The 144,179-nt window shown below is 37.0% G+C and overlaps 1 protein-coding gene across 2 annotated transcripts; it reads right to left on the bottom strand.

Moving 5' to 3' along the window:
- Positions 1-43,519: 43,519 nt before the first annotated feature.
- On the bottom strand, positions 43,520-136,206 carry MRPL1 (mitochondrial ribosomal protein L1). 2 transcript variants are annotated; one of them, XM_036104731.2, is made up of 9 exons: positions 136,008-136,206; positions 120,697-120,808; positions 110,851-111,109; positions 108,023-108,106; positions 106,338-106,409; positions 102,614-102,725; positions 85,965-86,071; positions 52,989-53,070; positions 43,520-43,714 (listed from the first exon to the last, which is right to left on the bottom strand). In XM_036104731.2, the coding sequence occupies exons 1-9, from the start codon at positions 136,045-136,047 to the stop codon at positions 43,596-43,598; spliced, it is 987 nt and encodes a 328-aa protein (XP_035960624.2). In that variant the 5' UTR covers positions 136,048-136,206; the 3' UTR covers positions 43,520-43,595. The 2 variants fall into 2 exon arrangements, with proteins under 2 accessions (XP_035960624.2, XP_077924948.1); XM_078068822.1 differs by lacking the exon at positions 136,008-136,206 and adding an exon at positions 135,690-135,996.
- Between the last annotated feature and the right edge of the window lie 7,973 nt (positions 136,207-144,179).

Here is a 144,179-nt window from a genome sequence, read left to right as displayed (position 1 = left end):
GTACAACCTGAGAGAATTGAAAACATATGTCCCCACAAAAACTTGCACACGAATATTCATAGCAACATAATGGCCTAATAGTAGAAACAACCCAAGTGTCCATAAACTGATAAATGAACAAATAAAATGTGGTATACCCATACAATGTAATATTATTAGGCAATAAAAAGAAATGAAATACTGATATATGTTACAACATGGATGGAACCTTAAAAACTTTCTACAAAATGAAAGAAGCCAGACACAAAAAGCCACATATTGTATGATTCCATTTATATGAAATGTAAATAAATTTGTCAAGATAGGCAAATCCAAGAAACAAAGTATATTAGTGGTAGCCAGGGCCCAGGGAAAGAAGAGTATGGGGAGTGAATGCTAATGGGTAGAGTTTCTTTGGGGCAGGGGTGATAAAAATGTTCTGGAATTAGATAGTGGTTGATGATTGCACAACTCTGTGAATATATTAAGACTACTGAATTGTGCACTTTAAAAGGGTGAATTGTGCACTTTAAAAGGGTGAATTGCATGATATGTGAATTGTATCTCAATAAAGCTGTTATAATTTATATTAAGCTTAAAAATAAAATAAGTTACAATAAGTTAATATTATGTATGTGATATGTGATTCAAAAAAATAAAGGTATAGAATAAGGAAGGAAATAAGGAGGAAGGAAGTTACAAAATTAACCAAGATTGGTTGTTATCACTCCAAAAGGCTTTGAAGCTATTATTCCAACCTGGATCATCATGAGAAGATAGAATTATATTTTTAAAAAGTGGTATGGAAAGGTTCCCAACAAAACAGAACTTACTTTTTTAATGAAAGGAAAGCTAGCTTTAAAGAAAGATTTTTCAGGGGTTTTTTTTTCCCTCTTTTTTGTTTGATTTGGGTTTGAAGTTTAGATTGGCTTGGATTAAATCTGAGTAGGTAAAAATAAAAAAATTAAACAAATAAATTTGACTGGGTAAAAAAATTATCTTTTGGAAATTAATATTTATCAAATATTACTTGCTTTCATGTGAGTAACAGTATACAAGAAGCAAAATGTCAAGAAATAGTCGGGCAAGAACCATATAATGCAGTCAGAAAAACCCACCCTTTCTTTAAAATAAAGAGGCTAATTTTAAAATGCTGAGTGTGGGACCTGGAATGCAAAACATCTCAACTTGGCATTTGAATGCTTTCTCCTCCCAAGCCCATCGCATTCTTTTCTCTGTCTCCACGTTAAGGCTGGGCAAGAAAGCTCATCAGTTCTGGATGTGATCCAAATTAGATATGGATTTGTACCTATGAGAACCTATGAGCTCAGTAGTAGTTGGCTTATATTCAGTTCTTAGAATGCTTATCATCATAACATTATGATAAAACACTGGCAGGTATATAAATAGGTGTCATTTACTCTAGTCATTTAAATATTTTAGAATAAATTATTCCTTTTTTAGACAAATTCTTCTAGGGCAAAATTACGTAAATTGAAGGTATTATTGTTATAATTTTAAAGAGTCCATCTACCCACAATGGTTTAAGTATTTAGAGAATGTTTATAAAGGCTACCTGATTCCTTCCAGCTCTAAGGAGGGTCAAATTACTATGTTGCTTTAGATCCCCTTTAACTTGTTCTCTGTTTTCTTCAGAAACTGAAGCTCAGAGAAGTTAGGCAAATCGGTCAAGATAACACACTAATGGTTGGACTTCTTTAAACTCCAGGGTTTTTTTGCTCCAAGTTCATTACTTTTTCTCAACACCTCCCAGTTGTCTCACATTATTACAGCTTTCTCTTTGGACTCTTTGAAATCACTCTAGGCCACATCTCCCTTGGCAAAATATTTTAACGAAATATGCTCTCTTAATAGGCAAAAAGAAGGATGTATATTTCTTCATGTAACTTAAAGTGGGGGGGGGAGTTCAGATTGGTTAGGTGCAAAAAACAAATGCAACCATGGTAGCTTTAAGGGGGTGTAAATAAGTGATTTGGTGGTATAATTAGCCTACTGGACAGAATCAGATATGGGACTGACTCTTGAGTGATTTATTTTGGTCTTTTATTTAAAGCAGCCCTTATTTTTAGATTGTTTGATTAACAGCCAAATTAGAAGCTCAGCAAATTTCTGGGTGGGCAATTTTAACTTTCCAGATTTGGACACTATCCTCTAAAATTGAAACCAACTCTTCTTCAGGAGACTGGTCCCAAGAGAGATCATCCAGAAGCATCCTAAGACCTCTAAATACACCAGAACAAATTCAACCATACTTAAGAATAAAACCAAGGCCACATCATATTAGATGGCTCCAATGTACTCTACCTGCTCTCTTAGGCTAGTTCCTTTTTTTTTTAAGATTTTACTTATTTATTAGAGACAGAGAGAGAGCAGAGTGAGAGAGAGAGAGAACACGAACAGGGCGGGGAGGGGCAGAGGGAGAGGCAGAAGCAGACTCCCTACTGAGCAGGGAGCCTGATGCAGGGCTCAATCCCAGGGCCCTGGGATCATGACCTGAGCCGAAGGCAGATGCTTAACTGACTGAGCCACCCAGGCGCCCCTAGGCTAATTTTCTATTTATCAAAATTAGCTGCCTCAGAAACCTATCAAGCATAGTCCTTCTCTTCTTAGCCATTGTTGGCTTAAGCCATAAATCCTACCATGAGGATAATGAAATTGGCTTAGAAAGGAAGGAAGGAAGGAAGGAAGGAAGGAAGGAAGGAAGGAAGGGAGAGAAAGAGAGAGAAAGAAAGAAGAAAGAAAGAAAGAAAGAAAGAAAGAAAGAAAGAAAGAAAGAAAGAAAGAAAGAAAGAAAGAAAGAAAGAAAGAAAGAAAGAAAGAAAGAAAGAAAGAAAGAAAGAAAGAAAGAAAAAGAAAGAAAGAAAGAAAGAAAGAAAAAACAACCAATGGATTTAACAGTTCCTTGTATAACCATGAACTTTGGCTGACAAGAATTGAGCTCACAGAGAAAGCAATGCTCAGATGAGACTGGAATCAGGCCAGAAGGAAAGGCAAAGAAGCCCTACTAAAGGGCAACTTGGTTACTTCCTAAGAACCCAAATGTGAAAAGATATAGTAAGTGGTAAAGGTCTAGGCTAGATCACCATAAGTTCCGTGAAGACCAAACACAAGAATGGTACATGGCCTCACTTTCTGATGGTTTGTGGTTGTTTCACATCCCATCACCCACACCCTGTTTATTGAGATAAGAATATACAATGCACACATATTTAGGATTCTCCTTAGGTGGGAATGTGGTTCCAGAGAACTACCTCTTCCATTGAATGAAGGGGTTGAGAATATGACCTATTCTAAGCCAATCTGTGTGTTCTATCCCTTGGTCACAATATTTGGCTCAGGCCAATCAATACTAACAACTGTAAATTCTGGAACCTCTCTGAGATTTTGTGGGAGAAGACTATCCCTTCTGTTGGACTCGGAGATATGAGGGAATCTAGAGCTGCCTAGAGGACACTGTGGAGCCTCAGCCTCCACTTGGAGCCAATACAGTAGAGAGAAGAGCTCAGAGGTGGACACAGAAGCTGAATTCTGACAGCACTGCTTGAACCTCAAATCCTGCCCCAGCTGAAAACCCTGGACTTTTTAGTTATACAGGCCAATAAATTCCCCTTCTCTGTTAAACTGCTTTAAGTTGGGTCTTCCATCACTGGCAGCAGAAAGTGTCCAAACTGTTATACATTTCATTTACACAAATGTCTTTGTGTAAACTATAAAATATAAATGCATTCATATTTTCAGCCATTTCTATTGGGAGATAATTTTCAGAATGTGTTGAAATAGACATTGTTAGATATGTATCTAGGACAAATGGAAGCGATTATGTACTTTGTAAAATATGAAGCTGCAACATTACTTTGTTGCTCCAGAGCATTATTACAATCAGAACTCCTACACATGCACATCATGGACCACCACTGGGACCACAAGTGAATTTGACCAATCTGAGGTCAGCAGTGCCCAGACATGCAGAGAGTTGTTTATTTATGTAAGCAATCAGAATTCAGTAATTGAACTGAGTAGTAGATGATGTTTCACTTCATAAGCAATGTAAATCAATTTAGAAGTGAATCGCCAGTGATCAGGGATTAATAATAAAATAATAAGGTTATACCAAAAGAAAGTTGAGTGGAAAAAGACCAGAACATTTGATTTGGGTCATGAAAAAAAAGGCAGAGTCTTCTACTGGTTTCATGTATGACTTTTTGTTTTAAGTCCTGATTGCTCTGAAGATACCATCGATGGAATAGAAGGAAAAGGAACATTTATTTCTAAATGTCTGTTAAGTCATCAGTCAGGAAGCTTTCCATAGTACAATCACAATTTAAACTGACTTAGAGAATAAGAGCATCTATTGACTCACACAACCAGAAAGAGAGCAAACTTTAGTGTCAGTTGAGCCAAAGGTTTGTAAGATCATCAGGGCCATTGCTTCCCATTTTTTGCAATTCCTTTGGTTGTGCCCTCCTTCTTGTAGTGGTTTTTCAGTTGGGCTAGCTTCCCCATGGTAGCAAGGTGGCTATCAGCAGCTCCCAGGACCAAAATTTTCTCATTTACACTGGGGGAAAGAGGGGCTTCCTTTCCTTCCCACCATAAAATAAAATTCTTACACTTCACACTGCCTGGACTTTCGCACCTCTGAAAAAAATTACTATGGCCAGGGAAGTCACTCACCACAGTAATTTCAGACCTGGGAAAATGACATATTGGCCTGAGCCAATAGCATAGCCAGAGAAGACTAATGAGAACTCATATCTAGAGATAGGGAATAAGTTGATCCCACCTAGCCACATGGTTCCTACCCAAGGCAAGAGGGTGAAATTGGTATTACAGAGGAAGGCATGATTTTTTTTTTTTCATTATCATGTGCCAGACTGAACATAGCCATCTAGGGTGGCTTAGCTGGGCAGTTGCTTAGGGTGCCAATCTATTGGGAGCCTTCACTGGAAATGTACCTAGGTAAAGAAAGTTGTTCAGGGCCATCCTATGTGAGGATCACTGTATTCCTTAGCCTTGCATAATTCCATACTAATTTTCTCATAGGGAAAAATGGCAACTAGGGAGAGACGAATTCTCACAGCACATGTATCTACCACTACTGTTGCCTATTTTTGCCGTACATTTTCTCAAGATTATCTCTAATATATCATAGCATACTTTCCCCAGAAGCAACAGCCTGGTGTATTAGGGTCTTTGGCCTTATTTTAACACATGAAACTTCTATTCCAAAGATACTGATTTTCATGCCTATTTTTTTAGCACTATCATTTGGACCACATCAGATCAATGTTTAGATGGCATTACTATTGGTTGCTAAAAACATTTTAAGTCATAATAACAGCAAATGTTAAAATAAAGACAAAATAATTACAGTTACAAAGCTTTGTAGCAGACACTTTTGGTGTCCTAGGTCACGTCCCCTGAGCCCACTTCTGATTGCCAGTGACCATCAACTGCCTCACTGCAAATACCACCCCAGTCATTTCCCTAGTCATTTCCATTCTCTATCTCAGGGCCTTCTTTGAAATCTGAAACCGCAGGTACCTACTTAGCCCACTGGCAAGCAACACCAGGAAATATAACAGGTGCTCAATAAATATTTACTGAATGAATGAATGTTAGAGTATAATAGATTGCTATTAAACTGCCTTGTCAGTAGACGAACTGCCGGGTTCTCGCTATGCTGTGAGGGGCATGCATGTTTGTCCAGAAAAACTTTCTGCAATGGTGGAAAAGTTCTAAATCAGTGCTATCCTATACAACCACCACTACCCACATGTGGCTGGCTATTGAGCACTTGAAAAGTGGCTACTGTGAGTAAATAATTAATTTTAAATTACACTTAATTTTAATTAATCTGCACTTAAATTTAAACAGCCACATGTGTCTAATAGCTACTGTTTTGGACAGCACAGATAAAAAATACCAAGTACTGCCACAAAAGTCCTCTTACTACTTGCCATGCTCAGGCAGGGAAGTATCTATGTAGAAACAGTTGGTGGATACACAAAATCATTAGCCTCGCTGGGAAACCACATGGCTTGGGTCAGCCCCATGCCAAGCACTGTATAAGGCATTTCTTTCACTTGACTCAAAGTCGAGACCTAGCAAAAACAGGTAGATGGAACCAAGAACCCTGTGTGGTTACTTTGGTCTGTGTTTTTGAGGAGCTTTGAACACAGACTTTCAGTGCTGGATTTCCCTGTGTTGGCTTAGACAGGTAGAGGAGAGGGTCATCTAGAAATGCATGTAACATCTAAAATCCAGTGCTTTCAGGTCCATTTACATTTAAATAAGAAAAAAGGTGCTGCTTTAAAAGAACCATTCATGTCTATGAAAACATCTTTGAATCTTTTATTCTGTCAAAAAGTCCTTTTTCCTAAGAAGAAAAAGGAGTACATGTTTTGTGTAGGTGCCAGTGCAAGTTAAAAGGCTGAACCTCTCTGGTTTGAAAGATGTTTCCAAAGCGGCAAGCCCTGCTCCCCATCACTAATAATAATAATAATAATGCTTTGTGTGCACACACCTTGCTCTGTGTGGTTTCACAGATAGGTCACAGGCAGGCATCAGGCACACAGGGTTTCTCTATTTTCAGCTCTCTCAATGACTCCGTCTTTGACCTCAGAAGAGTTGGGGTAGATTTAGACCAAGGGCTCCTGGGTGCATAATGCGAATGTTCACTCAAAACTCTAATAGCAGCATTTTTGACTCTGCTTTGATGAAATAGGTCAGGTAACAGCCATACACCATCTTGACCAGTTCCCTGGGCTTTCCAGGGACCACCTTCTGACATCACTATCTGAGAGATTTGCCTTCCTTCTTGTCTTCTCCTTTGCATCACTTTCTCTCCTCACCCTACTTTTCCATGATGATTACTTGCGTATCCACTCAGCCAACCAGTTAATAGCAAGGATAACTGTGATATAATTTCAGATCTTGGAGAAACAAATGAATGAAATGCAGGCAGGTACATCTCAAATACACAGTCTTATTTCCTTTTCTTGAAAGGAAAGGAAGCCCCTCTTTCCCCCAGTGTAAATCTGCCTAGAGTAGCTGAGCACATTGGTGACACTCTTTGAACCAGAGGATTCCATCTCTGCACAAAGGCAATTACTTCAAGGGCACGATGACACTTTATGCCCCCAGACCCAAATCCTCAGTTTCACTGCACTCCCCACAGTCTCCCACACCTAGCTTCCAACTTGCATCTATTTATCAAGGTTTCCCCTCATAGGCCCCCTTCTGGATTAAACCTGCTGTAAACTCCAAGTTTCCCAGGTTAGAAGTGTGGCTCTTTGAGGGTTTGGAAGAGTCTGTCACCCTTGCAAAAGCCAAGAACCATGGGGAAGAGGGCAACATGATACCTCAAGCCAATTTCCAAGGGCACACTTTGAAAATTTAGACTTTACGACCATGGCTTTTACTGAGTGAACTGAGTTGCTACTGGAGGGTTTTGAGCAGAGGACTGACAAAGGAGACTGAACTTTTTAAGTCTCCCTCTGCTACGTCTGGATCTCCAAATACTACCCAACCCTGTATTTCCCAATGCTTGTTCTGCCAATCTGGCAGGAAATCTTATTCTTGCTCTGCCTACTGGGTTTACTTCCTCTCCCTCACCATTTACAAGATCTGTCCCTCCATCTCTTCTTCCAGACCCCTCCTTAGCCAGGTGGGCTGTTATACCTGATGACCCAAACTTTGCCCTTCTTGTCTACTTCACCACAGCCAACAGAGCCAGACCTGGTGATCATCCTTAACATCAACCAAGTGTTAACCATTTATCATCTGGAAGCAGTGTTGAGCTCTATCTATATTTGACTTGGCATGGAGTGGTCACCTTTTTCTCAGAGATCCCCAGGCCAGAGTGACCTTCTCCCACACTTATCTTCTCCCAAGATACCTCTTGACCCTGTTGATTTTGTCACCCCTGCTTCTTACCTCTACAGTCTCTGCTTCCTAGTTGGTTCCCACACTTTTTGTATATGAATCACTGCCTTTTGGTTATTATTGAAGATTAACTCTGAAAATCTGGAAAATACAGAGAGGATTAACTGGGAAATATATAATTAGTGTGTTTTACAAAATTACAACTATGTATATCTATATTTGAATTCTGCTCACTTCATGTTATATAATGAGCATTTTTCCAACTTTTTAAATAAATGATTTTTAGTGGCTTCATAGAATTCCATTGTGCAGTTGTATCATTATTTAATCAATCTCCTACTTAAGCATTTTGATTATTTCCAGGTTTTTGATATCATAAACATGTTAAAAAAATGATCTACACATGAATATCCAAATGGATCTCTGACAATTTCATTCTATTAAATTCCTAAAAAGGGAATTCGTGGGTCAGAGGGTAAGAGCATATTTAAGGCAGGCTGAGAATCTTTAAACAAAGACTCCAAATCCCATTGGAGTGAAAAGAGTCATAGAAAATTGTCCAGTCCCTCGGGATCCCCTGACCATGGGCAGGAAATAAAGCTGGGGGGTATGTTCTAGAATAGAACACCCTCCCCCAACCCTGCCCCCACCCAGTGAAGTGTTTAATCATTTAAACTGATTTCTAAAGACCTGCACCTGCCAGAGCATGTTAATCAATGTTGATGAAGTAGCTTCAGCTATCAGGGACAGCAAATGGGTAAACACACCGGGACTCACACCATTGTTAGCTTCAGGTTCTCCTTTAAAATGAGCAATGGGCACCAGACAAAAATGTAATCACCTTCCACACCCCTCTTTCAGCCCACACAGTGAGATATCAATTGACCTTTGCTCTGATTCCTAATTAAATTCTGAAATTATACTAAATCTGAAGAGCAGCTATTCAATGGAAATGAGAAATCTGTAAAGCATTAATACCATATAGATCCAAGAAGGTGGGAACAGCAAATTGCTCAGGTACTTGCAACATCAGCAAAACAAAGAGTAGGATTTTATGCAGACCCATCACAGCAGAGAACCAGAGGGTGATTTTTTTCTTGAATTTTGTACAGCAATCATCTTCTGAGCAATTCATCTCCTACCCTTATATACTGATCCTCAAAATACATATACACCTGTGATGTAAATCAAACTATCTCTTTTTCAGATAAAGCAATGCAGATTATTTCATTTGTCTCAAATCATCTATTTGAGCTAGATTCATTTCCTTCAACTTTTATTTGAATGCTTCCTACAAGCCAAACTTTGTGTTTTGTTGGGAGATCTGCAAAACTGATTAAGACAGGATCTCTGACCTTGAGAAAGACAGTGTTTCTAGTCATGGAAGCAAAAATTCTGATAATGTGCACAAGCATACTTAGGAAAAAATAAAAGCAGTAATATATTGAGAAGGAAGTAAGCTAAACAAAGCCTTGAAGTCAACTTTTGTGGATAGGCAAAAACTACACATGTGCTAGGAATCTGAAAAAAAAAAAATGACATATAAATGTGGACCTAATGCACAAATTCATTCTCACTATTGAAGACTAGAGATAAGCTGCGTTTACACCCAAATCAAAGCTCATAAAGATGAATAACTACTCTTTGGATCTTTTTCAATGTAATAATTACTCTTCAGAAAAGCTCACAGTAAACATCAATTTCCATGTAATTAAAATCAGTGTCTTTGTTCACATAATAGGGTAATATCACGTCACTCAAGATGCTGTCCAAAAAGGACAGATTGAAATGGGCAGAGCTGTTTCCAATTACAAATGCCTTAGGGAAATTTAGTCAACACTAGCTACTTCAGTGATAGACTAGAGATTGTGGGTTGTCTAGATGCTTCCTTTTCCTCCTCCCTTTTCTCTTCCTCAAGATACTAGGGTCTTCTCATTTGCTATTTACTCCTTTCACCTGGACCTGAAGAGAATCAGAAAGGTGAAGTCAAACATCAGTGTTGCTACTCCATAGCTGTTTTAATGAAAGGGTTTGATAGAAGATAATACTGAAGTATATAAAATAATACAAATAATGTTTGGAAATTTTCAGAGAATTTTCATTGTTTTTGATACTTCCAGGCCTTTTTTTTTTTTAAAGATTTATTTATTTGAGAGAGAGAGCACACACATGCACTCAAGTGGGAAAGAGCAGAGGGAGAGGGAGAGAGAAAGAGAATTCTCAACAGACTGCCCATGGAGCGTGGAGCCCCACGCAGGGCTCAATCCCAGGATCCTGAGATCATGACCTGAGCTGAAATCAAGAGTCGGAAGCTTAACCAGCTGAGCCACCCAGGCACCTCTCATACCTCCAGAACTTTTTACCTGAAGAATGGAAAATTAGCTATTGTTGTCACTAAATATGTATAAGCTTGAGTTTTCCAAAATTTTAAGATGTCTAATCACTATTCAAATGTAAGCTGCTTGGCTTACATTTTTAGAAGGATCCAGGAAGTCCAGGGTCCAGGCTTAGCTAAGATAATTGAATGAATGTCACTGTCACAGAATATTTTCATGCAATAATGGTCTCCCTGCTGCTGGATAACTGCTGAAGCAAATCCACTGATGAGAAATAAATGAGGAAGTGAAGCAATGTGTATTTCCAGGGCCACAAACACTGACCCCTTCAAGACATTCAATCTTTCTGACTTTGTTTCTATTATCAGGAAGTGAGTGATGAAAAACGAAATCATGGTAAGTCAATAGATCCTGGCGGGATCCACAGATGCTTTTGCATCATACCCTTACTTGAGGGCTGCTGTCCAAAAGGCTGTCTTATAAAGCAGAACCCCAGGCAGAGTAGCACTCCTGCCGGCGAGAAAGCAGTCTGCTCTAGCTGGATCACCTCTTTTATATTATTGATCAGTTTTGATTCATCTTCATTTCTGATGCTATCTCTGGTTGAAGAAACGGCTCAGCAATTTGGGACCACATAGCCATCTGAATCAGCTGTCACAATACTGGTATAAGAGTGTCATCTACAAGCTGACACTTCTTTGTGCCGGATCAAAGAGTTACTGTGTCACACACTGACTGCTAAGACTTAATGCTCTATGACTCAAGTGTTCATATCTATCCCATGGAGCCATTCACTTCCCGCTGGCTGGAGGTCCATCCAAGAAGACAAAATTCCTGCCTCAGCATTATCTTGTAAAGTAAAATCTGGAGCATGTGCTTCCAATTCCCACTCCATTCACTGTACAATCTTTGTAAAAAAAAAAAAAAAAAAAAAGAAGGGAATGCATTGCCTTTCCCCTACATTGTTGAACTCTGACTTTGTAATAGACCTACAGCACTGTCATGTAATTTTAATATCTCAAACACAAAAAGAAAACACACTCCCCAAATCATGGGAGTTGGGGACAAAAAGACTTCAAAAGAACTAGTATAGCAAATTCTTATGTTTAGCTAACTCACCAGCTGTTCCCATTTTCTTTCTCCTTTGCTTCCTTCTATTGCATAGCCAGTAGTACTTTTCTCAGCATCCCTTGAAGCTGGTATAGCCCTGTAACACAGTGTTGGCCAATGAGATGTAAACTAATGTATGAGCTTATAAACATGCTTAATTATCTTAGAAAGAAGGAAGAAGGAAGGAGGGGAAGGAGGGAGGGAGGGAGGGAGGGAGGAAGGGAGGAAGGGAAGGAAGGAAGGAAGGAGGAAGGGAGGAAGGGGAAATGGAGGAGGGAAAAGTAGAAAGAAAAAAATCATTTCCTTCAATCCTGCATCTCTCTGTATATTCTTCTTCCTCTCACCATCAATATTCTGGAAAGAGTACACACCCCATAGTAAACAATCTCCTAAATTGACTTACCTAGCACTCATCTCTCCTGTCTAAGCTTTCACTTTGGGATCTATCCCATTCCTTAGAGTCCTATGCTTGTGGGAAGTTGATCCTATTCCCGAAGTTTGGCTCATACTCCTTGCTAAAGTGATTAGGTTCAGATAAACAAGTTTAGGCAAATTTGAAATCTCCTGGCCATAATGATTAGGTCAGGAATGGGAAGATAACTTTTGGTTTTCTCTCTCTTCAAAGAAAACCTCTAAAAGGCCACCCACATTCTTTCCCTTTCTGGATCTTGTGGTATTTTGAGACATTGCTGCAGTCATTTTGTCACCAGGAAGGAAACTAGGCTTGAAATAATCTGACACTATTGAAGGCAGAATTGCAAGGTGAAAACAAACTTTTTATATGACACTATTGAGACTAACATCTCTTTTCCTCTGAACTTCCCAGGTATGTGAGCCAATGAACTCCCTTATTATTTGAATTCAGTCTTCTTTTTTTTTTTTTTTAAAGATTTTATTTATTTATTTCACAGAGACACAGCGAGAGAGGGAACACAAGCAGGGGGAGAGGGAGAGGGAAAAGCAGGCTTCCCACTGAGCAGGGAGCCCGATGCGGGGCTCGATTCCAGGACCCTGAGATCATGACCTGAGCTGAAGACAGACGCTTAACCATCTGAGCCACCCAGGCGCCCCTGAATTCAGTCTTCTGTTACTGGACACCAATTAAAAAAAAGACAACTCCCAATTCATAACGTCTTATACAACACCTCCTAAATATGTTCTTTATCTGCCTCCTTCTCTCTTAATTGTCATTGCTCATGTTCAAGCCTTATCATTCTTCTCCTTGATTTTACAATATAATACTTAGCAAATTTCTTTAACTTTAATTTCTCTTCCATTCAATCTGTTGATTATATAGCCACCATGTACTCATTTTAATATGGAAATCTGATCATCACAGTTCCTTGCTCCAGACTCTTCATGCATTCCCACTGTATAAAGATGAAATTTAAATCCCCGATCCTATTATACAAAGCTCTTCACAATCTGGCTCCTGCTTACCAGTCCAGTCTCATCACTAACCATTTTCGCTGCCCCAACCCTCCCAACACACATATATAAGGACACATTATTTTACTGAAATACTGAATTACATGTAGTTCTTAAACACATAAATCTCTCTTCTATTTTCATTACTGCTCATCTGCCATTCCCTCTGTTGGATTTCTAGAACTCTTTCCCACTGTTTGTCCAGTAGGTAATTTCATCCCAGCACAAACTCTTCTATGAAGCTTACTCCAATTTCTCCATACTATCCAACCATAACAATTTTCATATAAGATCAAGTCCTCTGAAGGTGGGGACTATGTTTAATTCATCTTTATAACCCCGTCACTTAGCAGTATCTGGCATGATAGATCCTCTATGTTTGAATAAATGAATATAAATTATAAATGAATGAATCAGATACAAAGACTGAAATCTTACTTGGATTATTGGATCTTCTACATGATAAATAGATAATTAAAATAATAATCATTAAAAAGTTGACTAAGCCCTTTAGGTGCCCACTTCATGACACTTAGTCCCTGAGAGATATTTTCATAACAGTAGAAGATATTGTTTTTGTCTTCCTAGAATACTTTCCTAATACTTCACCTTCTTCCAGGACTACTCCTTGATCTTGACCAGAGAGGTAGATATGTGATCCTAGACCAGTTTTTGTTTTCTTTTTCTTTTTTAAATTGTGGCCCAGTTTTTTTTTTTTCCCCTAAGAATCTGACTCCCAAGCAAATACACCTAGAACCTACCCAAGTAATCTGATGGAAACATAATTGATAACCATGTCTGTGAGCTCCTGAGGATAGAAATCTGGAGCTATCTTGTTTCTGTCCTTTCCAAAGCTTCCTAAAGTTTGGTTTTTTAGTTCTTCCTTCTATTTTGTGGCCTACCTCCAGTATCTTTCCAATAAATCCCCTGTGTTTGTTATGTTAATCAGAAATGGGTCTATTTCCTGTAATCACAGAATTTTAACTCAGGATAATTCTTTGATGCATGCTAATCTATGGCTATCATACTATCACCTAATGTAAAAGAAATATGTATTATTATTGATTTATAAGGCATGCTATTTCCCACAATGCCAGGAAATACCTAGCCCAGTGCTTGACAAACAGCAGAGAAAGCAATAGGAGGACCCTAGGCTCATCTTGTCCCACAAACACAATAACTATCAAATCATCCTAAATACCCAAGAAATCAACCTAAAGACTGACAGAACAAAATCCACAACGAAAGGGATATATGAGGCCACAATGAAGAAGGTAGGTTTAGGGGCGAAACAGATCTTGTGTGCTGCAGAGGGCAGGGAACCATAGTCACAGAGAAGGACTAGAGAGAAGCACACCAGGGAAGGCACAAGGAGAACAAAGCCACTGGCTTAGAAAATGAGAGGGGCTGAATTTCATGAGTTCTTGCAACCAGCAGGGTTTAAAGCCTGGAGTTTTAAAGGTCAGCCTGCTTAGCAGGATAGAGCCCCGAGGGCACTGTGCTTCTCCAGGAGAGAAGGCAGGCAAACAGCCCAAGGGAAGACAGCAAGGAAACAGCAATCTGAAAAACACGTAGGGCACAAAGGGGGAGATTATTCACTCTTCTCAGAGCACATCCCTGGGAGGCAGCATTCTAGGAGATGCTTCTCTGAGTACAAAGGAGCTGTCTGTGCCATTTTCTTTCCCCATCCCTCAGCATAAACACACAGCCACCCAACGAAAGCAGCTTAGCGTGGACACTGGCTGCCTAACCTGCTTACGCCAAACCCCATCCTCCTATACTCTGCCAGGACTAACCTTCTAATTCAAGCTTGCCTCAGTCCCAACATGGTGGGTCCCTCTGACAGAAACCAGCACAAAACCCTGCCTACACCATGTCTCCTGACCAGACAGTTCTGCAGGGCCTCCGTTCTGGTAGAGTTGGTGTCCAGTCTCATATCACAAGCAAACCAGAGCACACCTAATTAAAACTCACCACATTCAGGCCAGGGACCAAACATTGCCACAAGGAGAGCCTCTGCAGATGACTGGCCTGAAGGATAGAGCCACCGACAACACAACAGCAGAGTACATGCAACACACTCCAGAAACATTCCCTGTAGCACCAGACCCTGGGCATAAGGCCATTACTTTCAGGAGCAGGAGACATAACTGGCTTTTCTAACACAGAGAAGAAGGCAGAGATTAGGCAAAATGTGAAGAGAGAGGAATTTATCCCAAATGAAAGAACGAGATAAGGCCACGGCCAGAGATCTAAGCAAAACAGATATAAGTAACATGCCTGCTGGAAAATGTAAAGCAACAATCATAAGAATATTCACTGGGCTTGAGAAAAGAATAGAAGACATCAGGGAGACCCTCACCACAGAAATAAAAGAGTTAAAAAAAATCAATCAATAAAGAATGCAATAAATGAGATTGGAAACAGACTTGATGCAATGAATAGAAGGTGGGAAGAAGCAGAGGAATGACTTAGTGACCTAGAAGACAAAATAATGGAAAATAATGAAGCTGAACAAAAAAAAGAAAGAAGAATTATAGAACACGATAATAGACTTAGGGAACTAAGTGACTCCATCAAACATAATAACATTCATATTATAAGAATCCCAGAAGAAGAAGAGATAGATAGGCGGCAGAAACTTTATTTCAAGAAATAATAGAAGAAAACTTCCCTAATTTGGGAAAGGAAACAAACATCCAGATGAGGAGTCACAGAGAACTCCCATCAAAATCAACAAAAGCAGGCCAACACCAAGACCTATTGTAATTAAATTTGCAAAATATAATGATAAAGAAAAAAATCTTAAAAGCAGCAAGACAAAAGAGGGGCGCCTGGGTGGCTCAGTTGGTTAAGCGACTGCCTTCGGCTCAGGTCATGATCCTGGAGTCCCGGGATCGAGTCCCACATCGGGCTCCCTGCTCGGCAGGGAGTCTGCTTCTCCCTCTGACCCTCCTCCCTCTCATGCTCTCTGTCTCTCATTCTCTCTCTCGCAAATAAATAAAATCTTAAAAAAAAAAAAAAAAAAAGATTAAAAAAAAAAAAGCAGCAAGACAAAAGAAGTTCTTAACATATGAGGGAAAACGCATAAGGCTAGCTGGAAAATTTCTCAACAGAAACTTGGCAGGCCAGAAGAGAGTGGCATGATATATTCACAGTGCTGAATGGGAAAAATCTGCAGCCACGAATCCTCTATCCTCTATCCATTCAAACAGGAGAGATGAAGTTTCCCAGACAAACAAAAACTAAACAAGGAATATATCTATTAAGTCCATCTGGTCCAGACTGTTCCATCCTAAAACAGCAGAATACACATTCTTTTCAATGCAAATGGAACATTCTCCAGAAGAGATCACATATTAAGCCACAAAACAGGCCTCAACAAATATAAAAAGATTTAAATGATACCATGAACCTTTTCTGACCATAACACTATGAAACTAGAAGTCAACCATAAGAAAAAATTTGGAAAGACCATAAATACATGGAGGTTAAACAACGTCCTACTAAACAATGAATAGGTCAACCAAGAAATCAAAGAAGAAATAAAAACTCACATGGAAACAAATGAAAATGAAAACACAACAGTCCAAAACCTTTGGGATGCAGCAAAAATCTGTCCTAAGAGAGGGAAGTATATAGCGATACAGGCTTACCTCAAGTATACAAGAAAAATCTCAAATAAACAACCTAACCTTATAACTAAAGGAACTAGAAAAAGAACAATAAACAAAGTCTAAAGCCAGCAGAAGGAAGGAAATAATAAAGGTTAGAGCAGAAATAAATGATATAGAGACTAAAAAAAAAAAAAAATAGAACCGATTAATGAAACCAGGAGCTGGTTCTTTGAAAAAATTAATAAAATTAATAAATCTCTAGCCAGACTTATAAAAAAAAGAGAGAGAGAGAGAGAGACAGACAGAGAGAAAGGGCCCAAATAAATAGAATCACAAATGAGAGAGGAGAAATAACAACAAACACCACAGAAATACAAACAATTATAAGAGAATATTATGAAAAACTATATGCCAACAAATTGGACAACCTAGAAGAAATAGATAAATTCCTAGAAACATATAAACTACGAAAACTGAAACAGACCCATAACCAGCAAAGAAACTGAATCAAAAATCTTCCAACAAACAAAAGTCCAGGGCCAGATGGCTTGAGAGGGGAATTCTATCAAATATTTAAAGAAGAGTTAATACCTATTCTTCTCAAACAATTCCAAAAAAAACAGAAAAGGAAGGAAAACTTCCAAATTCATTCTATGAGGCCAGCATTACCCTGACACCAAAACCAGATCAAGACTATACTGTAGGGAGAGCTGGGTGGCTCAGTTGGTTAAGTGTCTCCCTTCAATGGGAGAAGATATTTGCAAATGACACTACAGACAAAGGGCTGATATCCAAGATCTATAAAGAACTTCTCAAACTTAACACCCAAAAAAACAAATAATCAAGTCAAAAAATGGGCAGAAGACATGAACAGACATTTCTCCAAAGAAGACATACAAATGGCTAACAGACACATGAAAAAATGTTCATCCTCATTAGCCATCAGGGAAATTCAAATCAAAACCACACTGAGATACTACCTTACACCAGTTAGAATGGCAAAAATTGACAAGGCAAGAAACAACAAATGTTGGTGAGGTTGTGGAGAAAGGGGAACCCTCTTACACTGTTGGTGGGAATGCAAGTTGGTACAGGCACTTTGGAAAACAGTGTGGAGGTGCCTCAAAAAATTAGAAATTGAGCTACCCTATGACCCAGCAATGGCACTCCTGGGTATTTACCCCAAAGACACAGATGTAGTGAAAAGAAGGGCCATATGCACCCCAATGTTCATAGCAGCAATGTCCTCAATAGCCAAACTGTGGAAAGAGCTGAATTGCCCTTCAACAGATGAATGGATAAAGAAGATGTGGTCCATATATACAATGGAATATGACTCATTCATCAGAAAGGATGAATACCCAACTTTTACATCATCATGGATGGGACTGGAGGAGATTATGCTAAGTGAAATAAGTCAAGCAGAGAAAGTCAATTATCATATGGTTTCACTTATTTGTGGAACATAAGGAATAGCATGGAGGTCATTAGGAGAAGGAAGGGAAAAATGAAGGGGGGGAAATTAGAGGGAGAGATGAACCATGAGAGACTATGGACTCTTGAGAAAGAAACTGAGGTTTTTAGAGTGGCGGGGAGGGGGGGATGGGTTAGCCCAGTGATGGGTATTAAGGAGGGCACGTATTGCATGGAGCACTGGGTGTTATATGAAAACAATGAATCATGGAACACTACATCAAAAACTAATGATATACTGTATGGTGACTAACATAACATAATAAAATTAAATTAAATTTAAAAAAAAAAGCATCTGCCTTCAGCTCAGGTCATGATCCCAGGGTCCTGGGATCAAGTCCTGCATTGGGCTCCTTGCTCAGCTGGGAGCCTGCTTCTCCCTCTGCCTGCTCTGCCTGCAGCTCTCCCTGCTTGTGCTCTCTCTCTCTTTCTCTCTCTCTCTCTCTGATAAATAAATAAAATCTTTAAAAAAAAAGACTATACTATAAAAGAGAACAACAGGCCAATATCCCTGATAACATGGATGCAAAATGCCTCAATTAAATACTAGAAAACCAAATCCAACAATACATTTAAAAAAATATTAACCATGATCAAGTGGGATTTTTTCCTGGGATGCAAGGGTAGTTCAATATTCTCAAATCAATCATTGTGATACATCACAAAATAACCATATGATCCTTTCAATAGGTGCACAAAAAGCATTTGACAAAGTACAACATCCACTCATGATAAAAACCCTTAACAAAGTATATTTAGAGGGAACATACCTCAACACAATAAAGGCCATATATGAAAAACCCACAGCTAATACCATCCTCAATGGGGAAAAACTGAAAGCTTTTCCTCTATGGTCAAGAACAAGACAGGGATGTCTACTCTCACCACTTTATTTAACATAGTACTGGAATTCCTAGCGATAGCAATCAGACAACAAAAAGAAATAAAAGGCATCCAAATCGGCAAGGAAAAAGTCAAACTTTCACTATTTGCAGATGACATGATCCTCTATCTAAAAAAACCTGAAAGACTCCACCAAAAACTGATAAACAAATTCAGTAAGCTCACAGGATACAAAATCAATGTACAGAAATCTGTTGCTTTTCTATACACCAACAATGAAGCAGCAGAAAGAATAATTAAGGAATCAATCCCATTTACAATTGCACCAAAACCAATAAGATACCTAGGAATAGACCTAATCAAAGTGGTAAAAGACCTGTACTCTGAAAATTATAAAACACTGATGAAAGAAATTGAAAATGACACACACAAAAATGGAAACATTCCATGTTCATGGATTGGAAGAACAAATATTGTTAAAATGTCTGTACTACCCAAAGCAATCTACACATTTAATGCAATCCTTATCAAAACACCAACAGCATTTTTCACAGAACTATTACAAATAATCCTAATAATGGGTATGGAACCACAAAAGACTCTGAATAGCCAAAACAACCTTGAAAAAGAAAAGCAAAGCTGGAGGCATCACAATTTCAGACTTCAAGTTATATTACAAAGCTGTACATTAATCACAACAGTATGGTACTAGCACAAAAATAGACACATAAATCAATGGAACAGAATAGAAAACCCAGAAAGGAACCCAAAACTATAGGGTCAATTAATCTTCTACATAGCAGGAGAGAATTTCCAATGGGAAAAAGATAGTCTCTTCAACAAAGGGTATTGAGAAAACTGGACAGCAACATGCAAAAGAATGAAACTGAGCCACTTTCTTACACCATACAAAAATAAATTCAAAATGGATTAAAGACCTAAATGTGAGACCTGAATCCATAAAAATCCTAGAAGAAAATACAGACAGTAACTTCTCTGACATTGGCTGTAGCGATTTTTTTCTAGATAGGTCTCCTGATTCACAGGAAACAAAAGCAAAAATAAACTATTGGGACTTCATAAAAATAAAAAGCTTCTGCACAGCAAAGGAAACAATCAACAAAACTAAAAGGCAACCTAAGGAATGGGAGAAGATCCTTGCAAATGATATATCTGATAAAGGGTTAGTATCCAAAATATATAAAGAATTTATACAACTCAACACCCAAAAAACAAATACTCCAGTTAAAAAATGGGCAAAAGACATGAACAGACATTTCTCCAAAGACAACATACAGATGGCCAACAGACACATGAAAAGATGCTCAACATAATTCATCATCAGGGAAATGCAAATCAAAACCACAATGAGGTATCACCTCCCACCTGTCAGAATGGCTAAAATCAAAAACACAAGAAATAACAAGTGTTAGCAAGGATGTGGAGAAAAAAGGTACTCTCATGCACTGTTGTTGGGAATGCAAACTGGTGCAGCCACTCTGGAAAACAGTATGGAGGTTCCTCAAAAATTAAAAATAGAACTATCCTATGATCCAGCAATTACACTACTGGGTATTTACCCAAAGGATATAAAAACACTAATTTAAAGGGATACATGCACCCCAGTTCATAGCAGCATTATCTACAATAGCCAAATTATGGAAACACCCAAGTGTCCATTGACTGATGAATGGATAAAGAATATGTGGTATACATATACAATGGGATATTACTGGGCCATAAAAAAGAGAGAAATCTTGCCATTTGCAATGACATGGATGGAGCTAGAGAGTATAATGCTAAGCAAAATAAGTCAGAGAAAGACAAATACCATACAATTCCACTTTTATGTGGAACTTAAGAAACAAAACAAATGCGCAAAGGGGAAAAAAAGAGAGAGGGAGGCAAACCAAGAAACAGACTTTTTTTTTTTTTTTTTTAAAGATTTTATTTATTTATTTGAGAGAGAGAAAGAGAGCACAAGCAGGGGGAGCGGCAGGCAGAGGGAGAAGCAGACTGCCCGGTGAGCAGGGAACTCGATGGGGGGCTCAATCCCAGGACGCTGGGATCATGACCTGAGCTGAAGGCAGACACTTAACCAACCGAACCACCCAGGTGCCCCCAGACTTTTAACTCTAGAGAACAAACTGATGGTCACCAGAGGAGCGGTGGTTGGAGGGATGGGTAAAATAGGTGATGGGGATTAGGAAGTGCACTTGCTAGATGAGCACTGGGTGTGTATGGAAGTGCTGAATCACTATCTTGTACACCTGAAACTAAACTAACTAACTGGAATTTAAATAAAAACTTAAATTAAAAAAAAAGAATGAATATACTTCTAGTTGTGGGGAATTAGGAACTAATGATGGCATCAGAGAAGGTAGGCCAGAGGTCTTTTGGCTGTCTCATTATTTTTTCTATTCTTTCACTTCAAAATCCTATATTGAGCACATACCATGTGCTTGCTTTTCAAGGAGTTTTTAGTCTAGTTAGTTAAATCATAGAATTAAGAACAGACATAACTCCTATCTTTATAGTTCACTGTCTAGCTATTAGAGATAAGTTATTAATAAATGATATGATAAAAAATATATATTTTAACTATATATAAGATATAGTTCAGTAAGTACTAATATTATACATGTAAATGTACAATGAGAGTTCATAGGAGTAGCACCTAATTCAGACTTGGCATTTTAGAGAAGATTTCCTGGAAGAAATGAAATCTAGGCTGAGACCTGAACAGGAATTTACCTGGCAAAATGGTAGGGAAGAATTATTCCAAGCAGAAGTCACATGTTCAAAGGCTAGAGGAGAGAAAGCATGATATCTGTGGGAAATAACCTCAAATAAATCAGTATGCATGGAATTTAGAGTAGGGTTAAATGAAATGAGGCTGGAGAGGTAAGTATAGCTTATTATCATGGGTCTTGAAGGGTGAGGCAATGTGCAATCAACCAAGGATCTTAAACAATGGAGTGATACAATCAGGTACACCACACTGTCTGCCTTGGGGAGAATGCGTAAGAAGGGCAGAATCTACAGAAAGAAAAACAACTTAAGAGCTGTGCTGTCCATTATAGCCATCAACCACATGTAGCTATTGAGCTCTTCAATTATGGCTAGCACAAACTGAGATGGCCGAAAGTGTAAAATACACACTGGATTTCAAAGACTTAGCACAAAAGAAACAATGTAAAATATCAATAATTTATATACATATTATACTGATTATATGTTGAAATGATAGTATTTTTGATATGTTGGGCTAAATAAAAATATATTATAAAAACTAATTTCACCTATTTTGCCTTATTTTTTTAATGCGGCTATCAGAAATTTTAAAATTCCGTACACGATTTGGGTTTGCGCCTTGCATTATATTGCATCTTACTGAACAGTGCTGAGTTAAAGGGCTATTTTAGCAATCTGTATAAGATGATGAAGGCTTAAATTAAGTCAGATGCAATTTGAGTGAAGTGGACTTACTTAAGAGATACACAGAACTGGGATAATCAGGTCATGTTGATGGCTGGATGAGAAAAGAGAAATGAATGGCAAGACTTAAGGTTGGATCCAGGTATAGGGCTCGGGCAACCAAGTGGATATTAGTGATCTTTCATAAGATAGGAGAGAAGCAGGAGGAGCAAATTTAAGAGGAAGATACTGAGTTCCCTTTTGGATAACTGAATTTGAAGGCCTTAGTACCCAGTTGGAAAAGTTAGGTAGGCAGATGTACATACGGATGTGGAGCTCAGGAGCCAGAGCTGATAGATTTACATATATGGGCAACATCAGACTACAAGCGACCTTGAAGGCCATGGGTACAACTGAGAGTGCCCAGAGAGAGGACAGAGGAGTAACCTGTAGCAAATACAGACTTCACAGGCTATATGCAAATACTCACATATACTCCGAGATTGTATTTTGAATAACTTTAGTCTCACAAGACACTCCTATGAAAAAAAATTCTGGGGGCGCCTGGGTGGCTCAGTTGGTTTAGCATCTTCCTTCAGCTCAGGTCATGATCTCAGGGTCCTGCAATCAAGCCCCGTATCGAACTCCATGCCCAGTGAGGAGTCCGCTTCTCCCTCTTCCTCTGCCCCTCTCCCCACCACCCCACTTGCATGCTCATGTGCTCTCTCTCTCTCTCTCTCTCAAATAAATAAAAATCTTTAAAAAAGGAAAAAGAAAAAAATTCTGGGGTAAAATGTGAAAAATGCCACCTACCAGGGATTATATAATACACGCTAACATATTAATGTATTAACGATTCTGAGAAGTCAGGTAGTAAAGAAACCTCTTTAGCACTTTCATCATATTTGATTACAGAAACCTTCCTTCTCTCCAATAACACTTGTTAATATCTTTAAGAAATACACTCAAGAAATACACTTTGAGAAGTGTTTTTCTATGGTAATCTAACCCTTTAGTAGGATAAAAGTCCAATTAAAGTATATCAAAGGTATGACCTTTAGGGCAGATTTACAAAAAAATTACTTTGGAATTTCTGTCAAATAGATATATTCTCCAATCTAGGTTCCTCTATGTAAGCCTCAGCACATTTGGGGGGCATTTTAATGCTTTCTAGAATTCGAAGTACTCTAAATAAAATACCAGATTCTCTATAGTTTATTCTCAATGCTAAAGAACTTGTAAACTCATAACAAAGAAAAATTCTTGTTTAAGTTTGAATATGGGATATCTGATGATCTAATAAAAGATTATCTCCTGAAAACAAAATTTAAAGGATGAAAAAAATTTCCAGGGCATCCACTGAAATTGACAAGAGGCAAAAAGTTGTTTTTTTTTTTCCTCATAAACTGCTTATTTAGTCAAAAAATATACAAGCTACTATAATTCACATTACTCATGGTGCATTTGGTGTGTGAGTTCAGAAAATGAGTTGGGTAATAACACATCTTATAAGAGGCAGCAGAAGGCATAATAATTTCCCTTGCTTAGCAACTAATATGTCATCTACTATGGGCACTGTCTAGATTCCCATGCTAATATACAGCATTGGAACATTTAACAATAAGAAGCTCAAACTAGTCGATGGTCTAGGTATAAGAGTCAGGTATTACATAAATAACAGGCCATATCTAAACAAAGGAATTCAAGCTTAAATTTTAAATTTTCTTTGGATTTAAGATATCTTAAAATGCTATAGTTTTTAAAACCACTTTAAAAACTGAATTATGGGGGCACCTGGGTGGCTCAGTTGGTTAAGCGACTGTCTTTGGCTCAGGTCATGATCCCAGGGTCCTGGGATCCAGTCCCGCATCGGGCTCCCTGCTCCTGGGGGAGCCTTCTTCTCCCTCTCCCTCTGTCTGCCACTCCCCCTGCTTGTGCTCTCTCTCTCTCTGTCAAATAAATAAATAAAATCTTTAAAATGAAAAAATTTTTTTAAACTGAATTATGATTGGATGTTAACCAGACTTATTGTGGTGATCATTTCACAATGTATATAAATATTGAATCATTGTATTGTACATCTGGAACTAATATAATGTTGTATGTCAATTATAGCTCAATTTTAAAAAACCTGAATCACGCTATCACTTTGTGTTTATGCAGTATATTTTACAGATGTTGAATAAATTGGTCTTACTTTTCCTCAAAAAATTCCTACACAATAGATGAGGAGTTAGGGAGGAAGAAAAACACTGGACATTATCTAGTGCTTGGATTCACTAGCTGACTGATCTTGAGTAAAAACTTTACCAACTCTCTATGTCTGCATTAGTAAATTAATATCAGTCCTACCCACTGTACATATTAAACATATTAAGCCATAATACATATGTTTGTTGTGAGGACCAAAACAAAACAACAGATTTTACTAGAAATGTAAGCTCCATGAATGCACAGAGTTTTGTCTTTTTTTTTTTTTTTTTGGTTCAATAGTGTACCTGGCACATAGTGAACACTCAGTGAATGCTATAAAAATGTTTTGACTAGTACAGAGATGTAATGTAGTATATGTAAGATACCATTATTATTCACTAAACTGTGGAAGGCAAAAAAGGCAGAAAGAGGGTAAGTAATTGCTCAAGCTATTTCCTAAGTCAGAACGGAGTTAAGGCTGATTTTTGAGGTCTAGGCATTTTATTTATCTGGTCATTCAACAATTTTTTTAGAGTGCAAATATACGCCAGGCAAGGTGCTAGGTACAGGATATATAGTGGTAAAAAATATATATATGAGAGCCAGACATGGGACATAGGCATTAAACAGATGAACATACAAATAAATTTAATAAGAGCTATAAAGAAAGAACAGCATCTGATAAGAAAATGAGAGGGATTCCTAATTTACATCTAGACTAAAAGTTTAAGCTAAAATTTACCAACAAAAGCAGTTCATTTTTTGACAAGATGTGTATTTTAAGAGAATGTTCATTCATTTTTATACATATCACTATTTCTAGCTATCACCAAATCAGGAGAAACTTAGTATCATCTAGAATTAACCATCCAAGACAGATCTATTAAAATAAAAATTTGGAAAAACAATGACAGCATTATTCACTCACTCCTGTCACTTTAGTTCTCACAACTAAATGCTCAATGATATTTGCTGACCTCAATATTAAAACTTGGCTATAAGTCTTAAAACATGCCTTCAAAATTATATACTATCCTAAGAACAAACTTACACCATGACTTACTTTTAGTAGGAACTCAAAGGATTCCGTTGTTTTGAATTTTATTCTTTTAAAATATTGAGGGTTATCATTGTTATACTCAAATATTATTTTCCCATGGGAACACATATTTGTTATATGATTAGCTTTCTCATTGTTTTCTACCAAACTCACTACATGTAATGAAGGCTCTGATTTATTATTCCTTTGAATTATCAATGAATACATTGAAATGACTTGGTAAGTCCACCTGCTTTTAATGGTTAATTTAGGCTTTTAATCAATGCAAAATTGCTTTCTACCTTATAGGCAATATTGAGAGAAGAGCAATAGTTGAAATCAACCCTTTATTTTTAAATGAACATAAAGAAAGGGTACATTGTATTTAGGATTAAAGAGCAACTGTTGGTAAATATGCTCTCTTAGTTGACAGTTAAAATGTTAAGGTCAGCTATTGTCAATTATCACTAAATTTTTGAAACCTTAAAAAAATAATACTAAAGGCAGAATCATTTTACTAAACAATTTAAGAGAAAAGAATAATTAAGCCTTTATGGGAAAAAATGGATTTACATGACAAGACTAGTGGAGGTAGAAAAATGGATTTAACTACTCCTTAGAAAAGTTGTGATAGATTTTTTAAAAATCTCTTACAAGGGGTAAGTTTTCAGAAGCTTTCTGTTAAATAAAATAGTTTGTTACTCTAAGAAATTATAATTTACCACCTTAAATAATATTGCCCCAGAATTATTAATTTCTATTTAAATCAACTTTGAGGAATAATTTACATAAAATAAAATGCACCCATCTTAAGCAGTCACTTCTTCTATAACTCAGCATAAATATTCCTAAAAATCACAGTGCTATGCAAATTCCCACAATAAAAAACAAAGGGCCCAGGGGGAAAATGGGGTTAGGAAAGCAAGAGTCAAAGACTCTTTGACAACAGGAAAAGGAGAGGAAGGAGGGCAAGGGGGAAGAGGAGAAGAAGAAAAAGATATTACCTAATAAAAAGGTAGCACACTTGAACAACTTTAAACCAGCTAGAAATAATGGACATTTATGGAACACTCTACCCAACAATAGCAGAATATACATTCTTCTCAAATGCACATAGAACATACTAAATAACCAATGAGTCAAAGAAGAAACCACAAGGGCAATTGGAAAATACTTTGAGATGAATGAAAATAAAAATACAACAAACCAAAACTTATGGGATGCAGCTTGAGCAGCACTTAAGGAAAAATTTATAGGTTTAATTTCCTTCATTAAAAAAGAAAAAAGATATCAAATCAATAACCTAACCTTCTACCTTAAGACACTAGAAAAAGAGGAGTAAATTAAATCTAAAGCAAGCAGAAAGAAGGACATAATAAAGTGGTAATAAACACTAGAAAATAAAAAACAATAAAGACAACTAATAAAACCAAGACTTGGTTCTTTGAAAAAAATCAATGAAATCGACAAACTAAATTTAAACTAGATTATCCAAGCAAAGAGAAGACTCAAATCATCAAAAGCAGGAATGACAGAGTAGACATTACTACCGACCATACAGAAATGCATAGTAAGAACAGATTAGTGGTTACCAGAGGTGGGGTGGCTGAAATGGGTGAGATGGTCAAAAGTACAAACTTCCAGTTATAAGATGAATAAGTTCTGGGGATGTAATATACAGTGTGGTGACTACAGTTAACATTATTATATTATACATTTGAAAGTTGCTAAGAGAGATCTTAGAAGTTCCCATTACAAGAAAAAAAATGAATTATGTGTGGTGATGGATGTTATCTATACTTATAGTGATAATCATTTCAAAATATATACATATATCAAATCATTATACTGTACACCCAAAACTAATATAATGTTATATGTCAATTATACCTCAATTTTTATTTTTTTATTTTATTTTATTTTTTTTAAAGATTTTATTTATTTATTTGACAGAGAGAGGCAGCACGAGAGAGGGAACACAAGCAGGCAGAGTGGGAGAGGGAGAAGCAGGCCTCCCGCAGAGCAGGGAGCCCGATGCAGGGCTCGATCTCAGGACCCTGGGATCACGAACCAAGCCAAAGGCAGATGCTTAATGACTGAGCCACCCAGGTGCCCCATATCTCAATTTTTATGTCCCACGTGTCAAGGGCACCTGGGTGGCTCAGTTGGTTAAATGTCTGACTTGATTTCAGCTCAGGTCATGATCAGGGTCTTGAGATTGATCTCCACACTGAGTGGAGCCTGCTTAAGATTCTCTCCCTCTGTCCCTCCCTCCCCCCATTTGTGTGCTTTCTCCTTCTCTCTCTCAAAAAAAAAAAAAAAAGTTTAAAAATAAAATAAAATAAAAGTTAAAAATGTCCCACATGTCACACACATATACACACACAAACTCCGGCTCACTTTTTGCAAAAATTGACAAACTAATTCTATAATTTGTATGGAAACTTAAAAGACCAAAATAAGTCCAGAAATAAACCCTCACATTTATAGTCACTTGATTTGTAACAAGGGTACCGAGACCATTAGCAGGGGAAAAGAGTAGTCTTTGCAATACATGGTGGGGGAACAACCAAATATCCATACACAAAAGGAATGAAGTTGAACCCCCTACCTCACACCATATGAATATTTAACTGAAAATGGATCAAAGACCTAAATGTAAGAGTTACAACTATTAATGCAGTTAGAGGAAAACACAGGTGTTAATTTTCATGACCTTGGGAAAAGAGGGGAGGGTGTTTTTAAATAAGATACCAAAAACACAACAACAACAAAAAAAAACCAAGCAAATCAGACATCATCAAAAGTAAAAACTTTTGTGCTTCAAAGGACACCATCAAGAAAATGAAAAGCCAACTCAAAGAATGGGAGAGAAATTTTGCAAAACATTTATCTGATAAGAAATTTGTATCTAGAACACATAAAGACCTCCCACAAGTCAATAAAGAAAACAAATAACCCAGTTAAAAAATGAGCAAAAATTTTGAATATACATGTCTCCAAAGAAGAAACAAATGTCCAATAAGCACATCTTTATCCAAGAAATGCAGATCATTATTTATTATCTAACAAGTGTTGGTGAGGATGTGGAGAAATTGGAATCCTCACACACTGCCAGGAAAATATGATGCAGCCATTTTGGAAAACAGTCTGGTATATCCTCCCAAGACAAAACATAGAGTAACCATTTGGTCCCCTAGGTAAATATTTAGGAGAAATTAAAACATATGTCCAAACATAAGAGACTCTTAACTATAGGAAACAAACTGAGGGTTGCTGGTGGGGAGGTAAGTGGGGAGATGCGGACACTGGGTGATGGGCATTAAGGAGAGTACTTGATGTGATGAGACTGGGTGTTGTATGCAACTGATGACTCACTAAATTCTACCTCTGAAACTAATACACTATATGTTAATTAAATTGAATTTTTTAAAAATGTCCATATAAAAACCTGTATACAAATGTTTATAGTACTATTATTCATAATATCCAAACAACGGCAATAATCCAAATGTCCATTAACTGATGAATGGGTAAACAAACTGTGATGTAGCCATACAATGGAATATTAATCAATAATAAAAATAAATGAAGTACTGATACATGCTATAGCATAGATAAACCTTAAAAACATTATGCTAAGTGAAAAAGCCAGTCACAAAAGACCATATATTATATGATTCCATTTATATCAAATGTCCAGAATAGGCAAATTTTTTATTTTTATTTTTTATTTTTTAAAGATTTTTTATTTATTTATTTGAGAGAGAGAGAATGAGAGAGAGCAAGCACATGAGGGGGGGAGGGTCAGAGGGAGAAGCAGACTCCCTGCCGAGCAGGGAGCCTGATGCGGGACTCGATCCAGGGACTCCAGGATCATGACCTGAGCCGAAGGCAGTCGCTTAACCAACTGAGCCACCCAGGCGCCCGGAATAGGCAAATTTTTTAAAGATAGAATGTTTAGTGGTTACCTAGGACTGGGGTATGTATGTTAGGAAAATGAAGAATGAATGGATAGGAAATTGCCTTTGGGGATTATAAATTTTTTTCAAATTGATGATGGTAATGATTGCACAGCTCTGAATATACTAAAAAAACTGTACACTTTAAATGGGTGCATTGTATGATATGTCACATATCTTAATAAAGCTGCTATAAAATTTTCAATTAAATATGAACTGCATAAACAACAGAGAAAAATCAATTAATCTAAAGCTGCTTTTTTAAAAAGATCAATAAAATAATAAACTTCTAGCTTAGAAGAACCAAGAAAAAAAGACACAAATTACCAGTATAGAAAAGAGGGGCATCACCATAGATACTATCAATATTAAAAGGGTAATACAGATATACTTTAAAGACATTTATTGCAACAAATTTGATAATTTAGAAGAAATAGACAAAACCAAAACTGATAGAAGAAAATTTTTTTAAAAACCCTGAATAGCCCTAAATCATTTGAATAAATGAAATCAGTCATTTAAAATGTTCCCACAAAAAATACCCTAGTTCCAGATGGATTCACTGGTTAACATTTATTCATTATTTGAGGAAGACGTAATAGTTATCTTACTGAAAGTTTCAGAAAATGGGAGTACTTCCAAATTCATTTTGAATCCAGCACTACCCTGATGCTAAAAGTAAAGCTATTACTAAAAAGTAAAAAATTAAAGACCAAAATCTTTCCTGAACCTTGCTGGAAAAGTTTCTAATAAAATCTTACCAAATCTAAATTGCAACATATAAAAAAGATAATGCAGCATGACCAAGTGGGATTTATCTCAGAAGCAGAAAGTTGGTCTAACATTTGAAAACAACCAATGTAATTCACCATGTTAACTAAAAAAGAAAATCCATATGGTTCTCTATATAAGTGTGGAAAAAGCACTTGATAAAATTTAACACATCATGAACAACAATAACAAAAAATTCTCAGCAAACTAGAAATAGAAAAGAACTTCCTCAACCTTTCTCTTGCTGAGAGCCATTAAAGAAAATTTAAATAAACGGAGAGAGATACTAATCATGGATTAGAAGACAATATTGTTAATGTACCAGTTCTCTCGAAATTAAAATGCAGATTCAATGAAATCTCAATCAAAATACAACAGCCCATTATGTAAAACTATGAGCTGATTCTAAAATTTATATAGGAATATGAATGACCTAAAACAGCCAGAACAAACTTAAAAAAAAATATAAAGTTGGAGTGCTTATATTATCTCATTTTAAGACTTATCATAAATCATAGTTATCAAGACAGTGCAGTATTAGTATACAGACAAATAGGTCTGCGGAACAAAATGGAGTGTTCAAAAATATACCTATACATATATGATTAATTTTGACCAAGTTGTCAAAGATGGGAGAACAGATGGTCTTTTCAACAAATGGTGCTAGAAAAATTAGATCTACATGGAAAAAATCCACTTCAGTCATTATACCAGGCAAAAAAATCTATTTGAAATAAACCAGAAACCTGGGGCACCTGGGTGGCTCAGTCGTTGAGCGTCTGCCTTCGTCTCAGATCCTCAGATCGTGATCCCAGGGTCTGGGATCGAGCCCGGCATCGGGGTCCCTGCTCCGCGGCAAGCCTGCTTCTCCCTCTCCCACGCCCCCTGCTTGTGTTCCTTCTCTGGCTGTGTCTCTCTCTGTCAAATAAATAAATAAAATCTTAAAAAAAAAAATGAAATAAACCAGAAACCTAAAAATGAACGTTAAAACTTATAAACCTGGGCGCCTGGGTGGCTCAGTCATTAAGTGTCTGCCTTCGGCTCAGGTCATGGTCCCAGGGTCCTGGGATCGAGTCCCACATCGGGCTCCCTGCTCCGTGGAGAGCCTGCTTCTCCCTCTCCCGCTCCCTCTGCTTGTGTTCCCTCTCTTGCTGTGTCTCTGTCAAATAAATAAATAAAATCTTTAAAAAAAAAAAAAAACAACTTATAAACCTAATAGAAGAAATGTAATACAGCAAAATATAGAAGAAAATTTTTGCAACCTTGAGAAGGGAAAAGATATCTTAGGACACAGAAAGCATTAACCATACAAGAAATATTAATAAAATAGATATGAAAATTTTAAACTTAAATTTAAAATTCCACTCTCTGAAAGACACAAAGTCAGTCCACAACTGGAAGAAAATATTTGCAACACATACAAGAGACTTGAAACCAGATTATATAAAGTACTCTTATAACTCAATAATAGGACAATCCAATTTTTAAAGAGCAAAACATTTGAACAGACACCTTGTTCTAATTACAAAAGAAGATATGAGAGCATCTAATTAGCACATGAAAAGAAGCTCAACATCATTAGTCACCAGAGAAATGCAAATTGAAATCACAATGATACCACTATACACCCACTAGAATAGCTAAAATTAAACAGATGAAAAACCCAACTGAGGATATGAAGTAATTTCAACTTTTAGACATCGCTGGGGGGAGTATAAAATGGTATGACCACTTTGTAGACCTATATGGTTGTTTCTTGAGAAAGTTGTCAGTTACCATATGACCTAGCAGTTCCATTATTTATCCAAGGGAAATGAAAGCAAATGTCCACAAAAAAAAGCTTGTACATGAATATTCACAGAAGTCTTATTCATAATAGCCCCAAACTGGAAACAACACAAATACCCATCTGTTGAACGGATAAATACACTTGGCATATCTATATGGGAGAATGTATTTCAGCAATAAAAAAAGAACAATGTATTTGATATTCACAGCAACACGAATGAATTTCAAAACATTATTCTAAGCAAAAGAAACCAAACATAAAATATATGCATCACATCATATGATCCATTTATATGAAAGTCTAGAGCAAGCAAAACTAGTGAGAGAATGCAAATCTACTGTTACTTGAGGCTAAGGCAGGAATTAGTACAAAGTGCACTAAGTAAACTCTTTGAGGTGATGGAAATGTTCTGCATCTTGATTTTCATCATGGTCACATGGGTATAAACTTTTGTCAAACTCAGTGAACTGTACAGTCAGTTCTACTATAATGCTTATTTTTGACAATGCGAATTTGTTCTAACAGTACAAAAAAATGTAATATAACTTAAATTTTGATTTTATGTATGATTTCATCCACTAAAAAACACCAGATGAACACAGGAAAATTGTACCCAGCTGAAGTAAGACATGTATATGGAACCCGCCAATGTTTATGCTACTACTTTCATATATTTTACTTCAAACTGTCATAAACCCCACCATACACTGTTACTACATTTGCTTTGAAAGGTAATATTTTTAATGATAAAAATGAAAAAAAATCAGGGGGACCTGGGTGGCTCGGTCAATTAAACGTCTGCCTTCAGCTCAGGTCATGATCCCGGAGTACCAGGATCAAGCTCTGCATCGGGCTCCCTGCTCAGCGGGGATTCTGCTTCTCCCCCTGCTCCTCACCCCGCTCATGCTCTCTCTCTCTCAAATAAATAAAATCTTTTTAAAAAATGAAAAAAAACTTTCATATTTTCCCACATATTTACCATTTCTGGCATTCTTCATTCATTTGTATGAAACTAGGTTTGTATCTGGTATCATTTTTCTTCCTCTAGAAGAACTTCTTTTAACATCTCTTGTAATTTGGATTTGCTGGAAATAACCTCTTTGCTTTTGTCTGCCCAAAAATGTCTTTATGTTGCTCTCATTTTTAAAGGTTATTTTCACTTGACATAGAATCCTAGATTAACTTTTTTAAAAAGCATATTAAAGTTATCATTCCATTCCTTGTTTTGGCTTATTTCTGACAAGAAATCAGTAGTAATTCTTATCTTGGTACACCTGTATTTAATGTTTCTTTTTTTTTCTCTGCTTTTCAGAGCTTCACTTTATCAGTGCTTTTCAACAATTTGAATATGATATGCCTTATAATAGTTTTCCTTTCTATTATCCTGCATGGAATTTGTTGAGTTTCTTAGATGTAGCAATCAGTTTTCACCTTGTTTGAAAAAAATTAATCCATTGTTCCTTCAACTCTTTTTTCTTGCTCCTCTCCCCTGCTCTTTTCAGGAATTCCAATTACACATACGTTAGATCACTTGGAATATTTCTCAGGTTACTGAGAATGTGTTCTTTTTTTTTTTTTTAATTTTTTTTTTTTTTAAGATTTTATTTATTTGCGAGAGAGAGAATGAGAGACAGAGAGCATGAAAGGGGGGAGGGTCAGAGGGAGAAGCAGACTCCCTGCTGAGCAGGGAGCCTGATGTGGGACTTGATCCCGGGACTCCAGGATCATGACCTGAGCCGAAGGCAGTCGCTTAACCAACTGAGCCACCCAGGCGCCCCGAGAATGTGTTCTTTTTATTACTACTTTTTTTCCCGGTAGCTCAATTTGAATAGTACCTATTGCAGTATCTTCAAGTTCACTATTCTTTTCTTCTGCAGTGCCTAATCAGCTGATAATCCATAGGTGAATTTCCCATTCAGATACTGAATTTTGTAGCTCTAAAGTTCCCTTTGCTTCTTTTAAATATCTTCCACTTCTCTCCTCATTATGTTCATGTTTTCCATTACATACTTGAACGTATGTATAATAGTTACTTTAAAGTTCAGTGTTATCTGCTACTACATTAATCTCTGTCATTTCAAGTCAGTTTCTATTGATTTTCTTCTTTGCATTTTCCTGCTTAATTGCATGTCATAATTTTTATTGGGTACCAGACACCATAAATCCTATGTTCTTTTTTTTTTTTAAGATTTTATTTATTTGACAGAGAGAGACACACCGAGAGAGGGAACACAAGCAGAGGGAGTGGGAGAGGGAGAAGCAGGCTTCCTGCTAAGCAGGGAGCCTGATGTGGGGCTCGATCACAGGCTCGAGCCTGTGATCATGACCTGAGCTGAAGGCAGACGCTTAACGACTGAGCCACCCAGGAGCCCCAGTCCTATGTTCTTAAGATCTTAGATTTTGTTTTATTCATTTGAAGTGTTGAATTTGGCAGACAGTTACTTGCTAATCAGCTTGATCCTTTTTAAATTGTTTTTAAACTTTGCTAGTATTGGTCTAGAGTAGCCTTAACTTACAGTCCTTTTAGCCCATTCTAAGGCATGACTCTGGGGTATCTACTGAACGCCCAAGATTTTCAATGAGGTCTTGCCACTCTGGTGGCAAAAACTCATATGTATCTCCCCCATGTGTAAGCTCTGGGAATTGTCCAATTTATAGTTCCCCAGTAACAGCTTTTTGCCTGACCTATGGCATTTCATTCTATGCATGTGCTCTTTAGCAAACAGCAAAAGCTCTTTTGACATCCCTGCAGATTCCTAGAGCTTCTCTACCGAGCACCTATATCTCTGGTGCTGTGCCCCACAAACTGAAGCTGCCACAGACCTCCCATAATCTGATCTCAGTGTCTTTTATACAGAAACTGCTGTGTTCCTTGGTTTCCCCCCTCCTGTACCTGGTCTGGAAAGTGACTCCAGGCAAAACTTAATTTGACTTATGAAGCTGTAGCAACCCTCTCAGAATTTTTGCTAGTCCAAATGGAAAAAAATTTTTTTTGATTAATGTTGAAAGGAAAAAGAAAATTTAAAAATGAAACAATACTAAACTAAAAGTAAGCCTGCTCCTCAGTCACTGGGGTTAAGTAATAGATTTAAATTGCAGCTTTCTAAGAATGAGTCTTTTTTTTAGCCTAATATAGGGCTGACAAACACGGCAACACTTTAGAAAATTTTAAGACTCAGCAAATTACCTTGTACCTTGAGGTATAGGATGAAAAAAGTGTCTTAATGTTCCACCACACTTCTAATCAACAGTGTGACTATGTAGAGCACTGGATTGAGAAAAAAAAAAAAATCTGAAACCATGTAGAAGTCAGTGGTTGTGAATTCTGTGATTCGCACCATCTGTTGCAATTTGCCTGGTCAGAGATGGGGGATGATAGAATGTAAGCCATGAATTTGCAGTCCTAATTCTAGGTTGAGTAGTAGTATTTGAAACTGCATAATGTACCAGAAACAATACTTTTAAAACTTTAGAGGCCTAATTTTATTGAATATTGGGATTCAGATTTAAAGAGGGGGTAATGTTCAAACCCAGGTTCTAGAGTCTGACAGAGAACCCTTCATTACATAGGATAATCCGAACAAAATTAATCCCTTCCCAGGAAGCCAGTAACTTGTTGGAATCAGAAAATGATTGATTTCTATCACCTTTTAAGAAAAAATTATTTTATAAATCCCAGAAAACTCTAGCTCACCATATTACAACTTTAATCTGTGGAGAGTGATATCCTAAATTCTGTTTCCTCTACTAATGCAATTGAAAAATTCTTCAAATATTACTAGATAATGTCCATTCAGCAAAATGGTTAAAATGAAAAAGATAAACCAATTATTGGCAAGGATATGGAGCAGGTGTAACTCTTACATGTTGTTGGGAGTGTATATTGTCACAACTATTTTGAAAAACTGTTGAGCATTATCAATTATAAATGAGCATATACCTACCTAACTTATGATCCAGGAAATGCACTTCTTAGGTATATATCCAACAGAAATGCATATATATGTTCACCAAAAGAAATGGACAAGATATTAATAAGCAGCATTATTTGTAACTCTAAAACTTCACTAGAATGTACAAGAATGTTCATATCAGCATTATTTGTAATACCCCAAACTGTATAAACAATCCATACATTCATCACCAGTAGAATGGAAAAACTGTGATACATTCACACAATGGAATATTCTACAGCAATTAGCATGTGAGCAAAATCAAAACTACACACAACAATATGATGAATTTCATAAACATACTGTTGAATGAACCCAGACCTCCCCCAAAAAATACTCATGATAATTATTCCATTTACATAAAGTTTAAAAATTGATAAAACAAGTATGTGGTCTTAGAAGTCATGATACTGGTCACCTTGAATAGTAGTTTCCAAGGAAGGAATGAAGGGGCTTCTGGGGTGTTGGTATTATCTATTTCTTGATCTATGTGCTAGGTACATACTCACTTTGGGAAAATTTATCAAGGTGTTCAGATTTCTGAATTTAGGTTTTAAGTCAATAAAACTTGCCTTAAAATTACTGGGCAATAGGGCGCCTGGGTGGCTCAGATGGTTAAGCGTCTGCCTTCGGCTCAGGTCATGATCTCAGGGTCCTGGGATCGAGTCCCGCATCGGGTTCCCTGCTCAGTGCAGAGCCTGCTTCTCCCTCTCCCTCTGCCACTCCCTCTGCTTGTGCTCTTCTGTCTATCTCTCTGTCAAATAAATAAATAAAATCTTTAAAAAAAAAAAAATTACTGGGCAATAACAACAATGTACAGGTATATAGCAGAGTTGGAGCTTGAATCCTTATAGTTTGACTCCAGGGTCTGTGCTCTTAATCACTATATTATTTTAGCACTCTACCTTACAGAAGTATCTGCTCATACTTACAAAGACACACATAACAATTATGTTCATCAAAATAATATATTGGAAAAAAAACCCTAACTATCTATCAATAGGAACTAGTAACATACACCTGGTAATATATATATATATCAGGGTACATTTATATGATGGAGCAACATAAAAACTTTTTAAAAATATAGTAGTCGTGGAATAATGCTCCAGATATTGTTGAGTAAAAGGTTAATTGTAAAACATTAAATATAGTATAATACGATCAATTTTTATCCATATGCCAACAGGCAATTGACTGTCTAGATGTGGGAACAGAATTTGTGTTAAGTATAGAAGATTCACATGGAGCCACCAGACAGGTTGGGTGGGGGATTCACAGAAGTTTTGGTCCGACTCAATCTTGTTACATGGGAATCTGTTCATGTGTTTATGTTTAACAAAATGAAATTGACATTTCTCCCCTCCAAAAATAAATGGGCAACATTTTTTTTCTGCATTCAAAGAATATTTGCTTTGTGTGTAAAAATACTTTGAGTAACAAATATTGAGCTCGTAGAAATAATAGTTATTGATTTCACAGAAATCATAGGAATGAATGGGCCTTAGAGATTTGTTAACCCTCCAATCAGTGCTCCTAATTCTTCCTAAATATCCATCCAAGCTGTAGTGACCTAATGTAGTGGGCATCTATTGGTCTTCCTGCCCAGCATGCAGTAGTTGCTTCTTTTGGTAAAAGCACTGCAATGTTCTCCTGGGGAATTTCTTTTACCCTACTGCATGCACTTTAGGTGAGATGATCAATTCTGTCTTCTCCTGACTAAGGAGTGGGTGTGTAAACTAAACTAGGCCAAGCAGACTCTCTGCCTTGAGAACTTAAATCTTGAGTGGAATGACAAGGTCAGAAAACAGAGCTAATTTTGTAGCTCTCTGAGGAAACTGTCCATTGTTTCCTGCTACTTAGATTCCATGAGCTGCTTCCTATCCTTTCCCAATACCAGCTGTTTGACTTTTCCTTAGATTCTGTGAATCATCCCAAATCCTTATGATAATTCCTTCTCCGGTTAAGTCAGTCAGTCAATTTCCATTGACAGTAATTGAAGAATGCTAACTGATACAGCTGGATGTCAATACGCTCAATAAGAAGATCACCACTACTTTTCAAGAGTCCACAGCACTGAAATTTTGCTTAACTTTGTGCCAGAATTTGCTTCTTTATAAAATCTACACTAGTTCTAGCTCTACTTGTGGAGCTTCATAGTATCCAAGCTCCATCTTGCAATGGTATGTATTTAAAAACTACTATCATTTATACCTACTTTCTCAGCAGAAAAACTCATTTTCTCACTTAAAATATGACTACTACACACTCACTAGAAATGGCTATAATAAAAAAGACAGACAATTCCAAATGTTGACAAGGATGTGGAGAAACTAGAACCTTCATACCCTGCTGGAGGGAACGTAAAATAAGATAGCCACTTTGGAAAGCAGTTTATATGTTTATATAATTTACTTAATGTTTTTAAATGGACTTTACAAATAATCACCTATTGTAATGTCATCCCATGTCATGATACTCATGAAATCATGGTCTTTATATGTTAGCTATATTTTTCTATGATACATTAAAGATATACTTAACTGTTAATTTAAAATGTGGTTCACTTACCATTAAAATTTATTTCTTGTGCCACTAAACGGTATATACTTGTTGCCCTTTGGGAAACACTGTTTTTTTCTATTTAAAAAAATGTATAAATTAGTTTTCATTAAAGCAATTACCAACTTAGGAAACAATAATATAAAATTTATGTAACATTTGATGAGATACAGAAAGTGTTAGATCTTTCATTCAGCAAATACTTAGTGATTGTTTTTGGTTGCCTTTTTTCAAAAGGAAGTGACTGAAGAGCTGGTGACGTGGGAAACCACCAGAACCAAGAAGTCTCTCTTCTACTCTGAACCCAACATGGCCACAGCTATGCTATTTGAGGGAAAAAGGAGACTTCCACATAGAGAAAAGGAAACAAAGGCAGTACAGCAAAATGTTAAGTGGTTATTTAAGTAATTATGGGCCATTGTTTTCTTTAAATTTTTCACTGTGTTCTTTCTCCACTTTACCAAATTTATTTAATATGCTTCTATTTTTTTAATAAAACGATATAGTAAAACTTCTTATTCCTTTGGATACACTCAGATGAAAATATTTTTTCAACCTATTCCTTAAAATAGTTACATTTCTAATTTTACACTTTGATTAAAAAATAAAAATTTAAGTGAAGATACCAACTTCTTCCACATTTTTTCAAGTATTGATATTTATATACAACCTTTTATAGCTAATTATGTTACTATGTACTAAGTTCTCAGAGCAACAGAAATAGATATTTGCCCATTATTACATGAAAAACATATAGATATCTGCCCAGCATTACGTGAAAAATATAATAAAAACTAAATGCCCTCAATGGCCAGAGTAGAACACAAAAACAATGGGTTCTGAGACCTAAAATCTTGTAATTATAGCTTGATTATTCTTAAAATGCTATACGTTAAGAGATATGACATATGGGATTTTTCAGAGAGCCATGTAGCCTAATGGATAGAACATCTGACTTTGGATATATGGGATTTGCTTTTAATTACCCTAGCAGGCATAAGGACAAACTGGTGGCTGGTGAAAGGGATAGATGTAACTAGCACAACTGCATAATGTTCGTAATTGCTGAAGCTGGGTGACAAGTAAAGAGGTGTTCATTATTTTTTTAAATTTACTGTATTTTTGAAAAAGTCTATGATAAAAGTTAAAACAGGAATAAAAGAATTCTAAATGCACTATTTACAATGACAACTAAAGCAAAGTCCATGGTATATCCAAAACAGAATAAAATGAACAAATAGAAAAGACCCATTATAAACAAAGCTCCAAGTGGTCTATATAATAATTTTGCTTTTTTTATCTTTCTAGTCAAATGAAAAAACAAGTGTTTACCAATAAGCACAAGGCTCTTTAGTTGTATGACAGGTTATGATCGCCACCTACTGGACACTGTGATTAACTGCTAGCTACAAAAAAACTCACTTTTGAGTAAGGGCACCCATCTCCCGCCAAGCATCTGGTCCTTCACAAGATAATCCTAATACCATTAAATTTGGGGCATCTGGGTGGCTCAGTCGGTTAAGCGGCTGCCTTCAACTCAGGTCACAATCCCAGGGTCCTGGGATCAAGCCCCACATTGGGCTCCTTGCTCAGCAGAGAGCCTGCTTCTCCCTCTCCCTCTGACTGCCGCTCCCCCTGCTTGTGCTCTCTATCTCTCTCTGTGTCAAATAAATAAGTAAAATCTTAAAAAAAAAAAAAACATTAAATTTATGTTCACATGTGTTATATTAGTAATATTAATAATATCACATTACTTCTAACAAAATGAAATGCCACCTGCAAAAAGTATATCATAAAATTTTGTCAGAAAGTATAGTGATCATTTTGTGATGTCCTTATCTTACAGAAGATTCCAGATTTTGAACTGTTTTCTCACAGAGAACCCAGAATTTAAATTATTTACACACAGAGATAGACCAGAAACCTATAAATTAGCCTGGCTCTTAAATTTGGTGCATTATCTTTTTATTATGTTTTAAAAATCACTTGTAACTTTTAATTGAAAATTTAACTTTTCTTTATAACCTAGCTAATTGCATATACCAGTGATTCTCAATCCTGTTGCATTAGAATTACCTGTGGAATTTTTTTTTTAAGTAGGCTCCATGCCCAACATGGGGCTTGAACTCACGACCTTGAAATTAAGAGTTGCATGCTCTACTGACTGAGCGGGCCAGGTGCCCCTGGAATTTTTAAATAAGTTGTTGCTGGTACTACAGCCAGAGTTGCTTTTTTTTTTTCTTTTTAATCTAGCCAGGATTAAAAGAGCCATTAGTAAATAACAAAGGTTCTCAAAATGTTGTCCATGGAACAGCAATATCATCACCTGGGAATTTGTTAGAAATGTGAATTTTCAAGGACCACCCAAGACTGCTAAGCAGAGCCCAGAAATTTGTGATTGTGAGCCTACCAGGGGATTTGGATGCAGGCTAAAGTTTGAGTATCACTGGCACTTAAAATTTTTAAGTTTTTAATCTCTTTAAATATAAGATTTAACTTTCTGTTCTCTAAGAAGAAAATATAATAATAATACAAAAGAGAAATATTTACATTAAGGGTAATCTAGTACAGTTCTATTTTCCAGAAATAAACCATTATAAACACTCAACATTAGTTCTAGTTAGCCAATAGGAAAAATGCTTAATGGAAGGGTAGGGAATAATTTATCCACAGGCCAGTTAATAAAACCCTGGAATATTCTTGCCCAGAGCAAGTTTTCCAGCCATATTTCCTTGTTCTGGTTTGTTCTGATCACAAAGGCACCTTTCTAAGACATAATTAAGACTTCTAGCCATATCATACCTTTTAACCCAGGAATGTCACTGCTAGGAATAGAGAGGAAAATAAATTATACTCAACGATTTTCTCCAAAGCACTGTAAATAATAGAGGAGGGGAATCTGAAAGCAAGTTAAATGCCCAACAATTAAGAAATGATTCCATAAATTACAGCATCAACAGGATGGAATATTGCTCAACCATTAAAATGATGCTTTCCATATGAGATTTTAAATAATATGGAAAAATGCTTACTTTATAGCATCATGTGTGTGTATGTCCTCTCTGTCTCTGTCGATTGAAAAAGACAATGAAGAACACCAAAATATTAATGCTGGTTATCTCTGAGTAGTAGGATTATGAATAGATTTATTTTGTGCATTTATAGTGTTTCTAAAACTTTCCATCATAAGAGTACACTTAATCTACTAATCAGAAGATCTACAAATATAATAACAGAACTTCTACTCTAAATTAGGATCTTCAAATAATGATTAATCAGTAAGCTTTCAAAAGACAGTAACTGGGAAAAACAAGTATCTTTTTCTCTCCCCATCCTACACTACTCTTTTCTCGTATCACTCCTAACCCTTTTATTTCTACTTTCTTCACATCAGCTCTGCCATAACCCTATAACTAGAGATATGGAGACACTGAATATCCAATGTTTTTACAATTTTAAACTGTTCAGCTAAACAGTTTATCTTAGAATATATAAAAAGGAGATCAAATACCCCAATGGTTAAGAGAACAGACTTTAAAATCAGATCTAGGTTGGAGTCTTACTTTAGGGGAGCTCAATTTCCTTAACCTGTAAGTGGGAGTACCAACCCTCCCTCACTGAACTGCTATGAGGATGAAATGAGGATGCATGTAAAGCATAAGATAGTAGTAGGCACTCAAGAGAAGGTAACTGCTATTACCATTTTGTAGTTAATGTTCAAGTTGTTTTTGGTGGGACGCCTGGGTGGCTCAGTCGGTTAAGCACCTGCCTTCGGCTCAGGTCATGATCTCAGGGTCCTGGGATTGAGTCCCGCGTCGGGCTCCCTGCTCAGCGGGGAGTCTGCTTCTCCCCCTGCCTGCATGTGCTATCACTCTCTCTCTCAAATAAATAAATAAAATCTTTGTTTTTGATAAACAGCCCTCAAATTTTAATTTTCCTATGGGAAAAAGCTTAATGAGGTACAGTGGTTGCTCAGTCATTTGGACTTCTCCAACCACTTCTATTTCAAAAACAGTTTGGGAACTGCCAAAATACTCTGTACAAAGTGGATGTTACTAAAACCCACCAACAAATTTATCAACGCTATTATTTCATGAAAGAAGAAGCTTTTGAACATCTACTAAAAAAAAAAAAAAAAAGTAGTCTCTGAGTAAAGGAAATCATTCCAAAGAAAGGACAGTGGGTAACTGCATGCCAAAATCATCCTTACGCTTTCCATTTTGTCACCTACCAGTAAATACTTACACACCAACAACAGTTTGCAAACTGACACTGGATGAAAGACTCTCAACTTCCTAGCCTGATTCTTCTCCATTAAATGAAGTTTTTCTATCTACATCATCGGATGTTCATTCAACAAACACTAACCAAACCTATTACTTGCCATTAAGCAAAGGAATTCAAGTTCAAATGAGGTTAAGTATATGAAAACATGATACACTATATGTATATTGCAAAGCACCATTAAATTATATAATATTGTTATTACCAAAAAACATAAATATTGTAAATTAATTCCTAAAAGGAAAAAAGATTTCCCACCCACATGTTTTAATGTCTTAGTCATTTTCTATATTCATGCTATCACAAAGGACATTTTAGAATTTTTAGAATGAACACTTGCCACACTTTTTCTTTAGAAAATAGTCATATTTGTGATATAGCTCATGACTCTGCCATTCTCTGTCTTATGAAAATTGAGAATATTACTTTTCCCTCAGATGGTATTGCTCTCAAGGGAAAGTTACTAAGCTAGAAATTGCTGCTATAATTACCAGCATGCAGAATCTGAATTTTAAGGAAGACAATTTAATAGGATTTAAAATACAAGTTCAGACAGAGAAAATTTTATTTTCTTATTTTTGAAAGTGTTGTTGTGGGGCGCCTGGGTGGCTCAGTTAGTTAAGTGTTTGCCTTTGGCTCAGGTCATGATCCTGGAGTCCCAGGATGGAGTCCCGCATCAAGCTCCTTGCTCAAAAGGGAACCTGCTTCTCCCTCTGACCCTCACCCTGCTCGTGCTCTCTCTCTCTCAAATAAATAAATAAGATCTTAAAAAAAAAAAAAAAGTGTTGTTGTAAGATTTTCCAAGTGTTAAAATTCACTGTCAAGTATGAGGATTGAGAAATAACAAGACACCAAATGTAGAAATTATATACAGTTTTATAATTTTCTTTGTTGCTTCTTAATCCACTGAAAATAATTTCAAAATATAACATTGTTAGGCATCTTCTTTGTTACTTTCTTCGGTTTCTACTTCTTTAGGCAACAATGGCTTGATCTTTAGTAACAAACCTTCACTTGTTGAAGTACGAAGGAAAGCTCGTACCACGAAAGGTCCTGGAAACAAACACAAGAATCAACTTTTATTTTATTCCATAAACATATGAGCAAATAGAAACATACGACAAACCTTATAAAACTCATGTTATATTTTCCCCTTGAAAAGTACTGATATTACTGAACTAATACTTTGAATCATAAGGAATATCCTCTCATGTCTAGAGTAGAAGACAAACTAACTGTACTCTAGCATACTAGAGATTTATCCTTGAAACTACATATTCTGTAATAATTCATTTCTCTCTTCCAGAAGATGACCACCTAGAATTTATTTTACTGCAAAGCTGAAAGTGAAGGGAGCAGGTGATGATATTTACATTTGATGGCAATATTCTAAATATTTATTTGAAACAGCACTGATGCTATTTCTGTGTTACCAAACATTCAGTAAAATTCCCTAAAAATTAAAAAGCTTTAATGTTCTTTTTCATAAGAACAATTGAGGGACTTCATTTAAAATGGCAAAAAAAAAGATGGATAGTTCAAACGGCAGCATAAGAAGATCCTTAACTCACCTCCCACAGACACAGCAAATCTACAACTACATATGGAATAAAATCCTCGAAAAAGTCCTGAAGACCAGATGAGCAGCACATCCATAACAAAGGATAAAAGGGCTGCACTGAGACAGGCAGGAAAGTCAGAGACAACACTCTCTGAAAAAACCCCATCCCAGGCAAGGTGACTGACAATCAGGAAGGATTTCAAAAATACAGAACTTTTCCCTGAGGACCAAGGGTTTTGTCTCCCACACCAGGCACCCCAACCACTGTGTCCTGGACCAGAGAGATGAGCTCCCAAAATATATGGCTTTGAAAACCAACAGAGTGCATCCAGGAGAACCACAGAACTGGAAAGAACAGAGAATTTCTTAAAGGGCTCACACACAAACTCACTCACTCCACAACCTGGTGCAAAAGAAGCAGTTTGAAAAGCCTCTAGACCGTATGTGAAGGAAACCCCCTTATTAATCTTAAAGCAACTGCTGGAAAGTAGGAACCTGCTGAGACTCTCTCTGGGGATGAAAGTGCAGGTGGATGCCATTTTTGCAATCTCATTCAACCCTGCTAATGCCAGTGCTTGCAACAGCCATGCTGGCAATCCCACTCTAACCTGCTAATGCCACTGGGCATGCTCTGCACCCCCGTGCCACAGCCAAAGCACAGCTGGTGGGCAAGAGCCCCATGCACGACTACCTTGCTGTGCTGCAGCCAAACCACAACCAGCCAGGTGAGCAGCCCCACCCAAAAACTCAACCTTTTGCACAGCCAGCCAGGTGAGACCCCACCCCTGCTACCTCATTCCTACTGTGCCACAGACAGACAAGCACCCCACACCCATCCCACCAAACCCCCCACACAGCTGGCAGGTGTGTGAAGCCCACACAGGGGATGCCCCTTGAGCGTGTGGCTCCCTCCTACTTCTAAACCCCACAGAAAATCTTGTACACAGGGCCACTCCCTCAAGACTGGGAGAGGGAGCTATTTCAATACATAGAAACACACAGAATCAGGTCAAATTAGGAGATAGAGGAATATGTTCCAAATGAAAGAACAAAGCAAAACCTGAGAAAAAGACCTTAATGAAATGGAGATACATAATCTACCTGATAAAGAGATCAAAGTACTAATTGTCATAAAGATGCTTACTCGGGAGAAGAATGAACGAACACAAGGAGAACTTCAACAAAGAGAGAGAAAAATATGTGAAAGTACCAAACAAAAAAAAAAAGAAAGTACCAAACAAAAATCATTGAAGAATAGAGCTGAAGAATAAAATTACTGAACTGATAACTACACGGGAGGGGGTCAACAGCAGACTGGATGAAGAACAGATCAATAACCTGGAAGACACAGCAATGGACTCACCCAGACAGGGAAACAAAAAGAAAAATGAATTTTAAATAGTGAAAATAGCTTAAGGAACACATAGAACAACATCAAGCAGAATAACATTCTCATTATAGGGGTCCTGGAAGGAAAAGAAAGGGGCAGAAAACTTATACAAAGAAATAACTGAAAACCCTAACTTGAGGAAGGAAATCGACATCCAGATCCAAGAAGGTCAGAAAGTTCCAAATAAGATAAAACCAAAGAGATTTACACCAAGACATGTTATAGTTAAAATGTCAAAAGTTAAAGAGAAAATCTTAGGGTGCTTGGGTGGCTCAGTCGTTAAGCGTCTGCCTTCGGCTCAGGTCATGATCCCAGGGTCCTGGGATCAAGCCCTGCATCGGGGTCCCTGCTCAGCAGGAAGCCTGCTTCTCCCTCTCACACTCCCCCTGTTTGTGTTCCCTCTCTCACTGTGTCTCTCTCTGTAAAATAAATAAATAAAATCTTTAAAAAAAAAAAAGAGAGAGAGAATCCTAAAAGCAGTAGGAAAAAAACAACTTGACACATACAAAGGAAACCCCATAAAGCTAATAGCAAATTTTTCAGAAGGAACCTTGAAGGCCAAAAGTGACTGACGGGACATATTCAAGGTGTTTAAAGGACAGAAACTTACAACCAAGAATACTCTACGAAGAAGGTTATCATTCAAAATAGAAGGAGAGAGAGAGTTTTTCAGATAAGTAAAAGCTAAAGGAGTTCATGATCACTAAACCAACCTTACAAGAAATGTCAAAGGAACTTCTTTAAGCTGAAAGGAAATAGTACTAATAATAGTAAGAAAACATACTAAAGTAAAAATCTCACTGGAAAATATGTTGTAAAGGTAGTACATTTACTCACTTATAAAGCTAGCATAAAAGTCAAAGACAAAAGTGGCAAAACTAACTAAAACTATAATAATTAGTTAAGGGATACATAAAATGAAAAAAGTGTAAAATGTGACATAAAAACCATAAAATACAGAGGGTGCAATTAAAATGTAGGTTCTGGAATAAATTTCAATTAAGTTTTAAGCTACCAATTGAAAACAGACTGCTATATACATAGAATGGTATATGTGAACCTCATGGTAACCACAAAGAGAAAAACTTACCACAAATATAAAAAGAAAATGAGAAAGGAACCTAAACATAACACTAAAGGAAATTATCAAACCAGAAGAAAAGAGAGAAAGAGAAGAAACAAAGAGGAACAACAAAAACACTCAGAAAACAACAAAATGGCAATAACTACACACCTATCAATAATTACTTTAAATGTAAATGGACTAAATCCTCAATCAAAAGACAGTGGCTGAATGGATTTAAAAACAAAAACAAGGGATGCCTGGGTGGCTCAGTTGGTTAAGCATTTGCCTTCGGCTCAGGTCATGATCTCAGGGTTCTGGGATCGAGTTCCACATTACACTCCTTGCTCAGCGGGGAGCCTGCTTCTCTCTCTGCCTGCCACTCCCCCTGCTTGCGCTCTCTCTCTCTGACAAATAAGTAAAATCTTTAAAAACAAACAAACAAACAAACAAAAACAAGACTCATCTATACTCATCTTTATCCTGCCTACAAGAGACTCAGTTCAGAAGTGAGGACTGAGGGGTGCCTGGGTGGCTCAGTCCGTTAAGCGTCTGCCTTTGGCTCAGGTCATGATTCCAGAATCCTGGGATCAAGCCCCGCGTCAGGCTCCCTGTTAGCAGAGAGCCTGCTTCTCTCTCTCCCTCTGTTTGTGTGCTCTCTCTCTCTCTGTCAAGTAAATAAATAAAATCTAAAAATAAAAGTAAGGACTGAGAGTAAAGGGATGGAAAAAGATATTCCATGCAAATGGAAATAAACAAACACAAAGTTGGTGTAGCTGAACTTACCCAACAAAATAGATTTTAAAACAGATTGTAATAAAAGACAAAGAAGGGCATTACATAAAGATAAAAGAGTCAACCTGGCAAGAAGATATACCATGTATAAATATTTATGCACCCAACATAGGAGAACCAAAATACATAAAGCAAATATTAACAGACCTAGAGGAAGAGATTGACAGCAATAGTAGGGGATTTTAACGCTCCACTTACATCAATGGTTACATCACCTACACAGATAATCTATAAGGAAACATCACGCTTAAACAACACATTAGACCAGATGGACTTAATAGATTTATACAGAACATTCCATCCAAAACAGAACACACATTCTTGTCAAGTGCACATGGAACATTCTCCAGGACAGATCATGGGTTAGGCCACAAAACAACTCTCAGTAGACGAACCATGAGAGACTATGGACTCTGAGAAACAAACTGAGGGTTCTAGAGAGGAGAGGGGGTGGGGGGATGGGTTAGCCCGGTGATGGGTATGAAGGAGGGCACGTATTGCATGGAGCACTGGGTGTTATACACAAACAATGAATCATGGAACACTACATCAAAAACTAATGATGTAATGTATGGTGACTAACATAATAAAAAATAAAAATAAAAAAACCAACTCTCAGTAAATTTAAGACTGAAATCATATCAAGAATCTTTTCTGACCACAATGATATGAAACTAGAAATCAATTATAAGAAGAAGACTGGAAAAACCACATAAACACGGAGATTATTTTTTTTTTTTTTTTTTTTTTTTTTTTTAAAGATTTTATTTATTTATTTGAGAGAGAGAGAGAGAGAAAGCACATGAGGGGGGGGAGGGTCAGAGGGAGAAGCAGACTCCCTGCTGAGCAGGGAGCCCGATGCGGGACTCGATCCCGGGACTCCAGGATCATGACCTGAGCCGAAGGCAGTCGCTTAACCAACTGAGCCACCCAGGTGCCCCATAAACACGGAGATTAAATAACATGCTACAACAATGGGTCATCAAAGAAATAAAAGGAAAAATTTAAAAATACCTAGAGACATAAGAAAACAGAAATACAACATACAAAAATCTATGAGATGCATCAGAAGCGGTTTTAAGAGAGAATTTCATAGCAACACATGCCTACTTCAAAAACACAAGAAAAATCTCAAACAATTTAACTTTAAAACCTAAAGGAACTACAAAATGAGGAACAAATGAAACAAAGTTAGCAGAAGGAAAGAAATAATAAAGATCTGAGTGGAAATAAATGGAAAAAAAAGAAAGAAATGAAATAGACCTAAAAGGGCAATAGAAAAAATGAATGAAACTAAGAGCTGGTTCATTGAAAAGATTAACAAAATTGACAAACCATTAATTAGACTCACTAAGAAAAAAAAAGGGTGGCTCAAATAAATAAAATCAGAAATGAAAGAGAATTTTAACTGATACCACAGAAATACAAAGGATCGCAAGAGACTACTATGAACAATTATATGCCAACAAACTGGACAAGCTAGCAAAAATTATCAAATACCTAGAAACAAACAAACTTCCAAGACTGAATCAGGAAGAACAAAAAATCTGAACAGACTGATAATAGCAAAGAGACTGAATGAATCAGTAATCAAAAACTTCCCAACAAACAAAAATCCAAGACCAGATGGCTTGACTGGTGAATTCTAACAGACATTCAAGGAAGATTTAGTACCTAGCCCTCTTAAACTCTCCCAAAAAACTGAAGAGGACAGAATGCTTCCAAACTCATTTTATGAGGCCAGTATCATTACCCTGATACCAAAATTAGACAACACCACCACAAAAAAAAGAAGAAAATTACAGGTCAATAACCCTGATGAACACATATGCAAAAACCCTCAACAAAATATTAGCAAACCAAATTCAAATATACATTAAAAGAATCATACACCATGACTAAGTGGGATTTATTCCAGGGATGAAAGGATGTTGGTTCAACATGTGTACATCAATCAATGTGATACAGATTAACAAAATGAAAAATAAAAATATGATCACCTCAATAGATGCAGAAAAAGCATCTGACAAAAGTCACATCCATTTGCAATAAAAACTTTCAACAAAGCAGTTAAAGAGAGAACATACACACCTTAACATAATAAAGGTCATATACAAACCCACAATTAATATCATACTAAATGATGAAAAGCTGGAAGCTTTTCCTCTAAGATCAGGAACGAGACAAGGATGCCCACTCTCCCCACTATTACTCAACATAGCATTGGAATACCTAGTCACAGAATTAGGCAAGAAAGAAAAAAAAAAAGGGCACCCAAATAGGAAAGGAAGATGTAAAATTGTCCGTGTCTGCAGAAGACATGATATTATATATAAAAAAGATGAAGACTACACCAAAAAACTATTAGAACCAATAAAAAAATTCAGTAAAGTGGCAGGGTACAGAATCAATATACAAAAATCAATTGTTTCTATACACTAACAACAAATTACCAGAAAGAGAAATTAAGAAAACAATCCCATTTACAATTGCACTGAAGAGAATAAAATACCTAGGAATAAATCTAATAAAGAAGGTGAAAGATTAGTATACTGGACCCTGTAAGACAGTGATGAAAGAAACTGAAGATAATACAAAGAAATAGATATTCCATGCTCATGGATTAGAAGAATTAATATTGTTAGGATGTATATATTACCCAAAGCAATCTATAAATTCAAAGCGATCCCTATCAAAATTCCAATAGTATTCCTCATAGAAATAGAACAAATAATTCCAAAATTTGTATGGAACCACAAAAGACCCTGAATAGCCAAAGCAATCTTGAGAAAGAACAAAGAAAGAGATATCAAGCCTCCTGATTTTAAACTATACTACAAAGCTACAGTAATTAAAACAGTATGGTATTGACATAAAAAGACATATGGATTGATGGAACAGAATAGAGAGCCCAGAAATAAAACCATACATATATAGTCAATTAATCCACAACAAAGGAGGCAAGGATATACAATGGAGGAAGGACAGTCTCTTTAATAAATGGTGTTGGGAAAACTGAACAGCTACATGCAAAAGAGGGAAACCGAACCAATACCCCATACCACATACAAAAATTAACTCAAATAGATTAAAGACTTGAAAGTAAGACCTGAAACCATAAAACTCCTAGAAGAAAACACATTTGGTAAGCTCCTCAACATTGGTCTTAGCGGGGTTTTTTTTTGATGACTACAAAGGGCAAAAATAACAAAATAAACAAATGGGCCTACATCAAACTAAAAAGCTCTGAACAGCAAAGGAAACCATCAACAAAATCAAAAGGCAACCTGGTGAATAGAAGAAGGTATTTGCAAATCATATATCTAATAAGGAATTAATATCTAAAATTTGTAAAGAACTCACACAACTCAATAACCAAAAAAAATCCAATTTAAAATTGGGCACAGAATCTAAATAGACATTTTCTCAAAGACATACAAGTGGATAACAGGCACATGAAAAGAAGCTCAACATCATTAATCACCAGGGAAATGCAAATCAAAACCACAATGAGTTATCACCTCACACCTGTCAGAGTGGCTATTATCAAAAATAATGGTTGGCAAGGATGTGGAGAAAAAAAGAACCCTCATGCACTGTTAGTGGGAATGTAAATTAGGGCAGACACTGGAAAAGAGAATGAGGATTCCTCAAAAAATCACCAAGAGAATGACAATATGATCCAGCAATTCCACTTTTGGGTATATATTGGAAGAAAATGAACACACTAGTTTAAAAAGATACATGCACCCCTGTGTTCCTTGCAGCATATTTACAATAGCCAAGATATGGAAACAACCTAAGTGTCCATCCATACATGAATGAATAAAGATGTGGTGTACACACACACACACACGCGTGCGCGCGCACACGCACGCGCACACACAATGAAATACTACTCAGGCATCTTAAAAAATGAAATCTTACTATTTGTGACCGTAATGGACCTTGAGGATACTATGCTAAGTGAAATGAGTCAGAGAGAGAAAGACAAGTATCAGCGATTTCATTTTAAGTGAAATCTAAAATACAAAACAAACTAACAAAACCAAACCAAACTCAGTCTCATAGATACAGAGAACAGGGTGGTGGGTGCTGGGGGGAAGGGATTTGGGGGAGGGAACAAAATGGCTGAAGGGAATCAGGAGGTACAAACATTCAGTTATGAAATAAATAAGCCAAGGGGATATAATGTACAGCACAGGGAATAAAGTCAGTGTTATTGTATTAACTTTGTATGGTGACAGACGGTAACTAGACTTATGGTGGTGATCAATTGGCAATGTATACAAATGTTGAATTATTACATTGTACACTTGAAACTAAAAGAATATTGTATGTTAACTACACTGCAATTTAAAAAATGGCAAAAAGAGGACACACTGCTTTTAGAGATTTGCTGTCCATCATTTCATTCCTGCCATAGTCTCAGAAGATCCTATACTGAAATCAGTGCTCCATGGAATATAAGAATGCATACACATACAATTACTAAGTACCACGACCATATCTATGGCAGCAGAATTAACAAGTGAGGTATTTATTCACCAGTGTGCTAACTCCCAAAGAAGGTAAAAAATAGCTTAGGATTATGTTTTAATTACACACTTGGTTATAAAACTAAACCTGACAGAGTCCTATCATGTTAAGTCTATAAATGAAGAGTCTACTGAGTATAATGAACCCTTTTTGGGCTGCAACCGGCCAGGAGTGAAATTCGTCTGAGGAGAGAACATGCTTGGCACATAATGTGACAGTAAGGGTCTGGCTCTGTGTTCCCAGCCTATGAAACAGCTCCCACATCTCAATCAAGTTTCACTGCTCTCCATGAACCACCCTGTTTATAAGAAGTGACTCTCATGACATGATTAAAAACTTTGTTCTTTTTTAAAAATAAGTAAGATTAAAAAAGACAATTGCTAGTTCCAGTGATAAAGTAAATCATCTAGCCAAAAAATATTTCATAAATGATTTTAGTTTTTTTTTTTTTAAGATTTTTTATTTATTTATTTGACAGAGAGAGACACAGCGAGAGAGGGAACACAAGCAGGGGGAGTGGGAGAGAGAGAAGCAGGCCCCCCGCCGAGCAGGGAGCCCGATGCAGGGCTCGATCCCAGAACCCTGGGATCACGACCTGAGCCGAAGGCAGACGCTCAACGACTGAGCCACCCAGGCGCCCCTGATTTTAGTTTCTATTTAACACCATTGCAAGTTTAAGGCAATCAGTTACAGCTTTCTTTCAACGTTTATTACATTTAATGGTAGAAATAATGGAATTTACAAAGATTTCAGGATGTATTCCTTATTCATGTTAAAGAGGTCTCCTCTCCAAACAACTACAACTTGTTAATAAGGGGATTAGGAATCCTTTGGATAGTTAAATTTTATTTATTTAATCCCTGAAAATATTGCTGCTATTGGATATTGTACTTGCTATTAACTTGATTGTTTTCTTAATATTTTACATTTTTAAAGAATCCCAGAGCTCTAGGGAAGTGTACCCCAGCAAATCACTTACCCAAACTGAGTGGTCTGTGTTTACAAACTTCACTGATGACTGCTTGCAGATTCGCAGCTATCTGGTTACTTAGCATATCCAGCTGAAATGAAAGGATATATAACAATAATGTGAAAATGAGAAGATAATACAACTTCTGGTAACTGTACAAGTATTTATTTTAGTGTTTTTCAAATATTCAACTAATGCAAACTATCTATAAGGAGACATTACTGTGAAAGAAAAAAACTTCTGTAACTCTTCTTTTAGAATGCTACATTCACATGTCTTTACATGTCAAGACTTAATTATCTTACGGAACATGTCTTAGTAAAGTATTTTGAAGTTGCTCTACTTGAGATTCCTTGATTTCCAAGTATTTTCCCCAAAGCACATCCTGAGGCAGAATACACCATCCCCTGATCCCTACACCCAAGGTTTTAGGGATATTTTCTTGAAGTTTTTTGTTGATTTACTTTTATTTTTTATTATTTTTTTTTAAGATTTTATTTATTTGAGAGAGAGCACAAGCAAGGGGAGTTGGGCGACAGGGACAAGCAGACTCCATGCTGAGAGCAGAGCCTGACGTGGTGCCCAGAGATCATGACCTGAGTGGAAGTTAGACACTTAACCGACTGAGCCACTCAGGCACCTGTTATTGATTTACTTTTAAAGGAAACTAAGAAAATGCTTAGAAATTCATGCTTTCAGGAGTACAAAATAAGACTACTTAACCACACACATTCACACAACACATATCTGATACAGAGACATTTTCAGGATGCTATGGTAACACTCTATGCAATAACAAATATCCTGCTATTCAATGAAAATTATAGTAAGTAAATATATAGTGAACAAGCCCTATTCATAAAACCTAGCTCAGAACTTTGGAAAGTGCTTATGTTTATCATTCAAATTCAATGCATGTTACTCTTCTAAAATATACCAGTTAAAATCAGTTATATCACATCCCAATGTTTAAAGGATTTTACACTTTGCCAAACGAATCAATTTTTTAAAAATTCATGTAAAATAGCGCAACTGGCAAAAAAAAAAAAAAAATCACATGGTAATAGTTCAAGTTCAAGCAAGGTTTCTATTTTCCAGGGACTCTGAGACCCCTGTGACAAATGTGCTCTGTAAGCATGAAGAGAATTCCTCATGAAAAAAAAATATTCTCATCATCACCAGACAACATTTGACACTCACTTGGACATGATGCAATATCAAACCCTAAATGAGAAGGTTTGGACATTATTGGAGGAATTTTCACTTAAGCCAATCCATAAGTGGGAGTTCTGAGAGAAAAAAAAAAAAATCAAGCAATGCTTAATTCACCTTCTTAAGTCCAGAGAACTTACAGCTTTAATCAAGTAGTTCACTGGCAGGAAAAGCACCTGCTATGTTAAAAAACAAAACAAAACAAAGTAAAACAAAAACTAATGGTATCAACATGTGTCTCCATTCATTCCTCTCTTAATTCTCCACATTAATCAAATTGTCCTTCTTTCTATTATCAACTGAAGTAACCACCATAGCCCTAGAAGTTCCTTCACCCTTTGTTAAAGACCTATAGCTACCTTAAATTTGGGAAAGTAATAGATACAAGAAAAAGCAAGATGTCCAACATATGCTTTTCCTATTTACAATTAAGTTATGCTCTACACTGTTATACTATAATATACTGAACTAATATATCAAACAATACTTTTGTGGACTTATACTGCTTACAGTTAGCTAAAATAAGATGCTAAACACATGCAACATATACTTCCTCTGTGACTTTCATTATTAGGATGACTTCAAGGATTTCATTAAGTTCTAAAATATATAAAAATGTCTTCGAACACAGTTTACATTTTTGTCCAAATTTTAGCACCTCTAATCTTTAGTACTGTGTCCCCTGTTGAATTTTAAAATATTTATAACCGTAGTACTTCATTTTACCTTTTTTTAGATATTATATAAAATTATGAAAAATCTATATATTTTATGGTTTATCTAAACCATAAAATGTGATTACTTAATTGGCTACTGATGTTAATTATGGTCAAAAAAAGTATGCATGCATGAATTTTATCAAAATTTGCATAGGAAATGTATTTGGGCTGAAAATAACCTAGAGATAACTCAGGAAAGCAACATTTGCTTGCTTCTCTACCTCTATCTCAGTTACTCTGCACTTCATGGTGCTCTCATGCAATAACAATTTGTAATCTTACAAAGGTAAGGATGGACCATTTTGAGATGATTTATTATCTGTTAGATTCTCAGTATCAAAGCATAAGACTTGGTACACCAAAGGAAAAAAAAAAAACTGGGATTGGTGGACCCTGAACTACAGTAACCATCATATTTGCACATGTGCATACATGTGCATTTGAGTATCTAATTACAGTACAATTACATCTAATGGAGTATCTAGTTACAATACTATTTATGTTTAGCCAAAGTGACTGCCCACTACAGGACAAGATAGTTATTCCTCATTCTGTAGCAGATATGGTTTCAAGAAAAGACTATCTTACTGAATCTTACCTTCTGCTTAACATCTTTTATTATGTCAGAAATAATTCCCTAAATGAATACCTACCGCTTACAATGATGTGGGCGGAACTGGAGGGTATTATGCTAAGTGAAATAAGTCAATCAGAGAAAGACAAGTATCATATGGTTTCACTCAGATGTGGAATATAAGAAATAGTGCAGAGGATCATAGGGGAAGGGAGGGAAAACTGAATGAGAAGAAATCAGAGAGGGAGACAAACCATGAGGGACTCCTGCCTCTGGGAAACAAATTGTGGGTTGTGAGAGGGGGGGTGGGAGGGGGGATGAGGCAACTGGGTGATGAGCATTAAGGAGGGCACGTGATGTGATGAGCACTGGGTGTTATACGCAACTGATGAATTATTGAACACTACTTGTGAAACTAATGATGTACTATATGTTGGCTAATTGAATTTAAATTAAAAAAAAAGAAAAAAGAAAGAATGCCCTAAACAGACTAGATGGATGACTTACCAAAGATGTCTGGGTGGAGGCTCAGTGGATACAGATGAACTCTGTCTCTCTTCACTTTAACTCTCAGATTTTCCTCTTTCCATGCAATTCCTAACCTTTGTCTTCAGTTTTTACAATTATGAGAAAACTAAAAGTTAGTGGTTCCTGACCATTTTTTCATCCCCTTGAGATGCTGATGTATGCAAAGAAAATTGTAGTCATGAGTGTCTAACACAAGGATTCTTTTTTTATCCCAAGTTTTTATTTAAATTCCAGTTAGTTAATATACAGTGTAATACTAGTTTCAGGTGTAAAATTTAGTGATTCATCACTTACATGCAATACCCAGTGCTCGTCTCAATAAGTGCCCTCCTTAATCCCCATCACCCATTTAACCCATCCCCCCCACCCACCTGCTCTCCAGCAATCCTCAATTTGTTCTCTATAGTTAAGAGTCTGTAGGGGCATCTGGGTGGCACAGTTTGTTAAGTATCCAACTCTTGGTTTCAGCTCAGGTGTGATCTTGGGGTTGTGAGACTGAGCCCTGCATTGGGCTCCAAGTTCAGTACGGAGTCTGCTTGAGATTTTTCTCTCTCTCTCTCCCTTTGCCCCTCCTGCTTTGTTCTCTCTCTCTAAATCTTTTTTTTAAAGAGTCTATTTTCTGGTTTGCCTCTTTTTCTACTCCTATGTTCATCTGTTTGTTTCTTAAATTCCACATGAGTGAAATCATGTTATTTGTCTTTCTCTGATTTATCTCACTTAACATAATACTATTCTCTAGCTCCATCTATGTCATTGCAAATGGCAAGATTTCATTCTTTTTTATGGCTGAGTAATATTCCATTATATATATTTACCATACCTTCTTTATCCATTCATCAGTCGATGGACATTTGGCCTCTTTCCATAATTCGGCTGTTGTTGATAATGCTCCTATGAACATTAGGATGCATGTATCCTTTTGAATCTGTATCTCTGTATCCTTTGAGTAAATACCTAGTAGTGCAATGCTGGATGGTAGAGTAGTTCTATTTTCAACTTTCTGAGGAACCACCATACTGTTTTCCAGAGTAGCTGCACCAGTTCGCATTCCCACCAACAGTGTAGGAGGGTTCCCCTTTCTCCACATACTTGCCAACATCTGTTGTTTCTTGTCTTATGAATTTTAGCCATTCTGATAGATGTGAGGTGATATTGTGGTTTTGATTGGTATTTCCCTGATGATGAGTGATGCTGAGCATCTTCTCATGTGTCTGTTAGCCATCTCTATGTCGTCTTTGGAGAAATGTCTATTCGTGTCTTCTGCCCATTTTTTAACTGGAGTATTTGTTTTTTGGGTGTTGAGTTTTATAAGTTCTTTATATATTTTGGATATTAACCCATTATCAGATATGTCACTTGCAAATATCTTCTCCCATTCTGAAGGTTGCCTTTTAGTTTTGTCTTTTCCTTCACTGCGCAGAAGCTTTTTATCTTGAAAAAGGCCCAAGAGTTTATTTTTGCTTTTGTTTCCCTTGCCTCAGGAGATGTATTAGATCCCTGGCCATGACCTTTTCTTGTTCTTTCTTTTGAGATGAATTCCTCCGTCTTGGCATCTTGTCTAGGTTTCTGTCTTCTGGGTGTTAGGATAGTCTGTTAATGTTTCCTGAACCTGAGAGTAATACTGTCCAGGGCCTGGTGCTTCGGGAAGTGTCTCTGGTGTGTGCTGCGTGCACCCTGCTGCTGTGTTTTGGCTGCTCTATCCCTCAGGTCAGGCCTCTGCAGAATTTCTCCTTGCCTGCAGTGGGGAGTGTTTGGACCTTGACCAGAGTGTGGTGAGTTTTAATGAGGTATGCTCTGGTCAACTTGCTAAAAGAGACCTGATGCTATTTCCACTAGAACTGAAGCTTTGCAGAACTCTGGTCAGCAGACATGGTATATGTGGGGGTTTGTGCTGGTCTTCTGGGGGAAGGGCCCGCTGCCCTGGTCATTAGGCACACTTGCCCTAGAACAGTACCAGTGGAGCATGGAGGTGGTGGCCGGGGGGGGGGGGGGGGGAACATTTGGTGTAAGCAGGTTATGCAGCCAGTGTTGGCACTGTGCTGTTTCCTGAAGTTGGTTTATGCCAAGGGGCAGGGGAAGGAAATGGCACCAGCCTGCTCCTTTGTCCCTGGAGAGAGGAGTCTGTACTTGCTGCTCTCAGCGAAGCACTTTCGGAAGAGTGAATAATTCCCCTCGTGTGTCACAGGCATTTTTCAGATCACTGATTTCACACTGCCTGCCTCTGGACTGCTGGCCTGCCTGGAGCAGCACAGCACATCTTGGGCTCCAATCTAATCAGGCCTGCTGACTTTTAAAATTCCAAACTTCAGAGACTGGTGTGGCGGGGACCTGCGCTGGTCTTCTGGGAAAGGGTCTCACTGTGCTGGGACTGATGCAGGTTTGTCCAGAAGAGCAGTGGCACCAGACTGCAGGGGCATGGGATTTGGAGCAAGCAGGCTAAACAGGGGTGTCCCAGTTAGCTGCCCTCAGCAGGTGTCTCTACACCTCTGCTGAGGGGCGGGGGAGGGAAATGGCACCCACCAGTTCTTTTGTCCATAGAGAGGCCATGCCGCCTCTCATGGATGCGCCTCAAAAAGTACAAAGTCCCTCCCCACACCCCTAAGGCGATTCTCAGATAGCCTAATTCTCAGACAGTCTGCACCAGAGCTGTTTGCCTGCCGCCACTCCAGAAGTAGAACAGTATCCTCAGGTCTCTATCACAGCCCAGCCGGGGAACCTCTGAAACTCCAGTCTTTGAGCCCCGCGAGTTGCAAAAACTCACAAAATTCAGCCCTTCTCCTTTTCCCAGACAATGGCTTTGGGGAAGTGTTCTCCCTGTGCTTATCCATGTGCTCCACTCTCTCTTGCCTTTCTCTGCGACCAGCGCTCCGTTCCCTCCCCTGCACCTGCAATCCATGTCTCCCCCAAACCACATCTCAGCACTTTCTACCCTCCTTGAAGTGGCCTCTTCTCTCCCTCCAGCTGTGCAGTTTGTTCTATCAGTCCTCACATTGATTTCCTGAGTACTCAGAATGATTTAATAGTTATCTAGCTGTGTTCGAGGGGCAAGGCAAGCCTAGGGTCCTCCTCCTACACCACCATTTTAGCTAACCTAAGGCAATGATTCTTAAACTTTTTTTAAGTTATCAAAACTCACTCCAGAAAACTGCACATAGGCACACAAAAAAATTAGCCTATGCTTTCAGGGTCTTCATGGATTCTCTGATTAAAAGAAAGGGGAAGAGAGAAGAAAGGCTTCTGAGGAAAGTGTGTCAGTTAAAAGGGATCTCTAGTCACACTTGGAGAACTGCTAGACAAAAGGTTAAGTCTTAAAATATTTTGGAGGACTAAGGACTACAGTGTAGAAAAAGGATTTGACTTAATTATTTACCTTTTACAGGGGAATAAAACTAAGAAACAAACAAACGACAACAACAAGCAACATTCACATGATTTTTTAACAATCACATGATCCTCCCCAAAGTGGTCAGCTGCTGTCACTGAAATGTTCTGATAGCCCATAGATGAATGAGCATCTCTAACTGGAAACTGGAGAGAGGACTGCTCCTTTGGCAAGCACCTGTTAGAACATCTGATCTCCAAAATCTCTTCCAAATGCAATGTTCTAAGATTAAATAAAGGATGGCCTGGCATACAGTTTCTGCAGATGGGCCAATGGTCTTAATCACCATGACTCCTAAGAGTCACAACCAAGAAAAGGGAAGATAATCTGTGTGCCTCCCACACAACATTAAGGAAAGTAATAAGAATAATTGATTGAATGAGCAGCTCTATTTATCGAGTAAATACTCTGTGCCAAGCTCTATTCTAAGCATTATGTAAATATTCTCATTCATTTCTCCCAAGAATCCTTTGAGATAGGAACTACTGCAATTCCTTTTTTACCATTAGAAACTGAGACTTGGAAAACTTTGTAACCTATCCAAGGGCACACACCCCTGGTAAAGAGCAGCTCAGCAGCTGTGTGCATGAGCTCTAACTAAAGGCAGAGAAATCTAACCCTGGACACAGTTTTTAAGTGTTGGTAACCCTTATGAAAAATGAAGTATCAGTTGCCTGGAAAACACAAATGAGTTTGTTATAAACATAGGGTAGAAAAAGAGGAAACTAAGTGAAATGCTTAATGGAAAAGAAGATGCATTTAGGTGGGAAAAATATGAATTTTTCTCTCTACCAAATGAATCCTTTACTACCTTCCAAGCTTTTAGGTGGCAACACCATATAATTCAGCAACCCTTTTTTGGCTCCCACTCTATCCATCATCATGCTGGGAACTAGGAACAAAAGATGAATAAGATACAAACTTTGTCCTCAAGAAACTTACAAACTGGTAACTAAAATACAACATCACAGGTGCCCCTCTAACTATATGAACAACGTAGCACCAAGGCACAGAGGAAGAAGTGACTGACTTTGACAGAGAAGGCTACCCAAAGAAGGGGACATGTGAGTCTTAAAGATTAACTGAGTCTTAAAGGATGAAGAATTTTCAGGGACAATGAGGATCTTCTAGGCAGAAGGTGTAGCATGAGAGATAATGTGATAACAAGGTAGGACAGGTGACCATAACGTGGCTCACTATACCTAGGCCCAGCGTTGCAAACTCCAATGCCTACAGTGGCCAGAGCAGGTAATGTGTAAGGACTGAGGAGGACTAGGTTTGGGTGCAATATGGCTACAACACCTGGGTGACGCAGGCCGCGCGGAAGCGGACGGCACCACTCCATCTGGGGGAGGCAGGAAGCTACTCAGCACTAACAGACTGTTACACTGGGGGCTGTGGGGCCAGGGTTAACAGAATTCCTGACTTGTCAAGAACTAGAAATCTGAATTTCTTTGTGGTATCATCTAGTTTTTAAATGCTGATTCAAGAAAACAAAACAAAACCACTATATGGACCCAATAAGTATGGGGACCAAATTCAGCCTGTACGCTGCCAATCTTCAGCCTGAATCACTGAAAATAGCAAGAAATACTGAATTTGAACTTGACATAGTGATTGGAGACTACAGAAAGATTTGAATGTAAAGCTAAAGATTTTATTTAGAACTGCAAGCAGTCAGAAACTAATGTTTCTCAGCAAATGGTATATCTGATCTAGGTTTTAGGAAGAATTCCACAGGAAGGAGGTAAAACAGGAACTGGCAAACTTTCTCTATAAATGGTCAGACAGCAAGTATTTTGGGCTTTGCAGGCCAGTCTGTGTTGCAACTACCCAACTCTGCCCTTTTTAGCACGAAAGAAGGACAATACATGAACGAATGAGCACAACTGTGTTCCAATGAAACTCGCCTTACAAAACAGGTAAAGAGCTAGAAATGGTTCACAGGCCAGCTTGCAGACCTCTGGTGTGGAAGACAGACTGAAGGATGTTTGAGGAAGTGAATGGGCAAAAACAACCACTAATTTTTGCCAGATCAAAAAAGATTTTTGTTTTGTTAACAGAAAGCTTTGTTAGGTGCTGAGAGACTTTTACTATGTATCTACCTACTACGCAGATGAAGCAAGAAAAAAAATGTTTTGTCAGGCTAAGTATTGCATTGCCATTTAAAGTAACAGGAGGAAAAATGTTTAGCAACTGTTTTAACAGCTGTCCTAAGCTTAGATATGTGTTTGGAAGAAGATGTTGTATGGGGCTTTTCTGGAAGCTTCTTCAGGACTGATGATTAGGTCCTAAATCTGAAAGCAAAAAAAGGCACGTAGTACCCTATACTCTAAAGAAAGATGCCAACAATTAAAGGAGCCAAAAAGGTCCTATTATAATCAACATCCACCTGAGTAGAAGCAGGCCGAGTGAGGAGGCAAGGCTTCAAGCAGCTACTCTGCAGAGATAGGGGGCACCTGTCAGGAGGGGAGACTAGCTGGCTGAACATGTGCTATGAAGGACATCAAGCCAATAAAGGGCTAGCCAGAGAAGTAGCAATAATCAATGTGGGGACAAGACATATAGGTAGGTAAGCAGGGGCATGTGCCTCTTCTCCCTTATTCCCTTCATCAGGCCTCTAACCCCAGAGGAGTCAAGCCTGGGAAGGCGACTGGGGCAAGGTATTTCAGAACTGCATCAAGTCATTGTAGCACTCTTCATGTCTACAGTGGGAGGAGGTGGGAGTGAAAACTTAATAAAGCCCTCCTCACTTTAGATCACATGGGCCATAAAAGCCTGGTTCCAAACTGGGCAAGAGAAATCTCTGCCTAGGAACTAGATCAGACTGCACTTTTAATTACTGGCAGTCACTGGAATTGTGAGATCTATCTCACATGCCATAGAAGGGAACAGAGAAAGGAAAAAGTACACGTGGCACAGCGAGAATCAGAGAGCGGAGAAAACCATTCCATGTTTGGATCCCACTAAATTCAGACTTTTCAATAAAGAGTTACACATTTATATACAGAACTGTATTTCTGTACATATGAAAGACATGCACTTATGCTCACAGGAATGATATATATGATAAGAGATACCAGAAACAGTCTAAATGCCCAAGAAAAGGAATAAGGCTGAATATATTATGAGATATCTACATGACATTACAATATAGCTATTAAAATTATATCTTGCAAGAATTTTAGTAATTTGGAAAAGTATTCAAGAAACAGTATTTAAGGAAAAAGAGAATACAAGTTAATATATAGTATGATAGCAACGTTACCAAACGCAATCTCTGAATGAATTTTATATTCTTATGCTATTTAATATTTTTCAAATATTTTATTATGTACTTGTTAATAAAAAAATTAGTTTCAGTTTAGCATTTAAAATTACAAAACCAGGCCTTTATGATGCTACAAATTACAAGGCATACTTTACTTCTTCATGTTTTTTTGAAATGAGACTCATTCATAGTGATAGTGGAGGAAAGAGCGAAACCCCCACCCTCACCACCACCACAGCTGCAACAGGCTAATTATGTTGTTACAGCTTAGATAATTTTTAATTATATTTTTAAGATTAAAAGGCAGTTACATTGGCCTTTTTTAGGTGTACAGTTCCATGAATTTTAACTCACACATACATTTGAGGAACCACCACCATAACATATGATAAACAACCAAAAAACCTTCATCTGATCTCTCATAGCCACTCCTAACCCTTGCAACCCGTGGTGTCACTAGAGCGTTGTCCTCCCAAAAATGTCGTACAAATGGAGTAACAGTATGTAACCTTTTTTTCTTTCCTTTGTAATTTCTTTAAAAGTGTGGTAGGTAAAATATACACAGCATAAAATTTACCATTTTAACTGTTTTGAAGTATGCGGTTCAGTGGCATTAAGTACATTCTCGTGGTTGTGCTACTCTCAACACCATCCATCTCCAGAACTTCTTCCATCTTCCTCGTCTAAAACCGTACCCGTTCAACGCTAGTTCTCCGTTCTCCCCTGCCCCCAGGCCCTGGCAACCACCATTCTGTTGTCTGTCTCTATGAAAATGACTGCTCCAGGTACCTCAAACAAGTGGAATCATAAGAGTATTTATCCTTTGTCAACTGGTTTACTTCATTTAGCATGTCTTCAAGGTTCATACATGTTATATATAGCATGTGTCAGAATTTCCTTCCTTTTTAAGACTGAATAATATTCCATTGTACATACAGGCATACCTCGTTTCCTTGAGCTTCACTTTATTGTACTTCACAGATAACTGTGTTTTTCACAAATTGAAGGTTTGTGGCAACCTTCTATCGAACAAGTCTACCGGCACCATTTTCCCAACAGCATTTGCTCAATTCATATCTCTGTCATATTTTGGTAATTCTCACAATATTTCAAACTTTTTCACTATTATATTTGTTACAGAGTCAATCGATACAGGGAACTTCACTGCTGACTGATTTTAAGAAATTTCCACAGCCACCTCACCTTTAGCAAGCACTGCCCTGATCAGTCAGCAGCCATCAACATCAAGGCAAGACCCTCCATCAGCAAAAAGATTACAACTCACTGAAAGCTCAGATGATGGCTAGGATTTCTTAGCAATAAAATAATTTTTAATTAAGGTATGCACATTGTTCTCTTAGACATAATACTACTTCACACTTTAAAGGACTACTGTATAATATAAACATAAACTTTTATATGCAGTAGGAAACCAAAAAATTCATTTGACTCACTTGATTGCAGTATTTACTTTACTGCAGTGGTCTAGAACTGAACCTGCAGTATCGCCAAAGTACGCCTGAATATACATTTTGTTTATCCATTCATCTGTCATGGACAATTGGGGTACTTCCACTTTTTGGCTATTTGAATAATGTTGCTATGAACATGGCTGTACATACACCTGTTTGAGTTCCTGCTTTCAATTCTTTGGGGTATATTATCTATAACTAGAATCTATGGATCTATGGTAATTCTATATTTAATTTTTTGAGGAACTGTCATGTCATTTCCCACAGCAACTGCACCATTTTATATCCCCACCACCAATGCACAAGGGTCCCAATTTCTCTGTATCCTCGCCAACACTTATTTCTGGGTTTTTTTTTTTATAATAGCCATCCCAGTAAGTATGAAGCAGTATCTCATTTTGGTTTTAATTTGCATTTTCCTGTTGGCTAATGATGCTCAGCCTCTTTTCATGTCTTTATTGGCCATTTGTATATCTTATTTGAGAAATGTGTATTGAGATCCTTTGCTCATTTTTGAATTATTTATCACTTTATTATTGAGTTACAGTGGTCCCCCCACTAACGTTCCAAGACCCCCAGTGGATGCCTGAAACTGCAGATAGTACCAAACCTCTATACTATGTTTTCTCCTATACATACATATCTATGATAAAGTTTAACTTATAAATTAGGCACAGTAAGAAATGAAAAATAATAAAATAATTATAATAATATACTGCAATAAAAGTTACATGAATGTGGTCTGTCTCTCAAAATATCTTACTGTACTATGCTCACCCTTGTTGTGATGATGTGATATGATAACATGCCTAATGGTGGGGCACCTGGGTGGCTCAGTCAGGTAAGTGTCTGACTCTTGATTTTGGCTCAGGTCATGATCTCAGGTTTGTGAGATCAAACCCTGCGCCGGGCTCCACGCTCAGCAGAGAGTTTGCTTGAGAGTCTTTCTCTCCCTCTCCCTCTGCTTCTCCCCATTGCCTGCTGTCTCTCTCTCAAATAAATAAATCTTTTTAAAAAATGCCTACATGGCATTGTGACATAGTGTTAAACTGTTACTGACCTCCTGACAATGCGTCAGGAGGACCATCTACTTCCAGACCGCAGTTGACTGTGGGGAACTGAAACTGTGGAAAGCGAAACCACAGATAAGGGGGGACTACTGTATAGGAGTTCTTCATATATTCTAGATACAAATCTCTTACCATATATATATGATTTGCAGATATTTTCTGCCATTCAGTTGGTTGCCTTTTTACTCTGCTGATAGTGATCTTAGATGCACAAAAGTTTTAAATTTTGATGAAGTCCCATTTATTTCTTTTGTTGCCTGTGCTTTTGGTGTCAATACATAACCTTTTGAGACTACTTTCACTTAGGTTATAAATGTAACCTTTTTGAGATTCACTTAAGTTGTTCTATCAATAGTTCATACCCTTTTTGTCACTGAGTAGTATTCCATTGTATGATATACCAGATGGGGTTTTTTAATCCATTCATATATAGGACAACTGAGTTTTTTCCAGCTTTTGATGCTTTTCAATACAGTTCCTATAAACATGTGTTCAGATATTTGTGTGAATGTAAGTTCTGATTTCACTTTAAATGTTTCAACTCTAAGGGCACCTGGGTGGCTCAGTCAGTTAAGCATCTGACTCTTTAGGGTCATGAGTTCAAGCCCCGCATTGGGCTTCCTCTCCTTCTGGGACACAATGGGAAAGTTACATCTTTGTTATTGGCCCATAGGACCCTAAGGCTTTCTTTTTTTTCCAATCTTTTGTCTTTGCTTTTCAGATTGGATAATTCCTATGATCTTTCTTTCTTTCTTTCCTCTGTCATCTCCATTAATTTCATCTCCAGTAGTTCATATATAATTTTTATGAGGTCCCTTTCCCAGGTTCCCCCCTCTCCTTGATCTTCCCAGTACTTTCTGGTTCCCTAAGGCCCTCCTTTTGGAACCCTGGCCAGAAAGCTGGGGCTTTATTTACCCCATTTTGCCACTTACTCTCTGTAACTGCTCCTGCATTGGGGGCCAACTGACAGGACAGAGAAAAGAAGCAAAGACAGTATGCCCCCCCTCTTGTGACCACAGATCCTCCAGTCAGAAAGGAAGGTTCCCCCTTCTCAAATTTTAGATACCTGTACCCTTTCCTGCACCAATTGTCCCCACTAGGATCCACGATCTCTACTTCTCAAGCCTGAAGTAAAGGGCTTCTCCTGAAGCTCTCTCTGCCTGTGCCAATGTCCACTTCCCAGTTTCAGACTATGGTGAGACCAGTTCATGTGACAACCAAGGAGAAAAATGGCAAACTCACCACCAGTGGTGAGTGGTGGTACTTCAAATTCTGGTCTTCCGTAATTTGCCTGTTACTATTTACTTTTCAGAGTCTTCATTTTTTTTTTAAGATTTTATTTATTCATTTGAGACAGAGAGATAGAGAGAGAGCATGAGCAGGGGGAGAGGCAGAAGCAGTCTCCCTGCTAAGCCAGGAGCCCGAAGCGGGGCTCGCTCCCAGGACCCCGGGACCATGACCTGAGCCGAAGGCAGACGTTTAACCATCTGAGCCACCCAGGCGCCCCTTTTCAGAGTCTTCAAATAGCTACTCCATGCATTCTGTCCAGGTTTTATAATAGCTGCATTCAGTGCGAGAGACAGGTTGTCATGTGATTACCCCATATCACCTGGAACCAGATCTTCAGGCTTTTGTGTTATGTATTTATATTTTAGGGTTGGGAAACTTTTTCTGCAAAGAACCAGATGGTAAATATTATAGGCTTTTAAGGCCACATATGATTTTTGCTGCATATTCCTTTTTTTTTTCACAACCCTTTAAAAGATCATTCTAAGCTCACAAGTGGTACAAAAACAGACTCGCAGAGCCACTGTCTGCCAACTGCTGTATTAGAATACATTATTTGTCTCCAAATGTATAAAAATTCATGCAAAAGACAAGCTGTGGTATGAGTTATGCTTTACATCACTTTAACAAGTTCCTCACTTTCAGGGCCCCTGGGTGGCTCAGTCAGTTAAGCATCTGCCTTCAGCTCAGGTCATGATCTCAGGGTCCTGGGATAGAGCCCCGTGTCGGGCTCCCTGCTCAGTGAGGAGTCTGCTTGTCCCTCTCTCTCTGCCCCTCCCTGCCTCGCTTGTGCTCTCTCTCTGTCTCAAATAAATAAAATTAAAAAGAAAAATTCCTGTTTACCAAAATCTAAATGGGGGGAAGGAGGGTGCTCTCAGGCAACAGCAGCTTTCATCATTGCTTATGCTAAAGCTATTTGGAAAATGCTTAATTTTGTGTTTCTATTTAATATATTTAATAATTCGTAATAGGGTCTTATTGGTGTTTTATTGTTTACTATATATACTGTATTAGTGAATGTTATTTGTTTGAAAGTAACACTGATGACACTCACAAGGAATCATCTTTCAGATCCATTCAATGTCAATGTCCTCTCCCAGCATTTGGATAAAAACAGACTGCAGTAAAAGCTATCAAACTTATCACTGGTCTTTGAAGTAAAGTTAACAAAAGAAAGCTGTGTGTGCAGTATACTGACAACCACTTATTAACAAATGGATTAACAAAGGAAAGCAAGTCAGTGTACTCCCCTTTTACATGTTACGACACACTCATATTTTTCATCATGTTATTCTATTAATCAATGATCACTACATTATTGAGTTAATGCAATGAATTAAAAAGAAAAGTTAGCAGTTTTTTTCAAATGGTATGGTTTTTTTTATGCTATTATTTATATCTGATAGAAGGGGAAAGTCACACCTTCAATTCCCAAAAGTTCTGGGAAATTATCTTCTAATTTCATGACAATATAGGTAAGAAAACTGGAAATAATAATAAATGATTCTTGACCTAATACTCCTACTGGTAATAACACTGATGACTATCCATCCAAAGGATGTAACATAACATACTACAAGGATTATTCATCCCAGTTAAATATACATCTCTCACAATAGAGCATCAAGCAGAATGCTGGCACATACTGGGTTCTGGATAAATATTTGTTTCTCTCTCCTCTTTCTTAGCCCCATACTCTTGAAGATCTAAGATCTATCTCCAATCTACTTCCTTCTTTTTTAATGAGAACTAACAAGTACAGAATTTGACTTTTACATTCTACAGTTTATTTTCTTCTCTTTATAATTCCCTTACCTATGAGACAGCACACTGTAGTACACCAGAAACAATACAACAAATGAAAGTTAATTATCAACTGGAAGGAATGCAAGAAAAGGAGGAGGGGAAGTGGTAGTGAGCTATGAGCCAATGGGCTACCACTTTTTATCCAACTATGGCTTCTAACTGATTTAAGCAATAATCTTCACTCGCCACTTTCACAGTTTATGGGCCTCGTTGCTATAAAATAAGCCTTCAATTTCCGCGTACTATATTATCCACATCCTGTTTAACTGAACTTCAACACATTGACTTTTCCTGTTGTAACACGTTCACTAAAACTGGAGGCTCTGATTTCAACACAAGATTTTACTATGTTTATATTCCCTTACCCTGAACTTGTTTATTTTTGTTACAATATACTTCAGCTTTTATCAGCTGCCAGGTTAACAATATTTCTTGCCACAAAACAATTCACTATTACATAAGCAAAGCATAGTGATACAAGCCTATGAATGAACCATGTGTACAACTTTAAAAAGAAGAAAAAGCACATCAAAGACACTGCCTTTATATTAACTGTGTCAAAGATCCAAGTATTTTTGAAACCTGAACAAGAAACACTAGTTAAATCAGGTCTTGGCATGATTTGGTATAAATGTAAATCTGAGCTGTCTTACCCTGTTTTTTTCCTTTTAGAAAATGAGCATAGGTTTTATCTGCCGATATCTTTATCATTTAAAAGTCTTCAAAATCTGGTTATTTATATGACTGTAAAAGGGCTACAGCTGCTTTTCCTTTAATGCTATGGTAACTGTTCACGTCAAAGCCAGTCTATTACATAATGCATATTTTAAAGATATTCCTCAAAATTTCAATACTATTTAGTGAAGTTTTTACAAGTGTTCCTCATTCCAAATCATTCAAGATTTTATGTTCTAATTATCCAAAGGATACAAACATAGTGATTTGAAGGGGTACATATTAATAAATTAAAAGAATAGAAATAGTTTCTAAACTGAAATAGAACAAATGACACACATATTTTTAAAGTATGTAATTGCTTTAGAATACTCTCTTTTATTTACTTGTTTTTATAGTATACTAGTGGGATCTTGTCCTGTAATATAAGAAAATAATAGGAAGAGTAAGACTTCATTCACTCACAGGAGGAATCAATGTTTCATAATAAATTTACTGATGCCACTAATTTGGAATTAATAATAATTCACAGACCATCAGATGTTTTTTAAAAAGTTTATAATGTAACAAATGAATACTATGATTACAGGAAAACATTTAAACATCTTTAGAGAACAAATGTTAGTATTAAAAACATTTTTAAATAGGCATTTGTGATTTGTTAATGATATAGCATTAACTCAGGCAGCATCTACCAGGCAACATTTTGTGATGAGATAACCTATCTAATCAAAGTTAATTAACTTGAATGCCACTGAAAAACTATTCTGTGGTATTCACTTCCCACTAATTCATACTAATTTTCCCATAAATTTATATTTTTGTCTTTCCAATATATAGGTGGACAGCCAAAGAGGGAGGGATGAGTAGAAAAGAAGTAAAAAAAAGAAAAGCAAAAAGAAGGAGAGGGAGGAAGAAAATAGAAAAGAAAAACTTCAGAGAGCTATTAGAAAAAAAAAAAGGAAAGAGAAGGAGGGGAAGGAAGAAAGAAGGGAAAGGGGAACCTGAAAACAAACCTTACTACTACTGCTACTTATTATTTATTATTACTATTATTATTATTATTATTATTATTATTATTGAGCCAAGCCTCATCTAATCCCCTCCTGCCAGAATTCTGAAAGCCAAATCAGGGGAGGGGGAAGGGGACAGGGGATAGCGGAAGGATTTCTCAGCATCAGTATACATAGATTCACTAATCTCCATTTCAATTTTCTCAACTCCCAACCTCCCCCAGGTTAGAAACTGTTTTAATCTTTCCATCCATCTGCTAGCATGGGAAAGGGCAGTTACCCAGTGTCGTGAAGTATGTAAGAATCTTCAATAGTTTTAACTAATGCTCCCTATTTTAGAGGGTTTTGGTCCCATCCCCAGACATACCACTAACCAGTTCCAGACGTACCTAGAGGGAGATCCCGAGCCTTTCGCAAGATCCTGAAATGTAGACTATACTAGTTCTTTTGGCTTTCTCCATTGCTGACTTAGATTTGGCATTTTCTCATCAGTTATCACTGTGATGTTCAATACACTATCTTTACCTGGAAGCCTCACAATACACGTTATTTTCAAGTGTCACTGGTATACTTGAAAAAAGAATACCAATCTTACACCACAGGCCATAAAGACTCCAGAAATTTTTAAAAAGTAGAAAACTACAAACAATGCATTCTTCAACAATAAGGCAGTCAAACTAGAATATAACTAAAATGTAAACAAATCAAAAAAGGTTCCTAATATTTTTTAAAAAGGTTCCAAATTTTAAAATACTCTGCCAAGTAAGATTAAAAAGTACCATGACACATTATTTAAAAAATAATGACAAGCCTGGGTGGCTCAGTTGGTTAAGCGACTGCCTTTGGCTTGGGTCATGATCCTGGAGTCCCAGGATCGAGTCCCGCATCGGGCTCCCTGCTCCGGCGGGGAGCCTGCTTCTCCCTCTGACCCTCCCCCCTCTTGTGCTCTCTGTCTCATTCTCTCTCTCTCTCTCAAAAAAATAAAAAATAAAAAAAAAAAAAATAATGACAAGAAAGCTAAATATCAAGACATATAATCACAGGCAAAATCACAGATTTAAACTCTTTGGAATTTAAGAAACAAAGGGCAAGGGGGAAAAAAGAGAGAGGGAGGCAAACCATAAGACACTCTTATAGTAGAGAACAAACTGAGGGCTGCTGGAGGTGGGGGGTGGGGGGAAGGGCTAAACAAGTGATGGGTACTAAGGAGGGCACTTGTTGGGATGAGCACTGGGTGTTATATGTAAGTGATAAATAACTAAATTCTACTCCTGAAACCAATACAACCCTATATGTTAACTAACGAGAATTTAAATAAAAACCTGAAACAAACAAAAAGAAAACTTACAAATCTGATATAAAACTTAGAAAATGAGAAAACCAACAACAGCAAAAATCTCAGGGTAACAGGATAAAGAAAAAGAGCACATAAACAAATTATAAACAGGAAAAGGTACCAATAAACAAATTCTAAAAGCCATACTAAAAAATAAAACTACTTTGAAAAGCATATATAGGAGAATGTTCTATACTTAGGCTCTGTGTGAGAAAATATGTAAGGGTGAAATGGTATGAAGTCTGCAACTTAATTTTCTGTGTTTTAGAAAATAAAAAAAGATATTTATTACTTTCTCTAAGCAAACTACTTTTACTAGGTTTTCTAAGCAAATGTGGAAAATTAGTGAATCTATATGATGAGAATATAGTATATAGGTGTTCACTGGACTAGTCTTTCAACTTTTCCACTCATTTAAAAATTTTCAAAATAAAAAACTGAAGAAAAATATGCAGACATTGAGGACATTTACAAAAAGGAGCTTAACTAGAGGTAAAAAATTATAAAGCAAGAAAATGTGTGGTATTTAATTTCTTTACTTTCTTACCAGAAACATAATGAATATTGTTTATTTGCCCTTCAGATTTTCTTTTCTAAAGTGCTATGAACCCTGGACCCCCATTGTTCTAAGATAAAATTAAGATAAAACATCAAGATTCCTGATTTTATGGTTTTTTAGAAAATATTATAATGAAAAGTCATTTAAAAAATCCTCACTTTATTTACGTGTATACTTGAAAAGAATTCCTTCGAAATGAAAAATTAAAACAAAAAGTTGACTGGAAATACAGCAGGTCTTCACTAACCATTCTTTCAAAAACCAAACACTTTTTATAAAGTGTGGAAAATTCTGACAAGTTGCTGTGCTGACAGCAAAACACTTAATAAAGGAAACAAGACTACAAAAAAAAACTATCTGAAACTAAGTAGATTCATAGTACATTGCACCCTTTAAAAGGTCCAGTGTGCATTACAATGCAAACCTATGTCTTTATCCTCAAACTTTATCCAACTTTGTTAACCACAAAAGACTTTTCAATTTTAAAATCAAAGCCTAAAACCCATGGAAACTACAATGAGTACTTCTACATATATGAGATTCTAATAAAAGCTGGATTCAGACATAAAAGTTAGCTCAGTTGAGGGGGCCAGGTTAAAAAAAAAAAAGCTTAGTTGCTAGTTGAAAACATATCTACAGAAACATGGGGCTGATTTTATAGGCTCTTTTAGGAGTATATATAACAGGCCATGAGAGTCATATAATTTATTATGGTATTAAATACTATGATAGGCTAAATACACCAAGTAAGCACACTGCAAATTTTCTTTTAAACTACAGTGCATGTCCTCTGTTCCGGATAAATGTTTCCTACTACAAGTCTTAATGTGCCATATTTTACAGCTCTAGTAGTTTTTTCCTAATGAAAAGTTCTGTCCCTTAATCTCCACCATTCTCAGCAACTACAACATTACCACACCTGTTTTGGAAATATGTGAGGCAGTCAACATTAACAAAAGTGAAAGGAGACAAAGAACATTTTAGTATTTGACAAATATAAAAGTATTATGTGTGCCTCTGTAAAATGGGAAATCCCATATTAATTGAAAATTAGAACTTTTACCTTATAATAAAGGAAAATAAGAAATAAAGGGAAATAAGAAAGCCAATCAACAATGCAGCTGTCCTATAATTACACTTAGAAGTCTGAGAAAAAGTAGGCTGGAGGCTAAGTATCTTAAATCACACAAGAAATCTATCAAAGAGAAAAAAACAAGGCATGTTTTGAAAGCCTCACAGCTAACATAAAATGTATTTGTGGTATAAAATACTAATAGGCACCCTTTGAAAATTACTTCGAAGTCTTTATTCTGGCAGGTTTATGCTATAATATCTGGACACAGTTTAATTTTCTTGTGTAATGTCAAAATATATACCTCGCTAAGCATTTCTATAATTCTCTCATTCTGAGAAATTCCAGGAATTAAAATTTTCACTTTTAATATTACTCCATTAGGACTGTTTGAAAAGTTGGGTATAAATCAAATTTTTATAAAACAAGACATTGATTCACTATATATACATTTAAAATGTCTTTATTTCTAATTGATCTTCAATTGGCAGTAGCTTTTGTTATTCATATATTTGTATATTCATTCATTCAACAATTACTTACTGAGCACCTACTATCTGTCAGGTACTATTCTAAGAATTGGGGATACAGCAATAAACAAATTGAACAAAAATTCCTTTTATTTTCTTATTCTTTTAGGTTTCTTGGCTCCTCCTCAGCTGTGCCAAAGCCTTAATTGTCTCTCAAATCCAGCCAGTCTTCTTTTAAATAAAGTTTTTCTGGGCACATGGCCACTCAGCTAGCACAGATTTTCAGCTAAGCCATGTGCGTAAGCTCTGAACCATGGTATGGGGGCAGAAATGATGAGGTCAATGGTTCACATGCTTGAAAGAAAGCTGCTTGCTCTCCACCTCCTTCTTGCCTCCTTCACACAGGCTACAAATCAGACATGGTATCAGCAAGATTCAACCACACAGAATAAAAGACCCTAGGAGATGGAAAAAAAAAAAAGGGTTGGGGGGGAAGAACCTTGACCCCTGGATGACTCTGGAGCAGAACAGCCCCAAACTGCCCACCAACTCAAACTTGGGAGAAAAATAACTTTCTACTGTGGTTAAGTCACTGTTATTTGGTCCCTTTAAAACAGCTAAACCAGGGGCGCCTGGGTGGCTCAGATGGTTAAGCGTCTGACTTCAACTCAGGTCATGATTTCAGGGTCCTGGGATAGAGCCCCGCATCGGCCTCCCTGCAGGGAGCCTGCTTCTCCCTCTCCCTCTACTGTTCCCCCTGCTTGTGCTCTCTCGCTCTCTGTCAAATAAGTAAAATCTTTAAAACAAAACAAAACAAAACAAAAACCAGCTAAACCAATATAGATGTGTAGGAGTCCACTCATCATTTTGTGTATTATTTTAAAATATGAATAATGACCCTTAATTTACCTGGTATATATTTTCAGACTCCTCACAGAAGCCACCCTTGATCTACTCCATGCCATGATTACATCAATTCCTGCTTCTTTTGTGCAACTTCTTCATATTTTATATGTATCCCTATTATTACACTTACCACACTTTACTGTAGTTTATTTCCATATTTATCTCACTATTAGATGTGTCTTTCTTAAGAAAAAAGGTCTTTTTTGTATCACACTATGGCAAAGAGTCAGTACTTAATATTTATTAAATAAAACACATTAAATTAGTTTGTTTTTTGTTTTTTTTCTTTTTTTTGGTTAGGTTATAAATGAACTAATAATTTTTCCTATTCAAAGAATAAAGCTTAAGAAAAATCAATAAATGAAGATATTTTTAATATAGGATGCAGTGAAAATCTCTAATACATTATGGGTCAGAAAAATCAGTCCCAAACACTAGGCAGAAAAGGCCTTATTTTTAGTAATTAGCAGATGCCAGGCAATCTCAGTGTTTGTAAACACTTCAATTTTACAAGCACCTTCAATGACCATAGCTCTTGTCAGTTTCATTTAGTAGGCACTAGTAAACAGAGCAAGTCATGGTAGAGGTGAGTCAGACAGGGTCCACAGTAAAGGGAGTCACAGGAGCCCACACAGAAAAAAAAAAGACAGTGGGGGGGAATCAGAACAGGTCTAGAAATGTGAGAAAAAAGGAGTAAGAATGGGGGGGAACAGATGAGGAAACTCAGAATCTTAAGAAGAACAGAAGACTGTAACTAAAGAAGAAAACAATGGTAATGTTTACCTTGGAATTTTTAAGCTATTAAAAGTACACACACACACACACACCAGTAATATATGACCTAACAAACTGATAAAATGATTAAATTCGATAATATCTAATTCTGGTGACTATGTGAGGCACTATAACACACTATTGGATGAATTATAAGTTAATATGAACATTTTATAAAGCAATTTAGCGATGGTTACAATAACATTTTCAATATACATTCTATTTCTGGAAATTTGCCTTCTGGGTATACTTGGAAAAAACTGGCAATATGTATTTGTAAGAATGTCATTAAAATATTATTTGTAATAGAAAAAAACTGGACATGATCTAAATGTCCATCAACAGGAAATGATTATTGTACATGTACACAAGGGAATACAACTCTATGCAACCATTAAAAAGAACAGAGCAGATCACTTTGCATCTTTGAAGACATCCATGCCATTTTAAGTGAAAAAGAAAGGTATGGAACAGTGTGTGTGGCATATCCTGTATGTGAGTGAATTTTTATAAGGGTGTTTATTACGCCTTAACATTTCTAGGACAAAAAACTATTTTTTTTAGTGTATTTATTTTAGGGTCGCCTGGGTGGCTCAGTCAGTTGGGCTTCCAGCTCTTGATTCCAGCTCAGGTCATGATCTCACTGAGATGGAGCCCCATGTTGGCCTCCACACTCAGTAAGGAGTCTACTAGAGATTATCTCTCCCTCTCCCTCTGCCCCTCCCCATGCTCATGCTCTCTAAAATAATAAATTAATTTTAAAAAATCCATTTTAAAAAGTGTATTTATTTTTAGTAATCTCTACACCCAACATGGGGCTTGAACTTATGACCCTGGGATCAAGAATCAGGTGCTCTTCTGACTGAGTCAGCCAGGCATCCAAACAAAAAACTATTAATAAAAGTTCTAGGAGAAAACATTGCAGGGAGAGGGACTTTAGTGTGTCCTTTTTGTAAACTGCTTGAATTTAACCAAGTGCATATATTAATTTGAAAATTTAAAAGTGTCAACAGAGTTATGTGGACATTATATATTGTTTTCTATATTATAAACTCAGATAAATCCTTTTAAAATTATCAAATTACTATCTGAAATTGAACTGCTATTTAGAATATATATACTAGCCAGGCTAGCCAGGTACATAATTAATGTCTCAAAATTTTTAGAGGATCTACCTTAGTTTCATCTCTTTTTCATGGAAAGAACCATAATTTTAAAGTAAGTTAGGGTCCAGTTAAATGTGTTTTTTTCCCCTTTGAATCTTTATTTTTAGTTTTATGCTTTAAAATCTTGCCCTTAAATCTGGTCACTTAGCAATTTACTTTTATCCCAACCAACATATTCTTCATGCTGAGAAAAAATAAATGGTGACTACTTGACAGTCTGTTGACTGAAAAATAAAATATTCCCATGATAATCTGTTGTGTTTGCATGATGTTCAACATATCACTTAAATGGCATTTTCATAAATAAAAACTTGAAAAAAAAAATAAAGAATATTTAGCCACAAATGAAAGAAATAAACATAGAAAAATATTTTTTCTCTCAAAAAAAAAAAGGCATTTTCACTGATATGAGCATTTGATCTGACAGCATGCAGTCATAGCCAGTCTCATGAATATGTAAATTATAGACACAAATGGTAGGAAAGATTAGCAACAAAACTAATTTACCTATAAGTAACACTGCTGACAAATGTTAGATACTGGTTGGCTATAAGAGCATTTGTACAGGTTTGATATACAAGGGCATTAGTGGTTGAGTTTTTTGTTTTTTTTTTTAAGATTTTATTTATTTGACAGAGGGAGACATAGCGAGAGAGGGAACACAAGCAGGGGGAGTGGGAGAGGGAGAAGCAGGCTTCCCTGGGACCATGACCTGAGCCGAAGGCAGACACTTAACGACTGAGCCACCCAGGCGCCCCAGTGGTGGAGTTCTAATACCCAAGACACTAATCTTCAAGTCAGATAACTAAGAAAGATCATTCAACTGATTGTACTCATCACTTTGATACAGAAGGAAAGCCAGATTAAACTAATCAAGATCAATCTTACATTACATCAATACTAGAACTGGATCTTGAAGCCATGTGGGAGTACAGACCCTTTGAGAATCGTAACAAGGGATACCAAAACAATTTAACTGAAGTACGATAGTCTCTCTTCTACAGGCAAATAGAAACACAAAATTAATACATTTCACTCTTCCAAAAAACATCTTTTTAGATCAGGGGTCAGCAAACCTTTTCTCTAAAGAGAAAACTATATACAGTATAGTTTAAAAACTAAAAGAAACTATACAGTTGGAAATATTGAAGATGTTGGGTTTTTTGTTCATTTGTTTTTGCCACCTGTGTGATATGAGGACTGGATTTAGAAGGAGTATGCAGATGAAGGAGCACTGATAGTATCACATACCTATTAGGGGTTCTCAGTTTGGTATATAGAAGGAAGGAAGGTATCTAGATCAGGGGTCAAAAAACTATAGTTCATGGGCCAAATCCAATTGCTGACAGTTTTTGTACAGCCCGTGAGCTAAGAATACTCTTTACAACTTTAAAGAGTTGTAAAAAATAAAACAAAGAATTTGCTACAGAGATTATATGTAGCCTGAAAAACCTGAAATATTTCCAACTGTATAGTAAGAATAACATCACTCAGGGCGCCTGGGCTGCTCAATCGGTTGGGCGAACAACTCTTGGTTTCGGCTCAGGTCATGATCTCAGGGTCCTGGGATCAAGCCCCATGTGGGGCTCCACGCTTAGTGGGGAGTCTGCTTGGGGATTCTCTTTCCCTCTGCACCCCCCTGCTTGTGTTCTCTCTCTCAAATAAATAAATCTTTAAAAAAAAAGAAGAACATCACTCACAGAAATCTCAAACTTTTGAGGAAGATATATTACTTTGCTTTAAAATCTTTTTTTGTTATCTCTGATAATTATAAATAAAATTCATGTAATACTTACATTAGATACAACTGTAAATACATTTTTATTCCTTTTTAAATAACCATATTGGGGTATACTTGACACACTGAACATTTTTAACTTGATTAAGGTATATTTTGCATATCATATTATTTACCATTTTCTAATTTATGTTTCTTGATTTTTTAGTAAGCTTATCATATTGTGAAACCATCACCATAAATCAGTTTTAAAACATCTTCATCACCCCAATATGATCCCTCATGCATTTACTGTTAATGCCTACACTTACTGCTCCCACCCCTGCCCAAGGCAGCCACTCATCTAGTTTTTCTCTTATTTATAGTTTTGCCTTTTCATATAAATGATATCACATATATGTGGTTTCTATGTCTGATTTTTCACTGAGCATAATGCTTTTGTGAATCATCCACATCAGAGCAGGCATCCATAGTACTCATTGTTGAATGGTATTCCACAGGATATGTTGCACATTCCTAAAGTGTCAATTTATTAAGTTTTGACATATGCATATACTCGTGAAAACCTCATCAGTCAAAATAACAAACATGTCAATCACCCCCAAAATTCCATGTGCTCCTTTGTAATCCCTCCTTCCCACCCCTCCCCATCCACTTATGCCCAAAGCAATGACCAGTCTGCTTTCTTTCACTATACATTAATGATACTATATAAGTTTGTATTTGCCAGAATTTATATAAATAGAATCATACAGTATGTACTCCTCTGACTTTCACTCAGTATAATCATTTTTAAATTCATCCATGTTAAAGCATGTATCAATTATTTTTTTATTACTAAAAAATATTCTATTACACAGATATAACAAAGATTGTTTATACATTCACCTGTCAATGGACATGTGGAATGTTTCCAGTTTTTAGCTATTACAAATAAATCTGTTCTAAGCATTTGTTCATAAGTCTTTGTATGGACGTATGTCTTCACTTCTCCTGGATAAATATCTAAAAGTGGAATACTGGATCATCTAGCAGGTGGATGTTAAATTGCTTTCTTTTTCTAAAGATGTATCTATTTATTTTAGAGACAGAGAGTGAGCAAGCAAGTGGGAGGAGGGGCAGAGAGAGAGAATCCTGAAGCAGACTCCCCGCTGAGTGTGGAGCCCAATGTGGGGCTCAATCCCAGAACCCTGAGATTATGACCTCAACCAAAATCAAGAGTTGGCCACCCAACTGACTGAGCCACCCAGGCACTCCTGGATGTTAAATTTCTTAAACTGCCAAATTGTTTGCCAAAGAGGTTGTATCATTTTACACTGCCAGAGTAGTGTAAATGTTCCAATCTCTCCACATCCTTACCAATACTTGCTATGATCAGTCTTTTTTAATTTTAATCATTCCAATAGATGTGTAGTGATATCTCACTGTGGTTTTAATTTGTATTTCTGTAACAACTAATAATGTTGAGCATCTTTCAAAGTATTTGTCCTCTGTTTGCCATGTGTTTGTCACACCTTGGTGAGGTATGTTCAAATCTTTTGCTGATTTTTAAAACTGGGTTTTTTTATTACTGAGCTTTAAGAGCTCTTTATGTATTATGGATTTATCAGTTATATGATTTGTAAATATTTCATCCCAGTCTGTGACTTAACAATGTCTTTTAAAGAGCAAATGCTTTTAATTTTTATACAGTGCAATTTATCATTTTCTCTTGTGGAGTATGCTATGCTTTTCATTTCATATCTAAAAAAAAAAAAAAGAATCACTCCCTAACTCAACTTTTTCTTCCACAAATTTTATAATTTTAGGCTTTATGTTTAGGTCTTTGATACACTTTGAGCTAATTATATGTGATATGAAGTTATGGGTCAAAGTTTATTTTACTATATATCGATATTCAATTGTTCTGGTACCATTTCTCAAAAAGACGTAATGTTTCTCCATTAAAAATGACTTTGCAACATCTTTTAAATCAGTTGTCCACATATGTTTTGGTTTTTGGGACTCTATTCTATTCCATTATCATTTTGTCTTTTTTGATGTCAATACCACAGTGTCTTAAATACTGTAGCTTTATAAATCTTGAAATCAGGTAGACCTCTAACTTTGCTATTTGTTGAAGTTGTTTTAGTTATTCTAGAACCTTTGTATTTCCATATGAATTTTAGAATCAGCTTGCCAGTTTCTACAAAAAAAAAAAAAAAGGCTAAATAGGATTTTGATCAAAAATGTGCTAAATCTATACATTACTCTGGGGACAACTGACATCTTAACAATACTGGATTTACTGATCCATGATTATGGTACACCTCATCAATTATTAGATCTTCTTTAATTTCCCTCAACTGTGTCTTGAAATTTTCAGTGAGTGGATCTTTCACATCTTTTGTCAGATTTATCTCTAAGTATTTCTTATTTTTATATTACTATAAATTATTATTTTTAAATTTTAATTTTTTAAAAAATTTAATTTCTAATTGTTGCTGTTATATAGAAGCAAAACTGATTTTTGTATATTTGTATCCTGCAACCTTAACTTACTTCTTTGTTTTAGTAGCTAGTTATATCATCTGTGAATAATAACTATCTTACTTTTTCCTTTCTAATCAGGATGCCTTTTTTTTTTGCCTGATTGTACTGCCTAGAATCCCTAGATCAATGCTGAACAGAAGTGGTGAAAGTGGATATCCTTAACTTGTTCCTGGTCTTAGAAGGAAAGTATTCAGTCTTTACCTCTAAGTATAATGTTAGCTGTTATTACCTTAGTCCCCAAACCAGGCAAAGACCCCATCAAAAAGGAGAATTTCAGACCGATATCCCTGATGAATATGGATTCCAAAATCCTCAACAAAATCCTAGCTAATAGGATCCAACAATACATTAAAAGGATCATCCACCACGACCAAGTGGGATTTATCCCCGGATGCAAGGGTGGTTCAACATTCGCAAATCAATCAATGTGATGGAACACATTAATAAGAGGAGGGAGAAGAACCATAGGGTCCTCTCAATTGATGCAGAAAAAGCATTTGATAAAATACAGCATCCTTTCCTGATTAAAACTCTGTTCAGAGTATAGGGTAAAGGGAACATTCCTCAAGTTCATAAAATCCATCTATGAAAAACCCACAGTGAGTATCATCCTCAATGGGGAAAAGCTGAGAGCCTTTCCCTTAAGATCAGGAACATGTCAAGGATGCCCACTCTCGCCACTATTGTTCAACATAGTACTAGAAGTCCTAGCAACAGCAATCAGACAACAAAAAGAAATAAAAGGTATTCAAACTGGCACAGAAGAAGTTAAAAAATTAACTCTCTCTTTTCACAGACGACATGATACTTTATGTGGAAAACCCAAAAGACTCCACCCCCAAATTACTAGAACTCATACAGCAATTCAGTAATGTAGCAGGATACAAAATCAATGCACAGAAATCAGTTGCTTTCTTATACACTAACAACGTAACTGTAGAAAGAGAAATTAGAGGAACGATTCCATTTACAATAGCACCAAAAACCATAAGATACCTCGGAATAAACCTAACCAAAGAGGTAAAGGATCTATACTCTAGGAACTACAAAACACTCATGAAAGAAATTGAAGAAGACACAAAAAGATGGAAAAACATTCCATGCTCATGGATCGGAAGAATAAACATTGTTAAAATGTCTATGCTACCCAGAGCGATCTATACCTTCAATGCCATCCCGATCAAAATTCCAATGACATTTTTCAAAGTCCTGGAACAAACAATCCTAAAATTTGTATGGAATCAGAAAAGACCCCGAATCGCCAAGGAAATGTTGAAAAAGAAAAACAAAGCTGGGGGCATCACGTTGCCCAATTTCAAGCTATATTACAAAGCTGTGATCACCAAGACAGCATGATACTGGCACAAAAACAGACATATAGACCAATGGAACAGAATAGAGAACCCAGATATGGACCCTCAACTCTATGGTCAAATAATCTTTGACAAAGCAGGAAAAAACAGGCAATGGAAAAAAGACAGTCTCTTCAATAAATGGTGCTGGGAAAATTAGATAGCTATATACAGAAGAATAAAACTCGACCATTCTCTAACACCACACACTAAGATAAACTCAAAGTGGATGAAAGACCTCAATGTGAGATAGGAATCCATCAAAATCCTAGAGGAGAACATAGGCAGTAACCTCTTTGACATCGCCCACAGCAACTTCTTCCAAGATACATCTCCAAAAGCTAGTGAAACAAAAGCAAAAATGAGCTTTTGGGACTTCATCAAGATAAAAAGCTTCTGCACAGCAAAGGAAACAGTCAACAAAACAAAGAGGCAACCCACAGAATGGGAGAAGATACTTGCAAATGACACTACAGATAAAGGGCTGGTATCCAAGATCTATAAAGAACTTCTCAAACTCAACACCCAAAAAACAAATAATCAAGTCAAAAAATGGGCAGAAGATATGAAAAGACACTTCTCTGAAAAAGACATACAGATGGATAACAGACACATGAAAAAATGTTCATCATCATTAGCCATCAGGGAAATCCAAATCAAAACCACACTGAGATACTACCTTACACCAGTTAGAATGGCAAAAATGGACAGGGAAAGAAACAACAAATGTTGGAGAGGTTGTGGAGAAAGGGGAACCCTCTTACACTGTTGGTGGGAATCCAAGTTGGTACAGTCACTTTGGAAAACAGTGTGGAGGTTCCTCAAAAAATTAAAAATAGAGCTACCCTATGACCCAGCAATTGCACTACTGAGTATTTACCCCAAAGACACAGATGTAGTGAAAGAAGGGCCATATGCACCCCAATGTTCATAGCAGCAATGTCCACAATAGCCAAACTGTGGAAAGAGCCGAGATGCCCTTCAACAGATGAATGGATAAAGAAGATGTGGTCCATATATACAATGGAATATTACTCAGCCATCAGAAAGGATGAATACCCAACTTTTACATCAACATGGATGGGACTGGAGGAGATTATGCTAAGTGAAATAAGTCAAGCAGAGAAAGTCAATTATCATATGGTTTCACTTATTTGTGGAACATAAGGAATAGCATGGAGGACATTAGGAGAAGGAAGGGAAAAATGAAGGGAGGGAACTCGAAGGGAGAGATGAACCATGAGAGACTATGGACTCAGAAACAAACAGGGTTTTAGAGGGGAGGAGGGTGGGGGGATGGGTATTAAGGAGGGCATGGAGCACTGGGTGTTATACGAAAACAATGGATCATGGATCACTACATCAAAAACTAATGATGTATTGTATGGTGACTAACATAATAAAATTAAAAAAAAACAAAAAACACTAGAGGCATTTCCATTCAAATCAGAAATAAAAAAAAAATAATGTTAGCTGTTGGTTTTTCTTAGATGCCTTTTATCAGGTTGAGGACATTAACTTCTATTCCTACTTTGCTGAGACTTTTTAATCAGGAATGAATGTTGGATTCTGTCAAATGCTTTCTCTGTATCTACTGAGATAATCAGACAGCTTTTGATTTATAGTTTGTTAATATGGTGAATTTTAATGATTGATCATTGAATGTTAAACTAACAGTATTCCTAGGATAAACCCTACTTGGTGATGACATGTTATCCTTTTTTCATATATATTGCTGGATTCCACTGGCTAAAATTTAGTTTATAATTTTAACATCTATTTTTCATGAATGATACTGGACTGTATCTTTCTTTGCCTGATTTTGGTACCAAGGTAATGCTGATTATCTTAGGTGAAAGAGTAAATCAGGTCCCTGTTACTCCATGTTAGTCAGAAGTAGAAGTCTGCTTTATAGTCATTATTTCAACTACTCCTTCCTAGCCTAGAAAATATGCATCATTATTAACCTCATTTTGCATTTAGGGGAAATGGGGAATGGGGAGAAAACTGAGGCTCAGAGAGCAAGGGAACACAATTCCAATCTGGAACTAGGATATGAATCCAGAGAGTATAAATCTAAAATCCACTCTCTTAATCTGCTATACTATATAATACTGTAATATTTAAGTAGTATTCAAAAAGATTCTCTTAAACACAGAAATTAATTTATTTTTCATTAAGAAAAAACATTCTACCTCTAAATGATACAAGTAGTCTGACCTGGAGCTCATGTAATCACTTAAGAACTATGGTATTTGTTGAGAAGAATAAATGAGATGCCACAGTTTCTTATACAGAGTCAGGATCCATATAAACTATTAACTACTGAAAATATTACTTAACAAAAAGAAAAGATCCAGCTGAAAAGAAATAGTCTTATAAAGATGTCCTATAGTCCCCAAAAGTCCAACCAAAACCGTAACAATGGGGCACCTGGGTGGTTCAGTCAGTTGAGCATCCAACTTGGTTTTGGCTCAGGTCATGATCTCACGGGCTGTGGGATCAAGCCCTGTGTTGGGATCCCCACTCAGAGGGGAATCTTCTTGAAGAGTCTCTCCCTCTGCCCCTCCCCCTCTCTCTAAAATAAAATAAAATGAATCTCTAAAAACAAAAAACACTAACAATTGCTGCTACCATTTCAAATTTTTATTTAATCTTCAAAACCACATTGTGAAATAAATATTACTATGTAAATTCGATAGCTCAGGAATTGGAGACACAACATTAAGAAACTTGTTTAAAGTCTGCCATCCCATAAGGAGCAGAACAGGTATTCAAACCTAAGACTCTACAGCTTTACAATATTTTCTTAAAATTTCCATTTTTTTCATTTTTGTATATTACAGTGTTATCATCCCTAACAAACAAGAAGCACTGCCAAGGGCCTTTTGGAAATAAGGGAAGTGCAACATCAGATTTTAGCAGAACACAATGCCACACAATTGATGCCGAGCTCTGATGTAATGACAGCAATGAGGGCTTTCCCAATCCCTGACTGGATTACACTGTTTTGCCCTCTTTCTAAAGCAAGTTTTCCTTCCATAAAACTAGCTAAGTACCTTTTCTCTACTTCTGATGATCTATAGTGGGGCATAGCTCAATTAGCCTGGACTACTAGCTGTGGGCTATAATGCAGAATTCCTCTAAAAGCAGGATGGGAAGAGGAATAACAGCTATTCAAGTAATTCCAGGCCTGAGGCAAGATGGTTTTGGGCAAAAAGCCTGGACTCTTAAAAAGACTGCCAACGTTCAAATACCTATTCTGCCTCATACTAGCTGTGAGACCTTGGAAAGATTATTTAACCTCTTTGGCCTTCATCCATAAAATGGGGATGATAATTTGTCCTCTCATAGTGTTGAAGATTAAGAGAGAGAATGTATGAAATGAAGAGTGTTTAGAATAGTGCCTGGCACTTGCTAGGCACTGTTTAAATTTTATTATCAATATCACTATTATTCCTATGGTTACTGAACAGTAAAAAGTATTTTAGAGATTCCTCAGCATAAAGAAGATATTAGGAAATAACTATATCTAAAAACATAGTCCTATAAACCTGACATATCTATATCAGAGTCCAAAAAAAATAGCTTTGAGAGTTGATTTCCAGCATCTTCTATAAGTAGGCAGTTTTTAAAACACAAGCAGGGATAATCAAAACAATTCATAAAAACAAAGCAAATTACTCAATTCCAGTATAGTAGCATTAAATACCTACTATGCACTCAGCATTATGCAATGTTCCACAGGGGATATACAAGATCTATCCCTACTCTCAATACACTTAGAATATTACAGAGCAAAAAATACATACATAGAACAATAAAATAAGACAAAATACAGTATCACTGAGTGGCACATGAAGGAATTCTCAAATACCATTAAAATTTATGAGTTCAATATACAGAATAAAAAGAAATTATCTCTCTGTATATTTACTGCTACTGCTGATGTTAGTGCCAAGAACAAGTTCAAAGGACTGGCATATTATATTATAAATTATCAGTCACTCAAGCAAAAAAAAAAAAAAAAAAAAAGATGGTTATTTAATAACAATTTCCATTGTAACTTACTGTTGCTATTTTGGTCTGGAGAAAGTTCTCCCTTTCTTCATCTACCTTAATTTCATGTCCAGTTTTAAATAATTCAAGCATTTTGGGGATGTCACGGCCAATGGAATCTGGTTAGAAAAATTAAAAATCCAGTTATCACTACATATAAGTAACAAAAATTACTGAGTAAGAGAAACATTCATCCTATATTAAGATACAGCAAACAAGTTATAGCAGAAAGACTTTATAGAGCGGCCTCTGTGATGCCCATTTCCTGGTTTCATGCCCTTTTGTGACCCCCTCCTCTTGAATGTGGATGGGAGCTGCAACTTGCTTCTAACCAAGAGACAGGATGTTTATATGAACATGACTACGTTACATAAAATTGTAATGCCCATCTTGGAGGAGACTCTCTTCTTTACTGGTTTTGAAGAAGCAGCTGCAATGTTTTAAGCTGACATAGGAAAAGGGCCCCAAGACAAGAAACTGATGCCCTCAACCTAGCAGCCTGCAAGGAACTGAATCCTGCCCCAAAGCCACATGAGTCCAGAAGTGGATCTTTCCCCAGTTAAGTCTCAGATGAAACCACAGCCCTGACTGATGCCTTGACTGAAGCTTTATGAGACACTGAAGCAGAGGACCCAGCTTAGGTGTACACACATTCCCAACACAGAGAAACCAATAGATAGTAAACGTGTGTTGTTTTAAGCCACTAAATTTGTGGTAATATTGTTGCACACCAATAAATAAGTATATGCAAGGATGATGCTTATCACCCTTTAGAAACCTAAGGACAAATTAAAATCTATAATATTTTCTGTGATAAGAGCAAACAGTACAGTCTTGAAATCTTTTAGGAAGTTTTTACCTACTTTCATGTGAAACTCACCTGACCTGCCTTACCATAAAAAAGGGAAAGGTACTAGAAGTCACAAGATTTAGCAATAGAAATAATAATCACAGTAAATGCTAAAAGTGATATACAAAAAAATAGGAACCTGGTTAAATCATTTATATCTCTATACTTAAGCTTGTTTCTCAAGAATAGTGCCTTCTACATAGTGAGAGCTCAAGAATTATGTTAACCACAATGCCTTCCTTTCTGTCATGGTGAATCAAGAGTCGATGCTCTCAGCAAAGGCCAACCCTCTTCATTTGTGCACTGGATCCCACCCCTCCCTTCTCATGTGATAGTCTAGAGGCAGTTCATTACTGCATAAATGGCTACAGAAGCTGGCATGAAAAAAGAGTTAAGAATTGAAACTCAATTTTTTGGATTCTAATGTCACTTTGTCCTCCATTATGGTAGAAAAAGAAGTACAACTGAATATAGAAAGGAGAAAATGAAGTCAAGGTAAAAATTAAGAATTTTCAACAGATCACACAGAAGACTTCAAAAATAAACTGTACCTTCCAAATTTTTAGTCATTAACATTTAACTCAAATTTAATACAAAAAAAATACAAGCTTTTAATATTTCATGACAACATACATTAACTTGAAAATTTTTCAATTTTGTACATAGAAAATATTATTTGAAAAGGAATGTGCTAAAGACACACCACTCTTATATGTCTCCAATAATTCTTCCCATGATAAGTCAACATGAAGATCTCATTATATAGAGAGTACAGTATATCTTCAGCATACATTACTGCCAAGGATCATCTGGGGAGTTGTTCAGTATGGCTCAGGAGCACTTCACTGTAAATGAAAGCAATTATCCACAAGGAGCTTACAATCTAATTGTAATTGATGGGGAGAAAAGGGACTTGCATTTGGAACTACCGCCAAAAAAATGCTACCTTTTTTTAGTATCAAATTCTGATGTAACTAGTATTAAACAGTATGAAAAACAGTATAATAAAACAGTAAATGCTAAAAGTGATATACAAAAAAACAGGAAACTGGTTAAATCATTTATATCTCTACTTAAGCTTGTTTCTCAAGAATAGTGCCTTCTACATAGTGAGAGCTCAAGAATTATGTTAACCACAATGCCTTCCTTTCTGTCATGGTGAATCAAGAGTCGATGCTCTCAGCAAAGGCCAACCCTCTTAATTTGTGCACTGGATCCCACCCCTCCCTTCTCTCTACTACACCGTCGATTTTCTTAGACATGCTTTTCTAAATCATCATCATCAGCTTACAAACTTGCTATAAAATCTCCCATCTTAAAATAAGTCTACAACTTCATATTGTCTTCCAGTGACCAATACTTCCCTTAAGAGTTTAAGTTCTCAAAACAGCTGTCTATCCTTTCTCTCTCTACTTCTTCTCCTTCCATTTTCTCTTAAATCTACTTGAATCAGGTTATCATCCACTGAAAATAATATTGTCAAGGTCACCAATGACCTTCACAATGACAAATCCATTAATCATTTCTCAATGTTCCTCTGACTTGACCTATCAAGAGCAGTTCAGCGTATATCTCTCTTTTTCCCTAAAATATCCTGACTTGTCCTCTGAAACACTGCTCTCACTGGCTGTTCCACTCAATTTGTTGGCGGGCCACCTCACCCTCAGCTCACCTAGGTGACTTACAAAGATTAAACTACCTCAGGGCTCAGTTTTTGACTTGTCTTTCTACTCAATCATACCTTAAGCAATCTCATCCAGATACATGGCTTTAAAAACAATTTATCCACCAAGAACTACCAAATTTACATCTCCAGCCACAATCTCTCTCATGATCTCCAACCATGTACTTGATATCTCTGTCTAGATGCAGGTAGGTAATTAGTGGGAGTACAAAAGGACAAATTTTTGCTGAAAGAATGAACAAATAAATGACTTCATAATTTTGAGTCTGATCTCATAGTGACATTGTAATAATGAGTGTGAAAGACCAGGGCTTAGGAAGAAAACAGAAATAGTTTTTCATTAAAACATACTGAAGAGAAGGTTCTGATGGAGTATTGAAAAAAAAAATATACAGTGTGTGTACAGTTAGAATAAGAAACCAGAAAAAAAGTGATAGATTGGGGGTAATAACGCAGATTTGAGTTTTCAGGCCAATTCCATCCCAAAACAAATAAAATCTTTCTTTGACTTTACATATTCCCTTTTCTACCTTTGTCTTATAAGCAAAGTTTGTCGATGTTAATTTGCATTTACCTAATGACCAAGATGTTGAGCATCATTTCTAGTCCTTAATGGCCAATTGTATATCTTATTTTGTAAACTGTCTGCTCAGTTCTTTTGCCCCCTTTTTAAATAGTCTTCTTACTGAGTTATAAGAGTTCTTTGTATATTCTAGAAATAAGTCCTTTGTCAGATAAATATGTAGCAAATATTTTCCCCCAAACTGTGGCTTGTCTTTTTCATTTTCTTAGTGGCGTCTTCCCATGAGCCAAGTTTTTAATATTGATAGTCCATTTTAGCAAGTTCTTCTATGGCTCATGCTTTTTGTGTCCTAAGAAATCTTTGCTTAATCTAGGGCCATAAAGATTTTCTTCCAGGGCGCCTGGGTGGCTCAGCTGTTTAGCATCTGCCTTCGGCTCAGGTCATGATCCCAGGGTCCTGGGATCGAGCCCCACATCGGGTTCCTTGCTCGGCAGGGAAGCCTGCTTCTCCCTCTCCCACTCCCCCTGCTTGTGTTCCTTCTCTCACTGTCTCTCTCTCTCTCTGTCAAAAAATAAATAAAAATCTTTAAATAAAAAAAAAATTAAAAAAAAAAAAAAAAAAAAAAAGATTTTCTTCCAGAAAATTTTCTTCTAGAATTTAATGGCTTTAACCCTTACAATTAGATCTGTGATCCATTTTTAATTAATTTTTATATTTGATGGGAGGAAAGGGATATCCAGTTATTTTAGATACATTCACTGAAAACTGTTCTTTCCCCCATATAATCTTAGTACCTTTGTCAAAAATCAGTTGTACCTTAGGCTTGGGTCTATTTTTTACCTCTCAATGTCTGATCTATACACATCCATCCTTATGCTATACCACACTGTCTTGATTACTATAGACTAAAGTCTTAAATCAGCTAATGCAGGTCCTCCAATTCTGTTCTTCCTTTTTAAAAACATTTTTTATTCTAGGTCCTTTGTATTTCTACTTATATACTAGAATGAGTTTGTCAATTTCCAAAAAAAAAAAAAATTTTTTTTTTAAGCTTCTGGGAGCTTGATTGGACTGTACTAAATCTGTACAAAATGTAGGAAAAATCCCTCTTAACAATATTATCCTTCAAATCCACAGCAATGCCATGTACCTTTATTTACTGAGGTATTCCTGATACTTTTAGCAACAGTTAGCAGTTTTCTGTAAGTAGGTCCTGCATCTTTTGTTAAATTTATTCCTTATTTTGATTTATTATTCTTTTATTTGACTTTTTATGCTCTTATTAAAGGAACTGTTTTATAAATTTCATTTTGATTGGCTATTGCTGGTATAGAAATACAGTTGATTTTGTGTATTGATCTTAAATACTTTAACCTCACTAAATTCACTCACTTAGGGCGCCTGGGTGGCTCAGATGGTTAAGCGTCTGCCTTCGGCTCAGGTCATGATCCCAGGGTCCTGGGATCGAGCCCCACATCAGGCTCCTGGCTCAGCGGGGAGACTGCTTCTCCCTCTCCCTCTGCCTCTCTCCCTGCTCGTGTTCTCTCTCTCTGTCTATATCTCTGTGTCTCAAGTGAATAAATAAAAAATCTTTAAAAAAAAAAAAAGAATTCACTCACTTAGAATCCTAACTTCTGGGCATGAAGACAGTTTTATTTCTTCCTTTCCTATATGTATGCCCTTTATTTCACTGAACTTTAATACAATGCTGAACATAAGTGGTGAGAACACAAATCTTTACCTTGTTCCTGACTTTAGGCAGAAAGCATTCAGTCTTAATGGTCTCATCACTAAGAATGATATGAGCTGTTGATTTTTCATAGATGTGCTTTATCAAGCTGAGGAAGTTCACTTCTATTTCTAGTATTCTGAGTTCTTAGCATGAACGGCTATTAGATTTTGTCAAATGTTTTCCCTGCATCTACTGAGATGATCTTAAGGTCTATTTCCTTTATTCTATTAACATGATATATTATATTGATGTTCAGATGTCAAACTAACTTTGTAATCCTAGAATAAATCTTCTTGGTTAATGTTTACTAACCTTTAATACATACATACATATATACATAAAAACATACTGCCAGATTCAATTAATATTTTGTTAAGCATTTGTGCTTCTATGTTCATGAGGGATATTGGTCTGTTGTTTTCTCTGCTTGTGATGTCCTTGTCTACCTCTGATATCAGGGTAATGCTGAGCTCATAAAATAAGTTGGTAAGTGTTCCTTCCCCATTATTTTCTAAAAGACGTTTAATGGATTGGTATTATTTTTGCCTTAAATGTTGGATAGAATTCACCTGTAAGAAGTCATGTGGTCCTGAACTTTTCACTGTGGGAAGCTGTAAATTACTAATTCAATTTCTTCAGCTAATATAGATCCATGTAGATTTTCTATTATCTTCTAGACACTTTGGTGATCTGTGTCTTACAAGGAATTTGCCCATTTCATTGGCATAAAGTTGTTCCTAACAGTCCTTGTCTCAAAAGTCTATTTTGTCTGGTATTAATATAGTCAATCCAAGTCACTAATGCTTACTCCTTTCATGGTATATCTTTTTTTTTTTTTTAAAGATTTTATTTATTTATTTGATAGAGAGACAGAAAGAGTTCAAGTAGGGAGAGTGGCAGGCAGAGGGAGAAAAAGAAACAGGCTCCCTGCAGAGCAGGGAGGCTGATGTGGGGCTCCATCCCAGGACCCTGAGATCATGACCTGAGCTGAAGGCAGACGCTTAACTGACTGAGCCACCCAGGTGCCCTTCATGGTATATCTTTATCTATCATTTTGCTTTCAGTCTATTTGTGTGTTTGAATATAAAGTGTGTCTCCTGTAAACACCATATAATTGGATTCTTTTTTCTTTGTTTTATAATCTCTGACTTTTGGGTGGAATGTTTATCCATTCCATTTCCAATTAAAACTAATGATATGGCTAGATTTAGGTCTTTATTTTGACGTGTTTTCTATTTGTCTCATCTCATATGTTCCTCTGTTCTTCCTTACTGCCTTCTTTTCTTTTAAACAAAAATATTTTAGTATATCTTTTTTATTTTCTATTCCTCTACTTAGTTTTAACCTGCATCTCTTTATGTATGTTTTTTACTTACTCTAGAGATTACAATGTGCATATTTATTTATCACAACCTACTTCATCTTAATACTGACTTCCAGGAAAACAGAATAAATATGTGCCAGCCTAACTCCATCTTCCCTCCATCACCTGATATTATGATCATGACCAAACCTGTTTCACCTCCTATATGTTTCAAAGTATACACTTGGTTACTCACAACAGAAATCAGGGAATCATTCTAGATTCCTCCCTCTCCCTTACCTCCCACATCTAATCAGTAATTCCTGTTCATTCTGCCTCCTCAATATCCCACAACAGCTTTCCTCCTCTCTGTCTTTATTGCCACTGCTCAAATTCTGTCCTTATTCATCTTTTACTTAGACTACTGCATTAGCCTCCTACTGGTCTGTTTGAGTTTCATCATTTCCCTATTACCACACTATCACTTAAACAGCTCCCACATAGAGTCATTCTAATATGCAAATTTTACACCATTATTCTGAGCAACACTTTTCAATGGCTCCTAACTGCATAAAGGATAAAATCTAATCTCCACAGTATGTCACGCAAAGCCCTTGGTGATCTGGCCCACTGCCTATTGCTGCTGTCTAACCCCACTGACCACCACTATCTGATAAAATATTATGTGCCAAATGATAGAAAGGTATTTATAATTTCCTGAACACAACTGAGTTTCTCATACTTTTGTGCATTAGTATAGGCCATTTCCTCTACCTGGAATGTTCTCCCCATGCATGTCAGAAAAGAAAATACTTATTCATGCTTAACCTCTCAACTTAACTGCTATCTTCTTTATATAATCTGATTCTACAAAGTAGTCCCTCACTCCTCTCAGCACTTTGTATACTGTACACTAGTACACTTTCTGCATTTTAGTGCAGCAGTTTGTTCTTGTCTCTCTCGCCTCAATTTTTATCTCCTTAAAGATGGGAACTATCTTTTTATCTTTCAACCCTCAGTACTAAGTGCACTGCCTGGCACATAGTAGGTACTCAATTGTTATGTACTTATTCAATAAATGAACTATGAAAGTAGAAATGATATATGAAGGCATGAAAAAGAATGAATACTCCTAAATTAATTGCGGAGAATAAGTAGCTACCTTAGGTATTTGTACCTAAGGTACAAATTTAGGTATTTGTACCTAAATTGTAGGGAGTCAATAATAATTGCAGTTCATTTATATTATGTACTTATCACCCAGCCTGTGCTAAGCTCTTACATACACTATAACAAAAACACTATAGAGAGATGTTATTATGAAACCCATTTTGTAGATGAATAAATAGTGGCACAAAAATGTTAAAAAACTGGTTCAAGGTCAGTGATAAACCCAAGACCAAGAGGTTTATATTAACTGCTATTCTATTCTGCTTTTCAATATAGCCCAATGTTAAATCTTCACTGCTATTTCTAGGCCTCTGCTAGCCCTTACTGCTATGTAATTGCTCTCTTCTTCACTTTCTCTTTTCTCTGTACCTTTATGTTCTTCTACTTCTCTCCTCGTTCTTCCTTTCCCTTTCTCTTCCTCTAATTCTATCAATTTCCATAATGAACATAATCAGTACTAAACTATATGATCAGGTATTTCACCCTAATATTCTCTTTTCTTCTTTACCCAAGAATACCACAGGGAAGAAGCAAGTAGAATAAAACAAGACAGCCAAAGTTTGTTTTCCAAACAAAGTAGGAACAGTTAGTAAGAAAGGTAAAGATCATACAGTGTAAAATAAAGTCTCAAGAAACAAAAAAAAACTTCTAAAAAGAGATCTTTGAATGTGGTAAAAGAAAGACTGATGATTATTACTGAGAGCAACATTTTAGTTGAATTACGAGACAGAAGGATGTAAGAAAGAATAACACTTGGAAAGGAAATGGAGACACCCAACCAGTGAAGACCACTTGTTTAGAAAACTTCGTATAAAACAACAGAGAAGATAAGATCGTAGCTAGAAAGGATAGCTAAATCAAATAAAGGTTTTGGGGCTATGTGTTTTGTTTTTTGTTCTTTTGTTTAACTAGAGAATCTGAGCATGATTAAATATTAAATTAAACCAGTTTGCCTGCTGCAAAAAACAAAAACTGTTAGTTCTGTGACAGTAAGGACCTTGTCTGTCTTGTTCATACTCACCACACTCAAGGCTTGAGACGTAGTAGATACTCAATAACTGTACATACAATTATTCTAATCCAAAAAAATCTATAAGTGGTAGATAATTCACTCCTCAGTTGATTAATTTAATGCTGTATCTACTATCAACTGAATGGTGCATTAAATGTGCATTCGTTGTACAAATATTTGTTAAGTTCCACTATGTGCCACATATTACTCTAGGCCATGGGAATAAAATAGTGAACAAAACCAAAAAATGCTCATGCTCTAATGAGAGGAACCAAATACACATCCACAACAAAAAATATAAAATGAAAGATGAAAATCATCTGATTATCTTAGTAGATACAGAAAAAACAGTAACAAATTTCAACATCCGCTCATGATAAAAACTCTCAACAACATCGATATAGAAGGAACATACCTCAACCTAATAAAGGCCAAATATGACAAATCTACAGTTAACACTATACTCAATGGTGACAAACTGGGAGTTTTTCCTCAAAAATCAGGAATAAGATAAGGATGACCACTCTTGCCACTTTCATTCAACACCTACTGGAAGTCCTAGCCACAGCAATCAGACAAGAAAAAAAATAAATAAATAAAAGGCACCCAAACCGGTAAGGAAGAAGAAAACTGTTACTATTGGCAGATGATATAATACTATACAGAAAACCCTAAAGACCACCAAAAACTATTAAAAGTAATAAATGAGGGTTGCCTGGATGGCTCAGTTGGTTAAGTATCTGACTTCAGCTATCATGACTTCAGGGTCCTGGGAGATTGGGCTATTCAATAAATGAACTATGAAAGTTCATTTCATTGGGCTCTGCACTCTGTAGGAAGTCTGCTTTTCTCTCTCCCTTTGCCCCTCCCTCTGCTAATGCTAGCTCCCTCTCTCAAATAAATAAAATCTTTAAAAAAAATAAATGAATTCAGTAGGCTTACAGGATACAAAATTAATATAAAGAAATCTGTTGCATTTCTATATACTAACAATGAAGTAGCAGAAAGAGAAATTAAGAAAATAATCCCATTTACAATTGCACCAAAAGAGAATAAAATACCTAGGAATAAATTTGATCAAGGAGGTGAAAGACTGAAAATTATAAAACGCGGATGAAACTGAAGATGACACAAACAAACAGAAAGATACTTCATGTTCATGTACTGAAGGAATTAATATTATGTTAAAATTAAGTAATATGTTAAAATGTCCACACCACCCAAAGCAATTTACAGATTGAATAGAATACCTATCAATATCAACATTTTTCACAGAACTAGAACAAAGAATCCTAAAATGTGTATGGAACCACAAAAGACCCTGAATACCCAAAGCAATCTTGAAAAAAAAAGAACACAGCTGGAGATATCACAATCCCAGATTTCAAGATATACTACAAAGCTGTAGTAATCAGAAACGTATGGTACTGGCACAAAAACAGGCACATGGATCAATGGAACAGGACAGACAGCTCAGAAATAAACCTACACTGGGGAGGACCAAGATGGCGGAGGAGTAGGAGACCTAAATTTCGTCTGGTCCCAGGAATTCAGCCAGATAGGGATCAAACCATTCTGAACACCTACGAACTCAACAGGAGATAGAAGAAAATAATAGCAGCAACTCTCTGAACAGACAAGGGACCGCTTTCTGGAAGGTAGGACGTGCGGAGAAGTGAATCCGAGGCAATATTCAGGAAGATAGACAGCAGGGGAAATGGCTAAAATTAACAAGTCAGGAAACAACAGATGTTGGCGGGGATGCGGAGAAAGGGGAACCCTCCTACACTGTTGGTGGGAATGCAAGCTGGTGCAACCACTCTGGAAAATAATATGGAGGTTCTCAAAAAGTTGAAAATAGAGCTACCATACAACCCAGCAATGGCACTACTGGAGATTTATCCCAAAGATACAAATGTAGGAATCCAAAGGGGTATGTGCACCCCAGTGTTTACAGCAGCAATGTCCACAATAGCCAAACTGTGGAAAGAGCCAAGATGTCCATCGGCAGACGAATGGATAAAGAAGATGTGGTATATATATACAATGGAATATTATGCAGCCATTAAAAGGAATGAAATCTTGCCATTTGCAATGGTGTGGATGGAACTGGAGGGTATTACGCTGAGCGAAATAAGTCAATCAGAGAAAGACATGTATCATATGATCTCACTGATATGAGGAATTCTTAATCTCAGGAAACAAACTGAGGGTTGCTGGAGTGGTGGGGGGTGGGAGGGATGGGGTGGCTGGGTGATAGATATTGGGGAGGGTATGTGCTATGGTGAGTGCTGTTAATTGTGTAAGAGTGATGAATCACAGACCTGTACCTCTGAAACAAATAATACATTGTATGTTATAAAAAAGAAGATAGTAGGAAGGGAAAAATGAAGGGGGGGAAATCGGAGGGGTAGATGAACCATGAGAGACTATGGACTCTGAGAAACAAACTGAGGGCTCTAGAGGGGAGGGGGTGGGGGCATGGGTTAGCCTGGTGATGGGTATTAAAGAGGGCACATACTGAATGGAGTACTGGGAGTTATATGCAAACAATGAATCATGGAACCCTACATCAAAAACTAATGATGTAATGTATGGTGATTAACATAATAAAAAAATGCATAGAAATAAAAGCATATCTTGAAAATGGAAAAATAAATAAATAAAAAGGAGATTTTAAAGATCCAAAAAAAAAAGAAGGAAATAAACCTACACTTACATGGTCAATTAATCGAGAAAGGGGCCAAGAATATACAATGCAGAAAAGACAATCTCTTTAATAAATAGTGCTGGGAAAAGTGGACAGCTACATGCAAGGGAATGAAACTGGACCACTCTTACACCATACACAAAAATAAACTCAAAATGGGTTAAAGACCTAAATGTGGGACCTAAAACCATAAAACTCCAGAAGAAAACATAGGCAGTAATCTCTGACATCAACCTTAGCAACATTTTTCTAGATATGTCTCGTCAGGCAAGGGAAACAAAAGCAAAAATAATCTAATGGGACTACACTAAAACAATAAAAAGCTTTTGCACAGTGAAGAAAATCATCAACAAAATGAAAAGGCAACCTACTGAGTGGGAGAAGATATGTACAAATGATATATCAGATAGTGGGTTAATAGCCAAAATATATAAAGAACTTACACAACTCAACACCAGAAAAACAATCCAATTAAAAATGGGCACAGGATCTGAATAGACATTTTTATAAAAAACACATGCAGAGGGCCAAAAGACACATGAAAAGATGCTCAACATCACTAATCATAGGGAAATGAAAATCAAAACCACAATGAGACATCACCTTACACCTGGCCAGAATGGCTAGTATCAAAAACACAGGACATAACAAGCGCTGGTGAGGATGTGGTGAAAAAGGAACCCTTGTACACTGTTGGTAGGAATGTGAATTGGTGCAGCCACTGTGTAAAACAGTATGGAGGTTCCTCAAAAAATTAAAGATAGAAATACCATACAATCCAGTAATTCATTCCACTGCCAGGTATTTACCCAAAGAAAATAAAAACATTAATTCAAAAAAATTTATATATGCACTCCTTTGTTTACTGCAGCATTATTTACAATAGCCAAGATATAGAAGCAACCCAAATGTCCATCAATAGATGAATGGATAAAAAAGGTGTGGTATATATATACAATGGAATGTTACTCTGCCATAAACAAGTATGAGACCTTGCCATTTGTGACAACATGGATGGACCCAGGGGGTATTATGCTAAGTGAAATAAGTCAGAGAAAGGAAAATACCATATGATTTCACTTATATATGTAATCTAAAAAACAAAACAAACAAACACACAAAAAGGCAAAAACGAGCTATAAGTACCGAGAACAATATGGTGGTTGCCAGAGTAAGATGCTAAGCATGTTAAGTCCTAAAAAGTATAAAAAATCGCAACAATGAAAAATACAGTGATAAGGGAGCGTGGGGAATAATAATTTATATAGTATAGTTATGGAAGGCCACTCTGTCTAGGTGATACTTGAATGAGGAAGTGAACCAAGCTAATAAGCAACGAGCATTACAGACAGATGGGACAATAAGTCCAAAGATCAGAGAAGGAAGAACACTTAATGTGTGTGAGAAAGCACAAGGAGGCCACTATAGCTAGAGTAAAGGAAATGAAGGAAAGAATAATAGAACCAGCTGTAATATATCAATAATTCATCTCTAATAATTATAATTATTCATAATAATCATTGGAGTCTTTCACACATAGTTTTTAAACTAATACATGAGGGGGGAAATTTGGAAAATTTCAAATTCATTACTGTGCAAAAATTCTCTATGTATTAGTATGTTTCTTTATATAACCAAAGAGTTCTAATTATTTCAATAATGCAACCAATACTCTTTAAGTACAGAATGTCAATCTATGAATTAAAAACATTTCACATTAGGTTTCAGTAAGTTCACATCCACTAGTCTCAAATATGATTAACAACACCAACTTCCATACAGAAAGCGGTGTCCTACTCAGTAGATATGGATACTCTTTGGGCAAGACTGCTACCACATCCTTTTGACAAGACTCCAACTGGAGCCCTGATGTTCAATTCTATGCGTTAAGAGGAATACACATTAGTGAGTCCAATTTCCTAATCATGTCCCTTTTCCACCTACCTGCCGATAACTTAGCATGGTTTAAAAGAATTCAACTTTCTCCATATATGCCGTAATACCCATTCATGGGTTAATATATATAATAAAAAACTAATTCCATTAAGTCAAGATATTTTTCATACTCGTATTTTTTGTTTAGTAAGTGCTAAAAGATAGGTTAGCAATTTAAAAATCCAATTTATCAATAAAACATATCTATATTAAAGATGAAAGAATTTCAGAGTGCACTTACATTGGAAGAAAAAAAGCTAGTTGATAAGCAAAATGAAGCCCAATTTCTTCCAAGAAATTTAAAAAGCAAGTTTTAAATGCTTTTAAAAAATAAAAAAGAAATAATACTAGAAAAAGAAGCCAAATGTGCATTTGAAAAATAGAGAACTTGCCTACAGTTACGTAAGCAATTAAAATAAAATGAATAAAAATGCAGCATTAAACATGCTGCAAAATGTGCACACTCAATCCAGCCAAGACAGTTACACCCACTCCCATTAGTAAAACAAAATGTAAGACAAAATGGGAAACTAATGAGCTCAGCTGCAGGGGCTTGTTTGTTTGTTTTTTAATTTCATCCATTTGCTCAAAATGTAGTTTCTATTTTACCCTAAAGTCTTTGTTGGATATAAGGGGAATCAAATGTTCCTAAACAAAAATCGGAATAAGCTCTGAAAATGCATAATACAAGCCTCATTTGTTCTAATGCACATCTGGTGTATTCTGTTTTAACATTTTTGACAGGTTAATCGTTTGTCTTCATGTTTAAAGAACACAAATGTTTTGCCAGTGCTGTTAAACAGATCCTGGGGCGGGGGTGGGCGGGGGGTGAAAAGACAATGTTAGAGAAGGAGAAAGGTCTATTTCTTCATGCTTTGTTAAAGCAAATGGAAGCGGGGGGACTACATACCTAGGAAACTTGACCATGGTATACGGAAGCTATGACTCATTATGAAAGTGTAAATAAAGGAAAGTCAATTAAAAAAACAAACATTTTAAAGGGACAGTTTTCTTATTTGAGATAAAGAAATAAATTATTTGAAAACCTTTCAGGCTAAAAAATAGTCTCAAGTTTTATGATGAAAACAGTAATAAAAATAACTCAAGGCTAAAGAATAAAGAAAATTGAGGCCAAAAGGATTATTTAGAGAATGGAAAAGTAGCAAAGGTGACAAAGTTAATTTCTATGAAAAATCATTTCACTGTGTAAAGCAAGGAGATGACAGGATACTGATATATTTGGTATTCAGTTTCACTTTTAATTGACTATATTCAGTATTGTTTGGTTTTAGTGAGCTTGAATTTAATTAGAAGCAAAAAAAATTATGAAAAATATTTTCATCAAATTCAACTGTAATTCTGGTTTAAATTTTTAAAATAATGTTCAGTTTCAGGTTTTACTTAGGAAAGAATATAAGTCTGATTCCATGACAACAGATACTCCCATAATGGATATCCCTAACAAAACGTACCAAACCTCAGTCAGATATCTAATAAGGATGTGTTATTCAGTGCAGGTTACCAAAAACAAACAAATAAAATTCTACAACAATAAAAGAATCGGAGAGGACATTTAAATTTGCTTAAAGTACCGAACACGATCTATAATTCAGGTTATTAGTGGCTATCATGTTTGATGAATTAGTTCAACTTGAATTAAAATTTGAACACGAATCTACTAAAACAATTTGAAATACTTGTTCTGTTTATACTACAAAATTTACCCCAAATTCAGCACACCCAAAACAAACTATGTCAGCAAATGAACTTAATACTCCTCCCTAATCTATTACCTGTTTCCATTAATATCAACTTATTAGGAGATCCCTAGGCTTCAAAATCTCAGCATCATATGACTCCCCACCTCTCTCTCCCTCAACCTGTCCATTGCTAACTGTAGCACAAAGACCTAGTGTCTTTGACATTAATCGCCTTACTACAGTCTCATTATGAAGACTTTAGTTTAAATAATACCTTTATTAGTCTCTGGCAATTGCACTTAAACTGGTCTCCCAACTTCTAGTTTTGATTAATGCCAATACATCTTATAAATTCTCTCTAGATTAAAGCTCTAAGGAACTCCCCATTTTAAAAACTTCTAAGAGGGGCACCTGGGTGGTTCAGTCAGTTAAGCAGCTGCCTTTGGTTCAGGTCATGATCCCGGGGTCCTGGGATCGAGCCCCACGTCAGGTTCCCTGCTCAGCAGGGAGTCTGCTTCTCTCTCCCTCTGCCGTTCACCCTGCTTGTGCTCTCTCTCTCAAATAAATAAAATCTTTAAAAAACTAAAAACTAAAAAATAAATAAATAATAAGAACTTCTAAGAGATTCCTGCTAAAAACAGAATAAAAGTCCAAGCTTCTTAGGATCTTATTCAAGATTTTTCTCAATATGGTATCCATCTTCCAATATGATTCCCATTATTTTCTTTCATTTCAATGTAGGGGTACCATTCACTACAAGCCAAAGAGAATTAACTGATAGTTTTTGTACATGGCCTATAATATCCTACTTACTTCAATGTATATCATTAATAGATTCCTTCTATATAAAATAATACCACCCTTAATCCATTCATCCAATTATTCAAGGTACAGTTTTTATGTTTGTTTGTTTGTTTAAGTAGGCTCCATACCCAACGTGGGGCTTCAATTCACAACCCTGAGATCAAGAGTCACATGCTCTATCAACTGAGCCAGCCACGCACCCCTTTCAAGTTACAGTTTATTTTCTTTTCTAAGATTTTATTTTTAGGGGTGCCTGGGTGGCTCAGTTGGTTGAGCGACTGCCTGCAGCTCAGGTCATGATCCCAGGGTCATGGGATCGAGCCCCACATTGGGCTTCCTGCTCGGCAGGAAGCCCGCTTCTCCCTCTCCCACTCCCTCTGCTTGTGTTCCCTCTCTCGCTGTCTCTCTCTGTCAATTAAATAAATAAATAAAATCTTTTAAAAAAAAATTTTTTTATTTTTATTTTTAAGTAATCTCTATACCCATCGTAGGGCTTGAACTCACAACCCCCAGGTCAAGAGTCTCACGCTCTACTGACTGAGCCAGCCAGGTGCCCCTCAAGTTACAGTTTAAATGTTATCTCCTTCAGCATGCCTTCTCTGATTTCCCCAACAATGTGTGAAATCCTCCTCTACTAAACACCTTTGGCATCCTGTGAATTTATCATATAATACTTAACACTATGGCTATTTATGTAGCAACATTACCTCCTACTAGATTTCGTAAGGGGGAAATATCCATAAGGGGAAAGTTCCTTAAGGAAATATCTACAGAGCCACGTACACAGTAAGCATTTATATACACATATATACATATATATACATATACATATATATGTATATATGTGTATATAAACGTGTGTATATATATAATATATAAATATATATGTTGAATGCTGACATAAATAAGCATACATATTATATTGATAAATAAGTATAAAACAGTATGATAACATACCTGATGGGTAATATGTGTCATTAATTTCAAACCTGAATATGGCCTAAATTTAAAGAACTGGTATCATAAAGTAACTAGGTTTTCAAATTATTAGATTACCAATATTAATGCCAAAAGAAAAAAAAAAATCAAATCCACATGTTCTTACGCAACACGAAATCCAAATACCAGAACGTATTATTTACTCTACATATATATTAGCAGTTTTGTTTTATAACTAAACATACATATTAGAAAGTTGTTGACAGCATATAAAAATAGTAAAAAGAATTCTCCCTTACTTCGAGTTAGTTTTGGAAATCTTTTTTTCAGCTTTTTCTTTAATGGATTAAGCTCGGGCATTATTTCTGGAACAGCTACATAAAAGTCTGATTGAATTTCATCATCCAAAATCTGAAAATCAGGGGAAAAAAGATAACCTTAGATTATATGAAAAGCTTTATCCTTCTGAAAATAAAGTATAATGTTGTAATTTCCCTTATAATTTAGAAAACAGACATTAAGCACAATTCTTTCCTTCAAAGATCCTACAAACACATTTACCAATTATGAAAACCGTTAGAACCAAAACATTTTCTGATGTTCTCTTTTAAAAATAGCCACATCCTTTAAAACAAAACAAAACAAAAACCCATTTACTGGGTTTAATTCTTCTGTGGGGTTATGCTAGGCAAAGGTGTAATCAGCTAGAAGATAGCACTGATGTGTATACATGGCTCAGATAATCCTACAAAGTTGAATTCATATGTCCATTAAAACTGAAGAAACAATGCTGAAAATTTTGCAATATATCATATGTTAAATTAATAATACTCAAATCACTAGCAACCAAATCACTAGCAACCACACTGCTGTCCTAAATTTAGAGCATCAAGAGAACTAATCTATAATTATTTTCACAAAGAACTGAAACTAAAATTCTATTTGCCTCCAATAACTAAAAATAAAAGAGGAATGGGATGGTCAAAGACAAATTCATTTATAATTTATTTATCCACACTCTAATTCCATTTTAATAGCAAAAAGAATAATATCCAATTTTTAAAAGACAGTTTTAATTAATTCAGGCAAGCATCCGAAATAATTATTAGACTACTACAATATACTCCATTTAAACATTTAGTTGATTACAAAATGATTACAAAAACATTTAGTTGATTACAAAAAAGCAACTTTTTAGAATAATACCGCTTGGACAACAAATATTTTACCAGATTCTTTTTGCATATAATATTACCATAATATGTCATTCAAAGACATGGTTTGGGGTTACACAGTGAACCCTAAAATCTTGTACCATGGCAAAATTAAGCAGTGATTCTGGAATTTTACCTTCCTGTTATTATTCTTATTTTTCCAAATTCTTTACTCCCTAAATAACTTACTGTGGTCCCCTTAATGGTAACAACTTGCATTAAATGAGCACTTACCACATGTACCAAGCAATCTGCTGAACATGTCAAATGATTTAGTTCATCCAGTCTTTGTAATAACCCTATGAGGCCAGTACTAATATTGACCACACATCCCAGATCAGGAAACTGAGGGCTTAGGACAGATTAGTCAGTCTGTGCACTTATAAAGAGCAGATCCAGATTTCAAACATATGCAATGGCTCTTATTCATAGAAATATGAAAACAGAGGTAATTTTGAAACGTCAAAGAACTGTGTGTGAAATTTCTACTCTAAGACCTTTCAATACAGATTTTATGACACGCTCCTTTAAATTTAAAACTGTTTAAAAGTTATGTTAAAGTTAACCTTAAGATCACCTCTTGGAATAATACAAAACCATATAAATGAAAACCATGCTTTAGAGACAAGTAAAATTGAAGTTCTGAAACAACATGAATTTATTAAAGGCCTAACTTAAGAAATGACTATTAGTTCAGTAAATTTACCCTACATTTACCTTCTATAAGTGCTAAGTAAAATAGTATTTAACGTAACTAAAAAATACAGAAATGTGTAAAAAAAAAAAAATCACAGCCATGATACTATTTACCAAAAGTGTCTTGAAATTATTTCATAATCTGAATAGCTTCTAAAAATAACATGGATGAGGGGCGCTTGGGTGGCTCAGTCGGTTGGGCGGCTGACTCTTGGTTTTGGCTCAGGTCTTGAGCTCGGACAGACTCTGCTTAAGGATTCTTCCTCTCCCTCTGCCCCTCCCCCCATTTGTGTGTGCACTCTGTCTCTCTCTCAGGTAAAAAAAAATGAATCTTTAGAAAATTTAAAAAAATAAAATAACATGGATAAGCTTTGAAAGACTCCATGGAGTAACTTGCAAGAATATGCTAGTGATGCCTTATACAACTGGCATTTTCCCTCTAGTAATCAATCACCACTGGCACCCTTAAAGAGAAATTCTGTACTGTAACATCTTATTTACCAAATAATTTCAAAATATACTTGGTTTCCTTATTTGGGTTACTTTTTCAAATATGTTTTATTTAATAAACTTAATTCTACAGAAGACTTTCTGCTCCCTTACCATTTCTTTCTTGAGAAGTAATTTCTTGCTTAACATTTAACTTCATTTAAACTCTATTGTTGTTTTGACAGTTCTACAAGACACTCTTATGCTTTCAGGAAAAAAAAAAACAAACAGATGGAAGGCGGTACACTGATTTAATAAGAATAGTTAGTTCTCTGACTCCAGAAACTAAGCTCTATTCTCTAATTCCAAAGAATCTGTGGTATTGCTTATTTTTTAAAAATTAAAAGAATTTTAATAATTTTATTAAATTAAAGCTTATGATACATCAGAAACAACTGGATACCACCCTCTGACTTTGACCCAGAGTCTGCATGAAAGCATAATCTCTTCGTATTTGCCACCAGTGCTACTCCCAAAAATCATTCTGGAGACTCTCCTTAAAAATCCAGAATCCCCACCACATTTAGAGTACTATTGGGGTGGAAAAAAACACACTACAAACACTCTTGTACATCCCAAAGGAAGGGCCCAGTGCAAACTTTCCCCAAATCAAAATCTGGATATGGAGCAAAGAGAAATTTTCAAATCACTTTCTCCTGTTCTAAAAACAAAAAGGTGGGCGCCTGGGTGGCTCAGTCGTTCAGCGTCTGCCTTCGGCTCAGGTCATGATCCCAGGGTCCTGGGATCGAGCCCCGCATCAGGCTCCCTGCTCAGCTGGGAGCCTGCTTCTCCCTCTCCCACTCCCCCTGCTTGTGTTCCCTCTCTAGCTATGTCTCTCTGTCAAATAAATAAAATCTTTAAAAAAATAAATAAATAAAAAATAAAAACAAAAAGGTATTCTATAAACAAATTTAGAACACTTTAGAAATTTGTATTTTCAGAAATAACGCCCAAAATTCAACAGACATGCTGCTTCTTCCCTCTTAAAAAACAAAACAAAACAAAACAAAAAAAACACTGTTCTGATTGCAAACCAGCTCCACAAATTCTTTGCTACTTTCTTAACACAGGCTACATAACCACTTGGTACCTCATGCTGAGCCTATGCCACTCCGAAGTGGTTGGAGAGTAAAAGTTAAGAGTAATCAGAAGTATTGTATTACTACAGAGGTCAGATATTATCCTTTGTGATCTGTAAAGTTAATCACACTTTTCACTCCAAGAAGGCAAAACAAATATTTGATCTTCAAAACATGAACAGTGATATTCATGATATCACTACCTTTTAAATTTCATTTTAAATCTTGCATTCAAAACCACAAAGAGTCAGATTGCTCTTTCCAGTCTACCCACAAAAACTCTCACAAACATATAGGAAGCAAGGGGTTAAAAAATCATGATGTAAATCAAGCATAATTAATATCAGACTGTCTGGATAGTTTTTTCTTAGCTTGATTTTGAGACTCAAAAGAGTAGGAAAATTTTTCCCTATTCTACAAAGCTTTACTAACCATTTGTCAAAAGATATAGGCATAGTGGTTATGTTTCACATGAAATAAATCAATGCATGGCAAAGATAACAGAACAATTTCTATAACTAATGAATATGAAAATAACACTGTACCTTCTGAATTAGATTAATTCCTCCTGCAAATGCAGCTCCATTTTCTTCTGCTATTTTAATCTCTGATGCATTCTATAAAAATACAATAGTTTGAATATCAATCTTTAAACAAATTCAGTCTGATTTCAAGTATTTTGTAAGAAATAATATCACAGTTCAAAATAAAAATTGTGGTTTTTACTTTTAACTGAAAATGCATCATTTCTCAATCAGATGCATCAGAGATACTGTATACTGAACAAGTTTACTTTGTAGTTGATTAAGGTGTTTCTTGACTAACACATGAGGAAATACATTGAAATGACATATTAGGAACCTAAGAAGTGGCTCAATCTAATTCTTCAATGCCTTCAATACATCATCTTCCAAAAGTAAAAGATTAAGATATATTTAGTTTTGCTAACTTAAATGGAGACATCTTATCAAACCAAAGAGGAAAAGTTACTTAAGGAATGCTAGAATCAAAACTATATTGTACACCTGAAACTAATGTAACACTGTATGTTAACTAACTAGAATTAAAAACTAAAAAAAAAAAAAATTTAGCCAGCTGTTTGAAAATTCAAAAGAAAAATACACAGTAGGGGCGCCTGGGTGGCTCAGTCATTAAGCGTCTGCCTTCGGCTCAGGTCATGGTCCCAGGGTCCTGGGATCCAGCCCCATATAAGGCTCCCTGCTCAGCAGGGAACCTGCTTCTCACTCTCCCACTTCCCCTGCTTGTGCTCTCTCTCTCTCTCTCTCTCTCTCTCTCTCGCGCGCTGTGTCTGTCAAATAAATAAATAAAATCTTTAAAAAAATATATATACACAGTATTAGTTATTTTCTATGTTCCCTTTATGCCATTTCATTTTACTGTGAAAATGTATCACTCCCTTAAGTCACTCAAGTTTTGTAGCATTCCAACAACTATATTCTCCACTTTTCTAGAAAAAAAAAAGTAAAGAATCTCTTCCTTGAAAGTGAAGTAGATACAGAAAAATCAAAACACTCTACAAAACAAATTCATAAATACATTTCAAATGTTTATAATACAAAAAACTGACAAAGAGCCATATGATTCTATTTGTTACAACCTCGACTTTCCTGGTTTTCCAGACTAGATATTTTTAAGTGTGGTTTCTGTGTCTTCATAGCACTAAGTGGGCCCATTGCTTTAAAACAATTTTACTGGGCACCTGGGTGGCAAAGTCGGTTAAGCATCTGCCTTCAACTCAGGTCATGATCTCAGGGTCCTGGGATGGAGCCCCACATCAGGTTCCCTCTCAGCAAGGAGTCTGCTTCTCCCTCTGCCTCCCCCTGCTTGGGTGCTTGTGTGCTTGCATGTGCGCACACGTGCTCTTCCTCTCTCTGTCAAATAAATAAATAAAAATCTTTAAAAAAAAATAATTTTACTGTTTTTATTTGAAGAGAGTACTCTGAGTAGGAAGCAGGAGGTAGTAGGACAAATTCTCTATTTCTCTTCAGTTTCTTGTGAGAAACATAATGTAGTAGATTAATAATGATGAAATTAATTTTCTAGTTTAGCTCTTTCTCAAATGACATAACCTCAAATAAGTCATCTAACTGCTTCAAATGGGGAAAATAAGACTATGTGAATAGTCTACTCATTCAGTTAATCTAAGCACTGATTAATGTGATATGTACAAAAAATTAAATGATATGAAAGGTTGACAAAGGTTACTCACCCCTGTAAATACAGCAACTTTATTGATTTCTGAAACGAATGGGTATGGAAAATGAAGAACACTGGCAAATGGCTCCACTTTTTTCTAGATACACAACAATGGAAAAATAATAATGAAAAATTCATTCATCTTTTCTATATATCTCACATCTATAAAAAAACAAAACTGATGTTTTGTTTTCAACGTTTTAATTCTACCATATGTCCTCTAATTAATCTAGAACTATTCACTGATTACAATTTAAAGCATAAGAGACTCTATTTCTTTTCTAAGAAATCATAATGAAAATCTGCATCTCTCTCCCCACCTCCATACTGCCACAGCACTTGGCTTCTACCTCTACATCATTCATCACAATCTCTCATGTATTAAGTGATGTGTTTGCATATCCATATCTTCCCCAGCACCTAGTATAATGCTTTCTACATGATGGATATCAATAAATGTTTACTAACTTGAATTAAATTCAAAAGAACATGTAGTTTTTTAACACCATCAAGGAGGACATGAGCACAGCTATGCATAATAGACGACAGAAAATATCCAGCTAATCTGCTCAGTAGGTCACTATTAACGCTAAATCTAAGACAGAATGCCAAGCCTGAAAGGCTCTTCTGAGTGGGTCTATTTTGAAACAACATGGACTGCCCACCACTTTCAAAGATTTTTGGGAAGTCGGTTGGAAAATCCAAAATATATAATGGCACGCATTAAGGCACCCAAATATGGATGGAGATTCTACAGGGCCTCAGAACTTCTTTGTTGTTTTCTAGCCAAGGACCTCTCTAGCCCTGTGGCTCATATCACTTAGACTTCACATGGAAAATCTAGGCCCATAGTTTTGGTGCAGTTTTAAAGTCTAGAAGAAAGGGAAAAAAGGTTGTTCCCTAATTCAGACTGATTGAAAGGTTATATTTTTAGCAAAACTTTATTTTGAGTAGAGATAACTTCTTGAGAATTTCTTTTCAGACAAGAAAGAACGAACTCTTAAGCATACTTGACATCAGACATGCAACTCAATTTTACTGACTGGCATTCCTTTGCCATTAACATGTCACAACTAGTTTCAGTAAATATTTCAATGGCAAGTAATCACAATACTGGGGAAACACTGGCTTGTTGTATAAGCACTCTATCGAAAACAAAAAATGTCTTAGGAAGACAACAGTACCCTTTCAATGTTAATAGTCTACAAGTGGCTTTCATTTCTGAAATGAAGCTTGTGGTCCTACAACTCTTCATTATGAATCACAGCTGACCTCTGAAGAACTCGGGTGTTGGGCACTACCCCCAGCACAGTTGAAAAGCTGCATGTAACTTCTGACTCCCCCAAAACTTAACTACTAATAGCCTACTATTGACCAAAAGCCTCATCGATAACATAAACAGTCAACCAACACATATTTGGTATGTTGTATGTATTAGATACTGTATTCTTATAACAAAGAAAGCTAGAGAAAAGAAAATATTAAGAAAATAAGGAAGAGAAAATACATTTACAGTAGTATACTGCCTTTATAAAAAAAAAAAAAACTCTGCATGTAAGTGGATCCTCACAGTTCAAAACTATGTTATTCAAGGGTCAACAGTACATTAATGGCTGACTGAGAAAGTGATCATCTTGGATACTACAACATTTTTAAAATAAAAGAACTAACAGTAAAACTGCTATAAAATAAAATTACAGCATGGCTGGTACAAACTGTTTCTAAGAAATAAGAACTATGAAATAAGATACACCTTGATTCAAATCCTAACTTCACCTCTTATTCTGTGACCATAAACAAGTTACTTCAGCTTCTCTGTCTCAGCTTCCTCTTTTGAGGTTATTATAGGATTAAATGAGAAAATGCATGCAAAGCACTTAGCATTGTGGCTGGTACACAGAAAGTTTCCTGTAAATGTTGATTGTGATTATTAAACACTTAGCAAGTCCTTTACATGCACTGTCTCATTTAATCCTCTTAAAAACTGTGTAAACTAAGCATTTTATCTCCCTTTATAAAGAGGTGGGAAAAAATAGATCTGAAAAGGTTAAACCAGAAACCCAAAGTCAAAAAGCAAGTAAGTGGTGACACCAGGATTCTGGCCTGTGCTGTAGTTTGACTCCAGGGCCCGTGCTCTTAAGCGCAACATCATACAGCCTCCTCCTAAGTGTTCAACCACTGTTGTTGTTGAGGTCGTTACACTGTATTCAAAAATTTGTACCTTCTAGTTTGACCAAAAAAAAGACATCCTCAGAATAAAAATTAAAATACCATTTCCAAGAAAATTAGATTTCTTAAATGAGATTTAGAGTTGTAATGGACCTCAACTCTAATTCAGTATTTTTACTACTTTTAGAGTTTTATAAACAAAAGTCATCCAAGGAACTGCATATAAACAAATAAAGCAGAAAAGTTTTGGTTGAAGCAAGAGTGAGGGGTTTGGCACCCCACTGATGCAAACTTAGTCTCAATGCAGGACTCTAAGGAACATACCTCTAATCCCAAACCCTCGTTTACAGAAAAGGAATATGACACCCAGGCAGCTTAAGTCATTTTTCAAAGTTACAGTAATACCTCAATTAATTTTAACACTACTTTTGCTGAAATTTATACCAGTGATTTTCAGGTAACTAGGAGATAAATGTTCATCGACTCTGCAGAGTATGTTCAACGTATTTTTATATTTGGAAAATAAAAACAAAATTTTTCATCCCATAGTATAGAAAGAACATAAAACTTCCCAAAAATTATTATAAGAAAAAAGGAACTTTAAAAATTAAGAAACAGCAATTCATACAGCTCCTGTTCACAAATAAATTTATTTTAGTTGAGTCTACATACCTTTTTCCCCAGTGCCATATCCAGGGTCAAATCAAGATAAACACCCTGCTTTGGATTAGTAAAGTCCAGAGTTTGAAATTTCTTAAGTAACTGAATAGCTTTCTCCACCTCATATATCTGTCTTGGATATAAGCGCTTTAAGTAGACATCATCCTCAGGTTCGCCTTCCATAAAGGAGTATGACTTTATTTTTTCTATCTCATCTTTTTTCTCATCTGATGCTTTGTCTTTCACACCTTTTTTTGTTTTCTTTGCAGGCCTTAAAAAAAGACAAATTCAAGATCAGTTATCTCAGTACATATTCTAAGAAACTTTTTTTTTTAAAACCAATGTAGGGGCGCCTGGGTGGCTCAGTCGGTTAAGCATCTGCCTTCAGCTCAGGTCATGACCTCAGGGTCCTGGGATCAGGCCCTACATCAGGCTCCCTGCTTAGCTGGGAGCCTGCTTCTCCCTCTCCTCCCCGCTCAAGCTCTCTCTGGCTATTTCTGTCGCTATCTCAGTCTGTCTCTCTCAAATAAATAAATAAAATCTTTAAAAAAATAAAAAATAAAAAGCCAATGTACATAAAACACAAAAAATAACAAAAGATAAAGTTTATTTTATTTTTATTTTTTAAGTTTATTTTAATTCAAAAGCATAGACTGCTTTACAATGTTTCTAGTTGAACAAATATTAAGTAAACTTTTGTACTGTTTGCAGTTGATGCAAAGTTGGATAAGGCATTGATGCTGCTCTCCAAAAATTTAGAGGAATAGAGGATACAGACATGCAAACAGATAATTTCAATACAATGGGTAAGTACTTTGACACAGTGTTCTCGGAGCCGCAGGGAAGACATTTAATCCAGTCTAGGAAGCTAGGGAAGTGTTCTAGAGAAGATGACCCTAACATCAATTCTTGAAGGATAAGGAAGAATTAGCTGAAGTATATACCCAAGAGAGATGAAAACATATGACTACATGAAAACATGTACACAAATGTTCACTGCAGCATTACTCCTAACAGTCAAAAAGTAAAAACAACCCAAATGTTCAATAACCCAGATGAATGGATACAAAATGTGATATATCCACACAATAAAATATTAATCAGCAGTGAAAAGGAATGAAGTACTGATACAAGCTACAATAAGTATAAACTTTAAAAACATTATGCAAATGAAAGAAGCCAGTCACAAAAGACCACATATTTTATGGTTCCATTTGTATGAAACATCAAGAATGGGCAAATCCATAGAAACTGAAAGTAGATTTAGTGATTGTCCAAGGCTGGGAGAGGAGGTTAGAAAAATGGGGCCTAAATGCCAATAGGCATGAGGTTTTTTTTTTTTGTTTTTTTTTTAAGAATGTGGTTTCTTTTTATTTTTATTTATTTATTTATTTATTTGAGAGAGAGAATGAGAGACAGAGAGCATGAGAGGGAGGAGGGTCAGAGGGAGAAGCAGACTCCCTGCCGAGCAGGGAGCCCGATGCGGGACTCGATCCCGGGACTCCAGGAACATGACCTGAGCCGAAGGCAGTCGCTTAACCAACTGAGCCACCCAGGCGCCCTAGGCATGAGGTTTTAAGGCAAGTTAACAAAAATGTTCTATAAATAACACTGTGATGGTGGCAAAAGTGTGAATATATTAAAAACCACTGAACTGTACACTTTAAATGGGTGAATTGAATGGTATGTAAATTATATCTCAATAAAGCTATTATCTTAAAAAGTAGAGTTAGCCAGGCAAAGAAACAACATAATAAAATTATTGAGTCATCAAACAGAATACAAGTACACAAGGAGAGCTATTATAAATTCTGACGAGAGCAGAGGGGGACAAAATTTTTCTCTAAGGGCCAGACAGCAAATATTTTATAGTCTCTTACCTCAGTATTTCAATTATGCCACTGTAATGTGAAAGCAGCCATAGACACTGAAAAATGAATGAGTGTAGCCATGTTCCAATAAAACGTTATTTACAAACAAATGGCTTAAATTTCATAATTTTCATGTGTCACAAAATACTGTTTTTTCTTTTTTTATCCAATCACTTAAAAATGTAAGAACTATGTTCACGAACCATACAAAAATAGATGGTAGAACAGATTTTTTGGCCCACTAGACATAGTTTGCTGACTCCTGAATTACAGGGCAAAACAGAAGGCAAGAAACATCTGAAGATGGGGCTGGAGAATCTAGATCATAGAGGGCCTTTGCTAGAGGCAATGAGAAGCTACAGAACAGGAGTGACATCTGTATTTCCAGTAGAATATTCCGGCTACAATATAAGAGATAGATTTGAAGGAAGTCGGATTGGAGACAATATAAAGACTAGCCCCTCCCTTTCTTCTCAAGGAGATATGACAGCAGTGATGGTAAGAGGCTGGAGAAGATGAGAGATTAGATATTTATAAAGTAAATACTGCAGAAAAATAAAGATGAAAAAAGAAGACTATTTTTATACAATACTTCCTACGTTTCTGGCTTGGGTGACCAGACATAGCATAGTATCATTAAGCCCAGAAATAAAGGCAAAACAGGTTTCTTGTGAGATGAGTTCAGTTTGGGGCAATACAGAGTTTGAGTGTGGGGTTAGTTGCATCACTGACCCTAATTCTTTATCCCCTCTCTTCATTCAAGTCACTTTGCTGGTGACTTTGCAGTTCCTCCCATTTAAAGGGGTAGAGCATATTTCCCAGCACTTGGATTGGTCATGTGACTAGTTTGGTCAATATGATAAAGCAAAAGTGACAGTTCTCTGCTCTAAGCCTAGGCCAATAAGAAGCTTCATATGTTCCCACTTGCATGCTTGTATTTCTGCCATTTCCATAAGAATATGCTTGTGCCACCCCAAAGGCAGGAGAATAAGAGACTGTGAAACAGAGTTGCCCCCACAGAGCCCCAGGCTAGAGGCTAGACTGGACAATTCACAACTGACGTGCAGACTCACAGATGTGCAGCAAGCCCAGCCAAAGTCCTAAGAGACACCATCCAAACCTAGCTTAGATCAGCTGACCCACAGATGTGTGGGCAATGATAAAGAATTCTTGAGTGGTTTGGTATATAACAAAAGCTAACAAGGTGTTTACAAAATATCTAGGAAAATATGTTCAACAGGTAAGTTAAGAGAGCAGATAAGAGTTTGAACCTAAGAAGACAGGAAAAAAAAAAGAGAGATAATAAATAGCATATATTTTCTCAACACTATTTCAAATCACACCTATAATCTTTTAACCACAGAGTTTTAAATTAGTTAAGTAATATTTCTAGAAAAAGGTTTGAGTTCTGTTGTAGGCAGAATAATGGCTTTCCAACAATGTTATATCTACATGGCAAAAAAGGCTTTGCAGATGTGCTTAGGGCTAAAGACTTTGAGATGGGGAGATTATCTGGATAATCCAGGGGCCAATCTAATCACACAAGTCCTTGAAAGCAGAGAAACTTTCCCCTTTCCCACCTACATTTGAAAGAGATGGAAAGAGACAGAAGAAATTTGAGCATGAAAGGGAATCTGCCATTCCTGGCTTTGAAGATGGAGGAAGGTGGCCACAAGCCCAGGAATGTCGGTAGCCTCTCAAAAGTGGGAATGGAGAAGAAACAGATTTTCCCCTAGAGCTTCTAGAGAGGAAGGAAGCCCTGCTGACACCTTGATTTTAGCCCAGTGAGATCCATGACAGACTTGACCTACAGAACTGCAAGATAACAAACTTCTAATGTTTTAAACCACAAAGTTTGTGGTAATTTGTTAACAGAAAACTAATACAGGTCCTATAAAATTTATGTGAAAGAAACAGATGACAGTAAAATAAATTTTTAAAAAAGAAACTCAAAATCCAATCCCATGTATAATTCCATTCTCACTTTTTAGCCCTCAATGAATCCTTATTACCACAACTAACAGCATCCTCCCAGCTAATAAGCAATTCAGCAGAATAGCAGATAATGACAATGCTCATTTTTAATGGGACACAGGTGTCCTTCTGGACTGATGACAACAAGTCTAAGCAGGTGTCCAAGTGGATGGATGCAACATGCCTCAACAGCTACTTTGGAAGTACTCCACAAAATTCCAAATCTTCCAAACTGGAGAAATCACATTTTTATTTTATATTTAGTAAAAGAATAGGGAGGCCAATAAAAGAAGGAGCCTAAAGAGCATGTTTAGTAAAATACTCTCCATCTAAAAGAAACAAAACAAATAAATGTCCTAGCTGTAACCTACAGACTTACTTTACATAAATGCTGATTTCACCACAAAATTTTTTATCATGGCCAAACCTGTCCATTAAATTGCAATTAATATCAAATTCCCAGGGACTGAAATATGATTTTTAAATTCATAAATATATGCAACACCCAATAGAAGTCTGATACATAGAGTGCATTGAGTATACAGCAATTTGTTTATTTATACTTTGGTCCTTGTTTCACAAAATATTTGAGCTGATTCAGTAAAAATATTTTTAAGTTACAAATGGAACACTGTTTTAAAGAAAAAAAAGCATAATGTCATTATAACAGAGATCAAATAGGACTCTAAAAAAAACACTTTCTTCCAAAATTAAAAAAAAAGCACAACTGAACAAAATCTGTCAATAATTAATTTAATAGACCAACTGCCAGTTTTCCATGACCCTCCAAAAAATGTCTATCTTTATTCATTAGAATCATATCCAGAAGACCTCTGTTGTTCATGCAATTATGTAAGGCCCTATCAGGAGAGCTTAAATACTTTGATTCTTGGGGACTAAAAATAAATCATACTTAAAAAAGGTTTTTGCCAAGGTGAGGGAAAAATGCCTGGCAGTCTGAATCAAAGAGAATTTAGCTGCAGTTACTGGGTACCTAAACCACATAGATTAAATGAGTAATAATAGATTATACTCAGTGACGCCTAAGTGGCTAAGTCAGTTAAGCGTCTGCCTTCAGCTCAGGTCATGATCCCAGGGTTCTGGGATCGAGCCCCACATCGGGCTACCTGCTCCGCGGGAAGCCTGCTTCTCCCTCTCCCACTCCTCCTGCTTGTGTTCCCTCTCTCGCTGTGTCTCTCTCTGTCAAATAAATGAAATCTTTAAAAAAAAGAGAGAGATTACACTCAGGTAATAACTTTCCCCCTGCCTCATTTGTCCCTTAACTCCAAAAGCATGAAAGGAAAAATAATTCCATGGTCATACTCAAATAAAACAAACAAACAAAAAAATTCAGTGCTATAATAAAGCTCACTTCAAGACCTTTGAAGATCTGTGACCCCAGAGATCCAAGTCCCTTCAAGGCTGAAAAACCCTTTACATTGAGGAATTGGGGGATGGAAGTTGGGGGGCATGGTGATACACAACTTCTGTCAAACTAAACAGAACTAAAGAGAAAATGCCTAGGGCATGTAATTATTAATGGAATGCAAACATCTGGACATCTCATTTCTCAATATAATCATGTAAATAAATTCATTAATATCTCTGACCCTGGTTTATTCATGAAACTAAATGCAGAAGTTCTGCTTATGCTTATAATGTGAAAGCCAAAAGAATAAAACCCAGTCAATAATACAAATAAATGAAAATTAAAAAATAAAAACTGGAAAGAGTATTAACAACTAGAGAGTTGGATAAAATCACAACTTTTCTTGAATGCATCACAAAGCTGAGATCACAGGTCAGCCAAGTAGCCTTAAATCCAAGAAGCATCAGCCCACATTCCCTTCTACCACTCCACATGCATACTCAGGACACTCTCACCTGTAGCAGAGTATAAGAGGAAGGCAAACAGGTAAGAATGTTAGGGCTACTAGAAAGCCCCTGGGACATTCAAACACAATGGGAATTCATACTCAATTTGTAGGCTCTTTCCACAGACCTCCACCAGATGCTCCTGGGAAAGACGGGAGCAGGCCAGGAGACTAGAAAGCCTCCCTAAAGAGTACAGGTACAGAGCTTAGCCACTGCAGAAAGGCATGTAACCCTGAAACCATGTAGGGCACAGGTAATCACCCATGTGTATAGGGAAAAGAAAGAAGAAAAAACACAAAAACTTCTACCCTTAGGGGTAGGTCAGGAAACAGTCCGGAGCACAGTATCCTCTACCAGTACGGTAAAGCTGGGGGGAAGGGCCTGGACACTCTGGCAAAGACCAGCAGTAGATAAATACCATGGGGAGAAGGGATAGAAATACTAAGAAAACCCCATCCCGAAGGTCCAGCCACACTGGGCCCACTTAAGATAAAGTCTGGTTTGGAAAACAGAGGATCCCTCCTGCACCCATCTCCAGACTAGCAAGCACTAATAAGCAACAGCAATCTATACTAGGGAAGGAGCAAGAGTATAAAGAGAGACCTCCCCCTCTGAGGCACAGCTGCCTGTATTGGCAAGGCAGAAAACAGAGCATAAAACGGGAACACTGAGAAAAACCTTCCAAGCAACCCAGCCCCCATCCTACGCACAAGGTAAAGTACAGAAATTTGAAGCTGGTGGTAACCATAGCAACAACAAAACCAAAACCTAGCTCGACTTCTGACTGGACTGATTCAACACGGTGACAACAGGCATGTGCTTTCCCGGGCATAAACACTAGGTACTTTGGCTTCAACTGTTCTACACAAGATGTTTGGCAGTCAACAAAAAATTCTGAGATACATGAAGAAGAAAAAGAACCTATTATCAACAGAGAAACAGAACCAAAGTCGGAGATGACGAAAGTGGCCTTTTTTATTGGGGATCTGCCACTGGCAAACCATGAGTACATGCACATACATGGACCAACGAAGAGATTCAACATGACAAGAGAGAAGAGAGAAGCAAGCACAAGCCTCTCCACCCTGTCTCAGATCCTGATAAAAAAATTTTTTTTGCCATACAAAAACGATTTTTTAGTGTATTATAAAGTCAGTACGTTAAAAAATTAAAATGGGCGCCTGGGTGGCTCAGTTGGTTAGGCGACTGCCTTCGGCTCAGGTCATGATCCTGGAGTCCCTGGATCGAGTCCCGCATCAGGCTCCCTGCTCAGCAGGGAGTCTGCTTCTCCCTCTGACCCTCCCCCCTCTCATGTACTTGCTCTCTCTCATTCTCTCTCTCTCAAATAAATAAATAAAATCTTTAAAAAAAAAAAAAAAAAATTAAAACCACAGGGGCACCTGGGTGGCACAGTGGGTTAAGCGTCCAACTCTTGGTTTCAGCTCAGGTTGTGATCTCAGAATCAAGAGATCAAGGGCCACATCAGGCTCTGTGCTCATCAAGGAGTCTGCTTGGGATTCTCTCTCCCCTGTCCCTCTGCCCCTCCCCCCCAGCATGCACACATGCTTGGGCACTCTCTCTCTCAAACAAATAAATAAAAAATCTTAAAAAAAATAACCACAACTTCTCATCAAGCTACTGAATAACTCTCATTGTCAGACATGAAAAAAAATTAAAACTTGATGATACTATTTATTACCTATCAAATTGGCAAAGTTCAAAAATTTTAACTATACTATATATGGAAAAGTAGACATTCTAATACAATATACTGGTAAGGCCATAAATTAGCAATATCTCTATGAAGGCAATTTAGTATTACCTATTATCTATCAAAATTATAAATGCACACATCTTTTGATTCAAAAATTCTATTTCTCAGAGTTTATACTACAAATACATTCATAATCTTTGACAAGATCTATGTACATGATTATTCACTTGTAATAGCAAAAGATTGAGAAGATAAATGTGTGCCATAGGGGGAAACAGGGAAGTGGTTAAATAAATTATTGTATATTCACACAATGAAATATTATATGCGTGTTCATTACGGCATTATTTACAATAGCCAAAACATGGAAACAACCTAAATGTCCATTGACAAATGAATGGATAAAGAAAATATGGTACATATACACAATGAAATAGTATTCAGCCATAAAAAAAGAATGAAATCTTGCCATCTGAGACAACATGGATGGACCTTAAAGGCATTATGCTAAGTGAGATAAGTCAGAGAATAACAAATGCCATATGATCTCACTTATACATGAAATATTAAAAAAAAAAAAAAAAAACCTCACAGATGCAGGGAACAGATTGGTGGTTACCAGAGGCAGGTTACCAGAGGCAGGTAAGTGGTCAAAAGTACAAAATTCCAGTTATAAAATAAATAATCACAGGGATATAATGTATAGCATGGTGACTATTATTAATAATACTGTACTGTTGGGGCGCCTGGGTGGCTCAGTCGTTAAGCGTCTGCCTTCGGCTCAGGTCATGATCCCAGGGTCCTGGGATCGAGTCCCACATCGGGCTCCCTGCTCAGCGGGGAGTCTGCTTCTCCCTCTCCCTCTGCCTGCCACTCTGCCTACTTGTGCTCTCTCTATCTCTCAGTCAAATAAATAAAATCTTTAAAAAAATAAAAAAATAAAAAATAAATAATACTGTACTGTCTATCTGAAAGTTACTAAGAAAGTAAGTCTTCAAAAATTCTCATCACAAGAAAAGAAATTGTAGCTTTGTATAGTGATAGATATTAACCAGACTTACCATGGTGAGCATTTCCCAAAACATACAAATACTGAATCATTATGTTGTACAACTGACACTAATGTTATATTTCAATTATATCTCAATAAAAAAAATAACTAGACAGCTCCATCTGAAACAATCTCCAAGATATATTAAGTTAAAAGCAAGCAAGCAAGATGTAGAACAGGATATACAGTTAAATAAGAAACAACAATTCTGACACTAAATGTGTGGATTTTTTTTCCCACACCAACCAATTATCTGATATAAGCCAGGTATCCAACAATGGAAGACAGTTCTGATACTATCTACCTGAATAGATCCCACAAGTTAAGGACTCAGTTCCATGAGGCTGCCTCCACCTCAGATGCCAATCACAATTCAAGGCCTCTGGTATTTCTCGCCAACTGGCTATAAATCAAGGGATCCTGTGACCCCCTCCACAGACTTCATAATTTCCTAGAATAACTCACAGAACTCAGAGAAACACTTTTTTAACATTTACCAGTTTATTATATAATAGAAGATATGATAAAGGATACAGATGAATAGGTGGACAGGGCAAGGTCCAGAAGAGTCTGGAGTACAAGAGTTTCTGTTCCCGTTGGGTCTAGGTGCACCACCCTTTGGGCAAATGTATATGTTCACCAATCCAGAAACTTTTGGAACCTCATAATACAGGGATTTTTATGGAGGCATGATTGATTATGAATTCAATCTCTAGCTTCTCTGGATGACAGGTGGGTCTGAAAGCTTCTAATCATGGCTTGGTCTTTCTGGTGACCAGCCTCCATCTAGGAGCCCCAAGAGTTCCTTATTAGAACAAAAGATGCAAAAAAAAAAAAAAAATAGAACAAAATATGCTCCTATCACCCAGAAAATTACAAGGGTTTTAGGAGCTCTGTATCAGAAACTGGGTCAAAGACCAAATATTAGAATAATAGATGCTCCTAGCATCCCTATCACTCAGAAGATTACAGGAATTTTAGGAGCTCTGTATCAGGAACTGGAGGCAGAGACCAATATAAATATTTATTATGTCACAAAGTCCTAGCTCCAACAATTACTACCTCTGTGAACCTAGGCAAGTTACATAATCTTTCAACGCCATGCTCTTCAACTCAAAAAAGAACATGCTAACAACAGCTTCCACATAAAGTAGCTGCGGAACCTAAATCAGCCATTGAATGTCAGTGTTCAATAAATGTTAAGTATTACTATAAGTCATATTTTCCTTTACAACTACAAAGGGTCAAAAAAAGCAGAGATGTTTAACTTTCACAACTGTATGTCCCTATACATCTTTATGGAACAAAAGCATAATGTTTTTTAATCAAAATTTTAAATGAAAGCAAACAAAATTAATAAAAAAAATACTTACTTTGTAGCAGCAGCAAAATGTCTGCTGGGCACCTGAACATATACAGAACAAGGATAAAGAGGTGTCTGATAAGCCATCTTGGAAAGACTATGCTTTTGATGATGTATCAAGACTTGAAAGGAAAAAAACATGTAAAATATTAATATTAACCATTACATCCATAATTTTTACATTCTTAATCAATGTTTTTCAAAACAAAAATAGTCAGTATTTTCGGAGTCTCAACCATTCTTTAAAAAGTGTAATAGTAGGGGTGCCTGGGTGGCCCAGTCAGTTAAGTGTCCAACTCTTGGTTTCAGCTCAGGTCGTGATCTCAGGATCACGGTATCAAGTCCAGTGTTGGGCTCCGTGCTCAGTGTGGAGTCTGCTTCGGATTCTCTCCCTGCCTCCCTCTGCCCCTCCTGCTTGTGCTCTTTCTCTCTCAAATAAATAAATAAATCTTAAAAACAAAAAACTAAGAGTAGAAACTGCAATTCTTGAAACTAAAGCCAATCAAACATCTAACTGAACAATTCTGTCTTCATTTACTTTTTTGTTTTAGATTTTATTTTTAAGTAATCTCTACACCCAACGTGGGGCTTGAACTTACAACCCCGAGATCGAAAGTCACATGCTCTACCAACTGAGCATGTCAGGCACCCCTGTCTTCACTTATTTTTAACTTAATCCAGTTCAGGCTCAACAGAGTATGTTAGCTCTACTATTATGTAATATGTATATGTATCCTGAATTTCTTTTTAATAATTTAAATTTTAGGGGCGCCTGGGTGGCTCAGTCGTTAAACGTCTGCCTTCAGCTCAGGTCATGATCCCAGGGTCCTGGGATCGAGCCCCACATCAGGCTCCCCGCTCAGCAGGAGGCCTGCTTCTCCCTCTCCCACTCCCCCTGCTTGTGTTCCCTCTCTCACTGTGTCTCTCTCTGTCAAATAAATAAATAAATAATCTAATAACAATAATAATAATAATTTAAATTTTCTTTATTTACATAATAAACATATATGCTATACATTCATAGAGTTGCCTACAGTACTTCTGAAGAATAACAGCAAAGTGGAGGGAATTGCCTTACCAGGTATCAACTTGTTATGAAGCTATGGTAATTAAGACACTTGGCTATTGGCACAAGTATAGAAAGACAAACAAAGTAAAGAGAGCCCAGCAACAAACCCATACACATGTGGATATCGGAAATATGACAAATGCTATTACAAATCACTATGCGAATAATTCAATTAAGTGGTGTTAAGGAAAGGGATTATCCATACGGAAAAGAGTATATTTAGATCCCTATGTCACACCACACACACACTCAAACATCAAATCTAGGTGGACTAAGGATTTACATTTGAATAGCAAAACTAAAGACTTTTAGAATGCAGGAAAATATCTTTTTGACTGTTTGGGAGGGAATAATTTCACAAACAAAACCCAAAAGCACTAGCCAAAAAGTGACTTATTAGTGTTAAGAACATCTGTTTATTAAAGAAAGTGAAAGACAAGCCAAAAACTGGAAGAACAGGGGCGCCTGGGTGGCTCAGGTGTTAAGCATCTGCCTTCAGCTCAGGTCAGGATCCCAGGGTCCTGGGATCAAGGCCCGTATCAGGCTCCCCGCTCTGCGGGAAGCCTGCTTCTCCCTCTCCTGCTCCCCCTGCTTGTGTTCCCTCTCTGGCTGTCTCTCTCTCTGTCAAATAAAAAAAAAAAAAAAAAACTGGAAGAACAGAATAGCAACCTATATAACAAAGGATTAGTATCCAGAATATGTAAGATCAACCCAATTAAAAAGTAAATGAAAGAGGGGCACCTGGGTGGCTCAGTCGTTAAGCGTCTGCCTTTGGCTCATGTCATGACCCCAGGGTCCTGGGATCAAGCCCTGCATCAGCCTGCTTCTCCCTCTCCCACTCCCCCCTGCTTGTGTTCCCTCTCTTGATGTGTCTCTGTCAAATAAATAAATAAAATCTTTAAAAAAAATAAAAAATAAAAATAAAAAATAAACTAAAGAGATAAACAAGTTTCTAATTTAAGAGGAAACATAAATGATACATGAATGTAGGGGAAAATGCACAATCTCATTAGTAATCACGTAAATATTAATTTAAACCACAATAAAATATCATTCCACCTTGCTTTTTAAAGAGTGGTCAGTTGGCCTGTAAATTAAAATTACATCAGCATGTAAATCAACCACATTACTAAGTATATTATTTACTGCAGCTGACAATATTTTTTTTCACAAGACTTCAGTAAAGCAAGCAGCGCTTTGATTAAATTGTGGACAGGTAACAGTTTCTAGATGTGATCATTTAAGTAGCAATGTTTTACATACATCAGATTGGCAACTTTTTTAAAAAAGTCTGGGATTGCTGAAAATGTTAAGTAAGGGTAAATTTTACACATAGTAGATAAGAGTATGAATTGGAATACCACTTTGGAAAACAATATGGCATAATTCAATGAGGTGGGCATACACATATCAATGATGCAGTTATTCCACTTCTGGGAATATGCCCTAGAGGAACTCCTGCACATGTGTACTAAGAGACATGCACAAAAATAACAACATCATAACATCAGGAGACTTCTGGGGAAAATGGCAAAGTAAGAGGACCATAAGCTCACCTCATCCTGGGGACACAACTAGGTAACAGCCAATTCAGTATAAATAACCCAGAAAATGACCCAAAGGCTGGCAGAACAGACTCCACAACTAAATGTAGAGAAGAGGCCACTTTGAAGAAGGTAGGAAGGACAGAGATGTGGCTGGGAACTAAATGGACCTGCAGGACTGTCCACAGGAGGGAGGAACACCATGGGCACAGAGAGGAGAGAGAAACAGACCCTCACACCAGGGAGCCCACACAGGGAAGACCAATCCCCATAACATCTGGCTTTGAAAACCAGGGGAGCTGAATTTCAGGAGTTCTTAACAATCAGCAAGGCTTAACATCTGGAAGTTTAAATATCAACAGGCTTATGGGAGAGACGGGAGTGAGAGACAGGAGGGAGCCAGGAGTGAGAAACAGGAGGGAGCCAGGAGGGCAAGAGAAACTGAGTCCCCGCCCTTAAAGAGACAGCAAAACAAACAGCCCCCATGCAGATACAGCACAAAAGCAGCAGTTTGAAAAATGCCTGGGGTGTACAAGAGGGAGATTTGTTTATACAAATCTCAGAGCATGTGCTGGAGAGGCAGGGATCTTTGGGAGACCTCTCCAGGAACAAAATTACTAGCAGGTACCATTCTCATGACTCACCCCCAGCATAAACACACTAATACCTTTGGCAACCAGTGCAGCACCAACACCTGCTACCTAACTTGCTAACAGTGCACTCTCCCTGACCCTGCCGCCATCCCCACCCCCACCCCCTCACCCCCATTTTCCAGCTGACATGCCCCCTCCAGCCAGGCCTCTGATCCAGGTCTCCTCTCACAACAGACCCACGTAAACCTTGCTAACACCATGCATCCCAACCCAGAGCACTTCTGTAGATCTGCCCCCTCCAATACAACCTGCCTCAGTCTCCTGGGCTGGAGGTCCAGTCCTGTCAGCTTGGACCTTGCTGGCACCAAGCACCCTGCCCCCACATTCACCTGCAGTTAGGTGCTACTGCATCTCTGGCAAATGCCTGGTCTGACTCAACTTAAGCCCAAGGTGTCCCCAGACCAGTCCACTAACAACACAGGGACCAAACCCTGCCCACAATAGGCAAAGAGAGCCACTGCAGATGACTGGACTGAAGGCAAACATGGCTCAGCCACAACAGCCAGGCACATGCAACACTCACAGGAGACATGCCTGAAGTGCCAGATTCCGATGAACAGGGGACAATGCTCAGTTGGTTAAGCGGTTGCCTTCAGCTCAGGTCATGATCCTGGGGTCCTGGGATCGAGTCCCGCTTTGGGCTCCCTGCTCAGCGGGGAGTCTGCTTCTCCCACTGCCCCTCACCCTGTTTGTGCTCGCTCTCTGTTTCTCTCTCTCTCTCTCTGACAAATAAATAAATAAAATCTTTAAAAATAATTAATTAATTAAAAAGAAAGACACATGCAGGTTGAAAGTGAAGGGATGGAAAAGCATTTATCATGCAAATGAAAGTGAAAGGAAAGCCATGGTAGCAATACTTATAATGGACAAAATTGACTTTAAAATAAAGACTGTAACAAGAGAAAAAGAAGGACACCATATAATCATAAAGGGAAAAACAAAACAAGAAGATATAACAATTGTAAATATTTATGCACCCAACATGGGAGCACCCAATATATAAAGCAGCTAATAACAAACATAAAGGGAATAATCAATAGTAACACAATAATAGTAGGATACTTTAACACCCCACTTATATCAATGGATAGATCATCCAAACAGAAAATCAACAAAGAAACCGTAGCTTTGAATGACACACTGGACGAGATGTATCTAACAGATATATTCAGAATAGAACAGAATAATATACCTTCCTCCCAAGCGCACATGGAACATTCTACAGAATAGATCATATATTAAGTCACAAAACAAATCTCAACAAATTCAAGAACATCGAAGTCATTCCATGCATCTTTTCTGACCACAACACTATGAAACTAGAAATCAACCACAAAATAATCTGGAAAAAACAAAAATACGTGAAGGTTAAATAACATGCTACTAAACAATGAATGGGTTGCCAAGAAATCAAACAGGAAATCAAAGAATACATGCAAATGAAAATGACAACACAGTGGTCAAAATCTTTGGGAGGCAGCAAAAGCTGTTCTAAGAGGAAAGTTCATAGCAGGTTTATCCCAAGAAGCAAGAAAAATCTCAAATAAACAACCTAACCACACACCTAAAGGAGCTAGAAAAAGGACAAACAAAACCCCAAACCAGTAGAAGGAAGGAAATAATAAAAACTAGAGCAGAAATAAATGAAACTAAAAACAAACAAACAAACAATAGAACAGATCAATGAAACCAAGAACTGGTTCTTTGAAAAGACCAATGAAATTGATAAACCTTAAGCCAGTCTCATCAAAAGAGAGAGAGACAGCGAGAGAGAGACTCAAACAAAATCAGAAATGAGGAGAAATAACAACTGACACCACAGAAATAGAAAACATTATAAGAGAATATTATGAAAAATTATATGCCAACGAATTGGACAGCCTGGAAGAAATGGGTAAATTCCTAGAAACATATAATCTACCAAGACTGCAGAAAGAAACAGAAAATGAACAGATCGATTACCAGCAATGAAAGTGAATCAGTAATCAAAAGTCCAAACAACAAGCAAAACTCCAGGACCAGATGGCTTCACAGATAAATTCTACCAAACATTTAAAGAAGAGTTACCTATTCTTCTCAAGCTATTCCAAAAAATATAAAAGGAATATATGAGGCCAGCATTACCCTGATGCTGAAACAAGAAAAAGACACTACAAAGAAAGAGAACTAAAGGTCAGTATCTCTAAACATAGACTCAAAAATCCTCAACAAAATATCAGTAAACTGAATCCAATAATACATTAAAAAACTCATTTACCACAATCAAGTGGGGTTTATTCCTGTGATGCAAGGGTGGTTCAATATTCTCAAATTAATCAATGTGATACATCACATAAATAAGAAAGAATAAAAAACACAGTATCATTTCAATAAATGCAGAAAAAGGATTTGACAAAGTACGACATCCCTTCAAGATAAAAACCCTCAACAAAGTAGGTTTAGAAGGAACATACCTCAACATAATAAATGCCATATATGAAAAACCCAAAGCTAACATGATCCTCAATGAGGAAAAACAGAGCTTTTCCCCTAAGATCAGGAACAAGACAAGGATGTTCACTCTCATGACCTTTATTCAACATAGTACTAGAAGTCGTGGCCACAGAAATCAGACAACAATAAGAAATAAAAGGATCCAAATCAGTAAGGAAGAAGTCATACTTTCATTATTTGCAGATAAAATGATACTATATAAAGAAAAGAGGAAAGGCTCCACTAAAAACCTACTATAACTGATAAATGAATTCAGTAAGGTTGCAGGACACAAAATCAATATACAGAAATCCACTGCATTTCTTTACATTAATAAGGACATAGCAGAAAAAGAAATTAAGAAAGCAATCCCATTTACAACTTGACCAAAAATAATAAAATACAAAGGAATAAACTTAACCTAGGAGGTGAAAGACATGTACTCTGAAAACAATAAAACACTGAAGAAAGAAATTGAAGATGAGACAAACAAAGGAAAGATATTCCATGCTTATGGGTTGGGAGAACAAATATTGTTAAAATGTGCATACTAGGGCGCCTGGGTGGCTCAGTTGGTTAAGCGACTGCCTTCGGCTCAGGTCATGATCCTGGAGTCCCGGGATCGAGTCCCACATCAGGCTCCCTGCTCGGCGGGGAGTCTGCTTCTCCCTCTGACCCTCCCCTCCTCATGCGCTCTCTCTCTCATTCTCTCTCTCTCTCTCAAATAAATAAATAAAATCTTTAAAAATAAAATAAAATAAAATGTCCATACTACCCAAAGCAATCTACAGATTTTTTTTTTTTTAATGTTTTATTTATTTATTCATGAGAGTCAGAGAGACAGAGAGGCAGAGGCAGAGAGAGAAGCAGGCTTCCCACGGAGCAGGGAGCCCGATGCGGGACTCGATCCCAGGGCCCTGGGATCATGACCTGAGCCGAAGGCAGACACTTAACCATCTGACCCACCCAGGCGCCCGCAATCTACAGATTTAATGAAATCCCTATCGAAATATCAACAGCATTTTTCACATAACTAGAACAAATAAGCCTAAAATTTGTATGGAACCACAAAAGACCCTGAATAGCCAAAGCAATCTTGAAAAAGAAAAACAAAACTGGAGGTATCACAATCCCACATTTCAAGATATACTACAAATCCGCAGTAATCAAAACAGTATGGTCCTGGCACAAAAAACTGACACATAGATCAATGGAACAGAATAGAAAGCCCAGAAATAAACCCATAATTACATGGTCAATTAGTCTTTGACAAAGGAGGTAAGAATATGCAATGGGGGGCACCTGGGTGGCTCAGTCAGTTAAGCGTCTGCCTTCGGCTCAGGTCATGATCCCAGGGCCCTGGGATCGAGCCCCATATGGGGCTCCCAGCTTGGTGGGGAACCTGCTTCTCCCTCTCTCTCTGCCCCTCCCTCCTGCTTGTGCTCTTTCTCTCTCGCTCTCTCTCTCGCTCTGCACTCTCTCTCAAATAAAACCTTAAAAAAAAAAGAATATGCAATGGAAAAAAGACAATCTCTTCAACAAATGGTGCTGGGAAAACTGGACAGCCACATGCAAAAGAATGAAACTGGACCACTATCTTATACCATACACAAAAATAAATCCAAAATGGATTAAAAACCTAAATGCAAGGGGTGTCTGGGTGGCTCAGTTGGTTTAACGTTCAACTGTTGGTTTCAGCTCGGATCATGATCTCATGGTCGTGGGATTGAGCCCTGCATCAGGCTCCATGCTCAGAGGGGAGTCAGCTTGAGTTTCTTTCTCTCCTTTCCCTCTCCCACTGCCTCTTCCCCTGTTCACACTATCTAAAATAAATAAATCTTAAAACAAAACAAAACAAAAAAAACACTAAATGTGAGACTCGAAACCATAAAAATCTTAGCAGATAGAACAGGCAGTAGATTCTCTGACATCAGCTGTAGCAACATTTTTCTAGATATGTCTCCTGAGGCAAGAGAAACAAAAGCAAAAACAAACTATTGAGACTACATCAAAATAAAAAGCTTCTGCACAGCAAAAGAAACAACAAAACTAAAAGATGACCTACTGAATGGGAGAAGATATTTTCAAATGACATATCCAATAAAGGGTTAGTATCCAAAATATATAAAGAACTTAAACAACTCTACAACAATAATAATTCAATTAAAAATGGGTAGAAGACATGAACAGACATTTTCCAAAAAAGACATAAAACAAGACATATGAAAAGATGCTCAACATCACTCATCATCAGGGAAATGCAAATCAAAACTATAATGAGATAGCACCTCACACCTATCAGAATAGCTAAAATCAACAACACAAGAAAGAAGTGTTGGCAACAATACAAAGACAAAGGAAACCTCGAGCACTACTGGTGAATGTAAACTGGTGTAGCCACTCTGAAGACCGTGCAGAGGTTCCTCAAAAAATAAAAAATAGAAAAAAAATTTAAAATTTTTTACCATATGAATTACCATATGATCCACTAATTCCACTACTGGGTATTTACCCAAAGAATATGAAAACACTAATTCGGAAAGATATATGCACCCCTATGTTTACTGCTGCATTATTTACAAGAGCCAAATTTTGGAAATAGCCCAAGTATCCATCGATCAATCAATGGATAAAAAAGATGTGGGGTCTGTGTGTGTGTGTGTATATATATATACATGCAATGAAATATTACTCAGCCATAAAAAGAGAATGAAATCTTGACATTTGCAACAACATGGATTGATCTAAAAATTATAACAGCAAGTGAAACAAGTCAGCCAGATAAAGACAAATACCATATGATTTCACCCATATGTGGAACTTAAGAAACAAAACAAATGAACAAAGAAAAAAAGAGACAAACCAAAAAAAGAGAAAACAACAAAACAGACTCTTAACTATAGAGAACAAACAGATGGTTACCAGAGGGGAGGTAGGTGGGGGGATGGATGAAATAGGTGATGGGGATTAAGAGTACACTTATCATGACGAGCATTGAGCAATATTTAGAATTGCTAGATCACTATATTGTACACCTGAAACATTAATATAACACTGTATGTCAACTATACTGGAATTAAAATAAATCATCATCATCATCATAACATCTTTGTAATGGCAAAACTGCAGAAAAGAACCCAAACATTCATCTATAGTAGAATGGGTAAATTGTGGTATATTCCTATAATGGAAAGCTAGAGAAGTGTAAAAATGACTAAACTATATGTTATATGGATGAATTTCACAAACATAATTTTGAGCAAAAAAAGTAAGTAGAAGAATTTATTTGGTATTATTTTAAGTTCAAAAACATGCATAACTAATCAATACTGTATGGATATATATATTATTTGTATGTATGTGTGTGCATTAAAACTATACATAAAAACAAGGGAGGGATAAAATAGAAATTCAGGGAAAGTGTTTACTACTGGGGAAGAAGGAGATGAAAGAAAAAGGCACTTGGGCATTTGAAGAATTGATAATGTTCTATATCTTTAAGATTAATAGTATTCAGAATTTTACATTTTTCTTTATATATGTTATATTCTTTTGCATGCAGAAATACAAAGAAAATGTCCTTATTTAAGAATCACAAAAGAAAACACAAAAATAAAGTCTTCGGGACGCCTGGGCGTCTCAGTCGGTTAAGCGTCTGCCTTCGGCTCAGGTCCTGATCCCAGGGTCCTGGGATCAAGTCCCACATCGGGCTCCCCGATCAGCAGGAAGCCTGCTTCTCCCTCTCCCACTCCCCCTGCTTGTATTCCTGCTCTCGCTATCTCTCTCTCTGTGTCTGTCTCTGTGTCTTTTGTTTATTTATAAATAAATAAAATCTTTTTTAAAAAAATGGGAGGGGGACGCCCGGGTGGCTCAGTCGGTTAAGCGTCTGCCTTCGGCTCAGGTCATGATCCCAGCATCCTGGGATCGAGTCCCACAGCGGGCTCCTTGCTCACTGGGGAGCCTGCTTCTCCCTCTGCCTGCCACTCCCCTGCTTGTGCACACGCTCTTTCTGACAAATAAATAAATAAATTCTTCAAAAATAAAGTCTTCCTCCCACCACTAGCCCCCCGCATTGCCCCGCCCCATGTTAGCAATTTCTTGTGCATCCTTGTAGACATATTATTTCCCTCCTCAATAAAATGGTAGTACATTCTACCCACCATTCTATACACTTTGCTTTCTCACTTAATGGTAGTTAAGAGTCTATTTTCACACACACATATACACACACACGCATATGTAGATATAAATACACACATTTATGTGAGGTGTATATACATAATTTCATGTAGGCCTTTCATAAAAGTGTATGTATATGTATATATTAAAGTGATAATGTCCAATGCGCCTGGGTGGCTCAGTCAGTTAAGAATCTGCCTTCGGCTCAGGTCATGATCCCAGGGTCCTGGGATCAGGTCCCACATCGGGCTCCCTGCTCAGTGGGGAGCCTGCTTCTCCCTCTCCCTCTGCAGCTCCCCCTCCTTGTGTTCTCGCTCACTCTATCAAAGGAATAAATAAAATCTTTAAAAAAAAAAGTGATAACTTCCTATCAGTTCATAAAGCCTTTATCTCCTTACAGCTGCAAAGTACTCCACTGTGTGGTTGTATAATTTACTTAATCAATGACCAACCATTAGGTCATTTATAATACTTTGCTATTATAAACAGTGCTGTGTTAAATAACCTGGTGTAAACATCATTTTGTACACATACGAATATATTTACAGAATAAATTTCAAGTAAATTTGCTGAGTCAAAGGATATGAACATTTGTAATTTTGATAAATATTGCTCTCCATAACGACAGTGCCATATACAGTTCCACCAGCAATGAAAAGGTTGCTTATTTCCACACATTTATCTTTTTTAAAGATTTATTTATTTATTTATTTGAGCAAGAGAGACAGAGAGAGTACAAGCAGGGGGAGAGGCAGAGGGAGAGGGAGAAGCAGACTCCCCGCTGAGCTAGGAGCCTGACGTGGGGCTAGATCCCAGGACCTGGAGATCATGACCCGAGCCGAAGGCAGACGCCCAACCATCTGAGCCATCCAGGCGCCCCAATTTCCACACATTTATGCCAACATAGTATGTTACCAAACATTTTGGTCTTTGTCAATCTAGTAAATGAAAGATGGTATGGAGAATTGTCTTAATTTGCATTTTTCTTATACATTAGAGTAAGTTTCCATATTTTTGGCCTTCTAAATTGTCTTTTCTGTTGAATGGACTTCAACTCAATTTTTTTAAATTAGTACTCTACAACTAGATTTTCATATGACTTAAAATCTAATCTTAAAATCCATTCATTATATAAAACCATGCAACAACCAGTAATATGGGAATTATAATACTTATCTACACATCAAGTGAATTCATTTCATCAGTAAGTTTCCAAGTGCATAGCACTGTGCATGTAGAATAGGTACAAATTCCTTACTGAGGTCTACAAGGCTTTCTGTGAGCTGGCTCCTGCCTATCACTCAATAGCAGGACTTGCTCACTATGATCCTACTTTCTAACCCTTGAATCCCTCAAGTTAATTGCTGCCTCTGTGCCATTGCATTTAATGTTACATTTGACTGGGATGGGCCATCTTCGTATCTTCCCTTAGCCTACTCCTTCTTATCATCAGTTCAAATACCATCAAAGCCACATGCCTAACAACTTAATTTCATCCCTATCTTTCAAGAGAAAGTTGAAGTACAAGATAATCACTAAAACTGAATGCTATGAACATACAGGAATAACATTTGGGGCAGTGTAGGAAACCTGTTTAATGTTGGGAATTTTAGGGCTTTAATGGCTATGGAAGAAGAGGGAAATAGACTAAGAGATCCAGTACCTGCCCTCATAAATCTCAAATTTAGTGGGCTATGCTGGTATGCAACAATTTCAGAGATCCTCCACATTTTCAAAGAAGCCAGCTACCTTCAAAAAATCATACATGGTAAATGAAGGAACAGCAATTATCCACTCAAGGCTGGGCAAACACTTCCAAACAATAAAAAATAATTCTAATTGTACTAAACAAGAACCCAACAACTTTGGTAAGGTCCTCAAAATAATAATCTTCTCGAATACATCAATTGCAACCTACTATAAAACAATCAACCACTACTATTTAAAATCCCCAAGTCACGACAACCAGAAATCGAACTTTTCAACAGAAATCTATGAAACTGGGCGCCTGGGTGGCTCAGTTGTTAAGCGTCTGCCTTCGGCTCAGGTCATGGTCCCAGGGTCCTGGGATTGAGTCCCGCATCGGGCTCCCTGCTCTGCGGGAAGCCTGCTTCTCCCTCTCCCACTCCCCCTGCTTCTGTCCCTGCTCTCACTATATCTGTCTCTGTCAAATAAATAAATAAAAAATCTTAAAAAAAAAAAAATCTATGAAACTGTGACAGACTAATAAAAACCAAATTACAAAAATACCACTACAGCAATCCTTGAACAACATGGGTTTGAACTGCATGGGTCCACTATACACAGATTTTTTTCAATAAATACAGTACTGTAAATGTATTTTCTCTGCCTTACGATTTTCTTAATATTTTTCTCTACCTTACTTTATTATAAGAATACAGTATATAATACATATAACATACAAAATATGTGTTAATCAACTGTTATCAGTAAGGCTTCCAGTCAACATTAGGCTATCAGTAGTTATGTTTTTGAGGGGTCAAAAATTATGGCAAGGTGGGGGGATAGTGGGGAGGGAGGATGTGTGACAGTTACCATGGTCTGTCGCTGTTCCCCTGGCTGGAGGTAGACTCAATAAAGAAAGAAACTCAAAAAAATATTATATGCAGATTTTCAACTGCATGGGGTTGGGGGGGCACCCCTAATCCCTCCATTGTTCAAGGGTCAACTATATTTAAATAGCACTGTTAGGCCATAATATCTGTATTTTCAATCCCTCTGGGGTCATTTTGTCTATCTGTATTATTACACTCCTTTAACATATTTCTTCTCCCTTCACTCTTAGCAGATAACCTCACTTGCTACTTCAGAGAAAACAGAATTATCTCAAGGACTTAGGAATCTACCTGAATCTGTACTCGTTCTCAGAAGTCACTCCCACCTCTCCCACCCCTTGGCAATGAGATGGAAATTACTTCATCTCCTTTCCTAGCTTATTCTTATATCTGATACTGAAAGCTTAGAGTTCTATAATCTTCAATTTCCCTAGGAGATCTTATCCATCTAGTCTTTGCCTTCCCACTACACCCATCATAGTCCACACCACCATCATCTACCACATAGATTACTGCAACAAATTTCAAACTATTCCATCTTCCACTCTTGGTCTTCTCCATTTCTTTTCTACCTACTAGTAAGAGGGATCATTTAAAAATGAAAATATCGGGGCGCCTGGGTGGCTCAGTCATTAAGGATCTGCCTTTGTCTCAGGTCATGATCCCAGGGTCCTGGGATCGAACCCCGCATCGGGCTCCCTGCTCGGCAGGAAGCCCACTTCTCCCTCTCTCACTCCCCTGCTTGTGTTCCTGCTCTCGCTGTCTCTCTCTCTGACAAATAAATAAATAATCTTAAAAAAAAAAATTAACATATTTTATTATAGCTAATACCCCAAAATATTATCATTTCAACATGTTACCAACATAACAAATTCAGATATTTTACTTTTTTGGGTATTAAGTCCTCAAAATCTAATGTGTATTTGACACACTCTATTCAGATTAACCACATCTGAAGTGCTCAATAGTGGATAATAATAAAGACAGCACACCCGTAGGCCATTCTAAGGACTAAGAAAAATGGGGAGGCCTTGCAGAGTTTCAAGCACAAGAGTAACATGACTTAGTTCTTAAAGGACCAATTTCATACTCGTTGAAAATACAGTGAAATCCAGGTGAGGAATGGTAATGGCATGTAAGGTAGTTGCTATAGTATAGTGAGAAGTTAGATTTTGGATTTATTTCGAAGGTAAAACCAATCAGATTTGTCAACCATTTAATGTGAAGTGTGGGAAAAAGAGGGGGAGTTGAGGATATTCTGAGGTTTTGGCCCAGACAACTGAAAGGATGAAGTTACCCTGAAATGAGATGGGGAAAACTGCAGGCTATGATGAGTCTGATTTTAGACAAGTGTTAAGTGCTAAAGAGATGAACAAGTGGAGATCTAGAACTGGCAGATGAGTTTAAGAATCTAAAGTCCACAAGAGGTCCCAACTGCAGACATAAATTTGAGAGCCATTATGATATAGAAAATAGTCAAAGCCAGGAGACTTGGATGAAATCACAAGAGGAGTGAATTTATATACAAAAGACATGAAGATGAAAGATGGGATCCTGGCTCCTAAGACATTCCAAGGTAAGAGATTGGGGAGAGGAGGAGCCAGCAAAGTAATGTGAGAAATGACAGGTGAGATAAAAAGAAAATCAAGAGTCAGGAATCCTAGAAGCCAAGAGAAGAAAACAGTGGCAAGGAGAGAATGATAATCTTCAGTTCTCTTTTTGGTTTATTTGACTTGTCTAACATCATGTTATTTCTGTCATACATGAAGAAAATACCATAAGTCTCTTTTCAGTAAAGATACACTTTTTGGTTTGCTCACTTAGTAGTTATCAGGGTCTGCTATGATCTCTTGCCACCACTCTTTTAAACAACTATCCCAAACACAGAATCCTGTCTTAACACTAGGCGTTCCTGTAAGAAGCTCAAAGAGAAAACTAACATGTAGTTTAAAAAAAAAAAATCACTGGCCTAGGAGTGAAGCTTCAGTTTTGCCCCTGCCACTTACTAGTTATCCGAGGGCTACCACATACTTTAACAGGATCAGTTGATTCCTCCGTAAAATGGGAGTGATGCTGGCTACTGCCTCCACCTAAAGAGCTACCTTAATTAAATAACAATACGTATCAGTGCTTCAAAAAACACCAAACAAACATTAAGAGTCTCATGCTCTACCGACTGAGCTAGCCGGGCACATTCAAAAACACCAAACAAAAATTAAAAAGCACTGTACAAGAAAAAAAAAAAAAAAGCATTGTACCAAAAAAGGGCTGTCCTCCTAGACAATAAATTGGAGTTTACTAACTGCTGAAAAGAGCTGCTAACAAGAAGTACTACACAATTAGTCTGCAAATGATAAATGTTGATGCGAATTAGACAACGTCTGGACGTTTAAGAATTAGAATTGCCTGCAACGATGTACTCCCAAAGCACCAACAAGCATTTTGTAAAGTGTTAAAGTTTACAGACGTAGATCACTTAAACATACCACCTTTTCCATACCAGAACTCACTTCGCTTATCAAACTCTCCCGCGCAGCCCACACCGCCAGTATTGGAGACAGAACCGCGTCTTCAGCTCCGTCCCTAGGGGTGGCTGGAGAACGGGCAGTGCACATCTCCCTCCCTCTCCACCCCTAGGAACGCTCCAGAAAGGAGTGAAACATCTGATAAGGTCGCTTTAAGTAGTAATAACCCTCTGGAGAACCTAGAGCCCTGAAAAGCTTTTCGAGCCCCCAGTGCAGACCCGTGCCTAGGAGAGTCCGGCTTACAACAGGAGACTCCATACCAGAGCTATTTTCCCCCCAAGCCCAGATAACTCCTTGGGTTACCTCTACCGAGGCACCTTACGGCGGCCGCCATGTTGACCATTCCGGATTGTGTTGGCGAAATTGGTCCTACGCTTCAACTTAGAAGAAATTAAAAAGGGTTCCTGTCCGGAATTGCCGAGGGGGAAGGATTAGAAAGAGCAAGAGGAAAAGGGGCGGGAACCAAAATAGGCTTTCAAGCCGCCAAGGAACCGCGAACGACGCCGGTGCCCCGTGGCGGTGTTACAGTCAGTCTTCCGTGCTAGGACCCTCTGTTTCGTGGTTCCGGTACGACAGCTTAAACCAACTTCAGAGAAATCTGCCCTCATGGAAAATATGGTCCTGTGGCGTTACCCTATTTTATTTCTTCTTTCCTTTTTGAGTCTTCAGTTGTACTCAGGACGATAATTTTAATATATTGAGAGAGTCCCCGGGAAAGCATGAAAAACAAAATCTGAAGAATCTGACCAGCTTCCATCGCCCCATTGCCAGCCTTGTAAAAACTTTAAAATCACCAAACTTTCCACTACCGCCCAAGGCGGGTGCCCCAACAAACTTTCTTTTTATCTCAACTCGAGATCAGCGTAGTTTTAACTTCATCTTAACATTAATCAGCTCTATATTTTCCTTCTGCTGGCAAGCTGAGCCATTAGGATCAATTGAATAATACTTGAAAAAAATTTATATAACTCTTCTGGTTTTAAAATGGCAGGTCTTGAGACCTACGCACAGGTTATTAGAGCTGGAAAAAAAAAAATCAGTATCCTTTCCATTACGTCACAGCTGTTGTCAGCGTAGTTTAATCTAAAAAAAATCTGATCGCAGATTATATCGCTTTCCAGTTTAAATAAAGCCCTCCAGTAACTACTTCTGGAGCTCCCTTCTGGCCTCTGTTTATCTTCCCAGCCTCAACACCCTGCCAAGATTCCTCTATCCCTTCTCTCTCTCTCTCTCTCTCTCTCTCTCTCTCTCTCTCACACACACACACACACACACACACACACACACACACACACGGCAAGCTAGCAAAATTAACTTCTTCCATGAAGCTGCCCATGAGAAGTTGGACTGGATCAAAGTAGGAATTTCCCAGATGATTTATTTCATATGTATATATTGTACCCAGCTACATGAAGAATAAGATTTCTAATTTATTCCCCTATCCTATTAACACCTAAGCAGTTACTTCAAAGGTTCCATACCCATTTATGACTGTTAGACGCACACACACACACACACACACAAATTCAAAGAACTTGAATCTACCTTTACAACTTTCTTCCTTTTCTCCCTCCTTCTCTTCTTTTCTCCTCCCTTTTCACAAATATCTGCCTGTTTGCCATGTGTCGAGCAGTGTGCTTGGCTATGCATAGATGCGGTGAACAAAACCAGCATAGCCATTGCTCTCATGATGCTTAAAAACTAATTTCATTTGAAGGTAAATTCAAGAATTGGGGCAAGTTCACCAAATCCATTTCCAGACAAAAAAGGTGATTAAAGGTGCTTTTCCTGAGCATCTACAACTCCCCTGTTCTGTACCCAGGGTCATTTGGCCCCCATCTGTGTACTTCTTTATGTCTCCTGTTACAACGAGATAATTTAAGCACCTAATATTGGGACTCAGAGTAACATGTAGTATGCTTATAGTAGTAGCTTATTAAAGCAGCGTCCTTCTTAAAGAGGTGCGATTTCTCTGCCCACTTTGACCACCAGAACTTGATGGCATTAGTCAGATGGGGTCCAGAGTCCAGTTATCTGTATATACCAATATGTAAAGAGGTTATTTAGTTTGATACTTATTAAAAACTACAAAAAATTCATACTCTGAAATAGGAACTGCAAGCCTCTAAATATTTAATATGTAATGAAGTTCTCACTAAAGAGGGGCAGTAGAGCTTTTGGTTAAGCAATGGCACTCTGGAACCAAACTTTCTGGGTTTGCATCTCAGTATCATCACTTACCAGCTATGTGACCTGGGGCAAGCTACTATACTTCTTTGGGCCTCGATTTCCTTATCTGGGATACAGGGCTCATGAGACAATTTATTGAGGTACTTACTACAGTACCTGGCACAGAGTAAGCACTCGTTAAATGTTACAAGTTGTCATTAGTGAGGAACCAGTGAGAGCTCTTAACCAGAGAGGCAAAATGAATAAGCTGTCCTAGTACCTTTTTTCCATTATCTGCTTATTTCTTAATATAATATATGCTGATACATGTATGATACATGGGCTGGGATGTCACATTCTTTGTATCAGAACTTTTATTAGTATTTGCAGAAAGTCTTTAGGCTGTGTTTATGCACTTCCTTAAAGTTCACTTTAAACGCAACTTTTCCCAGTAGATTTCTAGGAAGGTTTATACTCTCCAGGAGTCTTGGCAACATGCCAGGTGTCTGCCTGTTTGGCTAACTTCCCTGGGAAAAGCTTCTTAATATCTGCCTAACCCTGTAGTTCCCTTGATCTGTGCTCTCTGCTTTCCTCAACCATTTTTCAGTTGTTCTGGAAACTCCTTTGGAAGAAGAGTCACTTCCCATTTTAGGTTCAAGTTGAAAATGGATTCTCTTATTGGACAAAAATAAGGAACTCAGTGACATTTCCTACTTCAATGGTATGCATCAGAATCACCCAGAAGCCTTGTTAAAACAGATTGCTGGGCTCTATCCCCCAGAGTTTCTGATCCAGTAGGCCTGGGTGTGGCTCATGAATTTGTATTTATAATAGGTTCTCAGGTGATGCTGAGAACCGGTGTAGTTCTCAGAGACCACAGAGACCACACTTTAAAAACCACTCCCTATGTAATACCATGAAACATTGGCATCCACACCTATCATTAACTTGGAGTTGTTTTGTTTAACAATTTTATACTCAGTATAATATAGGCAATAAAAGCATTAATTCCCATATGTGTTATGTCTCTAGGACCAGAATCTTCCCACCCTTACCTCTCCTCTATACAGAAACTGCTATTCCATACCTAGGTTTTAGCTCCAAAACTGTCCAGCTGCCAGCTGGGAAATTTTCTGGTCTCTGCCTGTTTGTCTATCCATATTTCAAGTATCACCAAATCCGAGATTGCCTTCCCTCCTTGTGCTTACTGCAAACTCAGATTATTTCTTTTTATACAGAAACATCTATCTAGAATAATGATTTATTAGTCATAAGGTGGAAAATTTGGTGAGGAATTAATTCATTTTGTCTTGCTCCACACCCACCCCAATATGGAAGTTACTCTGTCCCACAACCTCTAGGAGACTATTTTAATTCCAGATTGAATTAGGAGATTTAGAACTGTCCAGTGGAATGCTGGTAAATGTTTAACAACTGGCTCTACATAAAATCAACCTATTCACAAAATTGTGACAATGTAGCACTTGGTTCTCACATGGCTATAGCACACTACAGGAAGTTTCCTAGTAAAAGCCTTTGGTAACTTAAAAGACCTAAACCAGACCAACTTATTCGAGAGCCACACTTCTCAAACCTCAATGTGAATACAAATCACTTGGGAATCTTATTAAAATGTAGATTCTAATTTAGTAGGTCTCGGGTGGAGCCTGAGTTTCTAATTTCTAACAAGCTCCTAAGCAATGTTGATGCTGCTAGTCCATGAAACACACTTTTGAGTAACAAGTTCCTAGAACACATCTTAGAATAAAATTCATATTTCTATCATTAGTCTCAAACCAGAATCTTTTGAATAGGGTCTCTCTTCTTAATACACAGAATAAGGGCCCCTGGGTGTCTCAGTCGTTAAGCGTCTGCCTTCGGCTCAGGTCATGATCCCAGGTCCTGGGATCGAGTCCCACATTGGGCTCCCTGTTCAGCGGGAAGCCTGCTTCTCCCACTCCCCCCTGCTTGCATTCTCTCTCTGTGTCGAAAAATAAAAAAAATAAAATCTAAAAAAAAAAAAAGATTAAAAAAAATACACAGAATAAACTGAAGTGGATTCCCAAATTTCTGAGTATAAACTCCATGACCTCCATCTTTCAGTAGTGATACTAGAAATAGCAATAACTCCCTGCCCCACCCACATCTGTTTCTGGCAGAAACTTCCCCCTCCCACATAAATAAAATTCCCCAACCCCAGCTATCTGGACCAGTTGAAGCCATCTCACCCAAGGAAAGTCCATCCATACTGTAGCCAGTGATCTGGCTTGAAAAAAAAAAAAGCTAGGCCAATCCTTTTTCTCATAAAACTGGAATTGGGGAAAATGAAAGACCAAAACATTTAGGTGGGAGAACCCAAGTTGTAAGGTCATGAGTAGATTCAAGTCCAGGGAAGCTTTGAAAGACCCTCTGAAATTAGTAGTGAGCAGAAATGGTGCATGAACAGAGTTACACGAAGTCAGTTTCAGTAATAGACTAGAACGAGGATGCGGAGGAAAGCAGAGTTATCATGAAGAAGAGATCAGCCAGCCTCTGAGAGGAAGATAGCAGATGCAGCCTCAGTTCCTGTTACAGTTTCCGTCGAGTCTGCTGTATCATTATCCCTCTCCCTGCGTTCTTGTGAGATCCTTATCTACCATATATATATCCCCACAATAACTCCGGTTTGCTTGAGCTAGTACCAGTGAACTTCTGTATCTTCTAAACAAAGAACCAAAAAAAAAAAAAAAAAAAACTAAACTAGAAAACTAATTAAAATCATGGAACTCTAGTTATTCTGGTCATGATGCATGAATTGGCAGCTCTCTACCAGAATTAGTGGCAAAGCCTTAATCATGGAATCTCAGAGTTTGAAAAGCTTCTGAGGTTTTCTGTCTATCTACCGGATGTATTAACCCTATCTATAATTCTCTGCTTAAATTTATGGTGGCAAATTCTTGAATATTCTATAAGGTAGTTCACTCCATTTTTGGACAACTCTAATTGTTAAAGCTGCTCCCTATATTAAAGCTGAAATCATCTTCCCTCTAACTTGGACCCAATTGAACCCTTTGGGTCAATTCCATTTCCAATTCCATTTCCACGTGGCAAATCTACATTCCTGGTATTCGGTCATGCTTCTCAGGTCTTCTCACTTAGCTGAGTATGTTCATGTTCTTACCCACCCACAGTTCCTCTCTTCCATGGCACGGTGATGAAAACTTCTCATTTTCCTAGGAGGCTTACCAAGAATATACTCTAGATTGCCTGTGTCTCTCTTAAAATGTAATCCCAAAATTGAACAAAACACTCCAGAGGAGAAAGGAGCATCTTTCCTGGAAAAATTAACACAACCTAAATTGCAGCAACTTCTAATGGCTTCACTTAGTACATTGTAATTCCTTTGCTTCTCCTTAGTACTTCTTTATTTATGACTAAAAGCATACCACAAGTAACCCAGATTTGAGCTAAACCAAAAAATAAGTTTCTTTTTGATGAATTTCTTGCTTTAAGATTTCTATGTTTTAGAATACCTCTGTCCAATACAAATATAATGCAAGTCACATACGTACCTATAAGTTTTCTAGTAGCCACATTAAAAAATTAGACACAAAATTCATTTTAACAATTTAACTCAATATATTCATAATATCAATTCAATGTGTAATATAAAAAATATTGAGACATTTTACATTCTTTTTTATACTGTCTTTGAATTTCTATATGTATTTTACACGTAGAGCATATCACAACGAGGACTAAGTCCATTTCAGATGCTCAAGAGCCACATGCGGCTACCACATTAGCACAATTTTAGAAGAATATTAATAGCTAACACTTATTGAACACTCACCTTGTGCCCGGCGCTTTGTGGAAAGGTTTACATATTTTAAGTGTTTAAATCTTCACAACAACTCTATACGATAGGCACTATAATTATTCTCATTTTACAGATGAAGGAACAGAAGCACTGGGAGGTTAAGAAACTTGCCCAATTAATAAGTACTTGAGTTGAGATTTCAACCCAGGATGCCTGACTCCAGAGACTGCATTCATAACCACTATTATACATGTATCTCACACATACTTCAAGCTGGACACTGCGCTAAGCACCATACATATCGTTATCTTGCTTAATTCCTATTTTATAGATAAAGAAACTGAGGCTCCAAGAAGTTAGTGACTTGCCGAAGGCCACACAGCTAATGTTAGAGCCTAGTATCAGCTCAGTATATTTGACCACTGCACCTTCCTCCGGCTTCACTGCCCTGAGACTCTGGTGTTTAAACACACATACACCCATGACTCAGTATTTCTGATGCCGAAGTTTTAAATTAGAAAATGGCCCGATAATATCAGAGTGTGTGGGAGAAAGTAAATAATATGTAAGCACATATGTATTATTTTTTGATCTTCAAAGCCAAGCATGTAAGTCACAAGCACCAACAAAACACTAATTAGAGTTAATTTTTATCTTCAATGTATGCAGTGGTAAAACTTGCTTGAAATATTTATCTAAATATGGAAATGCATTTTTACTTTTTTAATTTGTTTTTTAAGAGCCCTCTCTTACCCAACTTTTTAAAAAATTTTTTTCAAGTTCATTTATTTATTTTTTCAGTAATCTCTACACCCAACATGGAGCTCGAACCCATGACCCTGAGATCAAGAGTTACATGCTCTCCCAACTGAGCCAGCCAGGTGCCCCTGGAAATGCATATTTTAAACATTTTATAGCTCTGAGAAAAGTAACAATACCAACAAAGCAATTCTCAGGAAAATGTTTTATTTTCATAGAAGAGTGTGCCCAACCCACAAGAGGAGGCTGTAAGTAACTGAAAGGATGTGACTCTCTTCCTCCCTTTTGTACTGTGCGGCTTTATTGTTTTGTAGACTTAGAAGTGAACTTGACATTTTGTTGTTGCACTTTTTTCAGGTCCTCTCTTTCTTTTATATAAGGTCGAACTGAGGCTGAGTTTAAGCCCCAGTCTTATGGGTTAACAAGCTCTTTCTCTATCTCCAGACATTTCCTCTTTACTGCTTCAGGAAAGGAGCCCAAGGTTTTTAGGGAATCTTGGGAATTATTTCTTAGTCAATTTATCTGAAAAATATTGAGTCTAAATACTCCAATATTCACCCATGTATAGTAGCATCTCATCTTTATCTAAATCATCTTATTCTGTCTAACAAATTTTCTGTTGTTGCAAGTGGGTTAGCATCTGTCTTCTTCCCTTAGTTATCAAGTGGTAGAGGTAGAATAGTAGTGGTGTTGGAGGGAACGGTGGGAGAGTGACGGGGAGAAAAGAGACTCAGAGTGGAGGAACCTTTAATAATCCAGAAGCCGGAGGTTCAGGTCAGGCTTTCCTGGCATGGCCAACGCTAGCAAGTTATGTCCCTGCTCAGTGCCTTAGTCTTTCCATCTGAAAATAGGGATGACAGCATTTTTGTGGCATGTGATTCTCCACTGCACTTCCTTAGTGTCAATGACATCTTGTTAATTTATGCTAAACAACTATGAATAGTTGTTAAGGGTTAATTTTTTAATGGACAATATAAGATGCTTCCGGCTCCTCTAGGAGAGATGGCAGAGCTCTAACCCAAGCAAACAAAACAAGCACAGGCCAAAGAGATATACAGGGGCCCAAGGAAAGGGAGTAATGAGCCTCCTTATCCATCAGGAAAAGTACATTGTATTTAGAAAAATTAATGAATTTCTCCAAAGGTCAAAGGAAAACAGTAATGGCTGGGATTAGAAATAAGGATAGCTGGGTTTCTAAATAACATTTATTTTCAACTGTAATAATCTAGGTTCTAAAATAGTTGATGCCACCAAAACTAATACAAAACCTGTAATTCTTCAAGAAGACACAAGAATGCATTGCTCTTCTGAACTCTCTCCAGAAGGAGAGCTACAGAAACTCACGGAGAGTAAGATGCTCCGGTTCCCTATGTCTCACTATCGGAAGAGGCCTGGAGCCTTCCGCGGTTGACAGTGGGTGGGGATTTCTGCAGTGTTACCACAACTCACCGCTCTTACAGCACACAGAATAGATTCAGGAAGTAGGGGCTGTGTCACAGGAGGGCTCCTCTTAGCTCAAGCTGTGTGCGTCTCGAGATTCAGATGCCCTTTGACGGACAGAAGAGCTGCAGGGTGTCTTTGCTTGGCTCTGAGGAGCTGTTCCTTCTAAGGGAGGTGAGAGCATTTGAAGGACACAGCACCAGTGTGGGAGAGAAGGCAAGCCTGAGTGTGTGCCTCAGGGCCCTGCTTCTGCCCCTGCTTCTGCCCAGGGCCTTACAAGCATGAGTGTTACACCATGGGCAGGGAGG

This window comes from Halichoerus grypus, chromosome 3 (assembly GCF_964656455.1).
Source record: "Halichoerus grypus chromosome 3, mHalGry1.hap1.1, whole genome shotgun sequence".
NCBI classification, from domain to species: domain Eukaryota; kingdom Metazoa; phylum Chordata; class Mammalia; order Carnivora; family Phocidae; genus Halichoerus; species Halichoerus grypus.
Note: the sequence above shows the minus strand (reverse complement) of the source record. Positions and strands in the feature narration are given on the sequence as shown.

Excerpts from the sequence above, each read along its gene's own strand:
- MRPL1 (XM_036104731.2), bottom strand. The coding sequence starts at position 136,047 with ATGGTCAACATGGCGGCCGCCGTAAGGTGCCTCGGTAGAG. Across the intron at positions 120,809-136,007 it reads CGTAAGGTGCCTCGGTAGAG|TCTTGATACATCATCAAAAG; the intron begins GTAACCCAAGGA and ends TTTCCTTTCAAG. Across the intron at positions 43,715-52,988 it reads ACACAGACCACTCAGTTTGG|GACCTTTCGTGGTACGAGCT; the intron begins GTAAGTGATTTG and ends GTTTGTTTCCAG.